This window comes from Sceloporus occidentalis, unplaced genomic scaffold, assembly GCF_023333645.1.
Source record: "Sceloporus occidentalis isolate IW3139 unplaced genomic scaffold, rSceOcc1.0.p SCAF_291, whole genome shotgun sequence".
In the NCBI taxonomy this organism is placed as follows: Eukaryota; Metazoa; Chordata; class Lepidosauria; order Squamata; family Phrynosomatidae; genus Sceloporus; species Sceloporus occidentalis.
The window spans coordinates 531142-675320 of record NW_028317271.1 but is presented as its reverse complement, the minus strand read 5'-3'; the positions used below and the strand labels follow the sequence as shown (position 1 = coordinate 675320).

Here is a 144179-nt window from a genome sequence, read left to right as displayed (position 1 = left end):
TATTTTGTTTTTCCAAAAAGCCTTCATTTCTGAAACAAACCAAGAAATTTACTTAGTGTATTTTCATATAAACATGTATAACGGAAAAAAAGAAACTATCGTTTCCATAAATCAATTAAAAAAATAATATATATTAGAATTATAATTAGAAGTTAATATTTCCAGATACATTTCAACCTGACTCTTAATTTTTTGTTATTTATTCCATATATGGCATTTTTCAAAATTCTCTTTATTATAATTGTTAGAAAAAAATCTCACAAATAGAACTATTGAGCTGTTTAAAATTACTGAGCAGCACACATATTTTTATTTAATTTTTGTGGCATTTAAAAATGTAAGGGCGCCCACAATTTCTTATTAATTTTGGAAACTTCTGTTGTGTGAAAGGATTTATACGGACTCCACACGATCTCTTATTTACAGTCAATGCCTGGTTCTAGATCCCTGTCTTTTTTTATGTTTCAGCATGTTTAATGAGGATTTTTCTACATAATAAGAAAAAAAAAAATAAAGTGATTAATAAAAAAAATAAAAAATGTAAATGCTTGTTCTTGTGCTGATAATGTTTCTGCAGAGTTGCTTTGCACTTCATTGTGCTAAAGGCGTCTTTGGTGGTGAAAGGGTTGCTGGAGATGCGTTCTTTGTATATGTACATACATGTATAAATAATGTTTATTCCTTGAATTGTTGTCATTTGTCTCATTTCTGAATTGTGTTTTTAAATGAAAATTGGGTTGGTTATTTTTCTCTTTAAATTGGGCCTATTCACCAAAACTCTGACACACAGGTAACCAAGATGGAAAAGTTTTTTTTCTGTGTTCCTTCATGATCCGTATTTTATTATAGTTATTGCCCATGTTCTGCTACCCTGTCTGTGTACATCGTCGACGTACCTAATATTCTTTTTCTTTTTTGCGCACATTTGACATTACACAGACTGTAACGTGCTCTGTCATTTATCTAAACTATAATATTTATCTATGTTTATGAAAAATGAAAACCAGGCACTTTAGACCACTGACCTTCTTTTTATTTTTTCCCCTCTTTCTTTCCCTCCCTCTTTAATTCACTTTCTTTCTCTTTTTCACTTTCTGTCTCTCTTTCGTTCTCTCTCTCATTCTCACCCTCTTTTCCGCTTTCATTCTCACCCTCTTTCATTCACTCCCTTTCTTTCATTCTCTCTCTCACTCTCCATCATGTATAAGAAACAATACAAGACTGTTTACAATTCTGTCTTGTTTTTTTTCAAATGATGTAAATTCAGAACAAACTGTAATACAATGACTCAAGGTATATGGATAATCTGTCTCACTCTCTTTCATTCTCTCTCTCTCTTTTCTCTCTCTCTCGCTCGCTCGCTCTCTCTCTCTCTCTCTCCTGATTCCAATTCAGTCTTATTTGTTTCTAATTATGTAAGTTCAGAACATACTGTAATACAATGCCTCGGGGTATATGGATGGCTTTAGGGGATGCACATCTTGCTCTAAGTACAAATACTTCTTGTATCTCAAACTGCAACGCGTCCAAAATGTGTCTCTGAAGATGAAATCACCGAGGATTCATTAATTGGTTTTAGGGTGGCTGCTCAACCAGCAAAAAGATCAAATCATCCAGTCCTCTGTGCTCCATGACAAACATAATAAATATGAACCACTTGTTTCCTTCACATCTGGAACATAAATTCATTGCTGCGTAAGATGAGATACAACTTTGTGCTCGCCACAGGCTGGGACGTCACCTTAACCCGTGCAGCACCCAAGAGATCTACACAACTTTCCCTTATATTTATTATTATTATTATCAATATCAATTATTAATAATAAAATGTTTGCCGGTAACATCTGAGTCTATGACAAGTAAAATGGAAATTAATCAATCAGTTTGGTTGAGGTTTTGTAACTAAACAAAACTGTGATAGAGAACATGCTAGTAAAATGTTATTGTAACTCAAAGGAAAGAAACAAGTTAGAGATGGGTTTTTTTTTTCTATGATAAACTCGATAGCTGTTTTTATGTCACATGACAAGTGTGAAAGAAGCAAGATTTTACATGAATAACAAATTATTTCATGGACATGTTTAGGAATCATATTTCTAATTTTTTATTTAGTTAAAAAAAGTTTAATTCAGAAGAGTGGGTAGAACGGCACCTTTAATACATTGAGTATCATTGGATAGATTTAGTTAGAGAATTCCCCTTCTTCGTAGGACGCCATCAGCCTTCTGGAATGGAAAGTCGAAGCCCGAATTACTGACCCGCTAAATTATTTATGGTTGAAGGGAATCCCTGCCACTTACCGTGACTTCCATCGTCACCAGCTGTGACCCTCTTCCCCCCTCTTATTAATGTAGGACCCCCAGAGCCAAGAGGGCTTTTCCTCTCCCGTCGCAGGGGGATTCTAGAATTCAAAAAGTCATCAAACCAACACTGATTATTTAACCAAGATAATTCTGGGGATTGAATAGGGGAATTGACACTAAAGTCTTGCAAAAGCAGAGAGGTTTCCATCAAGATGATGAAAATTGCGATTTGATACAAAAATAACGATTTGCCCTGGTGTTCAATTTTAACAGAAATTCAGAAAATTAAACTGAAGACATCTCGGAGGTCCTGAAAGCTGTATCATTTATATATATATATATATAGATATATATATAAAATATATTTATGATATTTTATGATATTTTAATCACCTTTAGCTATAAAGCCTCCATCGGATGACTATATGCATATTTCTTCTGTTATCCCAAATTGATACATTGTCCAGAACCCTTTTTTTTGGATGTTTCATGCTCAAATGGAACGGTCAATTGCTTGTTTTCACATCTTTACAAAAGAGACCACCCTGTATCTGGAGAAATGTCCTTTAATCTTAATAACAAGAAAGAGAAACAAATGAAGTCAATTCCGGAACGTTTATTTTAACACTTTGTTTACATCCCTATAGCAACCGTCTGAAACGTTACAATAAAAAGGTATTTAGATTTTCCATTAACAGACAAAAAAATGTCAAGAAAAAATAGAATTAAAGAATAACATTAGTTAGTTTAGTTAGTCAGTAAGTGTAATAATATTACACTATCCAGAAAAAAATATAATATAATGCTTTTATTCAATTCAAACTTTTTTATTTTTTTTTAACGTGTCAACTACCAGTAATTTCTCCGGGAAATTCTTGTTCGTGTTACTAAAGAACTATTTTTCTAGAAACCTATCTGAAATATTTCTGAAATATTTAAAAAATGTTTACGAAATATTTGGTTTCCTGTAGGCTATAGAATCCTAAAACGAAATCATTCGAAAGAAGTCAAGTATTAACATTTTATGTGCCATTTTATGTTTGTAGAAGTTCTTTTAATGTCTGTTACAATCTACTCCTATGCCATTTAGTCTAATAAAAAAAAAAAAGACATCCAAATTCTAGAACTTACAGAAAAAATATAGTTCGGAGTTCTACTGAGAATCTTAATGAAGATGCATATATAATGTAGCAAAATCCTTGACAATCTACTGCCCCTCCAAAATATATATTTCCTAGAATCTAATCTAAAACACACTACGATATCTTTACATACAAAGATAAGCGTTTATCAGAACCGTGTCCCTTTTATCTGACACTTTGTTGCCCGAAAAGCTCTATTTTCAACCCTTAAAGACTAGCGATACATATTCCTGCCACAGGCACTCGACTAATCCATCATGTTTCCAGTGGATTTTTTGGCAGTTCTGGCTTGGTTCTTCTTGTGATTGTCTGTATTGGGGTCTTCTTCTTCTTCTAGACCCTTCTCTTTGGCTAGCAGCCTCTTGGCCAACAAGGCTTCTTTCTTACTCTCCACGTTAGCCTGACGCAGAGAACGTTTGAGGTTCTTCACTTTTTCTCGCAGGTGTCCGTTGGCTTTCTCCAGGATCCGGACCTTTTGGGATAATGTCTTCACCCGCTCCTCTTCCTCCAGAAGAGCCTTCTGGACTGTGCTACATAGCAGCTATGGAAGAAATTTAAAGAATAGTATGTGTTACTGGAGGAAAATGGTTCTTATCTGCCATCAAATTCTATATTTTATGAGAAACCAAAGCTAGATACTCCTCTTTCTGGCTACTGGTGAATTGTATCTCCAGGACGTTTGCCTAGGACAATTCAAGTTCTTGGATATATCTTATGTTGTCCTTGGATATATCTTATGTTCTAGAACAGCTACAGAAAAGAGGTAAATGAGAACCACATCACACTATTTATAGCCAGAAAGGTATCTCAGATATTTCCTACATGGTTCTACAGCACATTGCGGATAATTATGATGTCTAGCTGGTTAACTAAAGCGGTGGCACCTGTCTTTAACCTGTCTTTAACCTCACCCTGTGGTCCTCTTGGGCTTCCCAGTCTGGAGTGTAGATTTGAGGCTCAACTCCAGGAGAACAGTTGGAGAACTGGAAGAGACTGGCAAACGTTCTGTGGTTCTCTGGGGTGTCTGGGAATATGGCATCCTGAAAATTAACTCCGTGCGGGAGGAGATTGTAATTCTCGTCCATCCTGCGTGAGAAAGATGTAGCAGACATTAATTTAATGACCTCAGCTCTTAAAGATAACATTGTTGGCCGAGTCTCCATTAAGGCGCAATAGTAGCAGGAAACCGAATGGTTTGTAACGGCTAAAAAGTTCGGATTCTGTAACAATCTTACAAACATGTTTCTGCCAACCTTCCATCAGTGCGGGGGTTTTGAGGTTTGTAAGCCACCCTCGTTGCTGCTTTTTCTGAACATTTCTTCTTTTTTTTTCCCTTTCTCGTCTCTCCCTGCGCCGGCCAGGTCTACCTGCCCTAGTTTTGTTTCCTGATATTTCTTGGCTTCTCCAACTTCTGCTCATTGAACCTTTAATCTACTCTGGCACCAAATCCTCTGTTCAGATAAAAAACCCGTATGCACACACACATACACACACACACACACACACGTACGCACACACACACACACAGTCACACACATACACACGTACGCACACACACATACACACACACACACACACACATACACACGTACGCACACACACACACACACACACTCACCCACATACACACACGTACGCACACACACACACACACACACATACACACACACTCACACACATACACACGTACGCACACACACACACATACACATACACACACACTCACACACACATACACACACACTCACACACATACACACACGTACGCACACACACACACACTCACACACATACACACACGTACATACACACACACACACACACTCACACATACACACACGTACGCACACACACACACACACAGTGGCTTTTGTGCACAGATGTAATAAGTTACTACATGTGTTTTATATCAACCTGTAACCCTTTAGGATCCCTGGAGGGAGACGATCATAACTTCCTTCAGAATCTTTTTCCAAAGAAAGAGCTGACTGATAGCAAATGTAATATAATGAAGGGAACTCGAACTAAGCAGAAAGCCAAGTACTGCGGATCAGAATTTTGGATTTAAACAAATCCATCACACCTTTCATGATACTTTGTGAGAGATATTTAACTATCGAGTATCACAATAATGGATTGCATGTACACAGTTTAATTTATGAAACCATGTCCTGCTGTTTCTATACACATTATCAGGGCTTTTAAGGCTGTAGAACCCTGCGATACCCTCATACCCAGCAAATATTCCGAGCTCCTAGAAAAGAGGGGCATCAGGGGAGGAAAAAGGGTCTATTTCTCCTAAAGAGGACACTTGGCAGATGTGATGATGCCTCTCTCCGCGCCGTCAGGTGAACCGCTCTCCCCTCCCCAGCCGGTCTGCTGATCCCGTGAGGTTTTTGTCCAGCGGACTGCTTGCACCTCCGAGGGATTACTGCCTGTCCATGAGGACAAAGCTTCTGCCGTGTGCACCCTCCAGCGCTGGCAGGCGGATTATGCCGCATTCCAAAGGGATTTATCACCCATTTACTCCGATTCATTGTCTTAACTTTGATCCTAAGTATTGATTTAAAAAATGAAGGCGAACAATGTCATTTGAATTTAACGTTTGCTCGTCAGAATGTGAGTGAATTCCCAGCTATTTGCTTTTGTTGCCCATCCTCCGCTTCTTGTGGGGATCAGCCTTACCCCGCTTCGATTTTCCAACAATTAAAAAGTCCATATTCCTTTTAAACATAACTTTTATTCTATTTTGGCAAACAAAATTATAATTTTGCAATAATTTCCATCTAAAGCTGAACATTTCATGTTATCTTAAACTTTATTTTTCCAGTGAGTAGAAGCAGCAACTGACCACAAGAATTCCGATGAACGTCCCTGAGCTATCCATCTTTGTTATTTGTCTCTATATCTTCTTACTGCCTTTATACATCTTTTTGTTAGTCTTTTTACATCATTGGACTCCTGGCCATAATAAATTCAGCCCTTGCTAAGGAAAAGCCCTGTTTGCTGTAGACCCCTTGGCTGTGAGTACTGGTAGTTGCCGTTCAGGCTACCTGCTGGAAAGTCTTGATCAGGTCCACGCGTTCAGGCTGTTCTTAGATGTTCTGACGAAAGGGAGACATGGGAAAGCTTCATGAACACGATATGGGTGAAGTCAGAAAGGTGGATGTACCGGTAAGTGGTTGCGTGTCCATAGCGGTATCTCCATGAAAACCAAATGCAATATCATAATAACGTGGACCTTGGATACTGTATTATATCTCAATAACAAAAATTCCTGGAAGAGACATCCAACCCATGATTACAGACAAATATTAAGTAGTCTCAGAAACCATAGAGCAGACGATAAAATACTGACGATGTCTGCAGACACCATCAATCCCATCGTCACCCGCTGAGGACCGTCCATCTCCGCCATTGTTTTTCTGCTTGTTACTCTTTCATCCACCGTTCTGAATGCTGCTTCTTCTTCTTCACCTTAATTCACTCCATTGGTTCAGCGCAACCTTTCAGCTACTTTACGACAGGGATTGTTTACTAAAAGGAGAGTTTGCATTAGAGTTGGGGTCCTCCAAGGTCGTCGTCCTTCTCGTCTCTACATCTGCATCTTCACCTTTGTCTCTCCTGGTGGTTGGGAAGAGGGTTGTATTTTGGTCACCAAATGACTCTTCTATACATGTTCAGGAGGTTGATGAGAGGCAGACCGCCGGGTTCCCCTTAGGGCCCAGGCAGCCATGACTTCAGTGGTTTTCCTTAAACATTGCCCCTGCTGCTATTCCCGTAGACCCCCAATGTGCGTAGGACCTCCGTGTGCATGAGACATCCATGGTATCACTCCGAGGTGTCCTGGTACCTCTTTAGCCTCAATTTTTCCCCATAAACTTTTAATCACAAGGGAAGGATATTTCATTATTTATTTCTGCTCATGGTCGGACCTTGAGCTTATTTTTTTTCCCATAGTAATTTTAGGTTAACTATGCAGATTTGTGTCAAAAATCTAAATTCTCGTCCTGGATCTTAAAACATTCCCGGTGCTTCCTCCAACATTATTAGTTACTCGTCTGCCATAAAGAAAATTTACTAAACAAAGCTCGTTAAATGTATACATTTAGACTTTATGACCTCATCTCCTTCCACTGGGCTCCCTGTACTGAGACGAAAAGTGAAAAGATGACCTTAATGAGCCCCCCCCCCCCCCCCGTGGACATGGCGTGTGTTATGTTACTGTCAACATCAACCGGTCTGCAGACCAAATGTGCAACTGAGATGAGGGGGCAATTTCCTTGAAACATATCCTGAATCCTGAGTTTTAAAATTTGTAAAAAAAACATTAACCCTTTAACCCCTTAAGGACAATGGGCGGTTCCTAAACCCATTGAATACAATGCATTTTGAACCCGTACATGTATGGGCTTTGTCATTAAGGGGTTAATATTCCAACCAACGATGTAAGTCATCCAACTCATCATTAGTGATGCAGGAAACATAAGCAGAGAAGAGGTTTTTGCTGCTAATCCACAGCCAGTGAAATCTGAAAACAATATCATGGCCAATTATTATGATCATTATTGTAAAATCTCTCCTTAAATATTAGATACATTTTCTTTTCAGCTTCCAAAGTCCTGGAACCTCAGGGGCATGTCTTTAACTGCAGGAGGTGTGTCTAAATGATCACATGGCTATTTTGCATTCTTAGCCTCGCCTACTTTCTCCTGGTACCCTAAATAATAACATATAACATAGATATCTCATATCTTTACATGTAAAAATTGGAGTAATTTGTATTGTTAAAGCGTTTTTGCACACCGTAGTATATTAAAGGAATAGATTTAGCATATTCTTCATGCATTTCTTTGGACCATAGATCGAAACGGTATAACAAAAAATGTTGGTTTCCCTATAATTTTGTCATTGTCTTTGTACCAAAAAATTAACCAAAAACAAAATACTCTGTATAGTATTGTAATTATATAAAAAAAAATTAGCACAAAGGAGCCATGGCTTCTAAAAGTTTATTCCCGACACCTAACTTTATACTTAATTTATTTAAGTAGAACGCTGATATTTCTCCATTCCTGACCTGGTTTAACCCCTTTGTAGTTCTTTATCGCACTGGAAGGGACTGAAATTACTATAAAAAAAATGCCATCTGTCACAGGGCAATAAACAAAGCTATGGGGGTAGCCATGACTGCCATGATTCAGCCTAGGTTTATCGTTCCCCCAAATAAAAAGATTTAGGGGGCTCCTAAAGCAAGAAAAAAAGATGCATTTTCTGCTGTATTAAGCAAATAAACTTTAGCAGATTTGTTATTGCTTACTTTCTATTAAAGTTTATTCACAGAAAAACCACAGAAACGTTTTTTTGGTTTCTATAGCAACAGATTATCAGTGACTGCTTTTGTGTCACATGACAAATAAGCATTCCCAGAAAAATGATGAATGAGTAAGAATTTTACATGATTAAGTAATTATACCGTTCAGCATTTCTAGGAATGATCTTTCTGGTGAATTCTTTAAACATTTCAATGATTTAGTTCCTCTCCACCAAAATAGGGGAGAAAGTTTGAGAAAGCTGGATAGAGTAACTTTGATTAACGGAGATTTCCAAATTCTATCTGGATTGTTTAATCATATGTCCCTACGACATGGCAGATGAGGTTCAACACAGATAAATGTAAGGTTATGCACATGGGGAAGAAAAATCCAGGCTGGGAATATGTATTAAATGGGAAAACACTGGGGACGACTGACATGGAAAAGGACTTAGGAGTTTTAGTTAACAGTAAATTTACCTGTAGCGACCAGTGTCAGGCAGCTGCTGCTAAGGCAAATAAAATCATGGGGTGCATCAAAAGGGGCATAGATGCCCACGACAAGGAAATAATTCTACCCCTGTACAAGTCACTAGTCAGACCACACATGGAATACTGTGTACAGTACTGGGCACCAGTGTACAAGAAAGATATAGTGGAGCTGGAGAGGGTTCAAAGACGGGCAACCAGAGTAATAAGGGGAATGGGAGGACTACAGTACCCAGAAAGATTATCAGAATTAGGGTTATTTAGTTTGGAAAAAAGACGGCTTAGGGGGGACTTAATAACTATGTATAAATATATAAGGGGACAGTACAGAGATCACTCCCAGGACCTATTTATACCCAGGACTGTATCTATAACAAGGGGACATCCTCTACGGCTGGAGGAAAGAAGGTTTCTACACCAGCACAGACGGGGGTTCTTTACAATAAGAGCGGTGAGATTATGGAACTCTCTGCCAGAGGAAGTGGTGATGGTAAACTCAATAAAAGAGTTCAAAAGGAGCCTGGACGTGTTTCTTGAAAGCAATAATATTACAAGTTATGGATATTAGATTAATAGGGACAGAACGTTGATCCAGGGATTTATTCTGATTGCCATATTTGGAGTCGGGAAGGAATTTTCCCCCTGGTATGGGGCAATTGGCATCTGCTTCATAAGGGTTTTTTGCCTTCCTCTGGATCAACACAGTAGGGACACAATATGTATATAGGTTGAACTTGATGGACTTTGGTCTTTTTTCAACCTTATGAACTATGTTACTATGTTACTATGTTACTAGGATGACAGCCTTATCAAATTCCCATTGGCCATATGACATAATAAAACTAGAATAGGCAGTCTGTGGCCCCCACGGATAAAGTATATATCCTATCATCAGCACCTTCTAAATGCAATAATAGTGGGATGGGGGGCCGATCTCCACCAGGGTCACGTCAGGCTAACTGACCTGGTTTGATTTACAGACAACCTGGTTACTTGTAGATACATTATAGCAAGAGATGCATTGGTAGCCAGAGATTCCCGTGTGGCTCAGCTTTTATCAGCCCTACGGGTGCACGGGACACTAACGAACAAACTAGTGGAGACCCAAAGACAACATCATGCTGAGTGATAGACCAAACTCAAGTGACCTGGTAGACAATTAGCCGTGGCTTGGGAGGACAACTTAAATGGGATATTCGTCATGACATAGATGAGAGAACTTATAAACAGGTCAGTCATTACCTTAAGAAGAAGTAATAAGAGTTGTTTTCCATCACAGTGTAGGAATGGCAGGGGAAATAGCCCAGTCCTGATACATTGAGCCTGGAACCAGAAGGGACCTCAAGCATGCTCCCCCAGCCTTGGTCACAAACCAGCTCGATCTCCGCAGAGTAGAAGAGATCAGAGTCATATTGCCAAGGCAAGTAATTATAGACACTGTAACTGTCCTTGTGAAGTGCTAACACCTTGGCAAACACCACCGTTTCCACTAATTCAGCCCTGCAGGCTTCTGTTTGTGGTCTCCAGTCCTGGGGCAACTGGCATCCTCTTAACAGCCCAACCAAGCCAACCATCAAGATCCAGAACACAAGCATCTTGCACGGCTAAACCCACCACCTCCAAACAAAGCCTTGTCCTCTGCAGGGTCTCTTGCTTCCAACTTAAGATGTACTTATGAGCCAGTCCAAACTAGTCTGCAAGAAGCCAAAGACAAGCCAAACTTTTTTTTAAAGAAGAATTCCAGTTAAAATCGCTGCCAATTAAACTAAAACACAGACAAAAAAAAAAGAAACTCCCAAGATAAGAGAACGTCTTCCAGTGACGGGCCTTCAGAAGATAGGGTAGAACCTTCCAAGTCTGTGACAACTTTTTGGCTTCGTCCAAAGTCCCACTGGTTATTTTTTTGGTATTTTGTTTAAATTCCCCCCCCCGACAAACAAAGAAGAAAATTTCCAAGAGATCTCTTTGTTCCAGGTCACTCACTTTGGCTTTCTTCCCTGTCTTTTCTCTCCATCCTTCTCTACTGAAGTCCTAACGGAGTTTCCAGGTTGCGGTTAGCATTGGAACATTTGGTTAGGGTTGAGTGATGTTAGACGTTTTTGCTATGAGCATTAGCTGCCGCTCATGAAAACCCATTGACTGTAAATTCCAGAGAAAACATTAAGGGTCGGTTTTCAGCGTCTGTCTGCGAGTCGCTCCGTCTCTGATACAAGAAATGAGTGCACTGAGCTTCCGAGTCTGGAGAATTCAGCTTAAATATTTTTTGTCCTCATACCCAACTCCCAACACGCCTTAAATCAACCTCTCCGCATTTCCTATACTAACCCATTATCGTGCATTTTCTATTTTTTTTTGTCTTTCTTTAGAATTGTTGCATACTCACTATTCCAAACACCGCGAATGAGCTCCGCCATGCGATCCCTTAAAACGTCTGTTCATAATGTTACAAATCATTTTTTAGGATCTGCATGAAATCAGAGCTCGGTCTACCCTACCCCCACCCCCGTTATTTTTTTTTTGGAAACATGCACATTTTTGTGATTAACAAAAAAAAAAAAAAAGCTAAAAAAACTGGTTTCGTATGTTTCTCTGAAAGCTCCTGCGTACGTTTTTGGAGTTTCCTAGAGCAGCAGCTTTACTCGAGACACAAAAGGTTTCTTATAAATAAAAAGTCTGCAAAGGAAGGAAATTGGACTTTCTTTAGTTTGTTTTTTTAAAATGATTAAAATTGTACAAAATAATAATTCTACTTCTAGCCTTTGGGTTATTGCATTGATTTTATAGAAACAATAGAATTATAGATTATTATAGTTATAGAACCATTCAGCCCATCTAGTTCTTTTCCTGCTAAGGGTATTGGAAATACAGTAAAAACTTATCAGACCTTTAAACTGCGTTTCTGCAGTGAAGCAGGTCGTATTATCGTGGGAATTCATGTTTGTGAATAGATTAAGAATGAACATGTTTAGTGATTGTTTTTTCCCTTATGGAAGGAGATATTGGCTGATGTTTTTGTATTTAGCCTTCAATATCAGAGTGAAAAACCTTGTGAGTTTGATGACATAAGAATGTGGCAAATGGATGGGTGGGTGCGTGGCACTTCAGCTGGGGGGGCTGGGGTGCCGAGCGCTATTACGTTTGTGCTTCATCAAGGCCAGTCAAATTCTGCTTTGAACTTGGCAACCCTACTGGAGATAGGAGGCACAACCCAAAGTAGGGGGACAGACTCTGCAAGGCTGGTCCTTGGGGGCTGTTGGGGGGCTGTTTCTCCCCATCATAGAACCATCAGCCACACTTATTGGCTTCTTGTACCCCAAACTTCAAAAAGTCAGAAGGGTCCCATCCTACCAACAAGCTGCCATTGGTCCAGCCTTCTCAGAGGTTCTTTAGCACAAAAACTCCGAGCAGGACCATTCCTTTGGTTTTCATGGTCCTTGTTACCCACGTAGAATATTTGCCCCCTAACTTTGCTTTGTAAATATAGCACAAAACCCACAGGAGCACCTCTCTCTCTCTTTAACCCTTTACTACTGCCAAAATATCATCTTATCCATAAACCTGATGAAATAAACAGCCAAAAAATACTATTTTCCATACAAAAATACAAAGAACATGGAATGCGTTTGAGCTAAAATTTTATTAATTTGGAAAGAACTTGTTACTCAACAAATGTAACCATGTTGCAAATAATAACAAGTTCATACTTTGTGTTTTTCTTTTTGTAACTCTTTGCAGAACTTTGTTTTCAAACATAAACAAAAATTCCCACTTTTCTACCATTACTGAAAGTGCTTTAAGTCTCTGCTAATACTTTATTTTGTTTCATTCTGATCAGTAGACGTTAATAAAGGATGGCCTCAATTTTGATATGATATCAAAGTCTTCTTCTCATAGATAGGAATGTAGGCATCATGGACTGACAATACCACTGGTTGGTGCCAATATGTCTTGCCTTAGCAGTACTTTTCATCTTCTCAGTAATGGTTCCATGCTAAGACACTGGCCTCATCCTAAGGTCAAGGAGCGCTTGCTTGAATTCTTGGCTGTAGGTGTAGGGGTCTGGACTCTTTAGCCTGCGGAGCATCGGTGGAAGAGAACCATCTTCATCAAGAAAGACCAGCGTCCCGTTGCTGATAATCGGTGGGAAGTATAATTCTCTCTCCCAAGGAAAGTTCCATAAAGCAGGGTTATCAAGCAGGATGCCTTCATCTGTAGATACATTGTATTCTGTGGCGACTGAGTAACGTTTCTTTAACATTGACTTAGGTGGGGGATTCAGGGTCTCCTCTGGGACGGAGAGTCGTCTTTGCTGACTGAATGATCGATTAGAAGGTAGGAAGGACACTTTAGTCTTCCTTGGTTTATGCAAACCCATGGTAGAAATTGGAGGAAACCTGGAAAAAGTAGGCGTCTTCTGATCCTTTGGCATTGTAGACTGCCTGGTGATGTCTCCAAGATTCCGTAACGCAATGTTTGTAGTGGATTCTAGTCTGGATTGAGGAGGATTTCGGGATCCCTTTTTCCAAATCTTGGAGAAAATAAAATTTGACATCTCTTTCTGTCCGTCTCTCACCATTTCGCAGTGTAATTCAGCCACACCAGCCCTTTTCTTGGCGTGCGCCTCATCAGTATGTGTTGAAAATGCTCTTTCTTGGTCTTCTGGTTCATTTATTTTCTTCCCAGCCTTTATATATCGTCCAAGCTTGTTTAGTAACCATCTTTCAGCAAATTCCTAAAGATTATTCAAGAACATAATAGGCACCTGTCAAGGTGAGAAATGGAGACTACTTAAAATAGAACACACATAACGTCTTTAAACAATAGAAGGCAAATGAAGATTCTATTAATGGCTTCGTTCGCTTGGTTCATTCCTTCGCACGCTGACAAGGCTTGTGTAATAGTAAATACCGTACTTATCGTCCTTTTAAAAAATATTTTGCTTCTATTTTGATTGGCACGTTGGCCGTTTTCTAGAGGTGCGGTTTATTGGGGAAATTCTGGATAATTGCTCATTCTGAATGGCCAGTGCTTTTAATGGACCTCTGTAAATATGGGTTACAAAAGATAAGAGATGCATTCTTAAAGCACTTAAAATATGTTACCCTTGGTTACAGATTAGAAGATATTAACATTTAAACGAGTAAACCTCAGCTTCTCATGCATGCGTTAGACATCTCAGGAGGCTTAGAGATTAGATTAGAACCTGCTTTGCATAAAATGTAAGAAACATCTGATTCCCTTATGTTGAGTTGTAGGTGTCTACATCCCAGGTATATCCCAATACTGCTCATGGTGGACATCTACTGGCGTCCGTGGTGGACAATATAATGATGTTCTATGGACCTTCACAAACCTCACCACGGACCCTGGCGTCCTCGTATGGACTTTGCCTATTCCTGATTCCAGGATCAGGACATCTACTGGAACTGCGAGACATTGTTACTTGGAGAACATATTCAAAAAACGTTAGGAGGAACTGGGGGGAGATCTTAAGAGGTAATTTCTACTATTCTAGGAACACAAGGTCCGTGTATTTGGTGACAATAATCAGGATAAAGACACCAGGCTCCAGCATCGTTAAAGGAAAGAAACAAATTGTCGATATTCTACTAAAAGAATTTGCTCCTGGATTAAATGTTTATGGGCTGAATATGTTCCTTGAGGGTGCTGGTGGAACATAATCCATACCAAGTCTCACAAAAGCTGCCTGTTAGGACCTGGAGACCAGCGTTGGTCAGTACGATTACCATTCATGACCCTCGCAATCCCTGTCCTTGGTACTGAAACGTCCGGCCATCAGCACTCCTTATGGAACGACAATTACGTACAAGAAACAATGAAGCGGCGTCAAAATAAAAAATATTGTGGAATTAAATAATAAAAAAAAAAAATTCTAATTTTAAGTGTTTCATTTTTAAGGTACTTTAAGCTTAATCTTTGATATTTTTTTTTTGAGCGTCCAACTGAACTTTCCACGGACATTCAAATTTCTAAGCAAACAAAGCCTGTTATTGTGAACCGCGTCCCAACAGCCCGGTATGATTATAGGTGTTCTCTCCTGGGTGAGTTCATTTGGTTAAAGAGACAGCACATTTCAGGATGATGAATGGATTGTATCTCAAAGGAGGTCTGTTGTGAACTTCATCCCATAGAACCCGGACCAGGTTTTTAAAAAGAATTCCGTGGACCGACTTTCAAAAACCTCTTTGTATGATTCTAAAAAAAAAATTATTTAAAAAAAATAAGGAATGTGTCCATTATAAGAAAAGTGGAAAAGAAGCAGAAATGTTTTAGGAGAAGTTACTTAAATGTCTGTTTTTGATCGCAATCGATATCGCTGATTCGTACTTCAAGGTCGGTACTATAGAAAAAAAAAATGTCTGGTTGGGATTTTTATTATGGGATTTACTAAATTAAGAGCCTTTTGTGGATTTTTTGGAAAAAAAAAGTTAGTTTTAGGATTAAAATGTTTTCAGGGAACACTTTCATGGGTAAAAAGATAAAAACCCGGGAGGATCCCTGAAAATGCGAACATTTGGTCACCCTGTCCTAAAATCTCTTTAATTTGGAGCTATTTAAGCAAATGATTTGGGGCACGATTGTAAGAGCGGAGTACAGATCAGGTGGGGAAGCCCAGAAAGTTCCTCGGCAGGTCTCTCCGTAGTCCACCTTTGTCTTTCTTTATGGTGTGAAAGGTGTATGTTCGCGCTGGATCTTTATGGACTTTTGTTTTGGTTTGACGCACAAAAAAGGGGTATTCTATAAAAAAAAAGGAACTTTCGTTGTTGCAGCTGGTAGCCAGATGTTACTTTATTTCTAGAATGCCTTCACTGCTTCAGGGGAAAAAGACCCTCTATAACAATAATCTTTATTCTTTTCAAACAAAACAAGATCAGAAACTGATACTGCGTAACGTGATAAGATCTGAAAAACACAACGGGAGACGCATCTCAGACCCGGAGCGGACGGCGCTGAAATTAACTGCCCCCTAGGAAAGCGCCTCCTCGAGGGGGGCTTCATCGCTCGCACCATTACCATTACGTGACACGTTCTCCCTAAATTTTCATATTCTGAGAATACTAAGAAACGCCACAAAAACGATGTCCTTCCTAAAAACCCCCCACTGTTTCTAAGGGTTAAATGATCCCCAAAGATACAGGTTATGGCCCAAAGAAGAATAATACGTCAGAACTGTTGATACATAAACAGAGAACACGTTGGAATCATTGCTTGAGAAAATCCAGGATATTAACAGAAACACTGCTTTTTTGCTTTTTTTTGCCTTTACATAAACATTCCACAAATATTTCCATTTAAGTGATCAGAATATTTTTTTTTTTTAAGTATATTTTTTGCAATGTTTTATATTTTGCTATACCTCTTATTGTTAATATATTCGATGAAGTTGATGTGATGAAATATGGCCGGTCGAAATTAGAGCTGGAGCTAACGTCGAATTCTCATTGGCCTCTTCTATCAGCCAATAGGAAGGCGTATACATCTTAAATCTATACAATTGACAACAAAATGCACAAATGTACAAATATAAACAGGAGTTTGAATTACACCGGTCTTTCAAAAATAAAAGCCGGATTACTTAATCTAAATTAAAGTCTTAAATTAATGAAATCTTTTAAAAAAAATATTGCCTTTTAAAGGTGCCGTCCCACTGACTATACTGATCTTCACACGTGCGTAACTAAATACAGCATTACAAACATACTTTTTTCAGGGAATGTTTAATTGTCACATGACACAAAAAACAGGCACTGATGGGTTGTTGCCATGGAAACTAAAAAACTTCTTAAAAGTTTCTACGGCTCGTGATGATTACACTTTCAGAAGGCAAAATAAAATGACTGCTTAATAAAATGTTATTGGGGCAATAAGCTAGTTTTAAACTAAAAAGAAAAGCTAAACGCGGCATGTTGCAAAAAAACAATAAATTACCTAATTGTGTAAAATTCAAGGTCTATTTGTTTAGAATTATTGTACTAACCCCATGATGAACCTTAAGATAATAATAAAATCGTATTTTCTGGCTGTATGCGATAACAAACCTTATAGGCCTTTTCATCAAACACTAATTAAATGGTAAAAAGCTAAAAAAAAATTAGAAATGCTATTGGAGAAAACCAATAAAACGCTACATTTATTTTGATGAACGACAGGAAAAGTAGGGAGTTAATTCCAGGTCTGATGTTTAACAGCCGCGGGTTTTTATTTTGCTACGAAGCGAACGTCTCCAGATGGAGCAATTAAGGTATATTTAGATAAATGATTAATATTTATTAAGAATGAAATAGGCGCATCGCTGGGTATTATTAAGAAATTTTGTATTCCTTATAAAATAATAAAAAAATGAAAAAAAAAATAAAAAAATAAAACATGTTTCAGTGCAAGTCGTATCATGCGGCGGTAAATCTGAAACACACAAAAAAAATTCTTAAAGTTTCATCCTTTGCCATCTTTGTTTCCGGACCAACCCTTCTGCCAGAAGCAATCGTAACATCGGTGCATGCGCGAGATAAACTGATCCGTGAGAAATTCTGGCACCTATGTGATTTAGCCAGGGGCTGTTTATCACCTGGACAGAACTCAAAAGGAAATCTCGCTAAGACATCCAATTATTCCCATTTGGCAAACCTTTTAGATTCTTTATAACGATTAGTAATAAATTATAACCAGCCCTAATTAGAAATAAATCTTTATTAAGTGAACAATAATTCTTGTGATGTCGTGTGTCTGCTGGGGTTTGGTGGATCTGTATCTAGAGATCTATATGGTAGATGAGATCTGTTTCAAAATGTGTTTTTTTTTTCCCTGCAAAGGGTAAAAAGTATTTTCCAATTAGTTGAGCTTTGGCTGAGCTTTATGGGAGCTGCGGTTGTCTGATGATCGCCTCTTTGCTCCCTCTGCTGTAGATCGTGGGTTATGCAACCGAAGTTAAGGAATTATATATATATAAATATATATATATATATATACACACACACATATATATATATACACACACACATATATATATATACACACACACATATATAAATATATATATATATACACACATATATATATATATATATACACACATATATATATACACACACACATATATACATATACACACACATATATATATATATACACACACACACACACACATATATATATATATATACACACACACACATATATATATATATATATATAAAATATCTAGAACACACATTAAAGAAATTCATTTATATAATTTATTTTGGTAGCCAAGAACTTTGTAAAAAAAAAAAAATATTCACTATAATTTAAGAAGCAGTTTTTTTGTTCTTTGTTCTTTGCTGTGTCTTTGAATTGGAATCTCCTGAAGTGTGGAACTTCTTGAGGTCGGAACAGAATAAAACCTGGAATCACAAGGAATTAAAAAAAAAAAGACCATAAGCATCCTAAGGTCATTAATAAAATGCAATTCTAGGAAACATTTTTATAAATATTAATAAATTCTTAACTTTCATGATCACAAAAGGTGTTTTAAGTTCTACTCACAAGACTATATTTTTTAAGATCAATATTTACAAGAGTATTTTTTTTTTTTGGCACTTACTGATTGTGCCCACCCGGCGTAGGGACCCCACAAATTACGGAAATACTCTCCTGGAGAAATACAAAGAAAAAAAGTATGATCATTAACTTCATATTGTGGAAATGTTTTTCTATAACAATTTACATTGAAAAATGGGAAGGTCTTGGAAAGGAGGAGAAAATATATAAAATAAAGTAAGAAAGACGAGAAATAGATTGCCTGCTGGGATTATTATTGCTTTTATAAGGTGGAAAATACAATAATTGAGGTCATGAGAAAAGATGTAACATTTAAGCGAGGCGGCGAGAGGAGATACGGCTTGGAATGGTAGGTATTGATGACCTGGGAAGAATGGTAGGTACCTTTAATACAACAATATATATCATTTAATCAATATGAAAACAGTGGGGTATGCATTCCGCTCTCTCGTGAATCCGTGATCCGTTTCTTACCGATTTCCTTGTACACTCTGTCCGTCAGGGTTTTGTTGCCCTGGCCCAGCTGGGGCAGGTAGTCTCTCTTGGCGATTTGCCAAACGTGCGTGTCTACGGGCACCGCCTCGGCTTTATCCAGCGCCATGAGGCACACGCAGTCAGCTACCTGTGTGCCCAAACATTTTAAAACTGTTTTAGTTCAACTCGGCCATGTTTGTGACCATGCCATTAATTTTAACACTAGTAGCCCTTAGAGTGTAAGCTCTTAGGGACAACAACCTCCTTTCCTAATGACTATTGTATATATTATACGTCTCCACTTATTGCGCTTTTCCTAACCCCAGTCTATAGAAACAAAGGCTTCAGTGACCTGCGTAGCCTTCCAACTTGCCTGGTTGTCAGGAAGCCTTTTCTGCTCCTGTGGCAACAAAATCCTTCAACCTATCAGTTTATTTCCTTGCGTCACATGACTACACTTATAAAGGCAAAATCTCACATTGTAAGCATACTTACTTAGCCTAGGCTTGAACACTGAACGGTGATGGTGCACCTCGGTCTACATTGAGATGTGGACGGGATTATTAGACACCTTTAAGTATTAATTCATTTCTTTAAATGCACTCACTTTGGCTCCTACCCCTGGCAGGGCACATAGAGCTGATTTTGCCTCTTCATAGGGCGCGGGACGCAAACTCTCCAACCAATCGGGGCCATGTTTATACAGGATGGTCCGAGCGCTCTGGCTGACGAACTTTGCTCTGTATCCAAAGCCCAGCTCTCTTAATTTGGCCTCGGTGTCGTCCGCTAATGAACATAAGAAACGGTCACAGATTCCCCTATGGACGGATCACCTCTGCGCGTAACATGGAATATATATAAACGCGGAAGAACGTTATGCAGTTTGTCTTAGCCCTTCTAGCCCACCATTAGTGGATTCCCATTACCGATAACGTAACGGATTATAGGATGACTTTGTCTCAAGGTACGTGTTCGTAGCTACCTGCCAACGCCTGCAAGGTGGGGAAATCACAGTACGCCACGGAATCCAGCCGGCACAAATGTCTTCCCAACGAGCCGCAGACTCGGTCAATCATGCCCGTGATACGAGAGATATGGTTGTTGGACGTGCAAATGAAAGAGAAGAGGCACTCTGTGGGGTTTTGTCGCAAAATCCGTATACCTAGAGAGTCAAAGACAGACGGATATGAGTGATGGAGGCGTCTGGAGAAGGCCTTCTGCTCTCCTGCATGAACCGCTAAATCTATTAAATTGTGTGGTTCAAGTAAAAAGCAAATACTGGATAAGGTTGTTCACTAAGGTCTGACACGTCTCTCTGGATCGTCTTTCTGGATCCCAAGTTAGAGAAGGTTGCCTTGGTCCAGAACATCTTTGGAACCCTCCAAGTTCCAAGCAAACTTTGGTGGCACCTTCCAGGGCTGTTAACCTTGGCGAAACTCCATTGGTAACCCGATTTGGCCAGTTTTTACCCAAAACTAAGCTCCAGATCCATAAGCTTAACTTCTTGAACACATCCTGGGGTCTGAAATATGCTCCATGAACCAAATACAAAACATTTGAGAAACACTAACCAGGGAAGTTCTGGGCCACCTTCTGGAAGTTGGGGTCAGATTTCCCCCAACGTTGATAGAGATCCTTCAGACTGACCCCGAGCTGGAAGTAATCCCGCAGAACCTCTTCGTCTTTCTTACAATCTCTGTCATGGATACTTGTCTGAAAGGCTGCTGTTGGTCCATCCTCTTGTTTAATGTGTTCCGGTTTGATCGTTTTGGGAGGTCTATATGGCTCTTTTCTCTTCCCTCTGCTTTTTGAGTCTATTTTTGCCTTTTTGGTGACATCACCCATGCTAGAATTTTCGTGGTCGTACACTGTGTACCAAATGTGTTCATCGGTTTGTGTGAGGGTCCACACGTGGCCATGTAACACTCCTGTCCAATACCCAGGACTCCACTCCTTCCACCTGATAATGTAACAGTATCTTAATTAACAAAACACATTTGGCCGAGTCCCCCAACAAACCCAATGTGGCATCAAAGCAAAGTATTCTATTAACAGGAAGTGATGTCATTCCCACAATAAAGTCAGATGTCATCACAACGCGCTGCTTCCTGTATATAGAATAAAAGATTATATATACTATTTGGGTAGGTTTAGAAAAATGGGTAACAAAATTCTACCAACCGAAAAGATTGGCCGCCCGAGAGAGCGAAGTCCAGACGAAGTTCAGACCGTTGGCATGGTATGGAGCGCCACAGAGCGGGGCATATGGCCAGCGATGTGCGGTGATGCATCTTGTGTATGGATTCTAAACCCCAAAAAGATGATTTATTGTATAAAATATTTGCTTCCAGAATTCTATAACCAATAACTCCAATTAACTCAACATTTTTGTTACATTTTGGTCAAATAACCATAGCTGAATGATTTACCCCAGGGTGTTACACTGTTGTCATCGGTGTTATGTTATTTTCTACTTGTTATGTCCTGTCTACTCGTTGTACAGCGCTACAGAATATGATGGCGCTATATAAAACAATAAATGCTAATAATAATCTTCTATTAGTCGTGTATTGTCTGGTGTTAGGAACCTCTTTTTTTTTAAAAAAACTTTATCACCTTAGTAAAAGGTTATCAGTCTAAGTGACAGAGAAACACACAGCATAGGCCACAAAGCCCAGCATTCCACACATGCATCTAATGCGTCATTACTAAAGAAATATTACATCACCGAGTGTTTTAGATGAGAATATTCTGCATTCGTTATCGGCCTCTATTGGCAAACTCAGGAATAGCACGGCTTTCAAGGCAACGCGCTTCATGACCGCAAGGGATTCTGGGAGATGTAGTTCTACCCGTGCCAGATCCTCTGACAACTGCGCAAATTAAGAACTGCAACTCCCAGCAGGCTTTGGGCGCGGCCCTCCCATGTATTACCGAGTGCTTTGGGCTTTGTTTTATTTTATCGATTATTTTTTTCTAGTCCTCAGTCGGAAACATAGAATTATCCCGGGAAATACCTAAGGATCCCAAACGAACTGTTGGCTGAGTATCTGCGCATATCTGGTAGGTTGCTATGTTTTTTTTTTTTGCTGGGCATGCGCAGTAGCTAGCCGTTTCCTATATAGTAACGTTTTATCGCTTACGGTTGTGGTTCGGGGTATCGGCGATATAAACTCACAGCCTCCGACCGAACGCATTAACCCTGGTGCTTATAACAGCGCGTTGTGTCTTCTGCGCATGCGCTGTTGTGGAGCCGTACATGCGCAGGCGCTTAGTTTCAGAGGAAGGAGAGATTGTGAAGTTCCCACAAATCACAGATATTCTATAAATATGGACTCCTTGAAGGCCTTAACTTATATTTATTATGAAGCATGACATAGTGCTGCTGCATATGTGCAATTACCAAAAATCTTTTATCTCTATAGCACCATCAATTCCCGTAGCGCTTCTTACAGTCCCTACATTCAAAGGGTCTGACAAAACTAAAACTAGCCGACTAACACGAGCCAATATGTTAAGGAAAGAGGACATGGCGCGCAAGCTTACAATCATCATATATTGTTTGCAAACGGTATAATGAACGATATACCAGTAAGAATACATTTATTGCTACCTATATTAAGCAAAGTGGCCCAGCTAGGAACATCCAATTGGTAACTCGATCGTTCACTCTCTCTCATTTGGCGAGATTACCATGAAAGTTTGGGTTCACAATTTTTTTTTGCATTAAAATAACATGAAATGGTTCAGAAATCCAGCGCAGACGGGGTTAATGTTGTAAATGACTATTGTAGCTGGAAACGGCTGATTTTTGATGGAATCTCTTCATAGGCGCAGAGGCCCTTTATCACTCCCATCACTCCTGTGTTCCAATGACCCTTTATCACTCCCATCACTCCTGTGTTCCAATGGCCCTTTATCACTCCTGTGTTCCAATGGCACGTTGTCTTCACTGATCAAAGTTTAAGTGATCAGTGTACATTTGGTCTGATATATTTTTATTTTTTAATATTTGATTAGAATAACTATAATATATATATATATATATATTTGTTTAGATAACGTTCCATTTTAAACAAGCAGATAATGTTGATCGGAATTAAAAATCACAACAAAAGAGATCCCAAATAGACAGTTTATTTTCTAAGAACAATATATTTTTTCCTTCTGAAATAAATACAAAACAGAAATACACAAAAAGGCCCCAAAATAATGATTACAAATACAGCAAATGAAAAAACATTTAAAAAGAAAATATCTACCGGATTGTGTGAATGAATGCCGTCTAAATGTAATATTATCAAACAATTATCTCGTTACAAAAAAAAACTAAATAGCACTGTTGGGGGTTTATTGTAAAAGGGGCACGTTATGTAATTATGCTTTAGTACTCAAAAGAAAAAAAAAAAAAAAAAGACCCTATTCCTGTATGTTTACAAACGAGAATAATTTAAATTCTCCTCTGATATACACTATTTACAACTACATGCTATAGCTGGGGAGGAACTACACGCGCATGTTTAGAGCAGCAAACATGATTTGAGAAATGGATCTGCGGGGAGGATTGTAACCTATTGCTTTGCAGATACCCCTCCCCGGCAGTGAAGGAGTTAAATATTGCTTGGGATCTGAGAAAGGCCTCTTAAGACTGTGCTCTCGGCAATTGGGAATAGCACCTGGGGGCCGTGCTGCTTGGGTCTATGGCCTGTAGGACCCCCTATGTCACTCAAGTCCTATCCGATCATCATCTTGCTTTTATCCGGGTAACTATGTATCCGCTTGTCGCCTGCCTAGCCAGTATTTGTTAAAATAAACCATAATGGGAGATCTCCTTCCGCTGGTAAGCACTGGGGTAACTGGGATGATACTTGTGGCGTTTGGAATTTTGGCCAACAACAGAACGGATCCATTCGGGAAAGAAAATCCAAACCCGGTCCGAATACTGAAAAGCGTATATTAACCTTTTGCTTACCAGAGGGGTAACCACAATGGCAAGCAATCGGTTAATCACCTTTCCGACAATCATAAGAGGAAACCAAAGCTTCTTCGTTGCCCTCCCTCACATAAAAATGCAAACTTAACTTGATTAGAGATCGAAATAATTTTTTTTTGCCTAATAAATTATAGGGGCTCAAAATGCTTATTATATATTTTTCTGTTAACTAATCCCATCCTCCATAAAAGGCCATAATAATAATGAACTGAACGTTAATGAGAAGAATTGGTCTTATATTATTGATGATATTTATTAGATTTTTTTTAACCAGCTAAAGTAGCCATTATCATACTTTTCCATAAAAATATTGTAACGGCTTCAGAGATTTAACTATTTTTTATTGATTTTTTGGGGGACCGTTATTAAATGGTCTTTTTATATGTGAAATAGCTCCGGAACCGTTTTTTGATGAATTCTAGTGCGAGCGTCAGCGTGGAGGCCTGGCGAGAGTTTCTCGAAAACGGAAGACAATTTAAAGCGTTCGTCGGGGCTCCCGACCTGTCCGGATAACACATGGAAGCGTAGATCTGGGGAGGGGGCGGCTATTTTTAAAAAGCGAATCAGGTACAAAATTTGAGAGGTGGTATTATAACCATAGCAACCAATTAACAAAATGGAAGCAGGGACGTTCCACTGATTAAAATAATAACTTTAAACATAATCTCCATCATTCCCAACCAGTCCATTGATCACAACACGGCTACTCGAGCCTGAAACATTTGATAAGGGCTAAAGATGTGCCTCTTGGGGTCATGATCTAGCAGTGCTAATATTTTCATCAAATAACCCTGTATCTCCAAAAAAAAAAAAAAAAAAAAAAGAAAACATACATTTTTTAATAATCATGTATAGGCTAGTTTGTGGTCCATAAGGACAGAAGCTGGTTGCAGGAACCCAGCCGAACGAAACTGTTATGAATGCCGCATAGGTAAGCGAATGGCGTCAAGCTGCTCAATGAACTGGTGAATGAATGTCTCTCATCGATACCAGGAATGAGCGCAGTGACCGGCTCCACGCTTTCTGCTGCCTTAACGGACAAATCCATCTATTTAAATTTCCTTACAAAAATAAACCGTCTTGCCATAAAGTTATTCATCTTCCATTTTTTTTTTAGTTTTTTTTTTTAAACACATTTGTCAGGATACTCTGAAAGGCCTCTGTAGCGTTTTAGATTACATCAGGGACGTTAATAAATAATCTACTTTTCTCCTATATCTCTCTATAAGTTACAAGACCTCTTTGGCCTGTCCTGCATTGTTACTGGATGTGCTAGCATGTTAGAAACTCTGTACGTTGGGGTCCATAATGAGAATAATTGTAAAAACATTTAAAGGAAAAAAAAAAAAAAGAAATTACAAAGAGCGGAGGTAATCGGGTCTCATCCATTCCTTCATTAGGTGATGACCAGATTTAAGAAATCTATGATTGTACAACAAAACACACTATTTAGAAAAGTTGAGTCTATACAATAATCCACAATTGCATGCCATGAATTTGCCGTTGGAGGAGTTCAGAAAGTGCCCTTGGCACGGCCCGCAGGACTTACACACAGATGCAACCAGTGGTCAACCAGCAACCACTCCACAGATTTCCACCAGATCTTCTCTGTCCCTGCGCGGAGGCACGCGAGACGTTACCGCTGCTGTAAAACGCCACGTTGTGCCCTTCGCGTCGGCTTCTTGTTATAAAGGCTCGTGACTTTGGTTCCTGGATGGCCATGGAGCTGCCTAGCCTTGCAGCGTCGGCGTACGCAGCCTCGGGATTGAACAGAGCTTCTCTGGGCAGGACGTGGTTAATCGCTTTCGCTGGAATCGCTGCTCTGTTCTCCTTGGACTTTGTTGCGGTGCTGCATGGCGCGGCCGTAGGCAATCTGAACGGATTTACGGATATTCGATTTTCGCCCTTCCAACATCTTTTCCTTGTCCAGCTCCCGATTCACACCGAGCGGAACTAACTTTGTTCTGGGCAGCCATTGCCTGCAGACACACGTCGCGTAAGTTTCAAGGCACGCTTTAAAACCACGTTGGTTCTATTTATCGAGTATATACTTACCAAGTGCGCTTATTGTCAAAAAACAGGACGAGGTAGAGGTGTTCTTGTGCTTCTTGAGTCATCTGCTCTCCCAACTTGAGGACATCTATGGGTGGAACGGGGATTGGGACGCCGTGGTGAAACACGCCTTCTCGTGGCATCTTCGGATCGATAATCTTATACAGGAGGGGAAAAGAAAATCCGAGCTCAATATCCAACGCAGATTAGTTTACCAAAACAGCAAGATTATGGATGAGTTATGGGCAGCACATATTTATTTCCATTAGATAACACAAGTAAGGAATATAATAGGGTAGGACGTCTACCAGAGCTGGATAGGAAGGGTATCCCCGACACTTGGCCCACACCAAGTCTAAGGCTTCTAGAGGGGAGTCTTCATCTTCGGACAGCCACCCAGCCCCTCGTCCCTCCATTCCTTTGCGTACCACTATTAAACAGAAAAAGGTCATGTCACAGGCATGTTTTGGGGTTTTAAACTTCATACTTCAGACCTATTTATTTTTTTTGGGGGGGGGGGTTAAAAATGTATATAGAATCTGATTGGTCGCAGAAGCATAACCCTTTAGTTTAAAAAGAATACCGTCAAATTAGTGTATTTGATGCAGTACAAACATCGTAAGAGGGAACTAAAAAAAAGCACGCATGACACTAAAGTAAGAGTGAACATGGCATTTTTTATAATAAGATATTTTAAAAAAGGTTTCAAAAACGTAAAAAATTAATTTCAGGAAATTAATGCAGGACAGCGAAAGAGCTAGAATATTGCGCTGGACCTTTCTGTTGCCCGATACCGTATATATATATATATATAATAATAATATATCACAGTTGTATTTTACGTCAGGTAAAATAAGAAAACGAACAGACTGGGTGGGCCAAGGGGTTTCTCAACTCTGTAAAATTCAATAAATGGAAATATACAGCCATGGGGTAGCAAAGTACATTTTTGTAGAGAGAATAACGGTTTAAATAGAAAAGGAAGTTATGTTTTTAAACAACTCCAGTGTAAATTCTGAACAATACAGAAAATGGCTTTTTGTCTAGATTTTACACCACCGCGCAGGGCCGATTTGTAGTTAGAGTAATAAGGCATTGACTTACAGCCGTGTCCACCTCGGCTACCCATGGAGTAGGATTCGTTTTCGGTTCCAGAGGTGTCCTCGCTGCTATAATCAGGAAAGTTCTCTCTGGAGAAAGAGGGCTTTCCCCGACCCTGTTTAGAGGGCGTTGTGCTGATGAAAACAGAAGAGCGGAGGAAAGGTATCAGTAATATTTATAATGGGCATAAACCGCCGCTGGGTATAGAGAAAGATTCGGGAACGCGCGTTATGGTCACTCTTGGGTGAAAAGCCAAGAACGGAAGCCGCCATGAGAGCTAAGCATAAGGAAGGATATGATGGTGCATGACAAGATTAAAACAATGGGAGAAAAGGTCTTGGGAGAACACATGAATTCTTGGGGGAAATACCTGGTTCTGTCGGATGCTGCGCTACTGCTGCTGCTGCTGCTGGATTCCGAGTCAGAGCTGCTCCGGGGAAGGTTGCAGTCATTACGATAAACCAAGAAACTCTTTTTCACCTGCTGGTTACTGCCGCTGAACCCGTTGGTTGGCAAGTCTTTGAAAGAAAGGCGAGAGGTGAAAACCAAGTCCCCAACATGACGGTGATTGCATATTCTTTTAAAACATGAGAATTTTGGTAAACTGCACAATGCAAAATGTAAGCTTTCTATATTCAAGATTGGAAGAATATCAAAACCAAAATGGTGGAATCCCTGCATGCGCTGGGGGTCTGTCAACTTAACCAGAACTATTCCAGGAAAGCCTGGACAAGTCAAGCGTCACGGTGTAAACTCTTTGGGGGGGCCGAAGCTACAGCAGATACAGAGATTTAACCCCCCCCACCAGGTGAGGAAGCAACAAGTTGTTACGTTATTGCTTCAGATGTCTCGCCTTACATCAGAGATCTGCCCGAGTTCTTCTTAAAGCAGGTCAGAGAATTTAAATCAAAATCATTTAACTTTCAATGATCAAACGCTGCTCCACGGTTAGGAAGCCTGTTGGTTCCTCACCACTTACCCAGAGACGGTTCATCTGCCGACTTGTCGCTGTCGCTGTCACTGTCCGAGCTGGATGTCGGACGGGGACTTCTTCCCCTTTTCCGTTGTCTCTGTGACCCCCCCATTATCGAGAGCTGAGGTGGCCCAATCGGGCTGCTGATCTGACCCGAAGCCAGCTGGTTGTCTCTGTTCTTGGGTGGTCTCCCCGGTCGCTTTGGAGGTCCGGCGGTTTTTGGGTTCTTCTTGGAGAAAAGGACAGACGTCCTTCTACCAACTTCGTGAGCAGGAGTAGAGGAAGTATTTGAGCCAAGTCCTGAGAGGAGAAAGAGACACAAGTAGAGATAGCACAGAATGGTAAGACACAAAGGGAGAAGCGAATAGTGTTCCAGAATTCAAAGGAGAAAGTAATGAAGGAAGACGGGACAAGAGGAAAAGGAAGAAAATGGATGTATTTATTTCCTTCTGACAAAACAGGTTTATTTTATTTTTTGTATTTTTTTAAATACAGCCCTCGCGGCTGGCGAGGACGTTCTGATAAGTGTTTTCAGCAGATACACGACACAAAGCTGTCCTTGTGCGGAGCTCTGAAAGAAAGAAGACGGATCTCCCTGCGTACCAAAAACATGAAAGGGGCAATTTGCAAGGTTTAAATAAACACACTTTATTGATAGAAAAAATTAATACATTAACCCAGTAAGGATTTTCATAATGTACAGTGCTTGATTACAGTTATAGAAAAAATAAAAATAAAAAAATAGTAATAAAATAAAAAAAAACTCGATGTAGTGACGGCGTCCAAAGTTGCGGACGAAAAGACAAAAGCGTGAAGATTACAACAGCAGAAGGACACACCAATGATTAGCCCTTGTATCTTTCTTACGTTTGATGGATCATAAAACTGTGATGGCTTTTCATAAACAGTAGTCATAAACATAATAAAATGTAATGGTTGTGTTTTGCTAATGCTTTAATAGTATTGTACGTTATCGAGCGATGGAGTACACGCCATTTTTTCTTTCTTTCACTTCTGTGCCTATAGGTTTACCTCTTATTACTGGAGGCAGATCAAAAAGAAGTTATTTAACTGACTGGTTTAGCAACTTAAATTCTGCATAAATATTTGATTCAAAGCACCGGGACTTTCCACCCGGAAGCAACCTCGTTACTAATATTTTGGTGCCATTTGCAGCCTAATACCACAGCTGTTAATTATACTCGGAGGTTGTTTCCACTAAAAGTACACACTATTGCATTAAGCAACACAAGGTGTATCTAGAAGATGTTTTAGATAACTTTAGAAAAGTGCAAAATGTTTTAATTCAGTTGTGATGCACCCTTGCCTACCCTTCAGGGTCACACAGTAAAACCCAAGCTCAGCCGTGGCTGCTGCTGAACTACAACTCCCATGATCCCTGTGACTGGAGGACCTTGGGTGGACTACACAGCCGTGGCTGCTGCTGAACTACAACTCCCATGATCCCTGTGACTGGAGGACCTTTGGTGGACTACATCTGACCAGCTTCTAAAAACGCCGTAAGTCTGACACATGATCAAGTTGTTGTACTTTAGATCATTACTTATGATACGTGGAGTATTGCTAAGAGCTGCAGACACTAGTAGATACAAAATTAGTGCAAAGGCAAAAAAAACCAAAACCCGTGCCATGTAAGTTTGACCCAATTGGTACCCTGTCATGTTAAAGACACATTGCAGAGCTAAAGGCTCCAAGGGGTAAGGAAACCCCTACAATCGAATAATAAAGGGTAAATGTCTTTAATCATCAGTAAGCAAAAAACTCCTTACCTTGGGTTTAAAGTACAGCAATGCTATATAGAATTTTTCGAGTGACATTATGAAGGAAGACAGACGTTACATAGAGCAGAAAAATGCATCCCGTCGTATGTAGTAACACAGAGACATTATTGTTCCAGATAAAAATAAAATCTTTTAACAGCAAAAAACACAAATGATTTCCCTTCTCAAAAAGGGAGTGCACAAAATGCAAAATTTAGAAGGAAAGAGAGAAAAACAAAGTGCCATACAAAACCCACCACACGCACACACATGTAAACAGGTAGCGAAACAGAGCGGCGTCACAACCCGAGATCAGAAAACAGTCTGAACTAACACAGGTCAGTACCTTTCCCCGTCTCCTGGCTGCTGCTCTCTTCCGCAGCACTGTCTGTCTGCCCATCCTTCTCTGAAGGGCCGCGCATGGGCAGGGCTCCCCGGCTGGATGAGCCGTGCCGGTCCATGCCGCCGTCCCTTCGGGATTCCATCTGATAGGCCATCTTGCGGCGGATGGATGTGATCTCTTTGCGGATCATCTTGGCGCGGCGGGCCTTGCCGATGCTCTGCTTGCTTGAATTGACCTCGTCCAGACGGGCCAGCTGAAACTTCAACTGTTCCTCTAAGGGGAGCTGTTTTCGCTTGTTGGAGAGAGGAGCCCATTCCATGTCTGACGAAGGTACAAAAAGGAATCAATGAACAGCTTAAATATTGCTTGTAATAATACAAAACAGTAAAATCCCAGTATAATAGGATATCTTTTTTTCTACTAACCATATTTCTAGAGCTCCATTGGAGGAGGCACAGGGTTTACATCAGTCTCACCCATAACATACTACCCACGTCCCTGCCGACTAGTCATATAGCCATATACAACAAGCTTACAGGTACAGAACGTTGTTGCAATAGACAAGGTTGGCTCATAAGGGAAATTATTGTATTTGGCCATTCTATCTATGCTTTTAAAGCAAGAATCACAGTTCAGTTTCATCAGGAACTTGGTCCATGCCTCATCCTTTTCACAACAAAACACAAATACGTGTATATACCATTTTCTCTGCCATGGCGGCCGCTCTCGTTCCCAGTAGTAACTTGGGGTAAGTGCATTCCAGTTTCAAAGTCTATGCCGATCTTCTCGGCTTGCCGGCGTGCCGCCCGGAGCACGGCCGCCCCCTGTTCCCGCAGACGGGCCGCTGCCCGGTAGAAGATGGTGTCCTTCGCGTTGTACTTGATGCAGTTGCCAACTATTAAGCCGAAGTCTTCCTCGAACTGGTCAAAGTTTTGGTAGCGGAGAGCCTCGAGGTTACGCTTCATTGTCTGAAAGTCCATCGGCTTCTTGATATGTTCGAGATAGTCGGGCACCTACGTGAAAAGAACGCAAAGGGGGGTAATAGAGAAACATGGTGTGCCAACCACCTGTCATGATGAAAAATTGAATTAGTCTGCCTCAGAGGAGCTTACAATGTATGTATAAAACGGTCCAATCCAAATAGACCGGAAGCGGAGATCACGAAACTCATATATTATAGATATAGAGATATATCCCACAGCTTGAAAAGTCATGTCACAGAAAGAGAACTTTCATGCCAAGATCTTGGGCAATCTAGTCACCATGGCACAGCAGCCACATCTAAAATAACCAAGGACCCCTGAACATCACATAGACAGCAGAATTAGAGAGCTGCAGGACGGAGCTCCACTTGGCGGGAGGTTAGCGGAGAATGAACGTGTGGCCGTGCAGCCTGGGAAGCAGAATATCATCTGACACCACTTCTCACAAGCATTCATTTAATATTGTAACACACGATCGCTGTATAACGAGCAATCATTGCCGGACGGAGCAATTACCAGCAAGCAAATCAACGCCGACACAATGCTTTAACGTAACCCGTCTGCAGTCAGCAAGGGCGTGAAAGTTTTACTTAGTTGTACAATACATTTTCTCTAAGAAGGCTAAATATTTTTTTGCCGACAACCAATAAAAAATTATTTTTAAAGCCAGCCTATCGCAGCTTTTAGCATTATTAAATACATCAATAATAACGTGTTTAATGCTGTTTTATTTAATGATGGGCCACAGCTTGTGATTTATTTTTGTCTAGTTTTTATATAGCCATTTGGTTAAAACAAAGGGACTGATTTATGTCGGTATAGCTAAATTCAGCGAATTACTTCCTTGCTCCTGATCTCAGTCTCTCAATTCTAAAAGGTGCCAGAAATAATCGGCTTGTCGGGGAGAAATAATCACGCAAATGGCTGCTTCACCTTCTCATAAGGTGGGTTTTTTTAAACCCATAAACTTTCTAATTTGCTTTATACAAAACCTGAAAGCGTGAATAGCAGAAACATTTACAGAAACAGCAGTCACAATAGTAAATCAATATGCATTGATGAAGACAAGAAAAAAGTTAGGTTAGGGGGTATTCTTACTTCGTAGATTTCTGTTACCTCGGACAGAGGGACCGGCTTGGAGAATATATTGCTGGTGTCTTTCTCCTGGAGCTGTTCTAATGTTTTTCTCAGGAGAATGAGAAAGGGAGTTAGCTGCATCTCAAGAGCCAACTGCTGGACCTTAATCTGAAACAGAGAGAGAGAGAGAGAAGGGCTTCAGGATGCTGACGAGGGCAGAAGAAGAAAAGGTCTACGCAGAGAGGGTCCTACCGTTTCTCTCTTGAGTTTCTCTCGTTTCCGTATTAGCTCCACTAGCAGACGCGCCCGTTCCAAGTCGTGTCGTAGTCTCTGCCATGATTTCAGCTGTTCCTTCAATATCCAATTCTTATCCGTGGGATCATTCTGTAGACAGAGGTATTTTTTTTAAGCAACCATCTGGCGCTGACAGCGTAAGCACAGTAACCTTCACTTTACATGATTCGTACATCGACGCTGCGGACAGTAACCAAACCCTTGCCACGGCTGGTAACGGCTCACAGCAGAAGCACGGATTATTATGCCACAAGAGAACCGATTACCGATCCATCCAAATGGCCACCAGACCTCTACACACCTTGTGAGCCTGCTCTCCGGACTCATCGGTCGATTTGCAGATGGCTCCAAGGTTAACCGGTATGTCATCGGGCAGAGGTATCCGCCACTTCATTTCCTACGGAGGATGGAAAGAGAGGCTCGGGGTGGTTTACAAGAAACAATAATAAATACCTTATCAATTATGCAACTTACAGCGACGAGAAAGACCCCCCCAAAAGATAAATAAATGATCATACATGCAAAAAAACCACCAAAAAACATTAGCATACTGGAGGTGCAGTATGTTTAACCAGGAGCATATTCCTGACCTGCTCGCTGTTTCTCTGGGACTGTAAGTGCGTCTGCAGTCTGCGTAATAAGGGGACTCCGTTGCGGGACTGTCTCTTTAGGGTCCAGTAGCTGTGCAGGCGTTGCATGAACTGGCTCTTTCTCTGAAGGGTCAGGCGGTTGGTGATCTTGCTGAGTCTGAAAGAAAGTCAGGAGTGAGGAATCAAAAAAGTGACATACGTTGCGCACGTGTCCACATCGTCTCACAAATAAACCGAGAAACGTGTATTACGCCTGAAAATAAACACTGAAAAGGTGGATGTGTTCGTTATTTTTATACAATGCAAAACTTTCATCTAAAAAAAAAAAAAAGGTCAGCACTGCTACCTACACCTTTTGAAATGGAATAGTAAAACAGAGAGTTATCGTACTGTGTAAGTAACTTTCTTTTTTTGGGTATTTATACTATTGGCAGAATATCCCGATTACCGTGGAAGGTCATTGGTATCGGCTTTCTCCCCGGGCTTAGAGATAAAGGCACAAGCCAACCAAGTTACTGACCCGTCGAATAAACCAAGTAATAATTCACATATGGTCGGATACAGTGCTGTTGTTGGGTATCATTGAGTTAAGGCTGAGAGAAATGGGGGGAAAGAGTCCCATATACCCTACACAACATCTGCTCTTCAACATCACATTAAATATTTGCACACTGACGAGATATTACTAAATTATAAATTAATGCAGATGGGGGGAAAGTACTGGACCAGACTGTCATGCTGCTAAATCCGCCGATTAATTATAAATCAAAGGGACGCCAGCAAAGCTGCCGGCAATTAAAGCAAAGATGGGGTCGGTTTGGTAAACGCGGACAAGCGTCATTCGATGACAGTGATGGATCCCTTTTAAATGTACAAATACTGCGGAGCGGAACGGCATGGCGGCTGCGTCTTCTAAATCTAACGCTTTCTCCTCGACCGTCACGAGAGAGCTCGTAGGAAATTTCAAAAAAATTAGTTCAGGGAACGAAAACCTGCCGTAATTTAACCCTCGAAATAGCGACGTGCGTGAGCAGCAAGTATGTAATTTAGGACTTAACAGAAGAATAGTTTATTAATGCATAGCAATGCAAAAAAATCCGATAAACTGAAAAGGGACAAAAAAATGGCCCCGTCTTTGCTTGTTGCCATGGTGATTGGTGTACCAGGCTGCACACTGGCTGTTGGTTATAGAACACAGTGCATCAAATTGTTGTTCATTACGAGCCAGGCCAACACACTTTTGGGTACCTAGTTGCTACGGAAACCGGTAGGCTGCGCACAGAGGTTTTAGACGCTCTCCAGTATTAGAGCTGATGGACAATTTAATTTCCATTCCCCATACTTGTTTTGTGAATGCCTCTCTTGTTTCAAACCCAAAAAGAACAAATAAATATTGATCGCAAACGACTGCTGCAGTGCCGAGGAACTCATGTCTTCTACTACAAAGAAGCATGTAGAGGGGTAGACGGGAAGGCACCTAAACAGCAAGTCAAATGCTAAAGCTCACCATCTAAATATCTTATGGCAGAGCTTACTGGAGTCTGTCCTTAAACCTGGAACGCAGGGAAGTGTTCCTCCCAAGACTACCAGCCCATAAACCATCAAAGCAGCTGAAAAACACACTAAAGGCAATGTATGAAACAATTATTCTGCTACCAGGTATCTTATCACCATAGCAGCCAACTGGCTTGACCATTACAATGGTTGCTATGTTGATAAAAACCTCTTAATTTGCAGCATAATTGCTTTTTATCAATAACCCCAAAGTGTGTGCATGGAGAGAATCTGCAGATGATATCCATGCTGCAGAATATAAAGTTAAAACGCCTGGACTGCTCTTCGATATACCCATCTTTTTCAATCTTTACCTGTGGGGGGGGATGCAAGGCACAGACACGACCGGGGCGGCCGCTCTCTTCTCCGCAAGGATCTTCCGAGCTTTTTTCATTTTTATCCGTGACTTGGCCTTGGCCTTTTTGACTTTCTCAGAGCTCCAACCTTTGCCATCTTCTTCCTCCTCATCATCCTCATCCTCCCCTTCGCTGTGGGAGAGTGCCGGGAGTTTGCACACCGACCCGGGCGGCGTGTGGATATCGCAGTACGCCGTCTTACGGACGCTGAAAGACGTGCCGTTGGCCCCGGTCTCTCTTACCGGCTCCATCTTCATGTACAGGCCGGCCTGCTGCGCGCAGGTGACGTGGAACGCCGTGTAACAGTTTGCTTTGTGGCACTGGATGCACGCACCCGAGCCGCGCTGTTTGCAGATATAGCAGGTCAGCTTCCACCTCGCTGCTGGTATGTGTTCAATGCTGTCTATAGGCTCCAGGAAGACAGTGTTAGCAAAGCAAACCTCGGGGATCCAAAGCGCGCAAACTACATGCGCCCAACGCCCGTCATCTGTCTGTTTAAATGCCCCTCCTTTATTTGGGCACAGCGCACAATCCACTGCCCGAGAAGGCGACTGGAGACACCGTCTACAAAGCCACTGTCCTTCCGGTATGTAGGGAACCCCATAGCACTCCTGGTGCACGGCCAAATTACACATGTCGCAGAATAATATAACGTTACTGTTCTGACATTCCCCGTCGTTGCAAATACAACACACGGCGTCCTCGTCAATCAACGCGTTGGGGTCCCCTTTGTTATGGCTCTCAAAGTACGACTCCTTCTCAAGCCTGTCCATCAAGTATTCGAAGATCTCCTGGGGGATGGAGTTGACGTTTTCCGCCTTCCGGCGCTCGTTCATGATGTCTAGCCAGATGTAGTCCTCTTCGTCCATGTCGTACTCCACTTCTTCATCCAGCTCTTCTGCAGACTTCTCAATATACCTTAAAAAGTGAGGAAAGAGAAAACGATTGATAAAAATATACAGATTGGGGGTAAAAAAAAGAAAAGCTTTACGCACCAGAGAAACTTCCAACATTTGGTTTACTGGTCTCAATAAGGCACAAATTTAATTTAAAACTGACAGAAAGGTACATAAAAAAAACCAAAAAACTTATCCTTACCTATAATAGGAGGAAGGACGGGTAGGTGCATCCGGCGTGTCCAGATCAAGCTCCCGGTAGACAACTTCAGGCAGCTTTGGAGTGGTTCCAGTGGACGCACTGTGGTGGTGCTGGTGGTTGGAGTCCTTCCGCTTCTCCTTGTTCTTATGTTTTCCAGATTTTGGGGTGGCTGCAGGAGTCTCGTTATTCTCCTTGTTGCTTCCGTTCTCGGGTGTCTCTTCTGGCACCTCGTCATCCTCTGAAACAACATCTAGGTTGTCAAAGATACTTATACGGTGCACTCGCCCGTGTAACTCTACCTCCACGAGCCGCTGGGCCTGCGCGTAAGTCATCACCTCGCGGCTGGGGGACTGAGAAAGCTCAGAAGGAGTCGGGGATTGCTTGTTTGCCGAGCGAGGCTGGCGGCCTTTCTTTTTTGGCTTCCGAATCGGAGTCTGCTGCTGAAACGGCGGATTGTCATGATCGTAGTGATACAGGTGATACTCAATACCGCTGTAGCTTTTATAGATCTTGCGGCAGGTCTCTACCGGACATTCGTAAGGAGGTTTGGTGGCCCTCAGGTTGTGGCAAAATGTCTTAACATCAAAGTCCACACCCATTATGTTACATCTGCGAAGGAAAAGATATAAAATAAAATCATTGAGACCGTGAAAAAAAAAAAGAATGCCAAATATAAAAAATCTGAAACACATGAAATAAGAAAATTACAAAAAATACCTATGCGATACATACAAAGCGACGTGACTTATACATACATGTCTTAAAAACACGGACTTTCGCAACTGAATGTTTTTTACCTTTTTTTTTTATAATAACTTTATTAGATAAATACACACACGAACACGGTAATAGCCTAAGAAACTACTACATCCAGGGACAACCAATACCGTATCAGATGAGAGACCTTATTGCCTGACAGCGCCTAGCAACAATATCAGATTTTGTTTCCTCATTTTATGCAAATCAATAAAACATAAAGAAAGGCAAATATAAACACGCAAAACACTACAAAACGCCAATATAGTTGCAATATGATATAAGGTTACAATTAAATATATATATATATATATATATATATATATATATATATATATATATAGGCTGCCCGTGAGCTTGTCATCTAGCCGTATAGAACTTTCATGAGGGTCGTGCTCGTGAGCTTACAATCTTTTTACCCCTTGGCTTTACTAATTGCACCTTGGACTTATTTCAGGGAAATTGTCAGCAGTACCCCATAGGACCGAAGTGAGATCATCACGTCAATGTAACGCAAGATCCAATATATAGTAAGTTTAGGCGCTAAATAGACAGATTTACAAAATGACATTCTTTAGAATTAAAGAATACGCAAAAACTAATCCCCGAAACCAGAGACCGCAGTTTATCTTTTCTGTATTGCAGATCACCTCATAGCAACACACTGAGTGTAATTTAGCACCAGATATTAACCACCTATACTCCTGGGAGCTCAAGTGTGATCTTAACTTTACCAAGAGGTGCTGCAGCAGCCATGCCCCTTCAGATAAATAGTCTGCCCATGCTTGTTCTCAGTAGCACTCAGTCTGGAAGCAGCAGGCTAATGTCTGGGACAGGCAGGCTAATGAGGCTTAACATCGGTGGCTCTCTATCTCACCTGTCTGCAGCCGCTACTTCTCATCGCGGGCCAGAGTTTCAGCCGTCCTGGGAAGCCACAAACCCCATAGGGGAGATGAAATGCAAGAGAGAGGAGGCTAGGCCCAGAGACCAGGGCACTCGCGTAAAAGGTGAGGCCCGGCTGGGAGAGGCTTGCAAGGAAGGGGTTAGAACAAACTGCAGGCTCGGGCCTTACGCTCGGCTGTTACGGATCCCGTGGCTGTAACTGATCCCCCCCTCCCCGTGCTTGGGGCCCCGGGATCGGGAACCACGGGGAACAATGGGAACCACCTCCAGAAGCTGCGGCCCTGTCCGCGTAAACACAGTGCCTAACACCCTCAGCCGCCACACTTTCCACACAAACCCCTTCCGCCTCGGCCAACACCGGCAAAAATCCAGCGACCCTCCAGTCAATACCCGCAGTTTACCTTAGCCGGTTTCCCTCGTCTACCAGGCCACTTTACTAAAACTAAATATTTTTCTGCGCGCCCGACGGTTAATGGCGAATCTACCGCCAGGATCTTCAGCCAACTGCAAAGCGGGAGAAGGAGAGCCTATAGGGGGTTTCGGACAGACGACCTGCAATGTCACTTAGTCATACGAGCTTTTTGCTTTGGACCTTTTTTTCCCGTTTTGAGACACTTTTTGTGTGTTAACCCCTGTGTGCCCGTGTCATTCCCACCAATATTTCAGTTACTTTACTAAATCTCTTTCTTAAACAAAACACAATAAATGTCAATTATATTCTCTGACCTGAATGTGCCAAAAGAACAAGGAATACAAGGGTTAGAAGGTTTAAGATGCCTAAAAGTATCAATCTGTGTACATACCTCCCAAATGCCCCATATTAATCCCAGAGTCTCAGGGAAGGGGCAGATTCTCAGGGGTCACACAGCCTGGAGCCGACTTCTTCCTATTCTCACCGCTGCGATCATATATAAGACTCCCAATTGGTGCTTTTGCTCCCAGTATGTTGTGGTTGAAATCCCTGCTTGAATGCAGGTGACTCAGTAAAGTGTAATCTTTAAATAATGACAAGTCAAGGTTTCCATGACGACCGGTATTAGAGCCATTTGGGTAACACATTTCAGGAGTCATTACATAGACTCTTATCAATGGGCTAATAAAGGGTTAATATTTCAAGAGCCTCGCATGTTACATTTTTACACGCGTGCGGCTGCGGATATACCTCCGGCTGCTGTACACTTGCCTGGTGGGCCAGATGGCCAGTGCAGTCCTGGGCCTACCTAACTATATGGGCAAACATGGTGGCTGCTTAGATCCCTCAACTGGCAAGGGGGCAACCACGAGGTTCCTTACTATGTTAGCAAACGCGAGGTGGCCCTGCAACTTTAAGGCCAAAGGCCGACAGCTAGGTACTCGATACTCCGCTATGTTATTATCAAACCTGGGCACTCTCTTGGTTTGGCCCAGAGAACCCAGGGAGAAGCACCGCTGTGTATGGTTGGTTATTATATTCACGGGTGGCCGGTCCGGGACAGTTAGCAAGTATCGCAGGATGAGGGGTGCACAGGACCCCCGGAAAAGCTAGTAATCACAGCGATGGAGAAGTCAGTAACTGCAAACCAAACGTTACAAACATCAAGTAATAGGGCATGGCGGAGGTGAAACGCGTTCAGTCACTCGGCGCTGGCGGAGCGCGTGGGCTGACACTTTTATCTCTTCGGGGTTCTTGTTAAACTGCATGTTCTTCAAAAGCAGCAGGAAAAATAATGAAAGAGCGTAAGATCTTCTGGTGTTTTTTTGTTTTATCTTTCATGCTGTTCATGTAAACATAAAAATACATTTCTAGATCTCTAACCTTATTATTATTTATTAAGCGCTAAAATATTCCGCAGCGCCACACAATTTAAATCTGATTCATACGCATTTGCACATACAGACACAACAGGAGTTACGCACTTTGCCCCGTGAGCTGACCATCTAGCCTTATGGTTCTTCTTTGTCCCCCCCCCTTCCAACATATGCTCTGGCAGACATATGTAAACACACTTACACAAATTACATAAACTCATACTCGCTAACACACACATTTATTCTAACACACGCTCCATCTCTCCCAACTTACACCTACACAATCACACACAAACACCTACACATACACGCTCATACACAAACACCTACACATACACACACAATTACACATCCATGCTCACATACACAATCACACACAAACACCTACACAATCACACACAAACACCTACACATACACGCTCAAACACATACACATACACACATAATTACACATCCATGCTCACATACACAATCACACACAAACACCTACACATACACGCTCATACACAAACACCTACACATACACACACAATTACACATCAATGCTCACATTCGTAGATACATAATATACAAACACATATACATACATGGGGCGCCCCATGCCGATGTCACATCTACTTCTGGAAGCAGAGGGTAAGGGGCATTGCCACCTTCCACCACCTGGAGCATCTGCCCCTTTTGCCCCAAGGAGCTCACAGCCTTTTTTTTTTTTTTTAATGTCATTTATTTAGCGTTCTGCCTGCAGGTGGCGATGTTGCACAAAGAAATCAAACTAGAGGGGCTGGGGCAAAGCAGGTGCTGGGATTTAAAGATAGCGCATCATGCTGTGGCGATCAACCCCAAATATACTTCAGTGGCCTAAAAAAGGACTTAACCCATACCGATAGATGTCTTGTGACTGAGCGAGTTGTGTCACTGTCTGCGACGGCTCCATTCTTTCTTCAGTTGTTCCATTACATTAAACTAGCCTGTGATGTCACAGCCCTGGATACAGGCAAATAAACTATACGGCTGGCTTATATAGAGCCAAGAACTCGATATCTCAAAGCAGAGGACATTACTACTCCGTATTCGAGCAGCTGATAAGGATCTCATATTGCGAGTGAGATAACGGTTGCCCATCCTAAACTGTTCCTCTTTGTATTAGTTTCTACCACCTCTGCCGAGAGGCTCTTCCATTTACACTAAACTCTTAAATCAGGTTGGAATACTTTCTGTGTTTCTGTCCATTGACTGCTCTGCAAAGTTGGTTGACGGTTTATAATAATAATGCTTCTGTAACACGTGGTGGTTGATTTAGTAAGGAGACGCCCAAAATTTGAATTTATTTGAATTACCATGATTTATACTATATTCATTCACTGTATCGGAGCCTCGATTTCATTCTCTATGTGCACTAACATGCGATCCGCGGGTCTTACGTCTCCATCCTAACCTTCGCCAGAGTTGTGAGCACCATCATTTATTTAAGAAAACGGTTATTTTTTCTCTGCCGTGACTCATTTCCCAATAATCTGGACGGCCGCAGTAATGTTGCTCCATCATACCTGGGAGCTCTCAGAGTTTGCCCCGTTTTAGAGTCTTAGGGTTTTTGCCCTAATTTCACGGTGAAGGGGCAGATTCTCAGGGTCACACAGTCTGACTCCTTCCTATTTTACCCCGCTGTGATCATATGTAAGACTCCAAATAAGTCCTTTTGCTCCCAGTATCTTATGGTTGATTTCCCTGGAATTCTGTACACATACACACTTTATAACACACTCACTCCATGACACACGCTAATACACATACACACTCTATAACACACTCACTCCATGTCACACGCTAATACACATACAGACTTTATAACACACTCACTCCATGACACACGCTAATATACATACACACTCTATAACACACTCACTCCATGTCACACGCTAATACACATACACACTCTATAACACACTCACTCCATGTCACACGCTAATATACATACACACTCTATAACACACTCACTCCATAACACACGCTAATACACATACACACTCTATAACACACTCACTCCATGACACACGCTAATACACATACACACTCTATAACACACTCACTCCATGTCACACGCTAATACACATACACACTTTATAACACACTCACTCCATGTCACACGCTAATATACATACACACTCTATAACACACTCACTCCATAACACACGCTAATACACATACACACTCTATAACACACTCACTCCATGACACACGCTAATACACATACACACTCTATAACACACTCACTCCATGACACACGCTAATACACATACACACTTTATAACACACTCACTCCATGTCACACGCTAATACACTTACACACTCTATAAGACACTCACTCCATGACACACGCTAATACACATACACACTCTATAACACACTCACTCTATAACACACGCTAATACACATACACACTCTATAACACACTCACTCCATGACACACGCTAATACACATACACACTCTATAACACACTCAATCCATGACACACGCTAATACACATACACACTTTATAACACACTCACTCCATGACACACGCTAATACACATACACACTCTATAACACACTCACTCCATGTCACACGCTAATACACATACACACTCTATAACACACTCACTCCATGTCACACGCTAATACACATACACACTCTATAACACACTCACTCTATAACACACGCTAATACACATACACACTCTATAACACACTCACTCCAAGACACACGCTAATACACATACACACTCTATAACACACTCAATCCATGGCACACGCTAATACACATACACACTCTATAACACACTCACTCCATGACACACGCTAATACACATACACACTCTATAACACACTCACTCCATGACACACGCTAATACACATACACACTCTATAACACACTCACTCCATGTCACACGCTAATACACATACACACTCTATAACACACTCACTCCATGACACACGCTAATACGCATACACACTCTATAACACACTCACTCCATGACACATGCTAATACGCATACACACTCTATAACACACTCACTCCATGACACACGCTAATATACATACACACTCTATAACACACTCACTCCATGACACACGCTAATATACATACACACTCTATAACACACTCACTCCATGACACACGCTTACCTTGCCCATAGAACACTATGCAAGCAGCCGTCCTATTACTCCGAGGTCATGTACCATCACGTCATGTGACCCTACGGTGTTTCCACTTCCCCCACTGGGTCAGTTGGAACGGCTCTGTGTGAAGAATTAGGGGGGGGGCTGGGGCAGTTCACCCCGGCCCTCCAGGCCTGCCTCCAATGTTCCATCTAATTTTTCTTAGTTGGCGTGCGCAGAAAATTTATCTTGTGCAAAAAGTTTCACAGAGCAAAAATTTTGTGCGCACAATATCCGCGCCGCGTAAAGTTTCAAAAAAATTATTATTTTTTTCTTTTTTGGGGAAAAACTGTTGTGCGCACAATTTTTAGACGTGTGCGCTCTCTAAAAAAGCTATGTGCACGCGCACAAGCGCACAGCTTAGAGGGAACACTGCCTGCCACCCCACTGATTAATGGACAAACTTAGCACTGAAAAGTGGTCTTATCACCATGGCAACTAATGGAAAATTCCAGTTAATTGGTTTTTAAAATTTTGCCCTAGAATCAGTTATTATGCACCCCCCCACACACACACCGGTACAGTAATGACAATAACTACCCCTGTGCCCTGACAATGAGACCCGCTTCTGTGAGATGTTACTTTGCCGCTGCCGGGCCCCGGCACTCCGCGCAATTCCAAAACTAAACTCCTTTTCACACTTCAGCTCCTTCAATTAACTTGCGAGGCATCTGGCTCATTTAGCTGGTTCATTACCCCGGAGGAGAGCGCTGCGATGATTACCGAGTCGGGAACGATATGAAGCCAGGCTCTGACGGGCTTAGTCATTTTTATTAAAGGAAGCGAAGATACGCTTTGCTATCCAATTTAGATTTGCTCCCTGATTAAATCTTACAATAGGGCTGCCCAGCTCCAGACCCAGGGTCTGAGGTCTTCAAGGGTCTTTCTGTAGCTACGGTCTATCTTAGGAAGCAGTAGACTTGTCTAACTTGACTTAAGAGGGTGGTATAAATGGAACAGCCTTCCAGTAGAAGTGGTAGAGGGTAATCCAGTGAGGGGATTACACATGCATGGGATAGACATACGGCTCCTGAATCTAAAACGAGACCAACGACTGAGTAAGGTTTGAGTCTTTACGGCAGGAGAAACGGGCGACTAGACGGGGGCGAATGGGGCCGATCTGCTAACTAAACCTCCCACCTAAAAAACACTCTACAGAATAAATACCTGTTGACTTGAACCTGGCAAGAACCCATTGGCGGGGCAATTAGAGAGTACCGATTAAAGAAGAACCTCCGTCACTGATACTACCTTCCACGGTGGGATGCTTTTTAATCCACCGACTGCCACCGGCGCCGGCCAATGCTGTCTTCCTATGAGAAGCTTGAATAATACTGTTTTACGGGACGAGGAGTTCCCATGGGATGTGCTGCCGGTGGGTGATGGAGCTGAATTCATTCTTGGACCCCCTTCATATAGTGACGGACCGGCTGCGCTCTCCAATGCATTATAATTAGCCTGTCACCGGCACACACACGTGGAACGCGCTACATTGTAGTCTGCAGATAAGAAACAATTCTGTGACAAACCTTTTATTCTGAAAGGAACGCAAGAAAATGGAACCCTGGATTCCTTTCATTTAATGTTCTCGGTGGAAATGAATAGCTCGCCTGGCAGGAGAAATCAAATGGTAAACATAACAACGAAAATTAAAATAGCTCAGAATGGGCCAAGCTGTCAGGAGAAATATGCTCTTTTTTTTATTATTCCTCCCCGTCTTTGGAATAGTGATTCATTTCAGCTTTAAAGGGACACTCCGCATGCTGATCCAGACACAGTGTGTCCGTACGTAGATACAGAGCTTATTTAACCAGATGAAGTCCGCATTTGGTTAGGGTCCGTGTTAAAGGTTATTAAAAATATGTGACGTTTACACAATACGACATGAATATAAGTGGAAACAGATTTTCTCTGTTTGATAATTGCTGTTTTTGGTTTCTATAGAAACTTTGGGAAGTAGGAAGGATGACTTTAGGTCTTCTTCTAATGTGTTCCTCAGCTGAAAAAAGAAGATGACTAAGGCCACCTTAACGCTTCTTGCATGTAGTGCTCGAAGTATAGGAGATCCACCTGGATGGAGTGAATAAGACTAAGATTTTGTTTTTCTATTAAAATTAGATTAAATGTGTTAATTGTTCCTGGTCACGAGGTTCCATAAGTCATATCTAACACAATCCCTGTTTCTGATTCCTCTGAAAACGATATTTTAAAGGCTTGGGTCATACCATGTCAAGGACGCATTTTCGCTTAAAGGTTTATTGTATATATTTGGAGACATAGGAGGACTACGGAATACAATTCCTCAGTCAGCACAAATGTACAATATTTGTGTGTTGGCTTTTTTTTTTTTAGAATCTGAAAAAAAGAAAATGTTCTTAAATACTGTACAGCATTCCATGAGTGCAAGATCCATCAAAGCTTCCTTCAAGGTATCTTTCAACTAATACACCTCATCAACGTCTACTACCTGGTGTTTCACCCCACGTTCCTGCCTTGGGAAGGACATATAACAGTTTTCCAGGGCAAAATAATTCAGTTTGTAACACCCCACCAAAAAAGATGGAGTAGCCACTACTTTTATTGGAGACGCAAGAGGCAAAGTCATTCTTTCTTTTCTAAGTAGATGCCAGGCGAAGCAAGAGGGGTTCTGGGAAGTTCGAAGCTTTACCCTGTGTGTTAATGGTAGGTGTAATGTCCTCATCCTACGTAGGATGTTATTGCCAAGGCCGGTGCTCATATGTGCGAGGGGATGTTCTGCGTAGGGGCCGACGGAGGAATGGGACGAGGTTTGATCTCACGGGATTTCATATAAGAGAGGAATTGCTCCGGGATTTCAGCTAACACGTCCTTGGCGAGCCGAGCCATGCTGAGGACCTGGTTGCCCGAACGGTCCACGTAATCACGGAATGGTACAAACTGTAAAAAGAGGCAAAAACATTTATAAGACGCCTGCATTTTGTAAGCATGAATGAGAGTGGAAAAAAACAACAAAAAGCAAATGAAAATTCAGGAATTCTGCATTAATTTTTTTTGCTTCGTTGGGGCACCATCGTCAAAATTGGCAAATTTTGTTAAAATTTTAATTCATATGAACCCGAAGTCTAATAGCGCTTTCTGGAAGTAGCTGACATGGATATAATGGTAGGAGCTCTAAAATGGGTAACTAAGACATAAAGCAATGAACTGAGCGCTCTATGAACCAAGGGCCAGACTGGGGAAGAAAAGGGGCACTGTCACTTTAAGATCAGCAGCCGCTTAATGATGGCGGCAGCTGCTGGCCGCATGCTACGCTCTGCACTCCGTCGGCGCGAGGTCCTGAGTATCCAGCCTGCCGCCACACATCAACGCATCGGATCTCTTACAAGTGGCAGTAAATGAACCGTGACATCCGCTACTGGCCCACCGGGCTTTTACCAGAAGGCCAGTCGTTGCCTGTATGAACGTAAACATGGATCTGCTCTCTGTTACCTGCACAATGTCTCTTTCAGCGTAACGGCCTCGCGATGAGACCCGCACTTCATCTCCGTCTAATTCTTCCATTGCTGCGAATGCCGAGAAGAAAATATAGTTAGTCCAATAGAAGATCACAACGACTTAAAATAAAAACTCCGCTCGATGTGTATCATTATAATGAGCCCGTGAGAAGGTGGTCTTACAACCCAGAAATGCGTTGGGGGGGCCCCTTTACACATCAAAGAAGCCGGAGAAGTCTAATCCGGAATATTGGCCAATTACAGCAATTAATGACTGTTCCAACCCCCAACTTTCCTTGTAATTAAGCATTATAGAGTTAAAAAAAAATATGAAATACAGCGGGATTTGATATTAATGAAGACTCATTCCCTCCTCGGGGTAAAAGAAACATTGAGGATAGGAGGTGAGTCAGTTCTCCCAGCAGAACATACTTCCCATCACCGTCTAATATCTTTTCCACGTTCGCTTTTAATTATCTCGCAGGAATGAAAGGAAAGTAAAAAAAAAAAAAATAGGTTAAGTCCCCAAAGTGTGTGTAAGAAGGAGGACCTGCGGTTATTAAGTCCTCAGAACGCTACGGAACATCGCATTATGTTTAAGGTTGACAGATCCGGAGTCCTCAAAGGTAGCAAGAACGTTACAGGTGACCCCATGCCCTTAAAAATTCAAGTATTTATAGACCTGGTATGAGCAGGATGGGAGGAGCAAGGCATGGGTGGAGACAAACAATGGGTGGGGCTAATGTTTAACCACGCCCCCATTTTAAAAAGTGACGATCCGGACGAATGTCTACTTTATTATAAGGAATTAAATATTAAATGCGTCAACATGAGATTTTGTAAAGAAAATATCAAAAGGTTTTTTTTTTCTTCAATAGAAAAAGATACAAGTTAACAAAATTTTAACTTGTATTTTTACAATGTTTGTTAGAAAATGTCACTTTTTTTTTTTTACAATATTTTTTACAATATTACATAATATCCAAAAAAAATAAGCTTGACTCCAATAAAAAAAAGAACCAAACATTTTTTAAGAGTAAAAAAAGTAAATTGTTAAAATGACATATTATATGACAGATGCTGGCTGACGGCAAGCTCAGCCCATGCCAGGTTTTGTGATGAAACCATTATCGAAATGAGAACTAAATATAGCGCCAATTATATTTGGGGCTGCACGTAGGTGTCAACTCAATTGTTTGATTTTAGGCAGGTTTTTTTTTTGTATCGTTTATCGACGGCCAATGCCATATGATGGCTCGGTTGAAATATTTTGGAAGAATCCTCAGTTATGATGCCAAAGTATCCACCACTACTTGGCAGGAGAGCCTCCTAATCTAAAGAGCCTTCTGGCAGGTCCCCAAAACAATGGAGGCATCTGCATTCACTTAATGGGAACCATGTCCGTTGAGACGGCACATAACGATGGGAATGTTGACCCAAGGAGTGTACATTGTGATAACAAAGTCCATTAAGACCATGACCAAAGAACATGGCGGAACTTAAGAGTCCTGGGAACTTCTAAATGGGGTGACCCACGGACCCTTTACATATTACCCTGTTAGCAGTCCATAAACAAGATTCTATTGTGGTGGCTCCATTATGGTGACAAACCAATGGTTCTGAATTCTGAATCCGCACCTGTATTCAAGCACGGACTTCAGCTGTGATATACCCATAAGGAGAAAATAAGATGCTCAGATGCCATTAAATTGGAATAGAAAATGACAGAGACAGCTCTGGGCTGCTCGATCCTGAAATTGGAGTAAAAATAAGTCGAGGGCAAACTCTACCAGTTCACAAATATGGTGGTCGTGTCTAAAAAAAGTGATTCTGGTTTTGAAAATGGTCCTTTCACCACACAAATATATTCCATGTCCATACAACAACCTCGGTCTCGGGATCATTGGATTCATAAAACCTTACGGATAACGTTACGGTCGGGGCAGTTAAGATGTGGAACGGTAGATTCTTCCAAAACAAGGTTGGATGCCTTTCTAGCAAAATACAGACATTCGGGGTTAAAAAAAAAAATAACATTTTTAGCCTTTGGTATATAATAGACAAATGTCTCGTTTTTTTTGTTTTATTTTGGGTCAACGGGTATTGGTTGCCAACCTGGGTAACAATGTAACCATAGTAACAATTGGAATGTTCATGTTGATTGGACTTCTTTACTGGTTGCCATAGAGCTTAAAATAACTTTGCTTCAGAAGTACTTTTTAAACGTTGCCTCCACTGGATTAGGGGCAATTTATTTAGTAATTTACCAAACCGAGTCCTTTTGTACGCCAAGATACCAGACTATTAATTACAATACGAGTCAGGGAAACATAATGATAATTACTCGATTAAATAAATGTTGGTTAGAGGAAAAAAAGTCACTGTCGCCTCCCCATTGGCTGATAATTATATATTACATGTGATATGGGTGTTATCTTGACTAATTAAGATTAATTGCTGCGTCTGATAAACGAACCCCTTTTCCTCCCCGCTATATAAATCACTGCTAAGCATCTGACCCGTGATGCCTAGGAGTCTGCATTGTACCATGAAACGCGTTGGGGGAACGACCTTTCTGTCCTTGGTGCAAATATTTACTCCTGCATTATTTAAATGATTATTAATCAATATTTATTGTTAAACTTGAATCATTTCGCCCAATGTAGAATATTTTAGTGCATTTAAAACTTTTGTAGCTTAAACGCATTTTGTTCAAACCTTTCCCAGAAAGAATACTTTAATCACGTACAATTTTGTCTCATTCCTATTTTTGCCTGGAACTCTTAATTATCATGTGACGCAAACAGTGGCACTGATAGGTTGTTGCTATAGAAACTGAAAAGGCAGTTTTGCAAAGGTTTATTTGTTTAGCATACTAATACAGAAAGTATAGTGGTGCTGATCCAAGGGGAGATAGAGTTATATCTTTTATTGGGCCAACATATAGATGTAGAGTCACATTAACACTTGGGATCTCAGAGGTCTCTTCTTCAGATAGCATACCTTAGCATTCTACACAGTATTACGTTGTTGCTCTGAATACATTTTTCAGCAGTTCCACAGAACAGTTTCTAGCGTCCTTTCTCCCTTTTCTGTCCCTACGCCCTGCTCTTGCTGCCGGGAACGCGACGCCTGCGAGGTTGGAGCTGCGGTGACAGATTTAGCGAGAGGTGCCTTAGCGGTGGTGACAGACGAGGTTAACGCTGACTCCCCCCCCGATTTTGATGTTAAAGTTGTGAACGTAAGTCTCGTTTTGATGTGAAATGACTTGAATTGTATGAAATGTTAGAAAACCGCAGATGTCTTTGGGGACTAACAACCTCGGAACATCCACAGTGTCTCTCTGTATTCACTACACCCTACACCTACTCATTATATTTCCTCCAACACAAGCAGCACTCAATAGGTTAATCATGGTAAATTAGACTTTGCCGGGCAGATCGGCCCCATTCGGCCCCATGTAGTCTGCCAATCTCTCCTATAAAACCTCAAACCTATTTAATGTTGAAGAACCCGAAGCCTCCTGCTCCTGACGTTTGGACCATCCGGCCATTCTCTTGTGTTTGCCCTGATTCCGCACACCGAGCCCCGACCTTCATGCTTATGCTGCTTGGTCCTGCCGTCCTTCAGACCACCCATCAGTGGTGTTTCCAAGGAGGACACCTTTTTCGCTTCGGTGATCCACAACACCAGCCGCTGGAGCTGACAACTCATTTGTCAGAGGATACAGATGGAGGGGTAGGCCGGACACTCGGTGGGATTTTTGTTGGTTAAACGTTCTAAAGATACCATTTTATAAGCTTCTAATAATGAGCTACTTACCGTCAAATTCTGCTGGCCCAACGCCTACTATAATGATGGACAACGGTAGAGAAGAAGCCTGCAAGAAACCACATACATTAGCTTTATGTGTCGTGTAAGCTTGGGTTCTAGCTGTGTGACGCCATCTACAAAAAAAGTGGGGACGCCACATTGACCAAATTTGAAATGAAAGAGGAAATTTACGGACCAATTATAAAGCATTTTAAGAAGTGTAGAGCTGTCTACAAAAATAAAATCATCTTTATAGACAATTCTAATCGCGCTAAATTGGAAATACACAACTGTTGTCTCTCCCCAAAGGATTATTATCAACCTTCCTCCTTTTAATTGGAATCAAAGTCAACTCTTTATTAAACCAGATTCTCATCGGAGATCAGAAACGCTTCCTTCATTTCCTCGCCCAGTAGGAGGAACTTGCGCTGGTTGTATAATTTAATATAATTTGGGTTTTTTTTGTGTTGCAGGTAGTGTGGCTTTCTGCCACTTTAACTCCGAGATGTCGGAGGGCAGTAGAACATCCTCAGGTGGCGGTGGAGATGGGGTGAGGTCTCGCCAGGCCACAAAAGGACAAGAGCTTGAAATAGATGCCACGCATTTTTCTGGTTAAAGTAGAGATTATTTATCCTCTTAATCCAGCGAAAGACAAAAAGTAAGAAAGGAAAACATGGTGTATATATATATATATATATATATATATACATAGCACAGATTTTCCATGATATGCATCACCATGACAACTCTTGATTTAAATCTTTCCTGTATATGTAGAATTTATATATATATATATATATATATATACGCTGCTATGACATTTTAATATTATGTGGATTGTTTATGGATTCTGGTACAACATTTGAAAAAGAGGTCACCATAGCAGCCAATAGTCTGGTCCAATCAGCAGAAACATTCCACTGGTTGCTATGGCGACAAGACCGCTTTAGAAACTGTTGTTAAAATAGCAATAACCAGAATTCTTTTTTTAAGACATAAAAGCCCTCCGCAAAACAATGTGTCCTATATGTTATTGGGTCTGTGGAACATCCTGATTTGGGATCCAAACCCATCATACTCTTGGAGTATCGGAGTAAGGGGGAAAATAACTCTGCCAAGGGTAACTAAACAATAAGGGCTCGTTATCCTGACTTACGTTTACAATGGCCTCTTTGGTTTGTGCCATATCAGAGATGACTCCATCGGTGATAATCAGCAGAACATAATACTGAGATCCATCGATAACCTGACCGGCCGCCCTATGGAATGGCAAAGAACACAGAATTCTCACGACCTGCCTTCAAGGTTTCGCATTTCATGTTAGGTGATACATTCTAAGGAATGTTACAAAGATACAAAGGGTTTGTCCTATGGCCAGTACTTATTTACAATATTGAGTAGGCTTCCCATGCTTTTGAGAACCGATCTGCTACAAGGAGGTAGAAGATGATTAGAATCCATGGCCATCATGCCCAGTGGCAATATCCAGGTATAGCTCTAAACTCAAGTGAGTAGTGAATTTGCTTAAATGGTGTCCCATTTAACCAGGCAACTTACCGGGCAACTTGGTTGATGACCGATGCAAAGTTGGTTGGTCCATACAGCTGGACCGTCCGCAGGCTTTTAAAATAAGCCTCCAAAACTCCTTGGATCCCTACACAGTTGGGGTTCTCAACATCCCCATTCTAAAAAAAATAAAATATATATATTCCGTCATGTACACGTAACCTCTAGCACCCCGAATACTCCCCACAATACCCCCTAGGAACTATGTCAACATTTACAAACCAGTGGAAATTCGTGGGAAATTTTGCCGTCTGGTGGCATCTTGGCCCCAAAGCCATAAGCCGGAAAGAGTTTGTCGCTGTCGTAGTCTTGAATAATCTCACCAACAGCTTTTAACGCCATGCCGTATGCGTTTAGCTGGTAAGGGTTCATGTAATGCAACGAGGTGGGTTGTGAAGGGTTACCTAATGAGACAAAAAAACGACCAGAGATTTGGATGAATTTGGAACACACTTTTCGGTAAACTATGACACCGCCTGGGTCCACTGATGCTCCTGGATTTAGAGATCTCTCAATGGTACTCCAGTGGAGACATCGGAAAAAAGCAGGACTGCATGGCGTCTTGAAGGACTGATTTAAGAAACATTATATAGAAAGATCAGGGGAAACTAGCGCCTTGAAAACCCGGTCGAGTAAAACGTAATACATAGCAGCTATTTCGAAAGGTTAAAGGGGTATCTACTTGATGTGTGGTCACCTGGGAATTGTGTTGGTAATTAAAGCCCAGCACTACTCTAAGAATCACAGGGACTCCTGGACACTTTCAGAGAATGACACAGAGATGACAAGGGACAGAGTCCTCTTGTCGTCTCATTAACCCAAGGGTGAGATCTCTGCTCTTCCATTGAAAGAACCATTCTAGATTGGCTATTTTACGAGAAACCCTGGGTCAATGAAAGCGACATAACCATGGATGATGAACTCCTAAAGCATACTTTACATACATTAATGTGGACACCCTTACATGCGTATGTAAATAAACGCATTCTACTGCCAGACTGCCTTGGAGAATCAGGGAATTAATAAGTAGAAGACGTTAAATTGACTTATATTTAAATTGACCCCCAGGTCTGGAGACGCTTCCCCTAAATATTTCCCCTATGGATCCCGAAAGACTTTTAGGTGCCCTGTATAGCTCAAGTGGATAAGGCACTCGGCATCTTATTACAATGTAGCACATTCAGCGAGACGAGAACACAAAATAATACAATTCTAAAGAGATAAAATCTTAACCCAATAACTGCCAGGAAGCAGCGCACTTCTTGCCGTTGGGCAGGAAAACAGTCGGCGGTGGAGAAGAAATACAGTTATTTATCGCAACCGAGATGAGATTTACCAGAGAGGACAAAAATAGCAACCAGTTTCTAGGCGTCCGGCAAGATGAACATTTAAATGCATCTTTCGGATCAGGTAGTTTCTGCTGTTTCTAGAAATAGATCGGGCTTCGGCTCCGCCGGCGTGGACCATGAGTCAATAAAGCTGGCTCATTAACCGGGGAGCTGAAGTGACACCATCTGCAATGGCAGATACCGAGCCCCGTCCTCACGTAGATAACCCCATGTTGTTATCATAGCAACCGGCCCACGTGCCCCCTCTGTCTCTACAGCGTCTCGGGTCTCTAAGAGTTGCACAATTAATTGGAACGACGGGGAAAAGTTGCTGGAAGGGAGAGAAATAGCGCCTGAGACTCACCGTTCGATGCCGTGAAATCAATGGCTACTGTGAAGTTTAATTGCGTTCTGAGGAATGGAAAGAAAGGGGAAAAAAAAGAAGGAGAGAAAGTAAATTAGCGATCCTGCGTTTGGCTCACACGCGTCGATGTGATGAGATGTGGAGATAATTCCCTGCCTGTAAGAACCATACGGATTTCGCCTGCTACCAATGGGAAGAAGGGCTTGTTGATGGACAACGTGCTGGCTGTAAATCCTTACTCCATGAAGTGTTAAAGGAGAGTTATGAACGCTACACATGCTCCATGGAACACAGCAACTATGTAGCGAGGGTCCCACCATTCTAAATAATGTTGGGGTCCTCTGCTTGGGCTCATCCCCCTTGACCACTGAGCGTCTGGTGCCCTTTTGGGGGCACAACAGGGAAGCTAAAGCTTCCTCTCCTACTATACCATGCTGATCCACTCTGTGTTGGGATGTGGCCCCATAAATGGCTACTTGCCCACCTCTCTTGCACACCTTTGTTGAATAGCCACCTTGCAACGCTAGCATTACCAGGTAGCCATGTGGGCAATACAATGGAGGCCAAGCCTCCTTGGGCTGGGCAGGGGACACAAGCCAACTCACCAGTGTCTACCCAACCGGCCCCTGCTGCCCACTGTCTGCAAAGGCTGGACAATGGGGCAGCTACCTGGGATATTGCCCACAAATCCTGACTGTTCAGAGATAAACTAGACAGCTAGGAGGTATGCCATCATTCTGGATCTCCTACCCCTTCCCTGTGCCGATATGGTATTCCTCTAATGACACTACTTGTTATATCAAATATATCTTTCAGGAAGGCAACATTCCCTAATGACGTTTAAGGGCTCCATATTTTTTAAGATCATACGTCTAGGACTAATTAAGACTAACCTTTGGTGTTTCTGTAAATCAAAACGTATTCGAGGGAGAGAGCGATGATTTCCAATCCAGCCATACAGAGGACTCCATTTCCAGAATATATCTGATTAACATATATTTTTATGCTAATTGGGAGCGATGATATAGAAGACATCACTCAGTTAAATGCTATGCTAACTGTAATTAAATGTATTTACATGATAGATCTTCTTTAACCCTTTGAGTGTCGGAGCTGTGTTGTATCACATACCCAATGAACACTGAATTGGGTTTATATTTGGCGAAATGAAAAGAAAGATAGTGTCCCATGCTTGCTAAATAAAGTCATCAACGACTGGATAATTAAAACAGATAGGGTTTTTTTTTTTTATTGAATTCTGTGCTTTGGTGATAAAGAGAAAAAGTCTTACCCTCCTTTTATATAATCCACAAACGTATATTCAGATTCCGCTTTGAAGGACAAAAGCGTTACCTATAAAAAAAATATATATATTAAAAAAAGAAGAATTAAAATTTGTAATTAATAAAGCAATCAGTCAATGAAATAATGCCTAGGACAGTCCATGGGGAGGAATTACTAATAATGGTCTTTTGACACTCATTGGCTCAGTATTGATCTTTCAAATAACATTCTGGAGAACGTCCAACTGTTTGTCAGATACAAAGGTCCAAAGGGGCCCGGGGCCCCAGTACACATTATGACCCCTGTGCCCCTTGAATAGACCCTTAAAATGTGGGTCGGGTCAAACTATTGGCATACGAATTATTCAAGGACTCTGGCACTGTCACTCCAAACTGCGGAAAGAGAAAAGTGACTGCTGGAAAAGAAGCATGGTCACCCAGTATGCCATGTGTCACGGGGGAAAAAATCATAATCCACATATTTGTAGCTACATAGCAATGTCCTTCCTGGGGCTCCATTTGTTAAACTGATTCGACAGGCCCTTGGAAGAGGACTCACGGTTCCCGAGTTGATGTATTTCTTCTTTTTGCACTTCTTTTTCGGATTTAACACCTAAAGAGAGAGAGAGGAACGACAGATCAAGGATGCTTCTTCTGCTCGCTGACATTGCAAGAGCATTCATCTTCATTAGTGCGGATCCCAACACATTTATCACTCGCTAGGAGGAACCCTACCCATTAGACCTCTGCACCGGCAGTCACAATTAAAATGACACATGTAGAACAGAACCACCAAGTGATGGTGGCCCATCTAACATTTAATGTTTAACTCTTACGGTCCTGGATCAGCCAGAATCACACGAGACAGAATTCTCAAAGCCAATCCATTATTGTCCCTGGTGCACCAAAAACACACTCAAAGATGAGTAACGTGACCCCCAAACACATAGGTGAAAGTTGTATTAATATTTTTTTCTCTACTGATTGTGTTATTCAAGTTGCTAGCAAATGTATAGATCAAAACATGTTGCCTGATCAGGGAAGCAGGTTGGACAGCACCATGGATTTTGGCTACATCAGACGAGTGCCATCCCTATTCGGCAACATCTTTCTTGCTAGTATATGTGCCATTATTTTGGGTGATGTGGCTATTAGTAGCCTTTAAAACAGTTACTTGTAACAATGATCGTGAAAATGTTCAATTGATTGATTTGTTACTCTTTAGAGATACATTGTGTTGACAGATAAAAGCTTTAAAGAAACAATGTCATAAATTGTAATCATGTTTGAATATTTTTTTGTGTTTTTAGGTAACAGGGATGCTCCGTCTGGTTAAATTATTGTGGGTTTTAAACAACAGACTTTGGCTTTTCTATCCAAGAAGCTCGGGGACCTGGGATGCAGTTACGGTGGAGACTGGGATAACAAGTTTAGCTTCACTGCCCAGGCTTCTGTTCTAACTAAAATAATGAGATACACGGAGTCGATTAATCTGGTCATCTCTGCCTTCGATGGAAATTAACATTCAGACAGCACTTTCCTGAGTATCTGTGTATTTAATGTCACACTTAATGTGACATACATTGTACTCTCCCTCACTTAAACAAACTCTACACATAAATCATATAACTATATGAGAGAATGTCTTACAATGTCACTATCTTAAAATGATTACATTTTGTAATTTTCAGTTGATAAGGAGGAAGCAGTTTTCACTTGCACTTGCTCTTAAGAGCACTTCCTGTGTAGACACAACAGGAAATAAAGGGTGTGCATAACAAATGGTTCCCCCTGCTAGCTGAAAATCATTCTCTGAAATTTTAGAAACTTTAAAAAAAACATCATAGTGTAATGGCATCTACAGAATATTTAAAATTGTTTAGGTGTTTTATTTATAGAATTGAATTAATAAACCACTTTTCAGTTTTTTTCTAGATGTATTATTTGGGCTTTTAGGGCTGTAGAACCCTGCGATACCCTCATACCCAGCAAACATTCTGAGCTCCTAGAAAACAGGGACACCAAGAGAGGAAAAAGGGACACAATGTATGCTCATCTTCAATTTATATGGATTAATGATAAAGAATTTTACAGCTCTGAGCCTTTATCAACCACAATGTAACCAGTGTTAAAAAAGAATGAAATGAAAGGGCTCTCACCTCGTACACGCTGAACTGGCTCTGTCCTCGGGATAATTCTCTGTAGCTTGTGGTGAACTCCCCAATGAAATCATGGCTGAAAAAAACACAAATTGTGTCAGCTCACATCTGTGTTAACATATCTGGAGTAAATAATAAAAAATATATACATACCTCCCTCCCCTGTCCCAGTCATAAACGTCCACCTTCACCGTTCTGTGAAGCAAAATGACAATTTTGTACCCTCAATCATTAGCCACAAATACATATTATGGGTGTCCCTAAGGTTTTTCTGTCAACAGAATGTCTGAAAGTCACTCTATAATGCTAGATTCCTCAACCAGGTGATTAGCAGCACCAGCTTTGGAGCTCTGCGGTTAAGTACGCTCCGGAAGACCCTTGCCACCACGTTTTACCATTTGTGTTCAGTGGTGATCTTGAATTCTGAGCTTAAACACATGCCCCCTCCTTGCTTTGGGAATGAAGGTGAAGGACACGATTTTACAGCCAATTTTAGTTTTCACTTTGACACCAATACAACGATAGAATTTAAACGTCCATGGGATAGGCATATGGCTCCTGAATCCAACGAGACCAACGACTGATTAAGGTTTGAGTCTTTATAGCAGGACAAACGGGCTGACTAGACGGGGGCCGAATGGGGCCAATCTGTGGCAGAGTCTATATTTCTATGTAAGGACACAGAGGGTTGCGGTGCATATGGCCGTTAGTACAGAAGGCATAAATGCGCCCATTGTGAACAGCGAACATTGCTTTAAGGAGGCCAATGGAGGCAATAGATTGAAACAAAATGGTAGACCCAGCCTAGATCAGGGTCCCTTCGGCCCTTAGCCTACTTATCTGATATCCACCATACGCTACTAGGGTTTTTTTGAGAAAGGGAAGGCACTAGAGCTCTTCTGGGGTTCAAATCAGACCATGTCGACCATTAATAATCTTACTAGCAAAGCACATACGATACGGAAGGCTCTCAATGCTATATTCATCATTCACAATTGTAAAATAAATCCACAATATTCCGCACCTGTCATAATCCCCATTGCACAAGGCTCGCACGGGAATAGTGAAAGGCTGCCACACCGGGTTCAATGTGTTTTTTATAACTTCTGTTTTATGGCAAATGGTGAATCTGGTAAAAGACATGGAAAAAAAAAACTATGGTTAATAATACGCATAAACCAGAACATTACCATAAAAATGGGTCTAAGTCCAGACATTAGAATCGGGACAAGATTAATAGACGGGGCGGGGAATGTAGGACACTGAGAAGTGTGATAAATCGGAGGATTTGCAAGATAAAGGCTGATAATGAAGTGAAAGTGCAGCTAAGGACGTATCAAACAGATTAACACTCTTATAGTCCGCCGACAGCTGGAGACAAACGCATCGCCTCTTGGAAATTCACACAATTGAAATTCTTCCGTTATATTCCTCGCTTTGACTTACGTGCCATCCTCGTTGCTGCGGTAAAACACAAGGAAAGGATCCGATTTTCCGAAAAAATCTTTCTTGTCCAGCTTGTTGGCGCAAAGCTGCATAGTGACGATGTCCTGTAGGACGATACACGGGATTTCTGCTTTACGTTACATTGTATCCACATTCCGAAAACTCTTTAGCGATTTTAATATATTTTTACCCCAAAATATATTACGATAATATCTGGTCAACTGCTATTTTTAATCTTAGACGAGACCAACGACTGATTAAGGTTTGGGTCTTTACAGCGGGAAAAACCGGCAGACTAGACCAGGGTGGAATGGGGTCGATCTGCTGGTAGATGTTATGTTTCTATGTGTTAGGAAGGAAGATCAAGTGGTTTGGGGGGATACATTCCCAGGTTTGTTAGTTAAAGGGAGCAATGAGAGTTGATTCTTTTTTGATCTTCTTGGTCCAGAGAAGGATCTGGAACATTTTCTTGGAGTAGTTGATCATCGCTTTAGGAAATCCACCAAACAAGCAGAGATCAAGACACTTCTCTACTTTCCCATTAGACCCCCAGGATATGGGACACAGTTGGTGCAGAACCACCAGATCTCGGCCTCTTTATCCGGTGTTTTGTTGGTGTATTCATTGGCTGCCTTTTTTGAAGGGACATTATTAAATATGTCTTCCCTATTGAATTACTATTCCATTGTATTACTAACCCGACAATTGCTGAGCTCTTCAGCTGATAAGATTATGGTCCCACATTTCTTTCCAGGAATCCCCCTGAGTGCCGAAAAATAGAAAAAAAAAGGAAGAAAGAAGGCATGACCATTTATCAACAGAGACAGCCGATCTCAGTTCTTTATAAAGACCCACAGAGGATGACAGATTGAGGTCTAAGGACATTGTGGTTCAAAAGACATGCAATTACTGTCTGTCTGAGCATCTCTTCTAAGGTTCACTGCAGCCCCTTTAAAGCTTGTTAAAGGTAAGTGACAAACGGAGCCGAGAAAACACATTGCAATCTCAACAAACCCACAGAGGACGGACCCCACCACGGAGAGCAACGCAACTCATTCTTCCCGCAAGTTCGCCATCACTATCCGTCTCGTATGTTTCTCTCCATCAATTTTCCATTCCCTGCACTTTCCAGAAATGAGTAAATAGATCTCCCCGGGTTGTACCTAAATAAATCTTCATTTGCGACCTTTTGGCTGGAATCACTATGGGGGGGGGGGATAACTGACTTTTCCCGGGGTGTTCAACTACAAACCCATCATCCACTTCAATAATCCGTAGCTTCTACCGCTCAGTTACAATGTATCGCTAGATTAAGCTGAGAACCATTGTCCAGAATGCAACATTTGGCTCATATTATAAAAGACTTAAAGGAGAACTGTCATCATCATCATCATCATAGCGCTGATCATTTTTGTTCAATCCATATAATTGCTTTGAGATATTTTATTTAATATTAAAGGGCAATTTTATTTATTATATTGATGAATTGAAAAGGATTCGTGTGATTGTTTTATTGATATTATATTATTAAGAATATTATTAATTGAAATGATTTGATGTACTCTCTGCTGTTCTATACGGATAAATCAAGGTCGCAGAATAGGTAACTTTTCCGGGAGGGGGGGGCAACAGTGTGGGGGGTTGTTTATAATTTTGATGCAAAGTTTTAAAAGTACTCAAATTGCATTGAATGGTCCTGATGATATTTTAAATGGCCAAAGAGGGACATCTTTATTTTAAGGCATCTGGTTAGGACATTTGTATGATGTATCAATATCTATCTATGCATCCAAACAAAGCATTTAAATGAAAAATTTATTTTATTTACACAATTTAATTTATGAACATTTTCTGCTGTTTCTATACACATTATCGGGGCTTTTAGGGCTGTAGAACCCTGCGATACCCTCGTACCCAGCAAACATTCCAAGCTCCTAGAAAAGAGGGGCATCAGGGGACAAAAGAGGGGCATCAGGGGAAGATAGAGGGGCGTCAGTCCCCAAAGATGGACTATTTCTCTTAAAAAGGGACACATAAGAGGCATGGTTGCCCCAATAAGTCACACGCCGGTGAAAGTGGGAATGGGATTCCTGGACATTTAAAGGGTCCCTACACAGATGTTGGTGTCCATGACTGATTCCAGGGCAGTAATAGGTAAAGCGTAAATATGGTTGCCAACGGGATAGGTCTCCATACATCCAGGGTTTGTATCCGTGACAAAAATCAGGAGGTATTCGCTAGCACCAGCTAAATCTGGAGTTAAAATGCATTTTTATTCTGTGCAAACAAGTGGCTACGAACCATATTCACAAAAAAAACATGGTTTGACAGATCATTAGCGGAGGAGACAGAAATAAAGATAAACTGGCATTTCGAGAGGCACAATTGGCTAATGAGCAAATCGTAAAAGGAAAACAGAAATAGACAAAACAACACAGACAAAAAAAGCTATTTAGAGGGAAATCTGTCTTGCAGGAATGTAAAAATAAAACACAACTGTAACTTGTCGAAGAGCTGGAAAATAGCTTTTTTTTAAATATATTTTTATGTAAACAGCTGATATTTCTAAAAAAAAAAAAAAGTAACTGCAACTTTTATAAAGTGCTTTCATTCTGTTTGGAAAATAGATATCGGGGTATCAGAGAAGAATATGGATCGGGACTAAGGGGACAGAATGCCCACCCTTGTAGTGTCAACAAATGTCCTTTAGATACTTTAAGTCTTGGTCGGGATTGTCACATATAAAAAATGGCATTTTCAGATACTTTGAGAAATTATGCTTCTAGTCCCGACCGGTAGCTTTTTTCTTGGTTTTGCTAGCTGACAGAACGTGCTTAAAGGGCGATAGTCTGCAGCCCCTGTAGGGCACGGAGAATCCTGGGTCTCAAGTGGGCTTCCGAGTATGATTAGTGTACAAATTGGCCCTTTGAAGCCGGGGTTAGTGCAGGGGAGGGCTGAGACCTTGGGGGCATGTAAGAAAAAGTGGCCCCCTGGACCCTCCACCCCTCACCGTAACTGAGGCACAGCTCTATTGCCCCACTGCCTCCTCGGGCAGCCCAACCCTGCTGTAGTTATTACCAGATAGGTCACTGGCTTATATTCGGTGCAAAATTGGCACTTTGCGTTAAAATAACGACATCATAACCTCCCATTAATAGGAGGCTTTTATAGAATCATTTTCTTATGAGTTTAAAAAACTTTTACCCTAAAAAAGCCTGAAGTAGCGCTCTGCTCGCCGACTTGTGATACCGCGGTGTAATTTAATGGCAATCCCATAATATGATAGAAGCTTTCAGTAACGGCAGAACGTGCGATAAGCCTGAGCCAAGCAGACAGCACGCAGGGCGAGTAACAATGGCGCTCCGCTGAGATCCTTTGTACTCTTACCAAAGAAAAAATTTCCATCGGTCCGGGCTTGAAGTTCTGTGTTTTTTTGCTTCTCTCCATTCCAAGCTCCCCCATGACTTTGTACGAAGGTTAAAATGATCTGCCTCTCGCGTAACGTTCCTCCCAGCGTGAAGAGAACCTAAACTTCATCCAGGAACACGGATCCCTCTAAGCAAAGCAGGCTTGGTTTTTTATTTCATTAATGATATAATAAAAGGGGGACACGCGTGGACTGGCCGCCTGGCACACTGCCCCAGCGGCAGATCAGGTGCCCGGATATGGGCAGATCGGTTGCCCCGGCTCTCGCCCTGGCACGTTAAAGCAACGGCTAGATATGCCCTATGTTACATGAGCATAAAAACATAGCATATGCCGTTTCCCGCGCCTACGTCATCTGGTGGCTGCTGACCTTAAAGTGCCAGCCCACCGCTTTTCTAGACCTGGAGGAGAACCTGGTCAGGGTTATTAAATGCCAGGGCCTGCCATTAATGTTCCAGGTTATTGTATTATAGTATAAGAATAACTCATACTAGCAGATGGGTGACCCCAAAAGGACAAGGGTGGCCATTCTATTCCAGCGCCATTTTGCATACAATTATACTTAAGATGACTGTATAGGTCCTTTATAGTCTGGCTCTTCACCCGCACACTCCAGCAAAGAATCCAAAGTTTGTCTATATATTAATTAATTATTAAAATTACTAAAAATCCAGCACAGACTTAAAAATTTAACAAAACGTGACCAGGATTCTGCTACAGATCGTCTTCTCGCACCCTCATCGATGCCTTGACTTAGGTGATAGCCGCCTGCACTCTATAGGAAGATTCTGAGAACTTGTGGGTTCCCGTTCTTTTGTGTAAGATATGGACCCAGGGGCGGGCTGGGCCGGGGGGCAGGGGGGCAATTGCCCCCCAGGCCGCCCGAAATCTAATCTAAACGGCCGCTGGGTGCTGGTGCCGCCGGCCGGCGCTACTTTAATACTTTTTTTTTAAATTTAATATGGCAAGGCGGATCGGCTATTAAATGGAAAAAAAAAATAGTATTAAAGCAGCGCCGGCCGGCGGCACCAGCACCCAGCGGCCTTATGCGATGGCCGCCAAGTGATGGGAGCAGCGTGAGGGGTGAAAGCTCCGCCCCCTCGCACTCACCTTTCACCCCTCACGCTGCTCCCATCACTATGCGGCCATCAGATTGTTGGAAATCGAATCTAAACGGCCGCTGGGTGCTGATGCTGCCGGCCGGCGCTACTTTAATACTTTATTTATTTATTTTTAATTTGGCAAGCCGATCCGGCATATTAAATAAATAAAAAAAAGGATTAAAGTAGCTCCGGCCGGCGGCATCAGCACCCAGCGGCCGTTTAGATAAGTTTTCCAGCAGTCTGATGGCCGCATAGTGATGGGAGCAGCATGAGGGGTGAAAGGTGAGGGCGAGGGGGCGGAGCCACTTCACTTGACTTGCCCCCCAGGCCTTAGGCTGCCAGCCCTCCCCTGTATGGACCCCTAAATATTTTTGCCAAACACCCCTAAAGACATAGAAAAGCCACAATTGAACGAGAACCCTGCTGAACGTTATTAACGTCTTCCTCCAAACCCTCAACGTTCCACAAGCTTCCTGAAGGTCTACTTTCTGACGGAAACACATCGTACCTTTTCATCTGTTTCACGGCATTTTTGTTCTGGCAATTTTCTAAAAAAAAAACAGACCTGGCCTTAACCTTTTATAGGCACGTGAGTAATAAAAGGAGCAGTTTCCTGTTCCTCCTCCGGAGACGACAAATTGTCTGAAAATTGCAGAAAATACATTTCTCTTCACCCTGACAGGTCAAATCCCAACAATTCCCAAAGCAAATTATCCAGGGTTTATATTTATAAGACATCTAGATTGTAAGCTTGTAAGCCGGGCACTCTTTAGCCAATGTATCGGCTCGTCTTAGTCTGTCAGTTATAGTTTTTGTAAGACCCTTTGAATGTAGGGACTGTAAGAAGAGCTACGGGAATTGTTGGCACAATATAAATAAAAAGATAATAATAATAATATCGATTAAATAAATAATAAAATAATAATAAAATAAATTACCATCTAATTTTGACCTGTGCTACCTTTGCAACAATTAATTATAAACATTTGGTTAGAAAATGTGTCCAAATGTTGAATTAAAAATATGAATTCTTTATTTATTTTTTACATTTCCTGGGGATTTTTTAAAATTTTTTAATAGTTTTTTTTTCATATGGAAGATAACATGCTTCTATTAGCAAAGGAAGAATATAATATATTAGTAGAAATGCGGATTATATTCTACATAAAAGTGAATAGTTTCAACATTCAAATGTAAAAACACAAATGACATCATACCATTATTATTTATTATTTTTTTTATATAGCGCCATCCTATTCCGTAGCGCTGTACTATGACATTTTTTTCTCTGCGTATATTAAAGATTTTTTTTCAGGCAGGTTTTTTAGTAAGTGATCTCCGGTGGATTCTAAAGAAGCAAAAAAAATAAAAAATATTTAAGCTAAGAAAATAAATAAAGAAAGATAACAGATGATGTCTGGTGGGACCCAGCAAACTGTCTGCTTCTAGGAGGAACAGACGCTCCTTTAGTTAGTTCCCCAGAAGGCACCAAATTAAATTCTAACAAACAGCTGCAAATACGTGTCCAGATGCTCGGTGGGATCCTTAAAACAGCAGAGAAGGTATCAGAACTCAAAGGAAAGGCATCCTGTTATTTTTTCTCCCCACCAACCTAGTTTTGGATCAAATATTTTTCTCCCCTGAAGTTTCACAAAAGTGCTGATTTTTTTTTCGTAGGAAAGTTTACAAACACCATTACTGTTTCATGCCTCCCAACTGTCCCGCTTTGAGTGGGACAGTCCTGATTCTGCCACTCTATCTCGCTGTCCCACCGAGATCTACGAGAACGGCATTCTGGGACACCGCTGGTATTCTGGGACAGAACGCTGCGTAGAATTGTGCACATGCACAGTAACGTTGCCAGTTTGAGTGACACAATACCTTCCGAAGACCCGCCCCCCAGCGCTCTGATTCGACGAGGTAAAGGTTGGGAGGTATGCTGTTTTTGAATGGGTCGGAATTGTCATATGGTACATCTATGGCTGCAAGGGATTGTGGGCAAGGCCGAAATCAGGGGTACAACCAGTACTCAACACAACTCATTGGCTTTTGGGATCCTACTATGCAGGACTGATCCTTCGCCTCCTGCCACTCGGCAATGGGCCTTTGTGGACATTGGAGCTCAGATGGCTCCTTTCCAGGGACTGGGGCCAAGTGACCTCTATCTGTACACTGGGACATGCTGGTGGGAAGACATGCTGGTGGGAAGACATGGTGGTGGGAAGACATGGTGGTGGGAAGACAAGGTGGTGGGAAGACAAGATGGTGGGAAGACATGGTGGTGGGACAGGCCAGGAGGCCCCCAAGATTTCTGATGGCTGTCCTGATTCTCGGTATAGACGTTCAAATTTGTCTTTTATTGGCATCATAAAAGAACACCTCACACCTGTTGAAACACACACAGTTTATGCATTCGGTCACCTTAATCAGACAACGAAGGTCGATCATGAATTCCAGCCCAATCATTGTGAGAATCCGAGAACCTCAGCTCTCCGGTAATTATCCCTGGAACGTGCTGGCGGAATTACCCTGGGGAAAGAGTTCTTCCATATCTGAAATAATTCAGACTCCTTCCTATTCTACACTGCTTATTGCAGGACACCATTCCATCCTATAGAGCCCTGGAGCATGCATGTTATATATAAAGCATGGCAGAAAAGACATCAACGGCCTCTTGTATATCCTATTCCAAGCCCTGCACCCTTCCTCTCTGTCTTCATCATTTCTATGGAGAGCCGCAAACAGCAAAATACATAATTGCTAATCTGTGATTTCCATGCCGTTTGTCTGAGAGGATGCAGTTGATGAATCTATTAGTGCCATATCGCTGTTGGAGAGAGAACATTCAACAAATGCCAACCTACCATTTGAAATGAACGCACCGTGTTTTTCGGTTTTATTCCTGGCTACAGAAAAGGTATAGATGATAGCTACATACCACCCAAGTGTCCCTGTTTATGAGAGGCAGTCCCTCTTCGGGAACCATTACCTACATGAAAAGCTAATATTGGGTCAAAAAGTCACTTAAAAAGCCTAAGCCACACCTCTAACAATGGTTGCGAGATGCTTAGATGTCATTTCTTCATTGAGAAGATGGTAGATACGCGGAACAGCCTTTTAGCATAAGTGGTAGAGATTAATAAAGTGATGGAACACAAGTCTACATTACATAGGCGTACGGATATCTTGAATCTAAGACGAGACCAAGGACCATAAAGTTTGAGATCTTCCAGCAGAGAGAAAAATCTGCAGATGTGATGAGCCAAATTAAATGTCTGCCAACAAATTCAATTATTCCATGTTCGGTGATTAATGATAAAGTCCAGATTTAACACAGTGATTGATCAAAATAATTTTACTAATGTATGTAGACACCAACTCAGCCATGTACACTACTGTTCAAATGTTTGGGGTCGCTTAGAAATGCCCTTGTTTTTGAAAGAAGAGCACATTTTGTGCACTAAAATAACATGAAATGGATCAGAAATCCAGCACAGAATGGGTTAATGTTGTAAATCACTATTTTAGCTGATTTTTAATGGAATCTGTTCATAGGCATACAGAGGCCCTTTATCACTCCCATCACTCCTGTGTTCCAATGGCCCTTTATCACTCCCATCACTCCTGTGTTCCAATGGCCCTTTATCACTCCCATCACTCCTGTTTTCCAATGGCCTTTTATCACTCCCATCACTCCTGTGCTCCAACGGCACGTTGTGTTCGCTGATCCAACTTTAGGTTTAAAAGGCCAGAAATGTCCTTGCTTTCCATGAAAACAGCTCAGTGACCCCAAACCTTTGAACAGTAGTGTGCATATTAATTGGTCAATAAAGTTCGCCAGCCAATCAAAGCCTTCGTAAAGGTGCAATAATCACTCATTATTAATTCATCGTACAGAACCAGGCAATAGGGGGGTGGAATAAATTAGAATAGACACCTTCGGTTCAGTAGTAAATGATGTCTTGGTGTTCTTTTGCCTGGACTGACCTCTCCCAGGAGACAGAACTTTACTTGTTAGAACATCAGCGTTGGCCTTTCCCTCTTCTTCTTGCTCCGCTACCTCCTGAGAGACTCCGGCACCGTCCGGATGTCATATTCGTGAATGTCCTCTGAGGGTCTGCATCATGGTTCAGCGCACTTGCTTGTATTTTGTATTCATTTATGTGTTCGGCGTTATCTTCTTGTGTCTCCGCCAGACTGAATCTGTTGGCCGTGACTGTCCTCTCTCTAAGATCTCCATGGATGACCTTTCTGTAGCATGCATCACACTTTTTAGAATATGGATGCATTTTAAATGTGTTAGTTTTATCTGTGTCACAAAAAAAAGAGCAATTTTTTACCACTTTGACTTTGTTTAGACTTTACTTTTTTCGGTTCTGATAGAACATAATTGCTCATCCAAAGAGTAGAAGAAGAAGAAGAAGAAGAAGAAGAAGAAGAAGAAGAAGGAGAACATTCTTCTAAAACTGACTCAATCCCAATCAATGCTGATGTTAATATTATATTGTAATAAACCTGCTTGGGTTTAAATATAACCGAGAATCCCCTATATTGACAAAAAGGGCTTGTTTTTACTCAAGCTCATTGTAGGAGCTGGTAAAGAAAAGGTCTTCTACAGAATATATCCTATTATATCACAATTCCATCAATAAAATCATAATTAATTTCTCCAAGGGTGAACGACTTCTTGTCCGCCGTTTTAATGATAGTTCTGAGTTAGTTTACATTCTCCCGAATTGTCTCCTCTACTTCACCTTTCTCTCCTCTCCAGCTGAAGTTAGACAGTTGTGACTGTACTGCTAAAGGCAACATATCAATATTTTAGCAGGGATTTTTTTAACCTTAGGCTTGTGAAATCTTTCACTGGAAGTAAACACAGTATTTTGACAATTTGCGACAGCCTCTGATGAGATACCCCTTAGGAACGTGGCAGAAGATATCTCACGGATGCAGGACAGGGATACAGTAGCACGAAAACCAATTTAACACATTTGATTCTGGATCCAAAAGTGGACAATCATCCCAGTGCAATTAGAAGTATCTATTAAACATAGAAACATAACATTTGCCAGCAGATCAGACCCATTAGGCCAGTTTCTCCTGCTGTAAAGACTCTTCTACTTCTACTGGGAGACACTTAATCTTCAGAATGCAAACAACTTGGCTCAAGATAGAATGAATTATGAACAAAGGTGAGTTTAGTAGTGGTTGTGTTGTATTGGGACACCTGTCCATTACACCAATAGTGACTTTGATGACGTTCTATTCTAAATACATAGACGTTAATATGAAGTTGGTCCTCCCTTTGCAGATATAACGGCTTCCACTGTTCTTGAAAGGCTTTCCACATGTTTTTGGGGAGTTTCTGTGGGAATTGTTGCCCGTTCATCCAGTAGAGCGTTTGTGAGGTCAGTGACTGATGTTGGACGAGATGCCCGGCTTGCAATCTCCATTCCAGGTCATCCCAAAGCTGTTCGATGGGGTTGAGGTCAGGGTTCTGTGCGGCCGGTCAAGTTCTTCCCCCCCAAACTCAACTGACCATGTTTTTATGGATCTTGCTTTGTGCGTTGGGGGGCAGTGATGCTGGAATAGAAATGGGTCTTCCCCAAACTGTTCCCACAAAGTTTTAAGCAGAGCGTTGTCCAAAATGACTTGGTATGTATGAGGACCACTTAACCGAGAACCATAGGGCAGGCTAATAAGTTGCTGTCTGTTCTCCGTTGAGTTGTTCTCATTCCTGTTTGAATGCAAATCCACTTAACAACAAATGGAATATAATCTTATGTTCCTGTGCATTTACTCATTCCCCTACAGACCAACATAACCAAGCAGAGGACGGTAAGAAAGCAATATACATGTCTAGCATAAGGCTCCGGGAGCTTTCACCCACCATGTGAGCAGGATCCACACTCTACGGGCAATTAAGCCAGGTGAAACATTTTGTGAATACAAGAGCTGATTAAATCTAGACGTGTAGATAATGGAGCAGCCCGTCTTATCAATAAAACTATTTTCACCCTTAATGTATACCTTCTCATCCTTCTTTCCAACACCTTATGGATTTCCTTCATCCCTTGAGTGATGGGTAATGCTAATCCGATACATTTAGATGATTCCCTGGTAACTATTGCAGTGAAGTAACCAATTCCAAGAGATGAGTATACACCTGGCTGGATATTTTTTTTGTTTTAATAATGTAAGATGATTCTGGTTAAGAAGGAGATTGACAACTAGAGCAGAAAGAATGTTTGGGAAGCAGCTGTTACAGGAACGATTCATCCGACCGGTAAGTGCAGAAAATTAACCACTGTTATGGGAGTATGGCCCATGAAAAGCACACATGAACCCTTTTTTTCAATTTAAAACCGAGCTGCCATAGGATTTAGTCTATTTGCTTATTTATATAGCACCTGCATGTTCCATAGAGCTGTACAATGAGGTTATATATGAAAATGAATATTTTAGTAATTATATATTATATAGATTATGTCTTTAGTTAATGAACCTGACGGACATCAAGGAGATAACTTCAATAAGGCAAGAGGGGCAGCTGTCCCGGTACCGAAATTCTTTAACCTAAAATTATTCAAATTCTTTGAAATAATCTATGATGCCTCAGTGGGACTGCAGCACCCATCATCCACTGCCCCCGGATGATGGGGATTATAGTCATGGCACACAGTTGGAGTATTGCTTTCGCACAGTCGTCTCCCGAAGTCTCTCGCGGCATAACCCTCTTTTGGCTATTTTTAGTTTCCTGTTTGCGGTTGGAGATGAAATTAGTTTTGCATCCAGCGGATTATTAGAGGGAAGGGAATTCTTTGTTGCCAAGAAGCAGAGAACGTTTGGATTGTTATAAAGTCTGCCGATATTCAAAGCCGGACCGTGGAAATGCCAACCTAATACCCCAAAAAAGCACCTTCATGGTCTTTAGTCATAGAACGCAGCGTTGCAGCTGGAAGTGAGTGAATATTAGCAACTGTTCTTACAAACAGGATTTAGACCTGCGCATGTACGGCTACTGTCATCTCATGTTGGAGACTTTGCTGAAGAACATTCTCAGATTACACAGATTTGATAAAAATGTGTTTCTAAATTCATTACTGTATCCAACTGAAGGTAGGAGGCATTAGCATACCTGAGAATGGCTAAGTGGCCCTGGCAGTTTAAAGCCCACGACCACCAAATGACATAAGTGAGGCCGTCAGCTGGATATGTATAACTAAAGATCCAGTTTTTATAGCATGTGGAAATATCTAGCTGAGGGCCATACATGGCAACCCTGTTGCCAACAGCCCACCAGGCAAGTGCCCAAAGTTCCAAAGAGCCAGTACGTGTCTGCTTGGAGACTATCTGGTTTTGACCCAGAGTATCATTCTGAAGTGTTGCTTTCCTGCGTCTCCAGGTCACTTTCCCCAAGTACGAGGAGTAGCCATGCCCAATCCCCACCACTCCCAACCCATTTAATGCTGTTCGGGGCTAGCCCCAACCTTGACTGCAGCTAGGTCTACTCTCCCACTGCTAATCAAGCCCCTTGGGTAACCACAATCTCATGTATGACTATCCCCACAATCTACTCCTGAAGAGAGACAGCTCCGGGTAGCCTGTCCCAGAGAGTTCCCAGGTATGGGCATTGGTTTTAGAGGAAGGAGTGTTAGATTTCAACTGTGGGTGATGGCGTGATGTCACGGAACATTCTGTGTGGTCTTCACAACTTTTAAGTAGACTTGTGCATTCGTCTTCGTGCGAACATGGAAACGAACACGAAGAGTGCGTTTTCGTGTTCGTTCCGAAGACATGCCGAAGAGAAGACAGCGGCGGTAAAACGTAGGCGACGACGAAGACTCACACCACGAAGATCTTCGTGATTGTCTTCGTCTTCGTCTACCATTCTCCCCCCCTTCTAACTTACCTTGTCTTCGCGGCTTCGCGGCAGTTCCCGGAAGTGGAAATCCGCAGGTTCGCCGTCACGGGTTACAGGGCAGTGCGAATGAGCTTATTGGTCGCCTACAGGGACCTCCTCTGGCATCATCATTCAGAATCCTGAATTTGTAGGCCCAGAAATCCCAGAAATCAGTGAGAGGAAAAGTAAAGGTTTTGTGTCATTTACTTTATTTTAATCTGCATATCTTATTAAAGGCCATGTTTTCTCTCAGTGAAAAATGAGTGCGGCCCTCGCACGTATACAATTCTGATGAAGTGGCCCACTGCAGAAACAACTTGGACACCCCTGCCCTAAAGGGTCCCTTTGACCAACAGGAGCGAGTTAATCTGCTTTTACGTTGGCGCCATCAACTGCTCGCTCATCCTATTAAGCTCCCCAAGCTGCCCATTGTAAATTATAAATAAGGCAACCCCCGCCATCATCAAAATTCCTGGTCCCCCGGCAACCCAAACGCAGCGAAGATTAGAAGATCGAGCTACGAGAGAAAGCGTAAACATTGGGAATATCACATACTGCGGCGATCCATACATTGATTTTCACGAGAACTTTCTGTAGCTACAACAACACCTGGGCGACTTCTTCTTTTTAACGTTGGTCCAACGTACGTCACTCACTCCGCGCATAAATACATTTTGAAAAAAGATAAATGATCCTCGATGACCTTCCCGTGCCGGAAATCCGGGGAAAATATTTCAAGGAACAAAAGGGGGGGGACGGCGACGTAATGCGTGCGAATCTTACTTGGTTCAAAGCCAAGTGTGCTCAAGCACTAATACTTCAAATGAAAGGGTTTATCTGAGAATGTTCTGACAACAGCGTAACACCGCTCGGTAAACAGGAATCATAATGACAGTTTTAGTATTATATGATAAATATAGAGCTCTTTGTGTCTGAGATTTGCTGCTAATCCTTTGCCCGCGGGGAATATCGGATCAGTCTGCTAATTTAAGACGCACTTGTTGGCATCTCGTAACATCTAAATACCTTATCCGAGCGAACTCTGTACAATGAGTCAGAATTTCGCTATTTCATTTAAAAAAAAAAGAACTTCTGTAACAAAATGTGAAAGTTTTTTAAAATCAATAGTGGATATTAGGTATATGGGAAAATGTATGGACAATAAATGCTGATATCCGTGAGTATTGGGATATGCTAACAAAGTCTAATATAAATTTGTAATGACCTACTAAATAATTACGTATTATCATCTACCATTCCTAACATGTATGTAAGATTTTGGATGGTGGTACATAGACATAAAGTGTCCAAACAAATTAAATTCAAAACTTCGGACCTTGCTGTATATCACGGTTTGGAGTTGGGGGTCCGCAGACTAGACGTGATATGGTTTGCAGTCTCGGCTTCTCGGTATAATGTTCTCCACATTCTAAAAAACTGCTCCTTGTTGGCCTTCATCTTTTAAAAAAGTTGACCTCGCTAATGTATGTTGCTCCATAATATTCCATCATGCATTTGATGAGAGCCAACTTAGTCTTCCCAATAACACCCGTTCACTATATGAAGAGTTTTCGTCACTCTGGGCCAGGGCCGGACTGGCAATGACGAGGTGGCCTTATGACGTAAGTGCGGCCATTGACTGGATGTGCGTGGCCGGAAGCTATGTTTTTATGATCACGCATCATGTGACCAGGCATATCTAGGCAGTGCATGCCGGTGGCCCCTAGGCATTTGCCCTGTGGCCAGTCCAGGCTTTTTCTGGACAACTCTATAAAGCTTTCTGCAAAACCCAAAAATTGCCTTATGGGAGATACCTACCTGAGACCCCCCACTGGTTTGACCTGGAGTCTCCGGGTGAAGTGCCGACTCCCTGAATCTCCGGGTTACTTTTATCTTTTTATCTGGACGGGGCGCTGTATCTACCTGTATCTATCTATCGATATATGGGCATCCTTAACATAATCCCTAAAATACAGCCATACCCGCCATATGAGCCAGATTTCTTTGGACCGTTCAATGCGGTCAGCTGTGAGCTCGATTTCTTCCTACACAATGCACGTGCTCCATAGCACCCGAGGCAGATAACGAGACCCCACGCTCTATTACAGTTACAAAAAAAAAAAGAAGCATAGCCGTCTAATGCTTTGTAGACCAAACACTCTATACGGAGACAGAAACTCGGTATACAATTACAGTTGTTAAGCACTTTGCTTTACCCCCCATTGTACAATTTCAGAAACGGCGTGAGTCCCATCTTACATTTCTCACTCAACATGACTCTGAACAGCAAGAGTCATTTCTATAACATCTTTTATTCTGCCGCGCGTTCCCGCTTAATCTTCCCCCCGTCACTGGTCAGTGAAGCCTCTCATCTCTCCGTCGCTTCCTCAACCCTTTTCTGTACATTTAAAGTAAATGGACCCTTTCGCTATATCTGGAATGGGGGGGGGGGGGGATGCGGAATGTAACGATTTGACAATTGTTACATTTATTTTAAATTTATATTATATTCATAATTTAAATATATATAATAAAATATAGTTATAAATATAAATATTTATTATTTACCAACCTAGACATGAATCTCCTTAAAATATAAATCCAATAATTACTTTGAAGACATTTAGGAGGGTTTCGATGCTTCTTATGGGTTAAGCGCACTGCTCAATTTTTCAGCTATGAGATAGAATACATTTTCTCATGATTAAATCTTAAAATGGATACAACATTTTTTATTAGGTGACAATTTATAATAAACCTCTTGAAACTGCAGGACGTCAGGGGATCCAGCTGTATGGGATCCAGAACCTGATGCGGCCCCCACAGTCCCACGCTAATGCACTTACCATGGGTGGCCCTAACGGAAGGGCTAGGTGGGATGCTATTAAACATGAGGGACATTGGGGAAAGGGGTATGAAAGAAAACATGAACAAATCTGGGGGAAGAGAAGGCTTCCTTTCTCACCACGGTGAGAGGTGATCATGATAGGTCAAAGTTCTAGGTTGATGCTGGGCCTGAAATTTTCCAATGGTAGCCCTGTCTTAGCAAGTCTATGAGTAGGTTACTGAGATTGATCTGGTAGCCCTTAGGGATGAAGGACAAGTGAGCATAAGCTTAGCACATAACGTAGCACGGGTATATTTGGGAATCCTTAGGGTCTGCCCTGGAATCTCCAGGTGAAGTGATGCTACCTTTGGTCTTCGGGTCACTTTTCTCTTTCTCTAGGCTTGGGGAGTGGCATTTAGCTACTATGTGTGGCTAACTCCACCTCTATGTGTGGCTAACTCCACCTCTATGTGTGGCTAACTCCACCTCTATGTGTGGCTAACCCTGCCCAATGCATCGATAGCCCCACCTACACTGCCATTGAGCCCTACCCCTCACAAAAGCCCTCCTCCAAACGAAGGAGAGCTTTGAGTAGCCTGACCTGGGAAGATCCCAGGTATGACCATAGGTCACAGCAAGCCAAAGTTCCTATGTAAGGATGGGTCATCTCCTGTTCCACTTGTTTAAAAGTCCTAAAGTTCACGTAAATCAAATAAAAATGCAAAGCGCATTAACACATTATGGATTAGAAATGGCATTTCATCAGTGGCAACAATGTAAATCCTTCACCTCTGAGTTTCATTTATGGAAACAATGTTGCCAAGAGCTCAAGCAGCTGAAAGATGTTTTTTCCATGTATTTTTATTATTATTGTCTTTTATTTATTAAGCGCCGACAAATTACGTGGTGCTGTACAAATTAAATGGGGCAGTTAACACACATAACAAATATACATTAAAACCCACACACCACACTCCTTGTTTTATGAGCGCTACCCAGCTATGACCGCGCATTCGTTTGTTGGACACGCTGATTCCCTCGTCTGTCTCTTCATCTTGATAACGTCAGAATGGATCAAGCCTTAAATCTTTTCAACACAGGTTCAGCGCCGACAGCGTTCTATACCTTTCAAGTCTGAAAAGACTCGCGGTTCGGGCGGCCGGATAAACGCCTCAGTGAGATAAAGGGGAATACTGATTTACTTTCAAACACAAGAGAAATATATATATAGAAATGCCTTGATCGTACTCGTAGATACCGGCATTCTCTTAAAAGGATGGCACGCCGTGAAATGAACTCATTTCTGTGGAAGTAAAGGTGCTGTCCCACTTAGACAAAAAAACGAACACACCATCTAATATATTACGCATGTATGTCAAGCCGTAGGACATCTGTCATTTTATTCTTTCTTCTGGGGATGTTTTTAATGTTTCTATTACAGCAGCCTATCAGTGCCTGCTTTTGTGTCACAAGACGGTTAAGTGATCTCAGAAGATAAAGTAAAAAAGGCAAAATCTTATTTAATAAAGAATTATTTCTTGGAAGGGTTTGAGAATTTAACAGGGAGACTAGGAATGAGGATTTAGTGACAAAAGCGTTACATTCAGCAGTTGGTGGAACAGCACCTTCAACTTTCTTAATTATATTATAGGTGACCAGTATGGGCTTAACCCAGGCATTTATCTTCTCACCTTTGGTAGTTTGGTTCTTGGAGAATTGTCCAGACTTCTTGGATGGATAGATGGATGTATAGGTCAACCCTACCCTAGCTTGTCCCCATCTAAATTATATCATATTGATTATTTCTCCCTAAAAAGCATTCAGAATTTTTTTTAGGTTTTCTAAGGTTTGATGATATGCAAAATGAGCGCACACATACATGTAGACAATCAACAAGATAAGACGTGATCAGGTTTGGCCCTTAAGGGCATCGCCTTGGGGGGGCATTCCCTTTGAATTCTAATTATTTAAGGTTGATAGTATATTTTTTACTGTCCCTTTAAAAATGAAATCACTGTGAAATTGCAGGTCTGCATCCAAAAATAGAGACTCGCCGGCTGGAGTTACGAGAATGTTGAAAGACGTGTTAGAAATTACATATCAGAAAGTCCGTAACACGGAGAACAATCAGAGGACTGCATTTAAATTGGAAAAATGGAAAATAATGTTGTTCTGTCGGTAACACTTATTTCTAAAATACTGGGTTGATTGCGGAGTGCGTTACAGAGTGACATACAGAAATAGAACAAGCCATGCAATTTATTTCTTGCAAGATCATATCGTCGAGAGGAGAGCTGTCCGGGTAGAAGACTGGGAGTTCGGCCACGGGCCCTTACGGTGTTTATGGAGCCTTTGGTATGGACAGAAATTACCATATTTCAAAATATATGCAAAAATATTACAAGGTGGTAAGATATTTTATCTATGTATTATGTGCACTACTTTGCTAGCAAAGGTATAGATCAAAATGTAGACGTCGTCAAATATGCAACAGCGATGTTCAACGGCTTCCTTAAAACCAAGTGATAAAGGCTGAAGAATCCTCTGTGTAAAGAGGGCATTGGTGACCTCTTGTAATATGGGGCCGCATAAACTGATCAGCTGCTTAATGTGCGTACGGGGTAACCTTTAGGTCATCCTGTGCAAAATCAACAAAAGGCAACCTCCTCAAAAAAGATAGAAGCACACAAATATTAACCCCTTTATAGCTCATCGTGAAGATTCTATGTAGTTTAATAGTCATCGTCATGGAAACCTTGACTTGAGTCATTATTTAAAGATACACTTAGTTGATTCACCCGCAATCAAGCAGGGGTATTAAGCATGACATACTGGCAGCAAAAACAACTAATTGGGAGTATATATGATCACTGTCGGGGGGAGAATATGAAGGAGTCGGCTCCAGACTGTGTGACCCCTGAGAATCTGCCCCTTCACCCTGAGACCCTGTGATTGGGACAAAAGCCCTGAGACTCGGGGTCAGACCCTGAGAGTTCCCAGGTATGCCATCACATTGGACTATGTCTGATGTTTGGGAAGGTACATCACATCCCCCCCCTGTATCGCAAGCCTCGGCAGCACATGTCGCTGACAACCCTGAAGTCTTCCCTGTCTCTGGCAGAATACGTGTATATATAACACAGTATCAGGGGCTGGAGGTCTGATGGTATCTCCTTTACTTTCCCGTGACACCGTTTTTTTTACATAAGCCCCCCAACCCCCACCCCCCAGGGACTTGGTTCTATTCTACAATTGCCTCTTAATTGTTGGACTGAAATTTAAAGACCCTCATACATGACCTTTCCATCTCTTGCGACTCTCCGTGACGCGTCTGCAGAGCCCTGTTGAGATTGAGTTTCGCATTTTGGTCCAAGATCAAAGTCAGCAAGAGGATATTCCATCGGCTCGCTACAAATTAGCTGTTTGTGACTAGTCTTCCAATCAATACCTTCCAATTTAGCTTGGATCAGACAGCGATCCCGTCTTGTGTGAACTCAGAAGATGCTTTTTTTAACACAGGAAAATGGGAGGTGTGGGTTGATTGCTGGTGGAATAAGTGGAACAACCTTCCAGCAGAAGTGGCAGAGGCTAATACAGTGGGGGGGAATATAAACATGCGTATTTTTATCGGAAATGAGTAATTTTGTGGGAGATCCCCTTGAAACCTTTTTTTTGTGCTGTTGGTTTCTGGTCAGAATCGGATTTTGCTTCCGGCGTCGCTCCTGGCTCCAAACCAGCTACACTTCCCATTAAAAGAAGCACTGGGTCTGGTTTTAATGGTCCCAGCAGGGAGCTGTGTTGTTATTAGAAAGGAAACGAACAGCCGGGGACTGTCACTATTTGTTTTAGGCCAAGAAGGATACAGAAATAGCAGTAAATGGGAACACGCGATTGTCTCTCGGCCAGATGGTCCCACCTGAGCCGTGTTTGACACGCGGGTCTCGCGGTACACTGGCTGCTGGCACTCTCTGCGCTGCTGAATTTCAAATTGTTCACTCAAAGATATTTTTTTAAGCCGCCAGGGATTGTCAATACAACCAGAAAAGTGTCCTTCCAGCCGGATCCGACTACGGTGTTAATGAGGTTAATTCGTGACAGCAGGGAGCGGAGGACAAGTTGCAATAACGAGGGTTATGGCCGCTTGGCTAGAGGCCAGGGCTTTAATAAGAACCCTTCCTGCTGTTTCTATACAAATTATCAGGGCTTTTAGGGCTGTAGAACCGTGCGATTCCCTCATACCCAGCAAACGGGCGAGCTCCTGGAAAAAGAAGGGCATCAGGGGAGGAAAGAGGGGCATCAGGGATTTGGGTCCCATAGAAGGATTGTCACTCCGTGTTACATTTGGCAAATACTGATAAGAAGTAGTAATTTAAGGTAGACATTGGTGGGAGAGGTGGGATGAGATGCTTGCTGTAGGCAGCCATTTTAGTTAATCATGTGATATGTGGGTGCCACGCCCACTCACACACAACACTGGGCTGATTGCTTTACGGTAGAATCTTTTGAATCCATGCAAAATCCTTTCCTGGTAGACTTAAATTAGTCGCGGGAGGCAGTTAGACAAAGACTTGCTGTTGCTCCAGCAGAACATTTATTTTTACTTACGGGAGACGCGCTGAAATAGCAAGAAATATTTTATATGTTTTTGTCAGTCGCAATGTCACGCGGAGTTTGATCCGCCAACCATTCCGCGCTCGGATCGAAGCAAAAGAGTGCCTTAGTTCTCAGGCGCTCTTCTTAGAACAATCTATCAAGGCATCTGATGTGTCACAAACGTGTCTCCCTGTAAGCAGGGAATGATCGTACACGGAAAACCGAGAAGAATTCTAGAATGTGTGATGTTCTGTAACGAGATGTGTCAGCTTTGGCATTCCCGTCCTGTATTTTTATCTCTTTCATGATCTCGTTCACATCATACATGCTGTAGCAGTTTCTCCTCGAACCTACAAGGTAATAATAATATTCCAAACGACAAAATATGATTGGTAATAAATAAATTCCTTTATTTTAGTAATAATAAATAGGTAGATTGTCATACTGATACTCATGTATCAGCCACGTATTACTCAGATGTATGTTTTATCTCTGTAATCTTAGCCCAATCTGCCAGGCAGGCACTCTGTATCCCTATAACGCTGCTTTGTGGTAAACAATAGAATGGCTCTGTCTTGGTCAACCAGAGGGACCTTCTGACTTCTGACCATCCAATGGTCTCTGATCATCTTGCCTCCAGATCTAACCATCCATTAACTCTCTCTCAATCCTCCCTGTCTGGTTTTCCAATATAGTTTACAGATTTCCAAGTTCCGATCTCCAGACTTGGAGGAGCTCTTGGTCGCAAAGCGTGGTCTTCTCCAAGAAAGAAGCTCTTCTCTCTCCTCGGTACATGGACATTCCTCTTTCTATTACATAGATGCTGCCTTGGATAAAGGGAACATTGTGTTTATCTGTGCCCATTAACTGACACAATGCAGTTGCTATGGAGACAGAAATCACTACAATTCTGACATTATTAGAGTCCGAGCGGAAATATTTATAAGCAGAATTTCTGCCGTAAGTGTATTGGGTTATATGGGGGGGGGGGGGGGCGATGTTTAATTATCTGTGTGCAGGGAACCTGATTTATATTACCAATATAAAATAATATCGAATCTTATTCTTGAAAGTATGGATTCCCAACTGCGGGACAGAGAAGCTTCTAGTCGTAGAACAGTTTTTATACCTTACATCAAATTGCCATCAGCCTACGTACTGCTGGATATTTGCGATGGGAGTTGCAGCTCAACAAAAGTAGGAGATCCACCATCTTTCTAACCATGCCCTGTTGATACGTTGCAGATGCTCCTACCCTGAGATCCTTCAAAAAATCCAACCGTTTATGGTTTATGGTCGTGAAGACTCTATGTGAGGACTCATCCACTAGGGTCACCTAAACACTTTAAAACTCATTTTCCTTAAAACATGTCTGAGTCACCTGTATTCAAGCAGGGATTCCAACTATGATGTAGAAGTGAGCAAAGCACCACCTGATGTGGACAGTGTGGTCCTACAGAGTGTTAAATACACCATCTTATGCTTTTAAATGATAGCCTCTGAAAAATAAATTGAATGGCGGATTTTTTTTTTTAGAATCACACAGAATGAGTTCAAAGCCAGTTTATGGCATTTAAATCAATACATTAAGTTACTTTTGAGTTGATGCCCTTTCTGAGCTCCTAAATGCTTTCTGGGGACATTTCAGGGAGAAACTATATTCTGAGACAAGGATTTCAATCAGGCGGCTATAACGCCGAAAAAAAATGGATTTCTGGTCTCCCTGTAACCGGGCGATATCTTTCATTTAAAAAGATGAGTTTTCCAACTAAATTGGATCTGCACCTACCGCAAAGAAGACTTACAAAGGAGATGAAACAGGGGGAAACTGTTACAGCCCCGCTCCAGATTATCATCCATTAATGGTTTTGGATTAAAAAAAAAGATGAAAATTTAAGAAATTCTTTAAGATTTAAATATTTTTGGGTTACATACGGGCAAATTCACCGTATTCTAAGGGGCAGTAAATTTGGATATTGCCCCAGATTATTATGAAGGAAAAGAGGCAGAACTCACACATTTAGTTATACATTTAATTTTTTATTATGCTTCTACAATGTGATAATTTATTATTATTATAATTATTATTATTATTGTTGTTGTTGTTGTTATTGTTATTATTATTATTATTATTATTGTTATTATTATTATTTATTATTATTATGGTTATTTTTATTATTATTATTATTGTTATTATTATTATTGTCTCTTTAAATGAGTTGATAAAGTTTGTGTTGCGTAACTTTTGCCAACATCCTCCAATATAATATTTAGATATTTATGATATTTAGATGTAATAATATAAATTATATATTTTTATTTCTTACATAAATATCTGAAAATGAACGGACGGAAAACGAAACAAAAATGACTACAAATGTTTTTTAGTCCATGTGCGCGAGTCTATTGAGATTATCACAACATTTGGTGGCATGACCTACCTACTCCCCCCGTCCCACCATGGTAGGTGGAACAGCACCTTTAATATTACTGATTGTTCTGTTAGCGATGTATCATACGCCCGGGTCTGACATGAATTATTTACTATTCCCTCGCTGCGCCGTGGATTTTAAGACACAATTCAGGCTGCAAGGGAAAAAAATTAGGACGGGGAAGAAACAAATTCAAATAGACTAATGCCCATGAGATGCACGCCCAGGCATGTAAATATAGACTCAACGCAACTTAACAGCATGCAAGCGGAATGCGTGGGACGAGTAAAAATACGGCAGCTCTTACCTGACAACACCAAGGCGTTTGGAGCTGAATTAACCCCCCTCCCCGTACCTAATTAAATCGCTCCGTTAGTGCAGGGAGAACACAATGGATTGATGTTACTATTGATGTATCCATTTCTAAGGGATCCTGGAACTTGTAATTAAAGGGGAGGTGGAGATAAACTTTGTGATTTACATTAAGAGGCGGAAAAAGAGAGTATTCTGTAAAATCTGTATTATTCTTATTGTGGGATTTGAGGTATAGATAAAAGCTTTGGGGAAAAAATGTACTATTCCTGTCTCGTAGAAGTAGAGAAGAAGAGATTTATTTAGAGCGCGGTCTCCAAAGCTTTTTAATGAAAGTGAGTGACAGCCGAGGGATATTATTATTATTATAACATATACTATACATTGGGTAGGACAATGCTTCTGGTTTGGTTCAGGGCCAACTATAATGGCAATGGTTACCTATAAAGCCTGTGTATGGATAGGTTACAAATGTATTAAGACACTCTCGACGTTGCGCAGATTACATTATACAGCATCTATTGAATACGTGCCAGCATTCCCGAATTTCCTGGGACAGTCTTGTTTATTTGGGACTGCCACGGCATTACACCGTGTACAGGCAGCATTGCGTTTTAACTGTGTACGTCTAAGACACACGCGGCCTAAACGCTTGTAAATGAGCTACAAACTGCCCAGTGTCTGTACTGGGTAGCCTAGAGCTCGAAGCTGCAGGGTCCCGCATGGTGTGTGTGGCCCCGCCTCCTCTAGGCCCCACCCCCTTTGTCCCCGGATGCAGGAAGGAATGATATGATATTGTAGTGCGTAGTAGTGGTGGTGTAATCTGTAGGCTACGACATCACATGTTTCTGGTGCTGTTGTGATGTCATGTCCATATCGGGAAGTGTCCCAGTTGCCTCTCCTGCTCCATGTAGGAGGCGTAAATAGGGGTGAGTGGGTGGCTGCCTAGAGACAGGGTTGGCCCCCAGTAGGCCCAGAAGGTCAAAGCCTTGTTTCTTTTATGAAAATAATTACTATGTTTATTGATTATTAACTGAAGCCACCTAATGAGCTCATAATATTAACATTACAAATTTTCCATATAGTATTGACATTTTTTCACCGCTTTTTAATTGGATCCAAATTGTATTCACTATCTTCCGAACCCAGATATTGACAAATGTTGACGATGCAACCGCAAAAAAAAAATATATATAATTTTTATTTAATTGCTTCATCATTTTTCTTTCGTATGCAGAAAACCTGAATTTCACACAACTGGATCGATTTCTCTTTAAATAGTGGATCACGGAGCAAATCAGAGTCACCTCCAGCTTGCTGGAATCACTTAGCAGCTGAAATTAACGTTGCCAATGATACAAGCGTGAAACACTTGAAAGTCTACTTTTTAATTATTCACTAATTGGAATCAGCAAGTCACCTGGGGGGGAATAAGACTTGTCATCAGCTTCCAGACTAGGCTGGGAACCATGGGGTTTCAACAGGGAGGGCGTCAAAGGAAAGCAACAGATGCCCACACAATGGGTACCTCGAATTTGTTACCCCAGACTACCGGGACAGGCTTCTACAAGCCATCTGTCCTTGTCTGCCTAAAGAACGAACATTCTATTCAAATGTTGATTTATTATGAAAAAATATCAATCTATATTTTTTTATTGCTTGTCAGCACAAAACGGTAGCCCTGGGGTAATATCCTAAATGCCGCTATGTACAGATGCTACAGCCATGACCTAAAAGCCCTCCATGGTGAGTTGGGAGTGTAGCAAGAAGTGTTTTTAACCTAGGGTCTCCCCTAGGCTTGACCCAAGGCAGTGCCCCAGTTGCCCCCCCCACATCTCCCTCCATCACTATGGAATGCAAGAAACAGAAAGTATGACATCATAATAAACACTGGATGTTCTGAAATAGCAGCTCTCCGAAGCTTGCTGGGTTAAACACTGGTGTGGTTGGGTTACCAGGCGGAGGTGGTTTCACACGCAAATAGTCATAATAATAAAATGATTAGTTAGTTATTTACTTTGGGATTTGGAGCATTCAAGTGGTTCTAAAAGTGTTAATAAAAAGAGCTGATGGAATAGAGAGACAGGAGGGATACAAAATTACTTTTACGATCTGATACACAATGCAGTTCTGCGCACAGCGATGATCACAAGTGCACGGGGACAATAGCTTTCCGTGTCCATAGTAACACAGGAGAGAGATTTTTTCCTTTTCATTAACACGGTGTTTATGGGAAGCTGGTACATTACAATGGGATTTTAAATGGCTCGGCCAATTATAGTATTATCTTTTAAAACCTCTGAGGCTTCTTCGTTCGGTACAGGGGATGAGTGGGAAGGTGGGTGCAGGGGCTCTTTCTCCTTGGTTTACCCCACTCCATTGCTGAAAACTGCCCCTTTCTTCTGTATAAATATAAGAGGTTTAATCTTGTAGGAGCTCAGTGGGCGCTGTCCTAGACCTGACCCAGGTGGTGCTGGTGGCTCCTTGGGGAGAGCAGTCATTTCTCTAATAACTGCCCCATTGAGTGCTGGCACACCAGGGTGGCCTAGTTGCCCAAGAAAAATATGAGTTACCATTTGAAATTCCAATTTTAGAACGCAGCAATAAAATCACGGAATGCTACGTCATACTTCAATGTAACAATGCTACTGATGTTTTGATAAATACACAGTATTTAAATATTAAAAACAAAATATTTACTAATACATAGTTACATAGTTCCTAGTTCATAAGGTTGAAAAAGTTCATCCCTTCTACCTAACCTTCCTATTCTTGATCCAAAATCCTATTGGATAAGGCAGAAACAGGTCCGTGAGTCCAGGTTAATGTATGCTGTTTCCGACCAATCAGCAGCAATACAATCTGCCTGAGTTCTAGGTAAACGTTTATTTAGAGTTCTGTATCAGCCAATGAAAACACAAGAAGAACTGAAAGCGCGATCCCATTGGACAAACATCTTTCAAATGACATTCCAAATAATATTCAGGAAATTTTAAAACTCACGAGAGTGGCTTCTCAAGGCGACTTCTTTGAGATCCAATAACTTCTCCAAGGGTACAGAACGCCTGTCCCAAAAAGTCCTAAAAAAAAACAATATCAAGAATATTAGATAAAATAGGTTTGGCCCCTTGGTTTTGGACACACTGATGGGTACTAACCCCATGAAGAATATGCCAACGTGTTTTTACACCATCAGGAACCTATAAATTAGGGTTCTTGGATTTCATAAGCCAGAAACATAACTGGGAACTCTCCGGGTTTCGCCGACATCAGCAGGACCGCCTTCTGACATCAGCGGAACCGCCCACTGACATCAGCAGGACCGCCCACACGCATCCCGAAATAATTGGTAACATACTTAGAAGTCCCTGTCATGGAAATACTTGCACTTAGACATAAAACGTAATCCAGACCTGCCTACTGGGACACCAATAAATCAGAGATAATTGGAAAGTTGGTGGGAAAAAATAAAATATTAATGAATTTAAATTCAATTCTATTTAGCAGAACTTAGTTTTGTGTCTTGAGGTTAACAAAAATTCCCTTTACGTTTTAGACAACCAGCTGTCAGTAATTTTGAAAGACAAGTTTTTACAAAAAGCAGAAGAAGGCAATTCCCTTATTTAAATACCCAGGCAATCAGCTGAGAACAATTAAGTTAACAAATTCTGCCACTGTAGACAAACCATAAATAGAAACCCTAAAATTACACGCGAACGCAGATAAAAAATCGCTCCGGCTGTGATGTTTCAAAAATCTTGATTTTTCTCTGAATTGAGTGGATTTTGTCCCCCCCCCCCCCTCTATTATGAAGAACGTGTTTGTCGTATCGGGAAGCCCACCGATAAAATAAACGGGTGTTCTTGAGCTGGTCGGAGTTTATCCTGCTGGCTTCATGAATACTCATGATTTTTTTTTTCAAATTAGGATTAAACCCTCGGGGAAGCAGTTTATTAAATGGCTTCAGACGAATAAAAATGGGGAGCGTTGATACAAATGTCAGCGTTTTGCCTCAGTGGGGAAATTAAACAGACATTCGTTCTGAAATATTTATTAAGATGTGACGGAGGATGCTTGGCTTTATAAAGCTAAAAACTTTATTTTCCAGTGGAAATTATTTGTTACGGTATCAGAGATTAAAAGGTTAAATTCCGCGACGTAGATCACCCTTTTATTTTTTCGAGCTTGTAGGATGTGACCATAATTAAAGAGGTAATTTTCAATATTGACATTCTCATGAATTGTCCAAATTCGAAGGAAAAAGTAGATCGTTCCACATTCTCCCAGTGATGTACTTACCTTAACCCCTTCAGCATCATGGCCAACGCTCTGCTTCCAGCTTCATGGGAACAGTTTGGGGAAGACCCTTTTATATTCCAGCATGACTTCCCCCCCAGCGCACAAAGCAAGATCAACAAAGACACGGTTGGTCGAGTTTGGGGTGGAAGAACTTGACCGGCCGCACAGAGCCCTGACCTCAACCCCATCGAACAACTTTGGGATGACCTGGAATTGAGATTGCGAGCCGAGCATTTCATCCAACATCAGCGTCTGAACTCACAAACGCTCTACTGGATGAACGAGCAAAAATTCCAACAGAAACTCCCCAAAATCTTGTGGAAATCCTTTCCAGAAGAGTGGAAGCCGTTATGGCTGGAAAAGGGGGGACCAACTACTTGTGTGATGTCATCAAAGCCCCAGTTGGTGTAATGGTCTGGTGTCCCAATACTTTTGTCCACATAGTGTAGCTTAAGTCATGGATGTGGGAGGGGAATAGGGCGTGGCATGCCTAAAGACCACTCCCACAAACCGTAGACGGAGTACGGTGGCCCAGAGAACCGAAGAAACAATGTTTCACCCAGAAACTCCGAGTAAAACCCAGAGGGTTCCTGGGCTAAACCCAGAGGGTTCCTGGGCTGCATTCGCTTCCATTATCCCATAAATTATTGCAAGAAAAAAAATCTACTACAGATTAAAAAATCGCAAAAATCAAAATCACAAAAAAATTTAAACATAAATCACAGTCTCTTCTTCCTGAAATCTCTTTCCCAAATTAATGAAAAAAATAGCATTTCTCCAAACTGACTTTGGTCATTATTTAAAAGCTACATTTCAGTATATAAAGGCAAAAAACAATGCATATTGTTCTGCACTTATAACACAGCCAATAAACCCTTTGCTGACTTCAATACCGTTGTAATTTCATACACAGCTTACAGTTCATTGTGTTTTTTATTACCCAGGGATTTTTTTCTGCAGATTTGCCGCTAATAATTCATTATTATAGAGAAGTAAGATCCGGACATCCTACACTCCAGCGATGGAACTAAATATAGCCTCGAATCAATGTGGAATAGCCCTCTCTCCGCTGCTCATCTCTGGCTATGTCTCTGGATACAGTGCCAAGAACACCCACCTACTCGGTATAGATGTCCCTGGAAACTCCAGAGAGAGATGAAGGATTGCAGAACACGCTAATCAGCTGTCTGCACCTGAACCTTTATTTTGATCCGTGCAGAACATTAAATCTTTATATAATCAGGTATTTTAATCAACACGTTTACAAAAAAATAAATAAATAAATAAAATGAGTAAATAAAAAAAAAAGTGTGAATTTTTTTAAATGGGTTCCTTTAATTATTAAGATATTTAAATTAAATTATTTAAATTATATTACATATTTCTTGGCTTAAAAACGTAATTACATTTTTTTATCCCAGCATGCACCTTGTTAATTGATCCCCTTTTTTAAAATCTTTTTTTTACTTTGCTTGTTTATTGTAATGACAATTGATGGTAGACAGTTTTTTGGAGTTTTTTACAAACCTCTTCTAAAATATTTCATCTGTATTATTTTTTTCTAAAGAAAACCCAACTCATTGACTTCTACTAATTGATCATAGGAAAGATGTGTTTGGGGACAGGTTTTACATTGCAAAGCCTAGTAGATGCCGAAATAGACCTGCGATTATCATAGGAGGTGGATCAAATTTATTTATAAAAGAAAAATTCAGATAAAAAAGAAAGGTAAAATATATATAAATAGATACCTTCTGTGGATCCAACATCAATGATGCGAAACAGAGAAAAGGACAAAATAAGTCAGTGCTTTGCAAGCATACAGCTCAATATTTTTAGTGATTTAGTGAATATGACCAACCAGATTTTTTACTTGCAATTCCACAAATGGCCACAAGGGGTATCTAGAATGCAATATCCTCAAATTATTCTCCAGCCTGGATCCTTTCTTTTGCCCCTCTATGCTTTCTTCCTACTTTGCATTTCAGCGGATGCGAGCGAACAAACGGCCAAGTAAAAGCTTAGAATTAAAAACTACTCACGTGTTTGGACATATTGCAGCTTCGAGAATCTACGTTGAACCTAGATAGAAACAAAATACAAGTTCTGGAACTTTGTCCTCAAATGTGTAACCATAACGTATATATATTTGATAAACAGACATTTGTCATTTTTACATTTTGTTTTTCATTTATAAATTGTCACCAGCATTTTTTATACATTAATATTTTGTCTCAAAAGTAGATCCTAATTGCAGATTTATCTTATCCAAGAATTCAGACAAAGTCACTGGCGAAATTCCCAAAACAAACAAAATAAATGATGTTTAGAATACAAATAATTTCTATGGGCAAAATATTACCCCTGTGACGTTCCTGACACGTCATTGGTCATTAAGAGTTTAAGGCCAGTTGCAGTTAATATAATCTAAAATCTATGCCGATACAGACAAAAACATTAAATTACAGAGAATCTAAAGTGTAGCCAAAATTAAGAACTATGAACAATGGATCCAAATTTTTCTTATTACCTTTTATTACCCAAATAGTTTTTTTCATGAAAAGATAACTGTTTTGCTGGCATTTAATTAAATGTAATAATGAGTTTTAAAAAAAAAAAAATAGTTGATATTTCCAAGTTCAATTCAATTTATAAGAGACCTAGATTAGTAGTATTATTTAGTTTATATTTTTATATAGAGCCATCATATTCCATAGATAGTCCTGAAAGCTTGCAATCTATCATACTTCAGTTAGCCAATAAAGGTATTATCTTTACCAAACTACCCCTGTCTCTTTCTGGGACCATCCTGGTAAGAAAGCAGGGGTCCGCATCAGTTTATCAGATCGCAGGCTCAGGTAATGAGCGCCAGGATGAATGATAGCAGAGACCTCACTTTACTTATAATTCCAAACCGTTGGGCAGCGGGGGCCATTAGAAAGGGCTTTTCCAATAGGTAGAGCTGATTTTGACATTATTACTGGAAAAAAGTATAGAAATTATAATAGAACATGGAATTATGAATGTATTTCAAACAAAAGGCCTGGGAATAGACGTTGAGGACCTACATTGAAATTCATGTCCATGTAATGAGGAATCAAGTGAAGATCTCTGCGGGAAGATTAACTTTTATATTTCAACAGAATCAGTGTTCGTTATCCCATCTGATAAGAAATTGGGATGGAGGAGACAGAGGTTTAACCCCTTGTGCAACTGTTGACGATAATGAGCTTTTTGAGTTGATGAGGCGGCATCTCTTCTGATCGACGCGGGATAGATTTTAAGTCAAAGGATCGTCAGATTGAGGATGGATAGATGGAGACCAGAGATGAGCCTGTGTGCTGCCCCAGGGGCAAATCCTCTGGGGTATAAGCCTAGGTGACTAACCATGATCTTCCGGCCTCCTGCCACTATTGATCTGCTTCTGAAATGATGTTCTGTAAAGGAACCCAAATGCAGAGACCAGACGAGAAAAAGGACCACACAACTGGAAATAGGTGACATGAGAACCAGAGCCAAGATGAGAGCCCAAATCAGGGTCAAATAACAAGCAAGGATCAAAACTATTTGGGAACGCCGGGTCAAATCCAACAGGATAAGAAGAAAGCAAATACAAGGTCAAGGATAAGACGGGTCAGAACCAAATCAGATATGCGCTACATGCGGAATATGATGGTGCTACAGAAAACAAATAATAATATAAACCTCTTTATTCTGAATCAAACATCTTTAAAAAGGACACTAAGCCAGACACGCTTAACGCGTTTCGCTCTGAAGGCTTAATCATGAGGTTACAAGAGGAACACTTTGTACTACAACAGCGGGAGGTGAATTTCATAGGAGATATAATAGTGAGCAAAAATACAAAAAATGCACAAGCAAAATAAGCACCCATCAGAATTCTTTCAAAAACATCTTTTTTTTCCATAGATATCAGAAAATACTTTGTAGAAAAAATTCAACATTTTAAAAAGTAGTTTTTTTCTAATAAGAATTAGTAGCATAGAAGGTTCACAGACTATAGGAATACTTTCTTTCTGTAGAATGAATACTTTTGACACATTTAAATATGTCTATGTCTTGGCAGGCTGCTGTAACAGCAACGTTTATAAGAAACTCAAACTTCCATGAATGACATTTCTGGATACAATGTATACAGATTTTGGAACCCAACTGATTCACGCGCTTGGTTCTTCTTGAATAACACCTGCCCCGTGGAGACATTATAACAGATGGCCGTGCGCCTTCCGATCCACACCATGTAGCGAGAAACTATTCCAATAAGCTTTAGCGAATGAATGAATGACACTTGATGGTTCTTCAAGTCCCAAGGGTATGTCCATTCAATGAAATGCAACAGAAAATATGACCTTTTGGCCCATTTCCAGAAGAGAAGAGCTACCGGGAGCATTGTCTCGATCTGTCACTCATAGGCTGGTGACACTTCTTCAGGGTTTGACAACAGCATCCCAGACACTGCTAAATATTTATGTGTTGTCTCTTGCTGGCTTGCTGAGCTGCATAAAGCATCGACTCACCTTCCCCCATCCGGTTTATGAATAAAGTGCCCGTTAATTACCACTCAGCCAGCCTGCTTAGTACACTTTTAGGTGAACGAAAAAAAATTTAGTGCGAAGGGGTAAAATTGACAGGGGACGTCCCTGGTGACAGCAGAAATGTGCCGCTTTGAGCCAGAATTGCAACAGAAACCCCAAGTTGTCTGGAATGTAGAGATATATTGGACCAGTTTGTAGGTATTCGGACCTAGGGAGGCAGGTTTGGATGGGGGGCATAAGTCAGGGCCCTTTAAGGTTCCCCATTGCTTTGCTTATGTAATGGGCCATTGGAGAGATCCCAGTAACTAACTCAGTAACCACATCGCACGTCCTTAAGAGGCTGAACAGCAGGATATGATGTCATATCCCGTCACTCAGCAGAGTAGATGCTGCGTCAGGCCTAGGGCATCCCCTGGTCTAAATACCCCCCTGCATTGGTGTCTCCATTTGCCATGGTGAACAGGAAAATGACTCTGAGCGTTACGTATAAAATCAATTCTGGTGAATAGCATTTACTATGGTGATAAGATCACTTTTCACCCAGAATCCCTTTTTCTACCCAAACTAAATTTATCGACAGGTATGGATTGTATCCATTTCTACCACTTCTGCCCTCATGTAGGCAAACGGAGGGGCAGTGTCTCCACGTGCAGAAATCCTAATGTTTCATTCTTTAAAAGGATCTGTTGAAACATACGTTTTTTGGCAGAATTTCCTAATGGTCCTATGTGGACTAATGATTTAGGATTGCCTTAAAACAAAAGTAACAAGGGAGTAGGTGTGTTACTTTGTATTTCTTCAGGTGGTGGACAGGTAGGATAGCTATCCAGCAGAGGTGGTAGAGGGTAATACAGTGGTGGAAGTTCCATGGGATAGGCATAAGGCTCTTGAATATAATGTAGTAGACTGAGGAAGGTATGGGATCTCATACTCTACTCCTTCAAATTCCGATTCTTTATCTCAGCCCGAAATATACAATCCCCAATTACAGCTTATTTAAATAAAAAATCTGAGTTTCTACAAGAACGGTAAAATATGAATGAGTCACCTTCCTACAATGAGAGCACAAAATACTTGCGTTTCCATTTTTATATTACTGTCAGGATGATAAGAAAGGGATGGATTTTATTTTTAGATGCGCATTTCTGTTGAATATCTGCAAGAAAACACATGATTTTTTTTTAAGGTTTTAAAGATACAGACGATGGATATTGTAGTCTGTACAACACTGTCCTGCATAAAAAAATATTTTTTTTCTCCGTCTATTATTGTAGGAAATGATTTCTCCATGACTCAGAGATCCATTGACTGATAGCGGATTTGGAATGAGTCAGAGTGTTAAAGTTCTCCCGGCAAATGCCTCATTCGTTCGCATCGGCAGCAGAGCCGCAGGTATGTATTCCTATGTATCGCTGGAAAGATTCATCCCTCTGGCTCTGAAGGGGTAAAAGACATATTCTCAGCAGGACCACTGCAGCTGTTGCCATAGCGACAAGCATCTTTCAGTGACTTTGCCTTCGGAATGTCCCACTTTCTAGTGTCCTCTCTATAGCCACAGACCTTTAAAGGGATAGTAAAATGAAAATTCCCCTTGCAAGGGGCTGGGGTCTGGAACTGATCCTTGAGTATGTTCTGATTAAGTAACTGCATGCATCCCAACTGTCCCTGTTTAGGAAAGTCAGTCCCTGTTTGGGATTCAAACCCCTCAGTTCCTTTTTCTCTTTTTACATCATCAGGCGTCCTATGGCCTTAAAGTGCCAGTGTCACCTCATCCCAGCCACTTCCACCCGCCTGTCAAAACTCTAACTCCATCCTCTAAAATAAATGTGTTCTTATTTGGCCAATTCAAATTTTGAGAGGCTCACCTATCGTCACGGCAACACAAATTGTAGGAAAGGTGTCTGAAGAAGTTTGGACCTCAGATGTACCCTGTAAATTGACAACTTCGCCATGACCCACAACTAGAAAAATTATGGGGGGCAGGTTTTACTACTCTTATTTATTATTATTTTTCTCTCATGCTGTAAATAGTTTATTAACCCAAATACCATGACTGTGACCCATTTGGCCCTGACCCATGTAAGATATATATATAGTGACGATAAAGGATGTAGGTGGCAAGCACGAAGGCATTGAATCGTTGAGCTCTCACCATGAATGCTATGGACACATGTTATATTGTGTAATACACCCTAAATCCCTCTAGACTGTAAGCTCCTTTGATCAGGGCCCTCCTCACCAATTTGTTATGTTACATACGACTTGTTATGTCTTGTCTACCCATTGTACAGTGCTATGGAATTTGATGGCGCTATATAAAACAATAAATAATAATAAATAATAATAATATTGCTGGTCTTTGATGATAAGTGTGCCAATATTGAGAGACTGATTTAATAGTTGTTAAGTTACCCGCTAAGGCAGGTAGGCTGTGATCGACCGTGTATGAAACCAAACTGAAAAGGTCTGTTAATGGAAATTACTCACAATTCTCCAAGTTCAGCTGTCGAGAAAGAATGGAGGAAAAGAGCATAGGAGGGAAGGAAGGACTTAAAAGAGGGAAGAAAGAATGGGATGGGGAAAGGAACAATGGGATGCAAGAAAGAAAGGAAAGAACGATGAAAGGAAAGAAAGAGGAAAGAAATAATACAAACAGGAAAGAATGAAGGAAGGAAGGAGGGAGGGAAGGAAGAAATGGAAGGAAGGAGAGATACAGTAAGCGAAGGATGGATGAATGGATGGATGGAGAAGGGGGCTAAAGTGAATTTACTGAGATGGTAAGTAGAGTGGACGGAGAAGTGTACAGTAAGTGAGATAACTTCATGTCTCCTGATAGTTATTCCTCTGACAGAAATTGAAATACTCACACATCAAACCTCAGGTTCTGCTTCTCTTCAAAGAAATAATCCAGAACAAACTTGCGCACGAAGTCTGGGTTCAGCGTGTTGTCGATGACCTCTGTCCTCCCAAACTGTACGAAACACAAGATTGTCGTTAAATAGAAAACAAAAGCACACCGTTCAAAAAGGTTAAACCGTTCTTAAAGATACTCGTTGTGGCAATCAGTAGGCCAATGGACAGACTGATCTAACCGCCAGAGCCATAAGGGACATTACTTGTGGGACGTTAGTCGAGATATAGATACCGGTAGATAGTTAGGAGAGATGGTTCAGAAGAAAATGGAAAAAACCACAAAACCAGCAAAATCCCAACATTGCTAGGTCTTTATCAAACACCAGGAAAAGTCTTGCGAGGTTTGAACGTTGTTGACTTGAATGGAATAAAATTCACCGGAATCTTCTTCTGGGTTTCTCATGGGTTCCTGGTTTACCAAAGGGTATCGTTAGGTTCTCACACCCATATCGCCAGTAACCCCATCAGAACTGGTTATTAAGCACGGCATCGTTAGAAGAAAGGGCAACGAAAGTATAAACCGAACATAGACATTCCCCCCTCTCACAATATCTAGGAGTACGACTGAACTCAAGGGCACCATGCTACAAGCATCACAAGAAGCTGCACTAGATGAAAAGCGACGGATCTTAGTGATTGCCCGGGGGTTCGGCAAGTTAAAAATGAAAAGATAATGAATGCAATTAGCTATAGTCATTAATGTTCACGGTGCAATTAGAAAAGTCATTTTTGGTTTATCTATTGAAGTCTTTTTTGGGGGGGATTATCTCACATAAAAAATTACTTATTTAATGAGTTAACTTTGTTAAAACTACAATAAGAGGCTGCAATTTGATAAAAACATCCTTCCGCACCACAAACCTTAAAGAGGCTTCGGTAACCTTGAGTGTCTTTCTGTGTATCCTCTTACAATACATATGGATTCTTATTAATACTCCTTTTAATACTACTTAGGATCCTATTTATGAATGACAAAAATATTCAACTTCTATAAATCAATGTTTAGAAACCAATTTGTAACAATTAACGTTTACCCAAAAACAAAGTATCAATTAACCTCAATAAACGTCTCCTTTGTTTAAAATACAAACGTTTCTGGCCGACTTTCTTTAAAGATTTTATCAAGGAGGTCAGTTTTCTTTATCTGTCCCTAGAAGCTCTGAATGCATGTCAGTTACTAGAAGTTACTAACATGATCTATAGACAAATATTGTTTATATATATATATATATATTTATACATATATATTATATATATATTATATATATATATATATATTATATATTATATATATATTATATATATATATATTATATATATATATATATATATATATATATATATATATTATGATGATTGGTTCAATTTAAAGGTAATGTTGTTTAAAGTGTCTTTAAGCTATAGGGGCGATCAGATACCAGGACCTGTTTTGTACGATTGTAACCCTGGCACAGAAAGTTCTCCCGCACGGTTCTTAGATTTGTTTCTAATTTGAAGCATTCTGGGAAGTCCTGGTTTAATTTCACCCATCACTTGCCCCTAATCTCAATGTGCCGTAGATTAAAAACAGACAAAGCTAAAACAGCGCTGGAAGCAGGTCATCGTTACAGACCCATGGGGGGGGGACATATGGGTCCTATTTTATGTGATTTATCATGTAGAATCCGGGACGGATTACCTAGGAGAAGAGGATATTTCTCTCCCTTTCTATCAGAATATATCGTTTTGGTTGGACTTCCATCCAAACTCCGTTAACCAATCGAAGTCCACATTTTTTATTTCCATTAAGACAAAAAAAGTATTTATCAAATTGTTTAAGTGTTTATCAAATTCCAACAAAAACCAACACCCAAAGCAAATATATAAAACTACGCAATACACATGTTAAACATGACAAAAAACATATAAACACCCAATTCTATTATTTGTAAGGGACATAAAAAATCTTAAAAACAAATAATATAAAATCTTTCTTAGATCTTTCTTAGACAGAAGCAATGCGTGTGTATTACATACATGTACGAGATAACTTGACATGTATGTGTATCTGCAAAAGTCATTGTATGGACGGAATAATGCTGAGCTTTACCTACAAATTCAAATTTAAGCAATTTAACCAAAAAGGGGGTTTGAGGATGATATATCTGTTTGGGAAGCGATTTTCCTATACTGATGTCTATTTACTCATGGGATTATCTCTGATGTTTGCTCCAAACATTGACCGTTGTTATATTTACAAAGCATTCAGCCCGGCGCCCCCCATCAAGCAACCCAAGCCAAGTAATCCCATCGCGAGTGACGAGAAACCAAAGATTGTAACCTAATAAACTGCAGACTCCGCGCGGTTCCAGTTATAGAAATAAAAGGTTACAACATTCTCTTCTGCCAAGATTACTTTTACAGAGTACTTTGGACCTCTTGACCAGCTCACGCTTTCCTCGATTATCGGTATCCCGAGGGTGGCAGGGTAAAGATTGTTCATTCGCACCTCTTGAAACAGATAGGCCACCCATTGAATGGATACATCCATAATAATTTGTTGCCGGTTGTATCATAAGAGCAGCCCTGTTACGTGGGTATTGTCACTAATACATCGTCAGATTAGCAGATGATTTATAACGGCTATTAACAAGGTCAAGAGGTACCGGCAACGCATGGTGAACCGACTTTGGATTTCTATTTTATTGAATACACATAGCCGGCAGGGGTTTGGTTATATTTTACTGCTAATGTTAATCAAAGCATTAGAATACTGAAAATGTTACTATAATACAGTATATATACATATAGTTTGTGGGCAGTTCTCTCAGTGTTAGTACATTTGTCTTGTGCTACCCAAGAGGAATGAAATGTCCATATAGGTCCTATAGGCCTTCTAGTGGAAAAGACATATAACAAGAGGGCATGTTACGGAGCCCTCCCTGCCTTGAAAGAGTTTTGTCTACTTAAAGGTTCTTCATAGTCACATTAACCTGATATCGCTCATTCCAGCTCTACTCAATCGGGCTACCATTGTGCTTGTGACGTCTCATCCATGGCTGACAAACCCAACCAAATCAAGGCCACCCAATGGAGTCAACACCTAGATTTTGCCGTAGAGAGACACATGTGGTCATGTGAAGAGTTCGGTCCTTCACTCAGTTGGTCCCACTCATGGTGCATCTTCATCACTCCTCTGTCCTACTAAGAATGTCCTCAAAATTAACTTCATTGACTATCTAAGGACATCTAGGACGCCCAGTAATATTTATACTTTGGGGTGTACCTCTCAACCTGATGTGCTAGAGACTTGTTTTTGCTACACAAAGAAAAGAAGAGGACATGAGGGAGGTGTCTTTGGGATTAGAATGATAAGTAGGCCACATAAGAAACATGTCCGGTTGTTGGTTAGGCAGGCGTTAGGCACACGTAGCAAATTGTAGGGTAATAGAGAAAAATCGTCTTCCACATTTTTAGATTTCATGAGAAACGGTCCGGTATTTCAGAGGAGTTCTGTTTACGAATCTCGGGGAATTCCTGGACCATCTGTATTGTGGATTCGTCTGGCAGGAATGAGGTTAACATGTCTCCTTTTTCATCGTGTTTATCTGTAATCCTGATTCTGTTTTTAAATCCCTCCCTGCCCCCCATCTGTGTCGCGAGTCTCTCCTCCCTGCCCTTCTGCCTAATTCACCATGCGCATCCATTACCCTGCAGTGTATCGCTCCGAAATCATCATAATCTTTATACCATGTACAAACGTTTATGGTTTTCAGGACAAACCGCTACGTTGATCATCAGTGAAATTCTGGCGTTGAGTTAGGAAGACCTAAGCTGATGGTTCTTCATTCGGTGGTTGCTAACTTTATTTCAAAGTACGAGAAATGTTACAACAAGAGAACATAATCTAAAACTAGAGGCTAAATATAAGGAACTTTTACTTTACTGAGACAGTGCTAGATAAGTTAAACAGCCTCCCAGCAGAGGTGGTAGAGGGTAATACAGTGAGGGGATTTAAACATGCATGGGATAGACATATGGCTCCTGAATCTAAGACAAGACCAACGACTGATTAAGGTTTGCGTCTTTACAGCAGGAGAAACAGGAAGACTAGACAGGGGCCGAATGGGGCCGATCTGCCGGCAGATTCTACTTTTGGATGTTTCTCCACCCGCAGCCCTTTTTAGATCTGTCCTTTAGCCATAGCTGCCAGTCCTCCTAAGTTTTATTGCATCTCCCCCTACACCATTCCCTGCTTCCTCCATCTTTTCCAATCTTCCCACCTTTTTATTCATCCTCCTTAGACTTACTCCATATCTTCCAAGTCTTTTAATTCGTTCCCATATGTCCAAAGTTAAATTAACGATTGCTGAGATTACTGACGTTGAATGTATCCCCCGATCAAATACCGTATTTGCTCGATTATAAGACAAGGTTTTTTTCAGAGCAAATGCTCGTCTCATAATCGGGGTCATCTTATAATCAGACCTCAAATAGGTCTGACTATGAGACGACTAAGATCCAGATCCCCCGCAGCTGCAGGGGACCTGGATCCTCCTGTCTCCCCCACCCCCCGCCCCACTTACCGGTACTTCTGAGTCCCCGGTGTGTAGCTGGGGCAGCGTGTAGATGTCTACGCGATTCGTGTAGACAACTTCCGCTGCAGCAGGAAGGAGGTGTGGCAAGCAGCGGGGGTTGTCTGCGTCCATCGCGCAGACCTTCCCTGGCTGTCAGAGATCAGAGTTCCCCGCACCGGGGAAGGTCTGTGCGATGGACGCAGGCAACCCCCGCTGCTAGCCACGCCTCCTTCCGGCTGCAGCGTAAGTGCGTGGGATCTACACGCTGCCCCGGCTACATGACAGGGGAGTCAGAAGCACCGGTAAATTTGGGGGGGGTGTTAAATGGGGGGCATAAGGCATTTCTGGAGGCAGAGTGCTCTGTGAAATGCCTTTTAACTCCCTTAATGCGAACTCTGCCTCCAGAAATGCCTTTTAACCCTCTATACGCCAATCTGCCTCCTGAATGCCTTAAACCTCCCTATATGCCACTCTTCCCCATAATATGCCTTTTAACCCTCTAAATGCCAGAGTGGCATATAGGGGTATAAGGCATTTCTGGAGGCAGAGTGGCACATAGGGGGTCAAAAGGCATATCATGGGGCACAGTGGCATATAGGGTTAAAAGGTATATCATGGGGCACAGTGGCATTTAGAGGGTTAAAAGGCATATCATGGGGCACAGTGGCTTATAGGGGGTTAAAAGGCATTTCTGGGGCAGATGTGCATAACTGTGGGGCAGGTTGGAAAATAGAAGGAAATAAAACCAAAATATTTTTCTCAATCATAGCTTTTATTAAAAAAAAAATAGTTTAGATGAATTAACATTTACTGGTAAAACTTTTTTCCTATAGGGTCATCTTATATTCAGGCTTTTTCTTTTTTTCCTAAATAAATATTCAGATTTGGGGGGTCGTCTTATAATCGAGCAAACGCGGTATTTCCTGATAAACTTTCAGGTGCCCAAAGAATTCTGGAAAGAATTCACACATAGTTCATACATTCACCCTTACCCCAGCTTCATTATCTAATTTTAATCCGCTCGCAGTAATTATAAGGAGGGGAATCCCAGAAGGGAAGGAATTCCATCCAAAAACTGCCGTGGGCTGATCTGTTACTCATTGTAGACAATTTAAGTGCTATGAGAGGAAACAGAGGGACATAACTCGGGAACAGATGGATAAATACTAAGCCCGGCGTGATATGCCAGCCGCGGAGAACACTCAGTAACTGGGACATTTTATTGTCATTTATAGGCGAACACAAATGCTAAAGAAAACGCAGATTTCATGACTCAAGAGCAAGAAGTTTTACAGTAACTGCTTGCAACGGCCTGGGACACCTCTCTGACATTGTGCCATTTAATCCAAAAAAATAAACTCTGGGCGTCTGGCCAGAGCCGATTTATAAAGAAGCCCCAAACGCTCAGGGTGGGATTTTGTGTTTCAAGATAGTTTTGATGGGATACAAGAAGGGATTTCCGTTTCCCGGAAAGATGAGACATTTTCTAGATTTTCTAGAATTTACTGCCACCCTGTCCTTTTTGGACGTGAAAAAAGAGGTTTTTTTTGCATTTAAAACCCAAACATTTTGTCGCAGAAGAAAACATTCAATTTCGATGGTCCAAAAAATACGAAATAAATAATAATAATAAAAAATCCCCTCCAGAATAATGAAGTCAAATTGACTGTATCTGATGTAAGATTATTATATAGTTAACCCCTTAATGACATAGCCCGTACATGTACGGGCTCAAAATGCATTGTTTTCAATGGGTTTAGGGTCCGCCCATTGTCCTTAAGGGGATAAATTAATTACCCTGTTTATTTTTATACATATATTTTTAATAGAGAGAAAGAGGGGTAACTAATTAATCCAATCAGGCCAGAATGAAATTAAAGATGAAATTCATCAATTAAAAATCTGGCTAGCGTGACCGAAATGAGATTTCCCTGCAGATCTGAAATTCATCTTATCTTCCTCTCGCTTCTACTCCTTCAACTCAAGTTCATTAGCGCGTATTATCCGGCTGCGTCTTCTCTCCCTGGACGGTGACCCGCGGCTGAGGCAGGACGGCGGTCCGTCTGTAATCGCCGGACCAACCAGTAATCAACTGTCGCTGAAAGTGAGCCGCAATCCTCAGCACCGCCAGGCAATTCCCTGGGCTCCTCGGATGGGAGTGCTGACGCTTCCGACATGCTGAACATATTAACTCCTTGGCTGCAAGAAAAGAATCTGAAATCTGCCGAAAGCCAGGCTGAAAATATTTATATATTTTTTTAAATATTCAAAGAAATTTTAAATTATTGTTGTCCTACTTTTTTAAAGTGTCCTCGATTAAAGGGGTAATCTGGATTGCCCTACGTTAAGCAGAAGAAAGTGTTCCAAACTTACTAGAGGTAAAAGAAGCAACGGAATAATAGAAACATAGAATTGGCAGGCAGATCGGCCCCATTCGGCCCCCGTCTAGTTGCCTGTTTTCCCTGCTCTAAAGACTCAAACCTTAATCAGTCGTTGGTCTCGTCACGGGTGACAGGTACATAGTGAATGCAAGAATGGATCGGGGAGATCCGTTATCTTCCTAAGACTTCCTTACATTCCATCTAAGCCTCTGACCGACCCGCTAGTTTCAGATTATGACCTCATGTTCTAACATTTCTCCTCCTTTGTTGAATCCATTTATGTATTTAAATGCTTCTCTCCTTTTAATAGTTTAAAATGTTAATAATATATTTAACGAGAGGGCAACAAATGGCATATATTTCTCCGGCTTCCAAAGAACAAGAAAAACCTTCATGGAGGGAATTAGAGGAGTCAATGGCAAGTTTTAATGGCAACATTTAGCGTTTTGTTACACTGTTTTATTAAATGTTCCTTGGAGAAGTTGTGCTTGGGTTTGGACTCCTGGAGACCATGTTGGACAACACCCTGGACCATGGGGCAACCATTGATCCATTGGAATTGAGTAAACTCTACCGACCTTAGAAAATGATTAGGGTTATGAGTTGTGAAACATACATGATACACTCTCCGTCATATGGTGAAGATGGCCTCTTCAAGCTGTGGTTGGGACTTCCATTCCTACCTCAATGATCAAGGTATCAGTCATTCGGGTTGGATCACCAGTGCTTAAGATAGTTTGTAGCCCTTGAAGATTGGAATTTGTCATTCTCATGTTAGTGGAAACATTTCTTAATAATTAGGACCTGGCAGAAGGGAACAAAGCCGGACTGAAGATCATGAGGCCGTCCCGGCACTTTAAGGCCAGCGGCTGCCTGATGACCTGTGCCAGAGAAAGAGACCTACGTTATCACTTACGACCTACATTGCTGGGAAGATCAACCAAATAGATGAACCCGATAGAGTTTTAGTATCTACATATAAATTCCTCCGAATTCCTCTTCCTGTGATTTAATAAAAACCCCTTTATCCTATTAACTTTGTAATGCTTTACATAATGGGAAGCCGTTTTTTTATGTGCAGATGTTAAAATAGGTCAGTGTGCAAAACAAGATGAGACGTCACCTCGGAAATCGATAAGAAAACCAGGGAGAAAGAGAAGGAGCAGGTGAAGGATTTCTGCCGGAGTGGAGAATTGTGGGAATATTTATAAAATACATTTTTCTTTTTTTATATCTCATATTTCGAGGCATCCGAAGAAAATTGAGCTAATTAACAAGACCAAGCCACACACAGAGCGGTGTTCGGCACGATTCCACTTAATTAAATAATCCACTTTAATCGTTTTATTAATAGATGCCAGGCTGACAAGAATTAGGTTTCTCGGAAATGGCGAGTTTCCCTAAATAAAGGAAAACTTTCCCACCCAAAGAAGACAGAACGGTCATTTAGCAAGTTCAAAGATAAGGGTTTTTAAACTTTGCCTTTCACGGGCAGAATTCACTGCTAAGCTTATTCATATGCAAAGGGTTAAAATTGTAAATTTGCTTCGTTCAGTAATCCAGGGTAATATGCCTGCCCTACTTACATTGTGTGACCCTAAGATTTATTCACGAAAGAAAAACACTTCTTATATTTCTTGGAGATTAAAATGGAATTATTATAGCGGTTTCTTGGGTTATGCCATTTTAAATAAAATGTAAGGTTACGCACTTTAGCTGGAAATAAATCTCATTTTATTGAACTTTTGTTGTTGTTGCTCCTCAAATCACGTATGTTTACGTTAAAGTATAAGAACGTTAAGGTACATGTTTCCTCCTATGTGAGATGCATTTCCCAATTTCTATTCGTCTTTAGGAAAGTATTGTCATTCCCGAAGCTCTCGGCCGTAGCTAATACTGTATTTTGAGTTATGGAAACATAATTATGCTTTGTTCTTACCTCCGTCCATTCCTTGTTCCCGACTCCTTGAACATACAGAACGACCACTGAAAAATAAAGTCAGTATTTCAGTAATGAAAGACACCATAAACAACAAATAATAATAATAATAATAATAATAATAAATAATAATGATAATAATAATACATTATAATGATAATAATAATAATAATAATAATAAATAATAATGATAACAATAATAATAATAATAATAATAAATAATAATGATAATAATAATAATAAATAATAATAATGATAATAATAATAATAAATAATAATGATAATAATAATAATAATAATTAGGTCTTGCGTCTCTTCTTTTCTTCATCTCCCAACAACCACAGAACCCTTTGTGATTTAAAAATAACTACAAGACGTGCAATAAATTCTCTTCTTACCTGGATCCGATTTGGAAAATGTGTCCATGTCCAATAAACTCCTGCGGATTAAAGGCAGAAAATAATGAATGAATGGATGGATCGGTAATAGATTCCCCATCTATTACAACCCAACATGTTAAATAAAATGCATGTCTCTCCCCACTATGCCCAATGGCTTAAAAATCATAAATTCATTCCATACCGGCTATCTAAAATTAATGAATTCCAATAAAAAATGTAAATTTCATTGGAAATTCTTGCCTGTAGCGTTCGGCTATAAACTTGTGATCTATGTGCAGAAAATGCTGCAGTAACCGACTACGGGCCGGAGTTTGGATTCTGCTAATTGATACAATTGTTATTTAATGATAATAAAGAATGTTTCTAATGAATATGGAATTGTTAAAGAATGGACGTTTTCTTCATTGTAAAGCATGGATATTGTGTGGTTTTTATGGCTCCCGTATCATCGCATTACTTGGTGCGGTGTTTAAATCCATATCATTAATTAATTTGAGCAGTTACTGCCTGATGTCGGCTCTGTGGGGGTTTAATATAGATTTGGCTGTTTCAGGGGGTCTCAAAGGCAAATGAAATCAGTGGCCAAATTTAGCAAATGTTTTCTTTTTGCCTGGAGATTTAAGTTAGAAAAATAATAAGCCAAATGCGCTATTGGGTAAAAGTAAAAGGTGTTCTCTTGAGCCAGGGATACTTATAAGACACATATCACTTTTATACTTAAGCAGGGTAAAAGGGTGGTAGATAAGTGGAACAGCCTTACAGCAGAAGGGGTAGAGGGTAATACAGTAAGGGGATTTAAACATGCATGGGATAGGCATTCGGTTCCTGAATCTAACGACTGATTAATGTTCTAGTTGTGTCAGACCCTTTGGACTATAAGAAGCGCTGCAGAGATAATAATAATAGTGGGCCTTGGTTTGTAGACCTTAGACAGATCGATACGCACCGACCAATAAGAAATAATGTGAGCATTGGCCGTCCTATCAAGAGAGAATAAGCTGAAGATGCAGCCAATGGTAAAGCACAGGCCAAGCCAGAGAAGTCATCGAGAGAAGACCATCAAATCTGACCGGCGAATGCCTCTAATGGTAAGCGGCCCCGTGCATTAAAAGACCCGGCCATCACTTCAAGGGGATGCTAGACCCGGAAGATACAAACCTGATGATTAATAACCCAGCGCAGGACTCAGTTATGGTTTTTATCTCAGATGTTCCTCTTTGAAGGAACATTGTGCCCTGTAGCCAACTATTATTAAAGATAGCCCTGAGCTTCCCGACCACTGGCTTCTGGACCTTCTACAACCCTCTAGAAAGTCGGACAAAGTGAAGCTAACGTCCCACCGCTCTGTCTTCTAACTCGCAAACATTGTAACCAGACTCTGATACATTCTGCTCTGGGTTTCTCTATTTCTCATTCCGATGAACACGTCCGCTCTCCAGAGCTGAATGCCGACCCCGGGAAAAGGCGCTTCATCGTAAAAGTAACCTGCTTTATATTCAGCAGCAGAGTTAATCTTTCTGAATCCCTTTTTTTTTCTTATATTAAGTCCCGTTTGACTTGATTTCATTTTTCACTCCAGAAAAGAAACGCCAACCGTGCAGGCATTCAAAGTCGCACTTGGCAAAGAAAGTTCTATCTTTCTTCTCGGGGGGGGGGGATAACAAGTCACAGCGTTCGAATTCTCAAGCCGCGTTCAATCGCTGGGATTTAGAGGGGCTCATTCACTAAAGAAAAATGGTGGGTAAAGCCGCACTTTTAATATATTATAGCAAAAAAAAAAAAAAAAAGGTAATTTACATAGAACGGCATCATATCGGAACGCGCTTCACCGGTTAATGTCTGCGTCTTCATTTATTATTCAGGTATACAGAAGGGCTTGATGACGATTTCTCATTCTATCGCAAAATGATTAAACGTTTCGCATTTTCTCATTAATATTACAAGAAGGCTGCATATAATAGACGACAAATAAAAAAAAAAAAACGTTTATTTAAATGCACGGAAAGTACCAGAATCGGTATTTTCGTGTTCCGCAGCGCTTTATTAGTTATTGCCCCGCGGGAATTGTATACGAAACATTGTAACCCAGATGAAGCCAAAATCCAATAAAACTCAAGAGGAATTCCTTATAACATCGAGATGACGTAACGTGAACTAGTAATAAAATCTTACATCAGTAATCAACGCTTAAAAGCCGCCTATAACTTTAATTAAAGGACTTGTTCAACCTCTGTTGAGAAACATAGAAGCTGCCGGCAGATCGGCCCCATTCGGCCCCCATGTAGTCCACCTGTTTCTCCTGCTGTAAAGACTCAAACCTTAATGGTCTCGTCTTCAGGAGCCGTATGCCTACCCCATGCACGTTTAAGTTTCCTCACTGCGCTAGCAGCTACCATTTCTGCTGGGAGGTTGTTCCTCTGATCTATCGCCCTCTCAATAAAGTAAAAGAAAAAAAAATACACGCAAATATAGGATTAGGAACATGATCCCAACTCGTCTTTTTAAGAGATAATTAATTGTGTTTGAATGTTGTCCTCGTCATATTTCGGGGGCTTTATAAGCATAGGGTTAAAGGCCATGTTGCTGTAGTCTTATACATTTATTTATTTTATTCTAAAAACCAATAAGATCGACTTTATATTCTTGACTGAGATGAATTGATGTTTTTCTTGTTGAATCTCGAGGTTGATAACACGCAGAGCTTCTCAGTCCCAGGTCCCGATGGAGGCATCTTCTTGCCCTCCAGTCGATTCTAAGGTCTCAATGAGTCCCGCGTAGAATATTTAGGATGAAGCGGAGAGTTTGACGCATGTTTGGCCGCAGCGAGTGATCGTTTATCGGAGGACCATTGAACATTTTGGAAGGTGTTGTGATTGCCTTTGGCGTCATGGAGGTCTTCTTCTCCCTTCTAACCCCAGTAGGCTTAGATGGAGGGTTCGTTGGATTCTTTTTGTGAAGAGGACATTCTTGTAAAGGTCACACTTGATAAACTGGTCTAGTTTCATTCTCACGGTGTAACAATGTAACAATATGAAGCCTCCCGTCAGCAATAACCTCCAAAAGACTTTCTGCTGACATTGTTCAAATATTGAGAGAATCGTGTACTTTATCTGTAACTTCAAGAAGCCTTTGGGGTGGCTGGGAATTGCTTGATTTTCTCCTTTTTTTTCCCCGAGATCCCACTATCCTTCCCGTTCCTTTACAAGGACATTATGTGTGCCTTTTTTATTAGTCTATCCATCGTTCTATTCCTTGCAGACCAAACGCTGAGCTTCAAGGCCCATCTTTCATAAGACGCCTTCTTTTGCCGAGCTCCTTTTATGAAGCTAAAATTAAATCCAGCGGAAGCCAAGCCTTCTTTCCTGTGAAGTCAGGGATCAAGAGATATTTGTAACGGGGCTTATTAATACACTTTATTCAACCTGCTGTAGCACGCAGGGATATTCTTATCTGTAGGAAAGTGAAACTTTCAGCCATATTTACTAAGCTGTGCTATCTGATTAGTAATCTCCAAGTGTAGAATAGGACAAGTTATTGACCGGTGAGGGACGTCGGAAATCTGTCTTGTTCTTCTATTTCAGAAACTGGAAAATGCCTGTAGTTACGCCTCGTACGCTGCAAACAAATTCGGTGGACTGGTAGATACTAAAGGCACGACCTTCAAGATGACATTTAAACTTACATGAGTTGTACGCAGATTGGAGGTAGGAAAGCAGAGTTAGAACATATATGTATTCAGGGCCAGTTTTGAGATTAAAATCAGCTCTGTCACTTTAAAGCTAATGGCCGATAAAATGCTGGATACATGTCGGATACATGCTGGATACATGCTGGATACATGCTGGATACATGCTGGATACATGCCGGATACATGCTGGATACATGTGAGCCCACGCTACGCTCCTATACTTTGGCAGCATGCAGCCGTGTGTATCCAGCACGTATCCAGCAAGCGGCCGCATGATAATGGATGGATCTGCTGCACAAATGTCAGGGGGCTTCAGCAGGCACTGGGGAGTGATGGGAGTGATAAAGGGCCATTGGAACACAGGAGTGATGGGAGTGATAAAGGGCCACTGGAACACAGGAGTGATGGGAGTGATGAAGGGCCACTGGAACACAGGAGTGATGGGAGTGATAAAAGGCCACTGGAACACAGGAGTGATGGGAGTGATAAAAGGCCATTGGAACACAGGAGTGATGGGAGTGATAAAGGGCCATTGGAACACAGGAGTGATGGGAGTGATAAAGGGCCACTGGAACACAGGAGTGATGGGAGTGATAAAGGGCCATTGGAAAACAGGAGTGATGGGAGCGATAAAGGGCCATTGGAACCGAGGAGTGATGGGAGTGATAAAGGGCCTCTGTACGCCTATGAAGAGATTCCATAAAAAATCAGCCATTTCCATCTACAATAGTCATTTACAACATTAACTCCGTCTGTGCTGGATTCCAAAATGGCCTCTGATTTCTCATTGGATCAACCAACCTCCAACCAATCCTGGCCCATATTTAAAGACGTCTACCGGCATCTGCCGCTGCGGGGAGGGATTTCCTCATCTCTACTGCTCTTACTGTAAAAGCATTCATTCCAAGTCTGAATGGATGACTGCGCTCCCATCGAACGGGTCCTCGGAGAGAGCGGCTTTACTCCGAACCCAACAAAGACAGCGGATGAGTCAACGTTCTCCACAAAGAGAAGTTTTCCGCTGTTTGAAAACAAGTTTCCTTAAGAGGCTTCTGTCATCTTAACCATGACTCAGAGCAGCGAGGCTACGAAGAGACGAGGGGCAGGAATTCTCCGCTGGAAACGTTTCCACAATTCGCCTCGCTTGTCTCTCGGAGCCGCAGGTGAAGGTGAGGAAGGCTTTCTCGAAAGTTCTGCTGCAAACACTGATTGCATTTGGCAGGCGACCTGCCGGGAGATTTTGACCGGAGTACTTACTAATTTATGAGTGGCTATTACACATTTCTAGCCGGTGAAGCGTGTCCATGGGAGCTGGAAAGAGTTCTCAGAGCAGCGAGGACCAAAAAAAAAATGGGAGAATTTGATTGGACGATCAGGGAGCAAAATACTTAAAAAATTAATCAATAATGATCAATAATTACTTTTATTTGATCCACGTACAACCTGGACTCCCCTGCCGTGAACCAACCGTCCGATTTCTCCTTTAAAATATGCGACACGTTGAATTTTTTTATGTTGTCAATAAATTTGGAATTTATTTGTAAGATTAACAAAGCAGATTCACTCAGCAAGTAAAGGGTTACTATCGCCAACACGCATGCAACGTATATATATATATATATATATATAATGCCCCCGCGGGAATTGGCGTTTTTCAAAGTGAAATGATCGTCGCAGGGTTCTCATTGGTGCATTTCTTAGCGGGCTTATCGTTCATTAATGCGATGTGTAAATTCCAGCGGTATCCTCTCGCTTTGTTAATTCCTTCGCCTTCGCTCCACCATCACCCGCAATGAAATCTCCCAGCTCTCGGATGGTATTAGAATGAACGTCGGTGCGTCAAGAATTTTATTAAAATGAAGGGGAAAAAAAATCTATTAAAGTTTTAACCCCTGTGGGTAACAGTCAGTTCCTCAGAAGGACTTTTAACTCTTTCAGTGCTGTTGGGAACGCAGTATGCACATGAATAGAGCTTTATGGGCAGAAAATTAAATGTATATCGTCCTCCTTGCCAGAGAAGCTTTATTCTATTATATTATATATTATATTAGGAAAGATGATGGGAATTATATTAGGCTGACTGATGGGAATTGGAGTCTGAAGCATACCTGGGAACCTCCAAGTCTCGGCTATCTAGAATCTGCCCTCCCTCTTTGGGATGTGGGTGGGTCTATTGACATCAGTGGGTGGGCAAGCGGTCATCAATGGGTGGGGCCAATTGTGTTGTGGGTGGGGTTATCCCCCATTGCATGGGAGGGGGCGTGCCTAAACACCACTCCCATGACTTGAAGATTTTGTGCGGCGACCCGGAGACCCGAAGGACCAGCACTTCACCCGGAGTCCCCAGGTGTGCCTTTCTCTTTATTTTTATTAGGAACGGTTTCACATAGCGCCATCATATTCCGCGGCGCTGTACAATGGGTAAATAGGGCATAACAATCAGTGTATCACATGATAAATTGGACTTACAGAAACATAAGGTAAGGAGGGCCGTTGCCCAAAGAGCTTACAGTCTAGAAGACGTCTACTATGATTATCAAACCAAATGGGAATTGTAGTCGGCGGCACTTGTCGGCGGCTCACATAGCTTTCTGAGATATTATTAACGCTGACACTTTTGGGGACTGCTGTCCAAATACTCCTGACAGAAAAATCAGAGGTTATTTTAAGATAATTGTCCCCTGGGGGCAATATATGTCTGATAGGGGGGAATTATTGCATGGTAACTGCTCTCCTGCAGTAAGCCGATGACACTTGATGGAGTAAGTTGGCAGAACTGAGTAACGATTCATTGCTCGTCAGCCGTTATTAGGAAAGGCAGGAGAGTTTCTGACACATCTTGGTATATTTGCCATGGGGGGGGGGCATCATTTTATTTACTGACAGGACTAGAAGAGCTGAACTGTTCCTATCTGCCGTCAGATGTTCCGTTTCTATGCTTTCCGGGGCTCTAGGTGACACTTATTAAAAACTGTTTGTTGACAGCAGACAGCCCGGTAAGAAAGTTTTATTTTACTGAGAAGGTAGTGGATAGGTGGAACTGCCTCCCAGCAGAAGTGGTAGAGGCTGGTACAGAATTTAAACATGCGTGGGTATGCATTTGATGGATGAAACTTGTTTGTTAATCCCAGCATCATGTCATTTTTAGTAACTTTGTATCATAAATTCACAGGGAAAGCGAAAACGAGGGGAAGATTAACCGTGTCAGTAACAACATAACTGAATAGTAGCCAGACTGTGTGTGTATATACATATATATATATATATATATATATATATATATATATATATATATATACTGGCAGATATGTATTTATTCATATTGGTATATGCAAATTCTTACACATAGATATTTATATTAAATGAATATTCTTACATATATATTTATTTAGTTATTTATATTAGTATTATATATTTTTTTACATATGTTTGTACTTATTTATATTGGTATATGTGTATTCTTACACATATTTATTTAGTTTTATCAGTATGTGAATATTTTTACATATATATGTATATTTATTCATTTATTTATTTATATTACTACATGAATATTTTTACACATATATATTTTTTCGTTTGTTTATTTATTTATATTAATATATGAATATTCTTATACACACACATATATATATATTTATTTATTTTTTATTTTTTTTGTAAAGCATTCCCCTGTCCTATTCCATTTGAAGGAGACACAATCTTCTAGCCGGAAATTTCTGATATTATCACAAGTGAGATTATAGTTCCCGTTGTATTTATGTTCTGATTAAATTATTTTCCCAAGGAGATAGACAGAATATAAAGATAACCCTTTCACTGCCTAGGAGGCAAGATTATCCTTTCTTACAGCCCCGCATACTATTTTCATAAATACAGGAAGATAATTTTATTTTTTGTATTACATGGCGATGCGGTTATGACATCACACATTAGAGTTTCTCATATTAATAATGACCTCATTCTGTTTAGATTTAGATAAGGGAGACTTTGTGGGGCAGTAAAGGAAAGGGAAGCCCATCTGAATTTTACCCCCAGTAAAGCCATTTAAATCGGTGGGATGTAGTCAATCAGCTGTTGGCTTGTTGTCAGGTATAACTAAAGCACCCGAAGTGACCTACCTGTATTCAAGCAGGAATTGCATTTCAGATATAATAGGAAAGAACAACAGAAACCTATAGGGAGGTAAAAGCGATTAAATCCAGACCCGGAGGACTTGCCTTTCTAAAGGTGTCCTTTCAGCATCTGACGAAAATGGGTCATCGGCTCTCCCTGGATTCATAAATCTGTGCGAAGCACACATGGGTCGAGGAGCATTTCTTAATAAAACTCAACACCTGATATTTAAATGCAACCTGGAGAGGGTGAGCAGAACTTTCCTCATCCCACCTGCCTCTCAACAGATTATTAGAAACATAGAATCTGCAGGCAGGTCGCCCCCATTCGGCCCCCGTCTAGTCACCCGACTCTCCTGCTGCGTAGACTCAAACCTTAATCAGTCGTTGGTCTCGTCTTAGATTCAGGAGCCGTATGCCTATCCCATGCATGTTTAATCTCCTCACTGTATTACCCTCTACCACTTCTGCTGTGAGGCAGGTTTACTTATTTACCACCCTTTCAGTAAAATTGTATATACATTTTATAAATGGATACATTATTGTTACATCCACAGATAAACTCTCGGACAGTGTGTGCGCACATAGCTATGTATGTCTGGGAATGCATGTATCCCTACACACCTGACCTGGCTTAGTGTGATTTATCTTATAACAGTCCCAATGGGGACTCAAACATGGAATTAAATTGCTGTTTGGAGTACAGGTATTTCCCATAAATCACTTTGTATACATACGGTTTCCTAATAAAGAGTGCATGTATATATATATATATATATATATATATATACACACACACATACACACTAACACCAACACTGACCACTGACACACACACTAACACCGACACTGACCACTGACACACACACTAACATCGACACACATATATATATAGTCTTTACATAGAGTCAAAAAATGTTCACTTCAATTAACTGAATATTAAATCAATTTCACGTAAAGAAAGGCAGGTTTCACTATTAACCCCTTGTTCTCCCCATGCTGCATGTTTTCCAAGATTTTCAATATTTTACCATCTTCATTTTCTCTAATCTCTCCAAACCTGTCCATATGTCCTACTCCCACCCCAGCAAATCCCCAAGCTTTAGCTGAAACATATCACGCTGCTATCAGTTCATTATGTACAGGCATTTAAACAAAACCCTTAACCTCTCCACTGCCAGAGATCGCGAATTCCCTACAACACAGCTGCCTGGTGAGCCCTCCCATAGGGCAGCAGAGGGTTAAATTCATTATTTATTGATACTTTCTGTCTTCATCAATGTGGGAAATCCTACCAGCGGATCCCAGATAAAAGAAACTCTGAGGGTCCTGCTATGCTGAGCCCCCCAGCAGCTTTCTGTCCTTTCTATCTGTACAATCATTTTCCACCTGATTGCATCTTGGATTGGGATTCAGGGTTAATTGACTACATAAGCCATTATAAAGTAATTAAGCCAGTTCCAGTAAAGACTTAAAATAATTATTATTTCATGCTTGCTGATTGGATTAACCCCTTAAGTGCCGGGTGGTACCATAACACACTGTATAAAAAAGTACACAAGTATGCATCCTCCCTTAATACATCCAAAGCAGATGCACAATGAAATAAAACAGGAAATAATACACATATAGATATAGGTACAGCTGTCTGGAAACTCAGCTTATTGAGTTTTAACTCCAATTTATTACATATATTACATGTTACTTTTGTAACCACTCTTGTATGGTTGTAGTGATTGTCAGTGTAACTGGTTTTAAATACTGAAATGCTTCTTTTTTTTAGCCTAACTTTCATTGTTCCCATCTAGCCATTCTTTGTCTTAGGGAATGTGCCTGAAAGCCCCATGCTTTCCCTGAAATGGTTAATACAGTCCCTCCATCAGCACTGGACACTGATGAAACTTCCCCACCACTTCCACCTGCAGGCTAAGGTCAGAACCCCAAAGAAACCCCTCACCAACCTTCCATCCAACTTGAACAAATATCTACAGCCCTGATCCAGACTGGGGTCCACCATCCCACCTCTGCACCTACCTGCAGGACACAGTGATCTCTATCTTGGTGGCAGGTACACTGCTGTTCACTGGGTCAAATTCTCCAATGGAAGCCATCCTCTCCTGCTCCTCAAAGGTCCACCTGATGCCTGGATCTTCCAAGTCCTGAAATCAACCACTGATCCTCTTACTGCTGGTTCAGAGGAACATGGACAGAGATGTAGCTAGTAGACCATGGAGAGCTCCAAGCATGAGGTCCATGGAGACTTTCCAAACACAGATATTTAAGAAGCTGGTGATTCACCTCCCAGTGCTTTCTTTATGCCTGCTCCTAACAATCTGATGTGATGACTGTATCACTCTCAGAGACTGCTTCTGTATGGAGTGCCATCCTCTGTAAATCTCCAGGTGGCAGTATTTCAAGAGTTATATTTCATCAAAGTCCCTCCACATCTGTGTCACCAAAGCCACATTAACCCTCTAAGAGCTGCAGGACCACCAAGCTCCTTGGTCTCAACAACATCTTCAAGACTTGAGTTTCAATTAAAGCCAGACAAAGCCCCCATTCCATCAGTTATGAGCAAAAGGGGCAATATTCCCTTAATGGAAAATAATATTTACAATAAAAATGACTTCTTCTCCTTCTACATTTTCAGGGCAGGGGTGGAAAGTTTTATATCAAATATTACAGTAGCATTTTTTTAAAGGCTTATAGGAGTATAATAACAAAGATTGTCTGCAGCCAAACTCATGCCATGCTAGGATTACAACATCGCAGATTTACAATGGAATTAAATTCCATCTGAAAGCAGTGTGGCTTTTCTCCTTCATACATCTGTTGCTGTTTTTTGCCTTTCATCTCCCAATTATGAACCCAAAATACTCTACATTCAGAAATGCTGATAAATAATGATTCTACTTTTTTGTTTTTAGTTTATGTGAAGTTTGCTGATCTTCTGCAAAAAAATAAATATGTGCAAAAATAAGTTTGATTTAAAAAAATCAAAATATATATGGAAATATAGAATATATCTGCCTAGTCTTGGACACAAAGTTTCTTTTTTTTACCCTGCCTGATTAATTATATCTAGGTAAAGGGTGTTTTCCCCTTTTTCCTATAAATCTTTCCTGATGGGAAATCATACCTGGAGTATTATTTTAGAGGGCAGCTAAAATATACAGCAATTCCTGTGCATTTTATAAAATATAAAAAGACCTCAATACAGTAAATGTTGAGAAAATGCCTGGGTATCCTATACTTGATGAAAGAGCCCCCTAGTGGACAAACATGGAATAAGTTTAATAGTCTGCCCTGCCTTGCATTTTCATGCTTTATTATGATGGTTATTATTATTATTATTATTATTATTATTACTATTATCTATTATATTCCGCCAACCTTTTACAGTTTAGAGATTCAAATGGTCGGAGAATTGGAGGGGGTCCAACATTTCAAAATAGAGATCAGCAAATCTCTTGTGATTCACTTAGATTATTCAAGCAGATTAGAAACCAAAAAATTACCTTTTTGGTCAATGTATTTGAAAAGGTAGGAGGATAAGTAGAAGGCACCATCCCTTCTTTTGGGTGATACAATGAATCTCATGCACCTCAGCGTGAGGTTAGGGTGGAAGGGAGCTGCTTCAGCTGCTCTGAACATGGGAGAGGCAAAGTGGAAGAGAAGAGGAGAGGGGGGAAGTCTGTGTGTATTGTGTTAGAGTGAGTGTGTGTATTATGTGTGATTGTACGGTATTAGGGTATGTGTTACTATAGCGTTAAAGTGTGTATTAATTTATGGTGTGGCACGTATGTGAATTGTGTTGGTGCGTGTATATGTGTTCCTGTATGGTGTTAGCATGAGTGTGTGTGTCAGCATATGGCGTTAAAGCATGTGTGTTTTAGTATATGTAGAGAATGGTGTTAGCATGAGTGTGTGTCTAGAGGTAGCGGCACCAGGTTGGTGTCAGAGAGGATTTGTGTGTCTGCGTGTTAGTATGTGTGTATAGTCTAGTATGTGTGTGTTAGCTCTCTGGGGGGGGGGATACTACACCCAGCCACCCCTAACCCTAGGCTCACCCATTAATCTATAATACTTTCCCACAATAAGAGCTATTTCTAGGATAATTGACATTGGGTGTAAAACTAGAAATACCCCCATCCAAAAAATTGATGTGAATCTAACTCTATAATGAAATAAATACTTACTAACATTCTACAGCGCAGTGTGTTTATTAATAGTTGCATCACTTCATCAATACTGTCTCCTAAAAGGTACGGGTGTAAGAGATCCAAGATTCACGTTCACTTTAGGGTCATGTGTCCTGTTCCAGCACATAAAATGGCCATGTCCTAAATAATATGGAAGATATTCCCAAGATGCTCTGCTGAAGGTTCAAGAACTTTTGGGCTTTGTGTTGTATATCAGAAATATCCCAAATGGTTAAATCCACAGCAGACAGGAGAGGGTGAACGTATCCCAAAAAGAATAAATATTAAATAAATCAGGATTTTCCGCCGACTATTATGTTCGCTGCCTGGACTTGTTGTTATCCCCTCATCCGTAGTTTCAATTTTTTTCCCCATTTTTCCATTCTTTGACATCTGTGGGTTCTCGAAACCTGAATCAGACTTCACAAGAATGCAATCCAAATCCCAGCGTGGGGCAGGCAACAATTACTGATATCCCGGCAGCTAGGGGGTAGATGTTAGACATCGGACTGAAAAGCATTGAAATTGGATGGAAACGTTTAATAATCTTTAAACAAAATCCATCTGTTTCAAGATTTTTCCACTTTTTTTCCCCTATTTTTGCCCATTCTAGCCATTTCTACTGATCGTCGGTGAGAATTTAGCAAGGATCGATCTGTTTTAAAATGTTTTGTGTCCTATGTGGACTTAATCACAAAACAACACAACTTTTTGAAACTTTTCTATGGCAATAGCCTATCAGTAGCTGCTGTATGATGACCCCCCCTAACTTGCCCCGCTTTTACCATGGGTGACCTCTACGAGTGGGGTTGACATTTCGTGGACGATTTTGGCCGATCGCCCCCCACGGCCCTGATTTTTTTTTTCCCCATCACTATCAATGCATCTAGAAGCGTGACATATTTAGGTTGTATATTTTAACATTTTTTTTACTTTTTTTTTAACCTTCTTAAAAGTTGCGCCGAGTTTCCTTCCAAAAGCCTGCTTGGTGCGGATGACTTCAGATGTTGAAACCCAGTTATTAATTGTGAATTTACCTTACTTATCCGTCTGACGATCTAATTAAGACGTGACAGAACTGGGACAGCAGAACTCCACAGGGTGGTTTTAATGAGAAAAAGTTAAACGGGATAGAAAATGATCGCAGATTTTTGGTAAGTGGAGCAGGGTGACCCCTTACGCCTAACTTTATTTTTAACGCGGGGGGTCTTGTAGAAAGAAATATAACCCTTATAGAATGTACCCCTGGAATCCAATCAGATGCAGTCCAGCGTTCCGTATGATGCTGCGTTGGTTAAATGTTTCCCGTCGATGCTGTCCAGGGTCCTTAAACTAGTTTCTGACTATATGGACAAAAGTATTGGGACACGTGGCCATTACGCCAACAGGGGCTTTGATGACATCACATTCTAAATACATAGACAATAATATGTAGTTGGACCCCCCCTTGCAGCTATAACGGCTTCCGCTCTTCTGGGAAGGATTTCCACACGTTTTTGGGGAGTTTCCGCAGGAATTTTTGCCCGTTCATCCAGTAGAGCGTTTGTGAGGTCAGGCGCTGATGTTGGACGAGACCCCCGGCTCGAAATCTCCGTTCCAGTTCATCCCAAAGGTGTTGGATGGGGTTGAGGTCAGGGCTCTGTGGGGCCGGTCAGAAGGCTGGCTGAGTGTTGTGAGAGCTGTAGTCCTCGGAGGCTGGATCGTGGTGGAAACCAAGCTTCTTAAAAACATCATTAAGATATAAGCATTTTTCTCTGGGTTATTCCGCACAGCTAGCATCTTTCAGTGAGCAGTAAAATCATGAACAAGTATTGATGCAGAACTATTTATTATTATTATTATTATTATTTAATATTATAAATGCATTATAAATATTATAATATTATATAATTTATACAGCGCCATCATATTCCGCATCGCTGCACTATAGGTAAATTAATATTTTAATGCTGATGTATTAGTAAGGCTCAAGCTCACTCTAGAAATGCTTTTTAGCGTCCTCGCGCATGGTTAAAACCCGCTTAAACAAACACGCCGAATCCCCGCAAACTCTGGGAACGTAAACCTGCCTTGCGATCTCCAGCGCAGATAAGTACAGGCTCTGCAGAATTTTTGAAGCTTGAAGCTATTTAAAAGAGCCTTAAGAGAGCCTCGCAGATGTCGTGAATGATACATTTAAACGGCGGACAAAGAAAATTACAATGTCCTCAAATTTCCTCTATTAGGCGATAAGGAAATTTCATTTTTTTTTCTTTTAACATGCTGATTATAAGTCAATCCGGCGGTTGAATTAAAGACTCTGTTTGTAATGAATGAGCTGTTCCAGAACGCGACTTCGCTGAGCAGATAGTGTGGCCGGAAAATTAGTTATGAATTTAAATGAGGCTTTTTATTTTTTTGTGATTTTTCTTCTCTGTTCTCATCAAGGTGAAAGATGTCAAAACTGGGGGACAAAGGGCTTCTCATTTGTTTTATGTGTCACTTGCAAGACAGCGACGATTACTGGCTGTTTTAACAGACGGTGATTTTGCTGCTTTTAAAAATTAGTTAAAAAATTAACTTCCCACTATTTTATTATTCTAGTTTTTGCCCCATAATGTTTTTAGGCAGCTGTATATCAGCCGTTTGTACGAGTTCTCACTCTGTTATCTGAGTCCCGATCTACTACACACCCCCAACTCCTTATCATACTGCCTGTGGGAGACAAAAGAATGGCTCGGTCTTAATCTCCCAGTCGGACTCTCTGACTTATGAAAGTCTAAAGAGAGACGGACTTCATTAGCATTGCCGTAAAGCATCAGCTCAGCGTGGTGTTTGAGCCGGGAAAGTCACCCGAAATATCACAACAATGGCAAATTGTATGTTTCTATGTTTGCCTGGTTGCTGGATTCCGTAAATTAACCCATCGCTCACCGTTGAATTAAATTGCATAAAATTAATGGCTTAGTATAGGATCATCAAGAAGGCGCAGGGCTAAATTCTATTACAGTGCACCCTAGAGAATCGCTGTACAGAGCTTTGATCATCATGGAAAATTTAGCTGTTTTTTTTTTTTTTACCTAGGGGCAATTTGAGATATAAAACTGGTGCTAATAGGGCAGATATCAGAGCAAGAAGGAATTCCGCCGTCACCTGGGAATTTATTACTTGAATCAATCACGGGAATATAATTAAAGCAAAACGAGCGGGGAAGGGTGAAGAAAACCTACATAGTGTTTGCATCGATGGATTGGGGATTCCCGGCATTGACGTCGGAATCTGACGTCGGAATCAATGGTGGCCTTTTAACTTATGTCAAAGGCTGGGGGTCTGGCCCACGGGAAACATCAATAATTATTCAATAGAGGTCACAAAGTACGATCAATAATCAGTAATAATTTGCAACGTAATCATTGTGAAGAAAGGCTCCCGCGTTCTTCTATGTAATCGGCATTTACATTGCCCACAACTCGATGACATGTAAATGAGGATTGCGTGTTTATTTTGGGTGGTCGGGTTTTCCTTCCTCTAACGTGTGGAGACACAGCTGGGCCGGACACGTCTTCTGTTTGCTCTTGGGTTTCCTTGGTCCTCATGATTCTAGAAGATCACAGAACATTCTAAATGTCATTGTATAATAAACCCAGGGCATTTAAAGCTACGTTTAAAGGACATTTAAAGGACGTTGAGGGGACGCGGGAAGGCCAGAATTGTTCTTTTTCACGCTCCTCAATCAAGCTGCCCATGTGCTTATTCCGGAAACTTCAAGTATCGGTATTTGTCAGACGGAGGAATATTGGTTCAATCGACCACCCATAATGTGGCGCCGGTGATGAGCGTAGGTAGCTTCTGCAACAGGTAACTTGCAACAGGTAACTTAGTAACATAGTAACATAGTTCATAAGGTTGAAAAAAGACCAAAGTCCATCAAGTTCAACCTATATACATATTGTGTCCCTACTGTGTTGATCCAGAGGAAGGCAAAAAACCCTTATGAAGCAGATGCCAATTGCCCCATACCAGGGGGAAAATTCCTTCCCGACTCCAAATATGGCAATCAGAATAAATCCCTGGATCAACGTTCTGTCCCTATTAATCTAATATCCATAACTTGTAATATTATTGCTTTCAAGAAACACGTCCAGGCTCCTTTTGAACTCTTTTATTGAGTTTACCATCACCACTTCCTCTGGCAGAGAGTTCCATAATCTCACCGCTCTTACTGTAAAGAACCCCCGTCTGTGCTGGTGCAGAAACCTTCTTTCCTCCAGCCATAGAGGATGTCCCCTTGTTATAGATACAGTCCTGGGTATAAATAGGTCCTGGGAGTGATCTCTGTACTGCCCCCTTATATATTTATACATAGTTATTAAGTCCCCCCTAAGCCGTCTTTTTTCCAAACTAAATAACCCCAATTCTGATAATCTTTCTGGGTACTGTAGTCCTCCCATTCCCCTTATTACTCTGGTTGCCCGTCTTTGAACCCTCTCCAGCTCCACTATATCTTTCTTGTACACTGGTGCCCAGTACTGTACACAGTATTCCATGTGTGGTCTGACTAGTGACTTGTACAGTGGTAGAATTATTTCCTTGTCGTGGGCATCTATGCCCCTTTTGATGCACCCCATGATTTTATTTGCTTTAGCAGCAGCTGCCTGACACTGGTCGCTACAGGTAAATTTACTGTTAACTAAAACTCCTAAGTCCTTTTCCATGTCAGTCGTCCCCAGTGTTTTCCCATTTAATACATATTCCCAGCCTGGATTTTTCTTCCCCATGTGCATAACCTTACATTTATCTGTGTTGAACCTCATCTGCCACATCCCAGCCCAAGCCTCCAACCAGAGCCGGCCTTAGGCGTTGTGGCGCCCTGTGCGGACTACTCCTCTGGCGCCCCCCCCCTCACTGCCCCCTCAAACTACCCCCCTCTCTGCCCCTTCAAACTACCCCCCCTGTCCCTTCAAACTAACCCCCTCGCCCCTTCAAACTACACCCCCCCTGCCCCTCCAAACTACACCCCTCCTCTGCCCCTTCAAACTACAACCCCCCCCCTCTGCCCCTTCAAACTACACCCCTCCTCTGCCCCTTCAAACTACAACCCCCCCCCTCTGCCCCTTCAAACTACACCCCCCCACTTAACTTGTTGCCGGAGTCCTGCGGTGAGACCGGGAGGCATCCGTCTTCTCGCTCTGCCGCGCTGCCGGCATTTCATGTTGAGCGCCGGAATAGTCCGGCGCTCAACATGAGATGCTGGCACCGCGACGGAGTCAAGGAGAGTAAGGGGCGCCGAGCGGTTGCTGAGAACTTCACGAGCAACCGCTCGGCGCCCCTGCCCGGGACTTAGATTAAAGCATCGGGTTTTTTTTGGTTTTTTTTTAAACTTTATTTAACATGAATGATGTTAAATAAAGTTAAAACAAAAACAAAAAAACCCCGATGTTTTAAGTTAAGTCCCGGGCAGGCGCCCCTGCTACCATGGCGCCCTGTGCGGTCGCACAGGTCGCACACCCCTAAGGCCGGCCCTGCCTCCAACCTATGCAGATCCATTTGTAATCGTGCACTGTCCTCTATTGTGTTAACTTGAGGACAATTTCTTGAGAGGTCCACACTTGACACGATGTCACCTTCCTATAAACTCTTATTCTCGAGGAGACAGAGAACATAATACATTGTTGTGTTAAGACGTCAGATTCTAGAGCAGGAACCATTGCAATGGGTTTGATTCTTCTGCATTATGTTTTCCTATTGCAGTTATGCCGGTGTCAACGTGGATTTCAGGAGACGACCACGTGGCGTCACCAAGCATTAACTCTAATACAAAGATTAAAAGGACAGATCAGCAAAGCAGCAACAGATGCAGGGATTCACCGGAGCAGGAGGGATTTCGCCATCTCCTTTAATATATTCATAGAGGAAAAGGTGGTAAAAGCGGAGAGGCAAGAAATAGCGGGACTTGGTATTCTGCAAGCTCTTCTCTTACCTAGAACCTGATACTACAAGGACGGGTAAATCAACATGAAGATCCCCCGATGCTTAGGTTTATCTATGGGAGTCGTTCGTCCTACAAGGATTTCGAGAGAACCATAGAAATACGAAAACAGATAAAAAGGAAAAAAATTTTAACGAGATTGGGGAGGGTTGAAGTCTTCGTTTTTGGTAGTTTCGGACCATGAAAGTTCCATCTTGGAACTGACCGCCCTGATCACGGGGGAACATAACGCAGAAAGTAGAAAGATCAATGTATTCTTTCTGATAAAACACTTTCTAAATAAAAAAAAACCAAAAACATGAATCTGCCCAAATAGAAGAGCTGCTACGTCTCAGAAGGTAAAACGAGGGGGCAATGTTCTGGGGAACCTGGTTTACATTTTTTGTTATCCTATTATTTTAAAAAGTTGATGACTGCCGCATGTCAGGGACCGAGAGGCACGGAGGACATATCCAGAGGCTTAGCTATCAATTGCTGTCAAGCTTCCGAATGAGGAACTTCAAGGAGTAAAGAAAAAAAACCCAAAACGCTCCCAGTTTCAATATTTTATATTTCATATAAATATCAAATCTCAATAATTCTACATCCCAACAGAGCTTCCAACGGCTTCAATGCTTCCATTCTAGAATTTAAATTATGAAGTATTGGAGAACAAAGTGGCTTTTACCTGTTCACCAGCTTTGATCAGAGTTAGCCAGGAGGCACATCATGCTTGGAGATGACACCTTAGCAGTCTATGCCAAGCCTTAGCAAGCGACCCCAGCGTTCAACTGATTTGTTATTCATGAGATCCACCTGCTACGACGGGCTGACTTCAAAGACTATGCTGCGTACGATCTGTTTTATTGTAAGATTAAAAGAGAGACAAAGGAAACAAATAGTGTTTTAAGAACGTTTTATTAAGAACACAGAAATACACCCAGCCTTCGCGGTGGTGGATGGATTTCCCAGCCACGCTGAGGACCATCTCACAGGGAACCTCATTACATCATGCATCATCCAGAGCCGGGACGTGATGTCATATCCTGGTGCTCTACATATCTCCTTAATGGTAATGGGCCAGTTACAAGGAAGACCCCCCCAACCTTCCCACCGAGCTGCGGTTAAAGAACTATCGGGGATGATTCTTCATTTAAAGAAGCTACTCCAGAAAGTACCCAAGGTGTAGATAAAAAAAACACAACAGTGGTACTGCAAGCGTTAAACTCCAAAATGTATTAAAAAGTAAAACATATGGAACCCTAGCAGCATACTGTAGTATATAATTCCTCTCTAAATGTATAGAGGGATAGAGGTATACAAATTCACAGCTGTAATCAGCTATTTACAGAATTACACTCCAGATGCTGCTTAACAAAAAAGGCTGAAAATTCATGATAAAGACAGAAATAAATTCATTTAGCAATATTGAAAATGGGATAGATATGTATTATATATAAATATAGTAAAACCTTATCACATTCCATTGGTTCATGTAGGCGTTGCTCCAAATCTAGCACTTTGCCCCCAAAAAACCCTCTGCTAGTGTGAGGAGGGTAATATAATTATGTGTAGCGAAAGGTTTAGAATTAATGATTTTCAGTGGTCTACGGCTTACAATGATGTTATTTATCTTTAAGCACCTTGAATAACATTGAAACTTTTTTCAATGCCTAATATAATCTTCAAATACTCTTAAATATTCTTGAATTTGAGTCCAATTTAAAAAAAAATACACTCCGGGGGATTTATTTTTATTTTTTTTTTACTAGAGGTCGCACGTCCAGCCATTCTAGCCGTGTTAACGTGCTTTGAGAACCCGCTGCAAAGGGTTAAACCAGGATTTTTTAAACTATACCAGAGAACTGATTTGCTTCGGATGTCAACATTTTATTTAGCAGCTCAGAACAAAGATTAACCCTTTTGTGTATTACACAGCTGAATGATACATTCCAAAAGCCCCCCCCCTCATGGGCCCTTACGGGGTTAAGGGAACAGATCCGAGTTTTGAATTGATCCATTGTGAATTAAGATTAAAAATATATTTTTTTAACATATTCTTATTAGCTTATTAAAGGAAAAAAATGGCTACCCTCGAGTTGACTTGTACACAATGTATAGGTCAAAGCAATGAAACATGCAGCAAATTGCAGACATCTCTTCCTCCCCGTACACTCGGCTGACCTTTAAAACAGGTCTTCCAGCAACAGCCTGGCAACTTTCCGTAATGAGACTCAAGATGGAGACTTATTACGGCAAAAAAGGCAAAAAAAAAAGGTCACCACCATCCCCCCACTCCACGCATCGCCAGTAACGAATGGCGAAAAGCGTAAAAGTCTAGTCTTTTCAAGCAATCCTATTCCGAATCAGATAACAAATGGTTAAATGGTGCCGTTCCACCTACCCTAAATTGTATTATTCATTTAAATGGCGCCAACATATCCCATAATGCATTTAAAAGTTTATTCCTTTCTAATAAAATAATTCTTTAATCACGAAAATAATTTTGTTTCATTGATATTTTTTTTTTTACCGGGAACACTTGTCATGTGACGCAAAAGCCACCACCAATAGGTTGTTTCCTTGGAAACCATAACATCTTAAAATATTCTGCAATGTTTTATTCCCCTAAACCCTTAGATCGTATAATAAAATAATAGATCTACTAAGGCTTTTTACAGAAATACCAGATGTCGATTCATATTTTGTCCAAGTGGAAGATCATTTTTTTAATGGCAGAAAACACATTATTATTGAATTGAAAAAAAAGTGGATTTTTGTGGATACTCCTGTCATTGGGCTCAGCCCCGCTTCTGGCAAACGATACATTTATGAAGATTCTAAGAACAAAAACGCGACAACCCAAAAGTTTCTTCTTTGGTTCGGACGCCTCCAGCGGAGTCCAACGCACGAAGCCATTACTGGTAAAGTACGAAGGTGCGACGAGGCGGCCATCGGCTGAGAAACGACCGCGTTGACCGCAGGGAACGGCTCGGATGGCACGAGCGACACAAAACATACGTTAGAGTGATGCAGTGATTTTAAAATCATTAAGATATCTTAATATCTACACAATAAGGACGATGGCGGAAGGTTAGCTGCAGCTGTCTTCATATAATTCAACAGATATTCCATCGATCACATTTATTTAATAGCCGAGGTTGTTTTGTTCTAGAGAAACAAAAAAATAAATCACTATAATTCTTCTTACTATTAGAAAGACATTAAATGCGACGCCCCTCCCCCACTGTCCGGAACCGAGAAAGCAGGGTCTTCAGGACATGGTGGGAAGAGACGCTCCAGCGCAGAGGGTATCTGGTTCCTTTGTGGTTGGGCTCTGCTTAAATCACATAGAGAGTTCTTGATTAAGTGCCGAGATCCAGATCTGTTTTGGATTTAAGATCCCAGCAGAATCCATCAGCGGTCGGAAAACGCAGGTCTTTGGCATTGTAAGCGAGAAGAGGCTACAAGGACCAGGCAGCTCTACGACATTTGAGCGAATAAGTCTACATCCCACACGCTTTCCTTCCCTTTATACATATAACCATTCTTAAGAGCAATCTTACTTATGTCTATTTAACCTAACATGCAGGACCTTGGCTTTTGAACTTGCGTTACCCATCTGACTGCCTGGGGGGGGGGGGTAAATGTACCATTTCTCACCCTTCCGGTACACAAACAGGGAAAGAAAAATTATAATATACCCGCAAAGTGGTGTAGGCATCAATAGTGGCCCGTGGCTTCGGCGTTACAACTAGCGGACTACAATTCCTATCATATCACAGCCCTTTATGGTGTTACAGGCCACAGGCTACCATTTAATCGGAGATCTGTTTGCTATGCGGGATCTCCTTGCTTTCAGCAATGAGAAAGAAATTAAAGCGCAGACATCTAAAGCTCTCAGGGCCAATCAGAATAGACCTTGGTAATTCCCTTTCTATCACAGATTTATAGAAACAAGCAGATAATTAAATATCCGCATTGCTAATTACCCCCCTCCCATGTGTAACCCGGGGCATTCCAATCCATTGACGCCCCCCTTGGGAACAAAAGAGGGAAATATTACATGCTTTGCCCTAAGCAAATCCATGCTGTCCACGGGAGCTTCATTGACCATTTGCTATTTAAGAGAATATGCATAATATTTAAGGCATTCACCCCATTACTGTACATTGCAGCAGGAATTTTAATAATAAACGATTCAGCCCTTTAAATCTGCCTTGGGTTAACTTCATCCATTTTTTGCATCCAAAGGTAGGACCGTTAAAGCTCCAGCGTTCCCTTTCTGATTCCTAACAGTAGAGCACCTTTTGAAACACGAGCAACGCGTCCCGGTTCAAAGATCTAAAGAAAAATATATTAAAAAATAATAATAACGTTGGAAATGCCAGAGGGAAGTTCAGACGAGGACCAGGGCCGTAGACTGTCCCCTTCGTAAGGCTTTTAAACAATCATTGTGAGTTGGACACATGGCTTTTAAATTCCTGGATCTCCGCCGCTACGTCACACGATGTTGCTGGGGCCCCTGAGTCCTACGCCCCGTGCAAACTGTTCCAAAAGGCCACCGATGGCTCCTGAAGGGCTCGCTGAGACAGACTTGAGGCCGATGGTGGAGCTGTAGGCGGACAGGAAGATGGAACGCACCGACTCCAGACGGGCCGCTCGCTCGGTTTGGGCCGGCAACCTGCAACAAGAAAGCAAGAGTTGGCGATATGTAATTATATAAGGAACGGGAAACATTGCAACGCGTACGTTCCATAGGATTACCCCGAATGCCTGAGTATTAATCAGACCGATTCCGTAGGATGACGATTCCTGAGAAGCATCTTTTCGTCACATCTGAAGCTGGTGCTCGGCCCAGAAGGAACTGAGAAGAGCGGTAAGAACCTGCTAGGAGCGGTGGGACTGGGGTTGTTGCCCTGGGTCAAGCCCATACATACATCACTGCCAAAGTATATACAATAGAAGTTTATGTTGCAAGTTATCATTCACACGCTCTTTCATACAATGGAATAAGAACAGGGAACATCATGAATAAGTAGCTTGGGGGTAACGGGTAGGAAGAAAACATCTTCATGTATTGTCCCCGAGTCTCGCTCTCAGAGTAAACGGGCAGGTTCTCAGGGTCACACCGTCCGAAGCCGACTCCTTCATATTCTCCTCCGATGTAATGATATCTGAGCATCCCGACTGGTAGTTTTCTCACTACTTTATCACAGCTGAAATCCCTGCTTGAATACAGATGGCTTCATTGACCTTGTCACAACTCCAGCCATAAGGACAGCTTTGGATAGTTCTCAGGTTTGTAAAGGTGGCCTGCACGTTGCGGAGGGCATCATTTACTAACATCGCCAACTTAAAACAGATATAGGTGTGTTTCATGAAATGAGCGTGTGGGACAGAGCACTAAACTGACTGTAATTTCAAGTAAAAGTGAACTTCTGGAATCCACCGGGCTTCCATTTGTAGCCCCAGGTGTGATGCCACACGGGTTTCATGCTGAATGGCACCGGGCAGGAACGTAACGTGACCGAGTACACTAGATAACAAGCCGCTCCAGTGACTCCCAGTGGAGACCCCCGTTCTTCGCTCCCCATCCTCCTGCCGCCTTGTATTTAAGCGGACTGTAAAGTGCTTGGAGTCGGAGCTGCACATTCCCGTTTTAATCTACCGTCCTCAGGATCCAATCCACTTCGACGTGCCGATTCTCGGACCACTAATGGAATGGAATTCCAAGCAGCTGAGGAGGACGCGCATCCGGATACCGCGTGGATACGTCCGAGCGCCGACACGAGTTTCTTGGCTCTGAATACACCAGATAAAAAGCGCAGCACTGAGAATGAACCCGCGGTCCGCAGAGACGTCGTTAGCTGAGCGCACTTCGCCAAATTGCTGGAGTGCTGACGATCACTCAAAGGCCAGGCGTTTATTTGCAGAGGCAGCTGCTCCACCGTTTCCCCAGCTGTCCGGAAAGTGCATGAATGAGCTGCTTTTTTTTTTTATTTTTTTTTTTTTAAAATGTTAACGGAAGCAAAAATTGCCCAAATTGTCCATTTGCTGAGTTAGCGTTTCCCGGCGTTTCGAGTGTCTGACTTTAACATGCAAAGGGAAACTGAGGATGATGAGAGTTTGGGGACCCCCATCTAAAAGATTATTAATATGGAACAGGCACAAGTTTCAATATCTCAGGTTCTTCTTAATTAAAAATGGTCTTGGCCGAGCTAATAGACGACCAGGAATAATCTTATGAATGATCAAACTTCATCATATGTGTTGTTAAAACAAAAGCATAAACTAAATAATAAATATATATTATTGTCTTGGTTATGTTATGGTGGGCTTTAACAATCTGGCGGTGTACTGTGGCTGTTATGGCCATGGTTAAGTTAATTTGACCATGATTTTTATAAAAACACAATGTTTTTTGGCATGTCTATGTTCAATTCAGAATAATATGGTCTTTTTTGTTTTATTCTGGACATTATGGATTACGCTTAAAGGCCATAGTGATCGTTTGTCCGGGGAGTGGACTTCTGAGCATCGGATATTCGGGATCCACTTACGGGCAACTGTTAGGGTGCTCATCAGGAAAGCTGAAGGGGAGAAATGCGCAGGCACTCAGGATTCCATGGTCATGAAAACTCCCACCCTCCGTTACCATCTGCCAACTGCCATAATCTGTAGAGACGGAAGATCCGGGCAGGGAGTTGTCGGTTGATCTGAGACGAAGAGAAAGAGGGGAGATGATGGAATGAGAGTCTTCTACTGAATGACCTGTTCCCTTTAGGACTTCTGGAGATGACATTTATAGAAGACCTTCTGCCACCAGCGTGTCACCAACCGCAGACGATGCTGGACAATTAAGCTATAGTGAACACCAAAAGGAGGCATGGAGAGGTTCGTAGAGGCCCACCACTGGATGGCCAAACGTGACCTTACAATGTTGAGGTCGGACAAAGCCAAGGACCATGCAGGAACCGTGCAGAGAAAAGCAAGAACGACTCAACATAGCCTCCATCGCCCATAGAAAAGCGCATCACCAAGAGCCTTCAAGGTTAAAAAGGCACCAAGACCAGCATCCAAAAGCAGATTATACCAAACATACAATTGTGATTAACAAGAAAATCAATCAAAGCTGGATTTTGAAAAAGTGGAGGAAAAACTGGGTTAGGGTGAAAAAGTGAGCAGGTTAAAAAAAAAAAAAAAAAGCCAAAAAATTTACAATAAAAAGCCATTAGATAAAAGTGAGAAGGGAAAAGCATGCCCCAGTATTAAACAGTCCAAAAAGGGGTCAAATACAGCAGATTATTAGTACATAACGTTTAACGCATTTCTTACAATATCTGAAAACCTTGGAGAGCAAACAAGTGTCTCCAATACACAGGCGGTCGTCGAATACATACAATTTGTTGTGTTAAATATCAGGCGTGTGTACACATCGGCAACTGCATCCGTCCTGATTCCTCGCGATAACCTCAACACCTTCAATACCTTCATGCAAGTATTTATTATCACATAAAGCAGCAGCTGGGGTGGTCTCTCTCACTTATCGGGGGGGGCAGGTGGCTTCTACGTGTTGACGGAGTGATGTCTACCCCTCCTAGACTTAACGCAGACCTCCTGAACCTCAACACCTGATATGGCTTCAGGCCGCCCAATATTCCTGTTAAAGGGTAACCAATACCAAAAGCTCATCGCGACGCTCGGGCGGTAAAATAAACCCGGACTCAATGCTTAAGGTCGATACAATGTAGCTGGGGTGTCTAACCAGACCCCTTCTATAAACCCCCTAAAAAGTTGTATGGAGCCGCTTATTGGAGGAAAACGCAGCTAAGCAAAGTGTAAGCAGGTACAGCCCAAAACACCAAACGGGGGGGGGGGGGTTAACAGCGAGGATGCCCAACCATGGGGGCGTCTAATGATTCCAATGGATTTTAAGAAACTCTATCATTGAGAAGCTGAAATGGTATAAAGTCCTTTAGGCGCCTCTGTTGAGTGAACTATGGTTTCTATAGCAACAACCTATCGGGCTTTGCTTTTGTGTCACATGACAAATACGAGCTCCCCGCAAAAATGACATAATTGACGATTCATGATAAAGGCTGAGAATGGTGTTTCTAATGTATATATGAAATAATGTATATATAAATACATGGAAAAACAGACAACTTTTACACGCTGGAGAGATTTTAAAATGATTGAATTAGAAGATGATTTGTCAATTCGTTTGAACGTTAAAAAAAGTTCCATGGAAGTCACTGAGTGAATTTTAAAAACATCCACAATACTGAAATCTTATAATTTCGGGAACATAACTTTTTATAGTAAAATCAGACTTTGTTTCCCCGTTTTCTGCAGATGTTTAAATTTGGATATTTTAAAAGAAAACCCCGCTTGCTGTTTTAATTAAAATCTTTTACAAACTGTTCAGTGACTGCAAAATTCACTCCTTTCCTAATCTTCTGCATTCATTCACTATAAACCAGTTCACAATATATATATATATATATATATAAATATGGAAAAGGCTGGGCCTTTCACATGTAAACGAGGGATTGTACAGCGAGGCAGATGCTGAGCGGGCAGATGGTGCGGCTTAAAACATTTACTCGGAGTGAAGCCCGAGAAATAACAGCAGAAGTCTATAAAAAGAAAATCATACGGGGTACGGACGGTTCAAGCCACAAATATGCTTTTATTTCAGTTATATATATATTATATTCACTACAGTTCAAACTTTTGGGGTCACTTAGAAATGCACATTTTGTGCATTAAAATAACATTAAATGGAACAGAAATCCAGCCCAGACGGGGTTAATGTTGTAAATGACGATTGTAGCTGGAAACGGCTGATTTGTTATGGAATCTCTTCATAGGCGTACAGGAGTGATGGGAGTGATAAAGGGCCATTGGAACACAGGAGTGATGGGAGTGATAAAGGGCCATTGGAACACAGGAGTGATGGGAGTGATAAAAGGGCCTCTGTACGCCTATGAAGAGATTTAATTAAAAAAAAACAGCCATTTCCAGCTACAATAGTCATTTGCAGCGTTAACCCCGTCTGTGCTGGATTTCTGATCCATTTCATGTTATTTGAATGGACAAAATTAGGTTTTCTTTCAAAAACAAGGAAATTTCCAAGTGACCCCAAACTTTATAACTGTCTATAAAACAGTGTGATAAAAGTTTTAGCCGCAGACCCTACATACTGCTTTTCCTATAACGACTCCATTAACAGATTAGTCTGCAGGCTCCAAAATTCATCTCCTGGAACAAGAATGACACAGAAAATACTTTACCGGCTGCACCGTAAACCAGGGAGGGGGGGGATTCAAGCCCCCTGGTGATTGCCAACCTACTAAAAGGGCAATAAGCGGAACTTGCCCCCTAAAAAAGTTTTCAGACCCCAAAAATGACATTAATCTGAGAAGCATAAGAAACGAAATATTAGTTTTGTAAGAGATGTGCAATCACTGCGCCCGTATTAACCCTTTACAGAAATCCCAGCATGCACAGGGCCACTTACTTCAGATTGGCTGCTTTTTTTTGGATGGTTTTTAAGCTAAGTAATTTGTTTTGCAAAAAAAAAAAAGTGAAGTAGCCAGGAAAGAGGACAAAATGTAAATAAATAATAAAAATGGGTTCTTCTTCTTCGTCTTAAACCGTCAATACGCTAACCTAATGTAAATTTGGTTGTGGGAATGTTTATCATCGTTCTTGTTGCCCCTGGGACTCATGTAGCACAGGTCTCAAAGACGGACACTGATTTTATCTACCTACCCAACGCCTGAACGAGCTCATGGTTGGTCTGATTTTACCAATATGGCGGATACGAGACTTAAACGCGGACAAGCCCTCTGGAATTACCCCATCGCAGATCAGAGCTGCTCAGTTTGTTTGCATCATGTAAACAACGAAAGCAAAGTTAAACGTACAAGAAAAACGCAGGACTCGTGTCCCACCTGCGTTGCGGCACCTCCAGGGGGCTGCTCCCGGCTCGCAGGAACAGCTCAGAGTGGTTTGAGGAAGACGAGCTGGAAGACTTCGCCTCCGCGGAGACGGCCGGCTGGAAGAGTCTTTCCTCTGCGGAGGACGGCGTCCTGCTCCAGGCCACGGTTTGGGGAGAAGAGATATGGGTCCTTTTCCTGGGGGGGGGGGGGGGGACAAGTACATGCTCACCTTAAGTCTACTTTTAGTTCGCTTATCATTCTTTCGTTGTAACAAATAGCTGCGGAAATAGCTATTGACTTTACAAAACATGCAGTTTCTCAAATAACTTAATATTTTAAATTAGAACTTTCTAACACATACTGAATGGATTAAGGCAACACGAAGCACCCATCGCGGGGGCCGTATTTAGGAGGCTCAATCTTGGGACAGTATTGTATGAGCCGGAAAATGGATTTGATTTCTCCACATTTAGCATTTTACTCCAAGGAACGACAATTTCTGTTTATAGTATAATCCAGTTCTACAATAGGCGCTACGAAATGAAATGAAAAGAATATCGAAATTGCGCATCAAAAGCTCGTCCGGTTAAAGGATTTATATACATACAAAAAAAACAAAAAAACATATCTCATATTTTTACGGCTGCTTAACTAAGCAGAGGGTACATTACAACCTCGCTTACGTTGGTAGTGGTCTAGTTATCTTCCCTGACCCAAACCAGGACATAAAGTTCCAGGACGACCAACGAACCGGCTTCCGAGTCGGGGGAATATTTGCAGATTGTTATATTTACATATAGTCTTAATCCTGAATCCTATCTGGTTTGTCGGGAATTTACCATACTGCCTGGCTCTGAGCTCCCGACGTCACGAAGTCCACGGCGGCGTCGGTGTTAACGCTTCCGAAGGCGCCGGGTGAGTCTTCGGTTATCACCGAGAAGTCGCTGCTCAGGCTGGTAGCGCTGCCTCGATCCCTGCGCTCTGAACACACAGACACAGCTTTAGGAGACGCTCCAACCGCTCACGGGCTTGAAGTTCAAAAGACTTCTTACGAGAAACGGAGAGTTGTTGGGAATGACTTTTGTACAGAACGTTAGAACGTCGGTACTCGGGTCGACTGTGCTCACTCCCTACTTACAGATGACTGTAACTCACACTCAGTGGGTCTCTTTGGGATTCGCACGAGCGAATAAAATGGAAATAGTTCCCCCAGGAGACATCTGCCGATCTGCCAACGTACACGCGGCAATTGGCAATAGGTTTCGCTTATTCGACGGCAAATATGCTAATGGTCAGGACTGCGTGAATTGCCCGATATCCCAATAACTCTCTATACATTGTTTGACAGGAGAGAAGATTTTAGGACAGGAGGATTATTGTGAAGCCACCTACTCAGCATACAGAAATCCTCCAGCGACACGGCGGCGTCTCGGGGCTGGGAGCTCTTCCGCCTGAACGGGGGGAAACAAAATGTTAGGGATTTAAAGTCTCTTAAAGTTACTGGGACCGGGGTTTAAGTACGAAAGGGTTTTATTCAAGAGAGAATATTGAAATTAAAAATCCTAGAAGGGTCAGGGCTTGTTAAGCTTGGTTAACCCCTTGGGAGCCACAGGTGAGACACAACCCTGTGTCGCTTCAAGAGTTAATGCTGCATAAAACCTACCCAAGCACAGGATGTGACCAACGATTGGCTAAATGTTCGTCAGTGTCACAACGTTATTTTTTTTAACCCTTTAAGGCCAGAGGTCATAATTTACAGCCTCCCAGCAGAAGTGGTAGAGGGTAATACAGTGAGGGTATTCAACATGCATGAGATAGGCATTCGGCTCCTGAAACTAAACAGCAGAAGAAATGGGCAGACTAGACGGGGGCCGAATGGGGCCGATCTGCTGGCAAATTCTTTCTTTCAAAGCTCTGAAATAGTCAAACCCACAACGGAGTTTAACCCCGGCATGCCAGAGCCAAGTCAGGCATTGGCTTTGGGATCTGCACAGGCAGCAAAGCCGGTTCCGGGGCTATTGCGCAATTTAACTGAACATACATTCTAGAAAGCTGGACCTTTTTCCCCCAACAAAACCACTCATACATACACACACACACACACACCCCAACATGCGCAGGCAGGTCCCAGGCGGGAATCCTTTCCAGATGAGAATAAATTTTAAAAAAAGTAAGGCCGGGACGCCGGAGGTTTCACGACCTCATTGATACCCCTGCGCTGGTTCTTTCTCCGTGCTATCGAGCGCACACTTACCGCACTTTCCTCCCAACCGAGGAGAACTCGTCCGAGGTGATGTGCTTCAAAAAATTGAAGCAGAAGAAAAAGATCTGGTTGGAGGGGAGAGAAAAAAAGGAAAGGATGGGGGGAAAGGTTATCATTAACAATTCACTGCAGCACAAGGAAAATCAACACAATAACTATTGTTGTACACGTGGACATTTTCACTCCATTTGAATGAAGACGATAATGCGATGGAGGCATATAATACCCAGCCGCAGGACACCTAAATTTCCCCCGCATTACTTGGCCCATCTGGACAAACCTACCAACGCTGGTCTCCTGCCATACAGTAAACTTAACAGTAACAGTCTTCTGATTTTTGAAATACGCCCAAACTGGGCAGATTTAGGGTAAAGTTACTTAAAAAGTATATGAAGATGAAGTTGTATTCTATTGCGGGGGGTTAAGTCGCATCAATCAGAAGAACCGGACGCAGATAACCCAGAAGCTCACCTCTTCGCCTTTGCTAAGCCGGTCAACCAACATGTGCCTGGAATTGAAAACACATAATAAAGACTCACACGAGCAAACCCTTAATTTAAAGGGTCAAATGCATTAGGGTTTGGGATAGGGGGAGAAAAATAACTAGAAAATGTGATTCTTTCATAGAAAGTTCACCAATATACATACATATATCATGTAGCACTCTACACTGAATCAGTTCCAAAGATGGTCTGGAGGCTGATACATTATAAAAAAAAAAAAAGTAAGAAATAGTGAGCATTTTAGAAATTATGCTGCTATGGCAACCTTTCAACCTATATGATTCCCTGTTGTGTTGCCATTCTAATGAAGCATTCTCAGAAGAAAAGAAAAAAAGATTGAGGAAATGTTTAGCATAATCACATAATTCTTCCTGGGTTTGGGAACTTAAAAGCTCCAGGGACCCTCTTTCCAACGTAATGCGTTGTTATAAAATTGTTATATTCAGCAGAGGGGGGTGACCAACGACTTCTTGGAGCACGCACCCGAAAAGGAACCAGTCGTACGCCACCGTCAGGTACAGAATCTCTGCCGGTTCCAGGCTGCTGTGAATCATCCCATCCTGCAAATGGATTTACAAGAGAAAAGCCCGTTACAGTCAGCGATAGGTAACCCTCAACAGTGTATATATATATATATAGCAGCATTTCCATAAAAATGAGCTTTAACCGCGCCAACGATTGGCTGCCCTTTTAAAACCGCGTAATAAAGGGCATGAGGTCTGATCGGTAATAATACTAAGTATCTGCGTTGCGTTTGTGTCCGTGTCCGATAGAAGTGTGGAAATGCAGAGACAAACATCAATCAATTGCATCTAATTTCCCCGGGTGCCCTGCCGAGATATTGTCGCAGATACCGGAACATTGGGTAAAAATTACCCATTTCATACGGCGGCGGAGACAACGGCATTTCAATTGAAAATTAAATCATACGGGATTAAGGAGATCTCGTAACCCTTTCACGGACAAGGTACACCGAAATATATATTAGAAAGTCCGGCAGATCGGAACAGATGCCCAACAGGGATAGGCGAAGGGTAGGTTAGCCGTGCATCTGAAAAGTAGGTAGAACTCGGAAGGGAAAGCTGAGAAGTGCTTTACAACGGTAGATATTTATTCTATCAACTATGACGATTTATACCAATTGATGAAATAGTAAAAAGCATTTAGATATATAGGAAAAAAGAATTGCGTAAAGACATAAAAGACGGCATAAGAGTTCTAATGCTAAGGGTCATACTGACCATTAAAATATAAAGCAAAAGTTGGGGGGGGGGGATACATAAAATAGAAATTCCCTATAACCACTCAAAAACACATTCTGTATTGAATTTATAAAAGCTAAGAACGGGAGACCTGTGAGAGTTTGGGACAAGACACAGAAAACCAAATTATTATACTTTTCATGTCCCTTTTCATAAAGTTCGCTGTGAAATTCTAGGCTCTTGGGGGATAAGCTGTGGGTTATTGAAGGGACACAAAACTAACTCCTAAAAACGATGTTTTCTACAGGGAATGGTATGAGAGCGTCAACGTTCTAACTAAAATACGCTCATTTAATTAGCTAGACTATGTTCCGGCCTAAAAAAAGTCCTAAATTTTCCACTGAAGATTTTCGCTGAAAAGCTTATGGTTTCATCAGCCGAACTTTTCCAAACCGGACAATTTTCCGGGTGTTTCGAGAGCATGTAGAATTCTGAAATCACAGCATGCGAACGCGAGGTTTCAGAGGAAATTAATTCAGACCGAGAAATTCGCTCTGCAGCACAGCACGCCGAAAATCTTTACAGGATTTCTCTTGGATTCGACCAGGACATACATTATGTTTTAGAAAGCTTTGTAAAGAAAAAAAAAAAAGTGTTACAAAAGCAGAACAAAAGCTAAAAATGAAAATTCTTAATGGTCTCCTGTTTCTTAAAGTGGGCCAGTGACATGATAATATAAAAAAAAGCTGAATTTTTATATTATTTATTATTATTCATTTTTATAACTATTATTTATTATAAATCATTTGTATTATTTTATTATTATATATTTTAATTTATTATAATAAAATAATTATAAAAATGAATAATAATAAATAATAATAATAATAATAATACGGTACGGATTCCACCAGCGCAACCAGCAGGGTATAAATTCCACTTACGGCCCAAAGAGAGAGCCTCAGAAGAGAAATAAACAGAGGAGTGCGATCCCAGCCCGAAATGCAGTGCACCAACAGCCCGCTGTTATCTGTACAAGGCAAGCAGAAGAAGAAAAGGTTAATTAATGGCGAATAAAGGAGATTAAAAAATGCAATTAAATATACATACTTCTTGCAAACCATGATAGAAGCCAATGGCTAGTCTAAGGTCTTTACACAAAGTTGCCGTGCTATGTGTAGGTTAAAATGTTTACTTTGAAAATGTATTTTTTTGTTCCTTTTGCATGACTGTAAAGGTTTAATGCTGATCATACTCCCTCGATGAGAAAATAGCTCCTCTTACTCAATGCACTCAATGCAGAGTAAATAGGACCCATTGGCATGTAAAATATGTGGTAAGTGATACGATGGAAGGAAATTGAACCCTTACCGTCACCGTTAATGATGTGGATGAGCAGCTTTAGGTAATTCTGAGTTTGCTTCACCAAGTCCCATCTCTGAAATAGAAAGACACAGAAATGAGGGAAATGGACTCATAATGGTAATAATGGCTGGGATTCAGACAGGTGGACGTTTTGGAAAATACAAATGACATAAATATTTTTTAACCAAACTTCCTCCGATAGCGCTCTCTCTCTCTTTCTCTCTATCTATATATCTATATATAACCTTCGGATATAAGTTCCACCTCCTTGGACATTGAGCAATCAAACAAAAAACGCACAAAAAATATATAGTATGTGTTTTAAAATATTAAAAAAAACTTCTGTTAATTGTTACTTGTTAAAACCCAAAACTCTACTTATAAAGTAAGTATTAGAGTTCAAAAATAGGTCTGGCCCATTTTTTAAATGATTTATTTAAATCTAAGCAGGAATTATTTTCCGTCAGCTTTCCTGCTATTTAAAAGATAATTGTTTATAAGGGTTGGTGTAATTATATATATATATATATATATATATATAATGTATGTGTGGCTTTTCTTGCCAAATACTAAGTAACCAACCATGGATTTACGGACTCAGCAAAAGTCGATATAAGTATGGGAATTTCCCCATTCACAGAACCATAAGGAAGCCCCTGAGCCGCGGGAAAGCTCTCATGCCCATCGCTATGCCGCCGACCTGCTGTGCCTTGGCCTATTTCAGACGTCATTGTCCTCGCCGGAAGACGCAAAAGCATGCACTCCGTGGCTTCATTTGAAAGGACGCACGGGGTTCACGATAAACAAGTTACCTGCCGCTGCAGAATATTATAACTTTTCATCTCCCTCCATCCCCTTAATACTCTAAACGCAACAAGGGCCGGAAGAACAGCAAGATGTCGAAAGCCCTGCCAGCAGCGAATCAGGCTTATAAAATAATAATTAGAGGAAAACAAGAAGAAAAGCTGTATTTTAGATTTGCGGACGCCACAAATAAGTCCGTCAGCATGGAGTTAGAAAACGCGTTTAAAATGCAGCATGACTTTCCCGTCGTCTGCGTTGCGTCTTCATGACATCACGAGGCGGACGACACGGCAGAACGCAAAGAACGCCGGTATTCTAACCGTCCCTTCTTAGGAGGATTTGCACCAATCTTAAAAATGGTTACAAAACCATAGAACCTAAAAAAGGTTAAATTGTTCTCAAGACTAGTGGGGGGGGGGGAATTATATGATTTATATATAAAAAAAAAAAAAGGGGAGAGCAGATTGCTTCCCAGGAGGCAAAAAAGGCATGTGTGAAACCAGCTGCAATTAGGCTTAGCTAAGCAAAAGCCATTAATATAACGTGCCTGCGGCGGTTCCTGCGGTGCTCTGACCCATTTTCCGGAGCCGCGCGCTGAACAGCAAACGCTTTCCTTGCCGAATAACACCGAGGCTGCGTGTTAAGGAGCGAAAGCCGCTGAATCGGGACGCGGAGCATTTTTTAAGACCCGACTGAGTCTTCCTTGGCTGAATTTTGCCTGCAGGGGAGGGGGAAATACATTGATAGTACGGGGTATTACTAGAACGTGCCACGCGGCGCCGCTTATAAGATCGTTACTGCAATAGCAAAGCCACGGTGAGAACGGACATGAATGGGGTTTAAAAATGGCTGGAGGCCAAAGGACCTGGATATATGATCATCATAAGGAAGTACTGGTTCTGGTCCGGAGGGCAACAGGATTGTAGCTGAATATCCACCTGCCAAAAACAACACTTTTATACATTTTAGGGGAATGTACGGCTGCGGTTACCTCCCGCCTGATATTTTACAGACAGGTCGGTATAAAAACAGCATATGGCCGTTGCTCGCCGGGTTCGGCTCGGAGGCTCCGGGGATTGCAGCTTTGATCTCTGGGTAGGAGGACGGGAGTTTGGTTCTGTCAATCCATACCCCGCTAAATGTAAACCGGGGCCAGCTCCCTGTGTCAGCTCCGGCCCCTGGCCCCTACAAGGAGCAAGACGAGAGGCGAGGTCTTGGGAATTATTGGGGGGATGACAATAATTTGGAGGCTGCCCAGTGAGCTCATGGCTGTTCTTCATGGCTTCTCTACTCTCCGTTTACTGGGTAGACAAATCCAAGACTACATAGAGCAGCACAAACCCTGTGAGTGTAAGCAGTCCGCACCGGCCCTCTGGGTGCTTTATATGACATATGTCACTGACCTGATATTCCCTCCAGTCGATGTTCAGATGCCTGGACAGGGTGGTTGGAATATTCAGTGGCGCATCAACGTAATCCTGAAAAAGAGCAACGAGAGGTAATCACATCCAAGGCTGCGTGTTACCCAAGCACTTATACCAACGACATACTTTCTGCGGCCCTTTACAAACCACGCGTCGTAAATGCAAACTGCTCTTCCCGTTAAATCCCAGACGTATTTCATGAAAGCTGTGCAAACCTAGCCAAGACTTTCAGCATTCGGGGAAGGAAAGCAGGCACCAGGGACGACGAGCATCATCTATGTTAATTGAGCAAATAATATTTGGGCCACAGGGAGTAGGCGGTGATTGCATCTGAAGTTCTGAACAAACAATCACATTGGAATTTTCTTGCCATGAAGGATAAAAATGATTGATAATCCTGCGTTTTTAGCAATTTGTTAACCATCTTTCTTTCTTTTTTTTTTCCGAGAATGGAAATTTAGATCATCTATAATGACGCCAATCATGCATTCGGGAAAAGTGCGAAGCTCCAGAAGCTACGTACTGCAACTCCTACCATAATCAGCCAGCAGCCAGGTGCCAGGGGATACACAGTAATCTCACACGGATTATTATACGACCCACATTAATAAAAGACATTTCTGACAAGCTAGGATAACCAGCCAGCGGGAGCGGTGATCCATGTGCTCGTCACAATCAATACTGGGAAACGGGATTCCCTGCTGCACGGTACATGCGCAGGATGACATGCGCAGCCCGCAGACATGGGGATTCCCAAGAAACAGGCCACTCTGCAGGGTCGGATGAAGAAATACGTCTGGATGACACGGAAGAGAGGATACGGCTGTCCCATTGACAATACAGTAAAGCGGGTCAGCGTGTTTCTATAGCAGTTGGCTCGAGTGTGAGTTATTCATCTAAAGTAACACCTCGTTTGACTCCAACAGCCCTTCTACATCTATATAGCTCAGCCCCGCTATACCCTGCCTCCTGCGCATGCTGGCAGCCGAACTCCTCTCTACCAGTGTCCTGATTGCGCTGAGCAGACAATCAGACACCTCCTGGTTGCAATCTTTCTACAGCTATTTCATTGTGACTAGCGAAATGGTCCTATAACGGTCACAGCAACCTGGCCATGAACTTTAAACACTACGCATAGAGCCGCCTCGCCAGCACCGTATGCACCCTGTGCAGTAAAATGCAGTGTTGCTTAATCCGCTCCCCAGCAGACGAGGCACTTTGCCCTTTATAGCGAAGATGCAGACATCAGCCTTACCTGTTTCCAGTTAAATACCAGCCCTTCTGCTGAATAATCCCGATCTTTGTACTCTTTAAAAAATTCACAGCCTGGGAAGATAGAAAGTAGAGCAATAGAGGAGATCAAGTGCTTAGTGTTGGTTCCAAACAACTCAAACTTGGACTTCTTTAAAGCCATAGAAATTAACACTAATACTTTAAAAGGTTGGGGTCCCAAATGTTATCAAATCTAAATAGTCACTAGTCAAGATGTAACTGTTCCACCATACGATTTAGCCTGCAGCCCGTTATCCAATATTAGGGATTTAACTACTTAATAATGGGAAGCAGATATTGTTTTACCTCCTCAATTCAGCATAAAAATAGAATATCAGGATCTACCTGGATAAGGAACCGACAACAATGTGAAGTCCGCGTAGCGCTGGGCCTTATCCACTTTTTCAGAAGAGGTCACGCTGAAAGAGGGGAAATAAATCATAGATTACATTTAAAAAGGACCGGGGGTTTTCATTATACCATATAAAGAATTATGCAGATAGGCACTAAACTTTTTATTAAATTATTTCTTTGGATAATCATTCAATACCTTTTATTTATGATGATTAATCTTAATGCATTATTAATCTTGAAAATTTTACTTTTTAATTAACCTTTAAAAATATAACTCTTTACCCACAAAAAAAAAAAAAAAAAAAAGATTTAAACTCATTTCATGCATCTAAGCCAACACGATTTCTTGCAGACCATTTTTTTAAGAACCCTGTATATTACTCACGATAAATTTAAAATATCGCCGATCTAGCAGAACATTTCTGAGCGACAAAAAACGGAAATTGGTTCCACTCACTTTAATCCAAACTTCACCTTTTTGTTTTCGACCATTAGGTCACAGATGTATCTGATTGAGAGGTAACGTAACAACTTAATGTCGTGGCCTCTGACTTTGTCAAATAGCTGAGAATCCCCGTTTCTGAAATATTAAAATGTCAGGAAGTTAGTTTGTATCTCATGTTAAATATGTTTCATTATGTAGATCCTTCTCACCCAAACAACCATAGAATATATATATATATACACACACACACACACACACACTACTGTTTAAAAGTTTGAGTTTGGGATCACTTAGCAATTTCCATGTTTTTGAGAGAAAAGCCAATTTTGTCTATTAAAATAACATGAAATGGATCAGAAATCCAGCGCAGACGGGGTTAATGTTGGAAATGACTATTGTAGCCAGAAATGGCTGATTTTTAATGGAATCTCTTCATAGGCGTACAGAGGTCCTTTATCACTCCCATCACTCCTATGTTCCAATGGCCCTTTATCACTCCCATCACTCCTGTGTTCCAATGGCCCTTTATCACTCCCATCACTCCTGTGTTCCAATGGCCCTTTATCACTCCCATCACTCCTGTGTCCCAATGGCCCTTTATCACTCCCATCACTCCTGTGTCCCAATGGCCCTTTATCACTCCCATCACTCCTGTGTCCCAATGGCACGTTGTGTTCGCTGACCCCAGTTTAAGTTTAAAAGGCTAATTGCTCGTTAGAAACCCTTTTGCGATTCTGTTATAGCCAGAAATGTCCTTGTTTTCCATGAAAACAGCTGAGCGACCCCAAACTTTTGATTGTAGTGTAGATCTTAACGTATGGTTAGGCAAGAATTTAAAACTTTCTGAATATACAAATGAAAATGCAAGGAAAGGCTATGGATTCATACAGACCTGGCCGCCACATCGTCCTCTGCAACTTCGGATTCTGCCCAGGCGTCGTCTGAGCCCCCTGCGGGAGACGGAGGTTTATCAGCCGATGTTCAGTTTCCAATGTCAAAAACCCAAAAACCCGATCACTGCTCAGCTGGGCCGAGTGGGGTGCTGAGCTTGGGCCCTATTTAGAGCCCTGTTATAACTATATAACTAGCAGACGTAAGTATACGATTGCTATCGACCTCTTAACATGATCGGGTTTTGCTGTGAAGCTGGTGAAATCTTTGGCTCGAGCCATGAACACCCTCCGGTTAATACCTGAGAAAATGTAATTATAGCCAGTCCTTCCGTACAGTTCCCCCCATCCTGCCAGGGTAGCGGACCTGCAAATGTGCTGAAAGAATGAAAAAAAGGACAATAAATGATATGCACACTTTAAAAATATGTAAACCTTGTAACGGAGAGCTACGTATTAAAGCGGCATAGGACAGTGCTCCTATTGAAGTTAAAGGCAGCACTTTCAGCGCAAGCGCATGGCGGATGCAGATCACAAAGAGCCGGTAGAGGCGAGGGAATAATGCATATACATATGGGGGTTCTGATCAATCCCTCCATGCGCTTGGGAAAAAAAAGGTTAAAAGCGGCACTCGGATTATCAAATGCATTAAAATGCATTCAATGGCCGAGCTGCTTTAAGTTATAATTTATCCACGGACAGGGGCGAGACCGGTGTCAAGGAATCTCTTACTACACAGAGCAGATTATGAAATATTTTCATTCATTAGCAAAGAGTCATCCGGGCGTGGGCTCAGTTATATGCAATTACTGTGTAAAGTTAAAAAATGAAGCCACATGGACGGACTGCTTTGCCACCAATAAATCCAAATAGCTGAAGTATGAGGTCTTTTAATAAAAAACATTATTTTTAAAAAAAAATATGGAAAATATGTTATGCTTAGAATAGAAAAGAAAATATTAACCCTTTTCAGGGGCAGGGAACTGTAAATGTGAGTTATATGTATGTAGACAAGGAGCCCGAGAGACAAGAAGCAAAGACAGACTTGTCTGAAAGTTGTAGAAAGCAGAATCGGTCTAGTGCCGTCGGGGAATTAGTCGCTGTTACCTTTCCCTTGTACAGGATAACGGGACAGGCGAAGCGCCCTCGGCAGCGGGCCATCTTGCTGCGGTTGACGAGATCCTGCAGTTTGCTGACCTGTACGGTGCTCTCGTACCTGTAACGAGGATCCCAGGGAAAGGCGTTTAGGTGACGGCCGGTGTCTGGAAGCTAAACCCTAATATTCAGACAAAGGCTGCCGTGAAAGGGCCGACGTGCTGAGAAAGCGTCGGGGGTCAGATGTGCAGCGCTCCCCCCAGGCGTTCTAAGACACGTATTAGTGCTTAAGGGCTTTAGGGGCTGCCCAGCTGTTCCGGTGCAATATCTGAAGGCTACAGAATCATCACTTAAAATGACCCACTTTACTCCAAAGGGATCACAGAGATCATTTAAAATCTAGGCTCATATACTGAAAATCATATCGCCTGCGCACCTGCAACGTGATCTCGGGGGGGTGAACTAGAGATTTAAATCTAGAGACTCTATCGCATTTACTGTGTGTCATTATATATACAAAGGGGTGAAATACTTAGCAACTTCAGAGTTTACCCAATGGATTATCCCCGCGTGTCGCTGCATGGAAACTAATCCTAACGTGACAAATACGAGATAACAAGAGCTTTGTGGATGAGACGCGCGTTCTGAACGGGACTTCGTATTCATAGCTAGAAGAATGCTGCCCCCTAGCTGCACGCTGAGGCATCGCAGCAACGATCCGTCGGGGAATTACTGACAACACGGTGTTCACTTGAGAATCTATCCATCCGCCCCCCCCCCCCCCGAGACTGGCGTAACCCCCCATAGAATCTGGATCGACAGCGCTGATGATACACGGGATGGAAATTAAATTCCTTGATATAATTGGCAATTTTGGCTTTTGTTTTCAAGCCTCTTAAGATTCTAATCAGAAGGGTTTGGGAATAATTTCTCCTGTTGCTATAGTAACAGAGCACATAGGGCAAGGTACCACGTGACGGCAGAAAACTGAGTCGACCGGACAGAGAGAATTAGAACCGCGGTGTAATTAGATTCCCACGATTTATGATGGTTTTGTTATTAGCTACATGAAAAATCCATTTTAAAGGCGCTGATCCAGCGCTGAGTCCTGCCGTGTTATATGCTGACTTTACATTAACACCTATACTGCCATAAAACATGGAATCTGCCAGCAGATCAGACTTATTCAGCCCCGTCTAGTCTGCCTCAACCCAAAACGTCATCAATCCTTAATGGCATTCAGGAGCCGTATGCCTATCCCATGCATGATTAAATCCCCTCACTGTATTACCCTCTACCACTTCTGCTGGGAGGTAGCTCCACTTTTCTACCAACCTGCCAGTAAAACAGTACATTGCATTTATTTATATAGCGCCAACAGGTTCCCTAGCACTTAACAATCAAGAGTTTGTAGGATGAATTTCAAATCACAAACAAAAACAAACTGGTACAAAAGTAGAATCTAGGGAAGCGGAACCCAGCCCTAAACTCACTGAACCGTCTTACTGAGGATATGTCATCTCGACTCTTGCAGAACTACAACAAGAAATCCTTCCTTTAACCAGCCGGAGCAGCGGAGAACGTCTTAACCGAGGCGCAAACAATAAGTACAGCCGAGGCCGGCGGAATCTGGATCGCGGCAGAAAATGGGTTTTTTGGAGTGGATTTTTGGTTTGCGCTGCAACAAAGGCAGCGTTGGGACAAAAAAAAAAAAAAAAGATTATTGGACTCTATACAATAACTAAAAAGAATGAGCGACAGACAAACAATGTACTTTTCCTTCTCCCCCCATTAAACGTCTCAGCGAGTGCCCACTCACATGTTTTTGTCCTCCTCTGTGCTCTCGTACTCCATGAATACAATCTGCCGGGGGTAATGGCTGCACAGCTCCCCATTTGCGTTTTGAATGACGCTGTAGCAGTAGTCTTTGCCGAAAAGCTCAAGGCAGCGCCTCTCGATCCTCTCAGCCTACGAAGCGGAAGAAAAGCCGTTACTGAAGAAGCCCCCCGTTACTGAAGAAGCCCCCCGTTACTGAAGAAGCCCCCCGTTACTCGTGCAAAGCGCAGTGCCGCTTTTCTCTGTGTGGATTTGATTTCGTTTTTTATAAACTATATAAACCTACCTTTGAATATCTTCCATACGATGACATTAAAGGGACCGTTTATTTACTGCCCCCCGACAGCCCATGCTGGAGCCGACTAGCGGAAAGTACATGACTTACAAGGAGAAGTCTTTGGCCGGACACATCTCCTGCATGGCACTTAGCTGCGTATGGGGGGATTCAGAAGATGGGGACACCATGAAAGTTTAAAGGGACCACGGAGCTACCATATGATGGCTGGAATGTCCCTTTAAATATGGATTTAGTTTCTTTGCCATGTTTTTCTACTGTTCTTGGCAAACGTATCACGTGATCAGAGATCAAGCCGGCCGTGTACTGGTTACAATGTTAAAAACAGACATTAATTA

The 144179-nt window shown here is 41.5% G+C and overlaps 5 protein-coding genes across 13 annotated transcripts in view; all 5 read right to left on the bottom strand.

The window, feature by feature from the left end:
- Positions 1 to 3692: 3692 nt before the first annotated feature.
- LOC149275406 (coiled-coil domain-containing protein 3-like) lies at positions 3693 to 10843 on the bottom strand. The gene is made up of 3 exons (XM_089504798.1): positions 10491 to 10843; positions 4357 to 4531; positions 3693 to 3986 (listed from the first exon to the last, which is right to left on the bottom strand). The coding sequence occupies exons 1-3, from the start codon at positions 10841 to 10843 to the stop codon at positions 3693 to 3695; spliced, it is 822 nt and encodes a 273-aa protein (XP_089360924.1).
- A 7710-nt stretch (positions 10844 to 18553) lies between these two features.
- On the bottom strand, positions 18554 to 21571 carry LOC149275405 (N-glycosylase/DNA lyase-like). The gene is made up of 7 exons (XM_089504797.1): positions 21462 to 21571; positions 20852 to 21240; positions 20263 to 20442; positions 19888 to 20066; positions 19281 to 19428; positions 18850 to 18899; positions 18554 to 18649 (listed from the first exon to the last, which is right to left on the bottom strand). The coding sequence occupies exons 1-7, from the start codon at positions 21569 to 21571 to the stop codon at positions 18554 to 18556; spliced, it is 1152 nt and encodes a 383-aa protein (XP_089360923.1).
- Positions 21572 to 26068: 4497 nt separating this feature from the next.
- Positions 26069 to 37074, bottom strand: LOC149275404 (peregrin-like). Of its 9 annotated transcripts, none has more exons than XM_089504765.1 (13): positions 36476 to 37074; positions 35336 to 36295; positions 33450 to 33624; positions 32836 to 32967; positions 32605 to 32751; positions 31224 to 31536; positions 30527 to 30844; positions 28406 to 28699; positions 27797 to 27944; positions 27430 to 27560; positions 26634 to 26755; positions 26329 to 26483; positions 26069 to 26252 (listed from the first exon to the last, which is right to left on the bottom strand). In XM_089504765.1, the coding sequence occupies exons 1-13, from the start codon at positions 37072 to 37074 to the stop codon at positions 26069 to 26071; spliced, it is 3678 nt and encodes a 1225-aa protein (XP_089360891.1). The 9 variants fall into 9 exon arrangements, with proteins under 9 accessions (XP_089360891.1, XP_089360890.1, XP_089360889.1 ...); XM_089504764.1 differs by having other exon boundaries at positions 30527 to 30852; positions 31229 to 31536; XM_089504763.1 differs by having other exon boundaries at positions 26634 to 26804; positions 27380 to 27560; positions 32623 to 32751.
- An 8777-nt stretch (positions 37075 to 45851) lies between these two features.
- LOC149275403 (copine-9-like) lies at positions 45852 to 112105 on the bottom strand. Its single transcript, XM_089504795.1, has 21 exons — positions 112029 to 112105; positions 102189 to 102229; positions 101791 to 101837; positions 92869 to 92972; positions 87488 to 87527; positions 87197 to 87199; positions 84150 to 84226; positions 59249 to 59312; positions 58551 to 58654; positions 58129 to 58233; positions 57258 to 57299; positions 57105 to 57180; positions 55505 to 55558; positions 54954 to 55015; positions 53663 to 53709; positions 52193 to 52374; positions 51962 to 52089; positions 51561 to 51663; positions 50414 to 50471; positions 46587 to 46660; positions 45852 to 46034 (listed from the first exon to the last, which is right to left on the bottom strand). The coding sequence occupies exons 1-21, from the start codon at positions 112103 to 112105 to the stop codon at positions 45852 to 45854; spliced, it is 1671 nt and encodes a 556-aa protein (XP_089360921.1).
- A 12541-nt stretch (positions 112106 to 124646) lies between these two features.
- Positions 124647 to 144179, bottom strand: part of LOC149275402 (phosphatidylinositol-3,5-bisphosphate 3-phosphatase MTMR14-like) — a 20673-nt gene continuing 1140 nt past the window's right edge. Inside the window, exons 2-19 of the mRNA XM_089504773.1 lie at positions 143530 to 143678; positions 141723 to 141831; positions 140918 to 140993; positions 140618 to 140675; positions 139738 to 139860; positions 139272 to 139345; positions 138910 to 138980; positions 137634 to 137708; positions 135433 to 135499; positions 135006 to 135091; positions 133343 to 133419; positions 132828 to 132864; positions 132348 to 132421; positions 131486 to 131544; positions 130933 to 131074; positions 130106 to 130288; positions 126707 to 126862; positions 124647 to 124827 (exon numbers count right to left, since the gene is read on the bottom strand). Coding sequence (XP_089360899.1) covers positions 124647 to 124827; positions 126707 to 126862; positions 130106 to 130288; positions 130933 to 131074; positions 131486 to 131544; positions 132348 to 132421; positions 132828 to 132864; positions 133343 to 133419; positions 135006 to 135091; positions 135433 to 135499; positions 137634 to 137708; positions 138910 to 138980; positions 139272 to 139345; positions 139738 to 139860; positions 140618 to 140675; positions 140918 to 140993; positions 141723 to 141831; positions 143530 to 143678 — 1797 coding nt within the window. The remainder of the gene's footprint in view (positions 124828 to 126706; positions 126863 to 130105; positions 130289 to 130932; positions 131075 to 131485; positions 131545 to 132347; positions 132422 to 132827; positions 132865 to 133342; positions 133420 to 135005; positions 135092 to 135432; positions 135500 to 137633; positions 137709 to 138909; positions 138981 to 139271; positions 139346 to 139737; positions 139861 to 140617; positions 140676 to 140917; positions 140994 to 141722; positions 141832 to 143529; positions 143679 to 144179) is intronic.

Excerpts from the sequence above, each read along its gene's own strand:
- LOC149275405 (XM_089504797.1), bottom strand. The coding sequence starts at position 21,571 with ATGCATCACCGCACATCGCTGGCCATATGCCCCGCTCTGTGGCGCTCC. Across the intron at positions 20,067-20,262 it reads CACCTTGCAGGCGTTGGCAG|CGGACGACACCGAGGCCAAA; the intron begins GTAGCTACGAAC and ends TATGTTCATTAG. Across the intron at positions 18,900-19,280 it reads CAGAGTGTACAAGGAAATCG|GAGAGTATTTCCGTAATTTG; the intron begins GTAAGAAACGGA and ends GTATTTCTCCAG.
- LOC149275404 (XM_089504763.1), bottom strand. The coding sequence starts at position 37,074 with ATGGGTGTGGACTTTGATGTTAAGACATTTTGCCACAACCTGAGGGCC. Across the intron at positions 36,296-36,475 it reads CGTCCTTCCTCCTATTATAG|GTATATTGAGAAGTCTGCAG; the intron begins GTAAGGATAAGT and ends TCACTTTTTAAG. Across the intron at positions 32,968-33,449 it reads AGGTCAGGAATATGCTCCTG|AATGATCCCACGGATAAGAA; the intron begins GTTAAACATACT and ends CTCTGTCTACAG.
- LOC149275403 (XM_089504795.1), bottom strand. The coding sequence starts at position 112,105 with ATGGCTTCCATTGGAGAATTTGACCCAGTGAACAGCAGTGTACCTGCC. Across the intron at positions 87,528-92,868 it reads CAGAACCTGAGGTTTGATGT|GTTCAACGTAGATTCTCGAA; the intron begins GTGAGTATTTCA and ends GTTTCTATCTAG. Across the intron at positions 52,090-52,192 it reads TTTCCCACGAATTTCCACTG|AATGGGGATGTTGAGAACCC; the intron begins GTTTGTAAATGT and ends TATTTTTTTTAG.
- LOC149275406 (XM_089504798.1), bottom strand. The coding sequence starts at position 10,843 with ATGCTTGTGTTCTGGATCTTGATGGTTGGCTTGGTTGGGCTGTTAAGA. Across the intron at positions 4,532-10,490 it reads TCTTATTACTTCTTCTTAAG|GATGGACGAGAATTACAATC; the intron begins GTAATGACTGAC and ends TTTCTCACGCAG. Across the intron at positions 3,987-4,356 it reads AAGCCCAAGAGGACCACAGG|CTGCTATGTAGCACAGTCCA; the intron begins GTGAGGTTAAAG and ends TTTCTTCCATAG.